We start from the raw sequence: 141,151 nt of genomic DNA, 5'->3' as shown, positions 1-141,151 counted from the left end.
CAGAGTAAGTTTAAAGGTCTTAACACTCCCCTCCTTGTGGCCCCCATACTATTAGAGCCTGGTCCCCCCACTCCCAGGTTATTGGTTTTCTTTCTTTCTACACAATCCAAGTGTTTGGGTAAGGGGGGTAATCACAACTGACAGCTTTTGCTATAGTCATCCGGGGAGGAGGAGGAAGTCCAATGAAAGTCTGAAATGAGTCATTAAATACAGAGGCTGTTATTGTTTGTTAACAAAAAAAAAAAATGTGGGTTGTAAATGGAACAAAAATGTTATCTTAAATTCACAACAAAAATAGAAAACAAAGATAGCAACAAACTTTTTTACTCTTAGGCTTCCTAAAGAACATACTAAAAAAAGAAAGTAATTTTGCTTTTTTCTGAAGGAGGTTGTGTGGTCAGAATGTCATAGCTAACTGCAGTAGTTCTACATCTGTCAGCGTTTCCATTATAAGCCCCCATTTTTTGTGTAGTTTACAACTTAGTTATCAAATGTACACTGGGTTGAAACTTGGTCTATATACTCTCCTTTGGAAATAGTTGTTAAAATAAACGGTGAGATGAATCTGCTAAGATGACTCATTGAGAATTTGGTGGGAAAAGCATACTGGTTTTATTATACTTTCTTTGTATTCCTCTAAACTTAAAACTTGTATTTAGAAAGGAATATTGCTGGCTATTAGACCAACATTTCTTTTAATATTTTCCTTTAAGTGAAATAGTCAAAGGACTAATGTCTAAAAATTTCTCCTTTATATGTAAAATAATTGGTCTTCATAACTTTTTTTATTATGCATTCAGCTTTAGAGATCCCAAATTGGATTCCACCATAACCTCTCTGAAGAAGCTGTTACAGTATTGCTATGAATTAGTATTAAGAAACTTGGCTAAATCTTTGTATGTCCAGTGAAATGATGCAAAGTCCTACAGAGCTATAGACCTCCTGCAGAGTGTTAAGTGCGAGCAGCACGTTAAAATCCATAGTAGCACAAACCAGAAGCCAATGTGAAGATATTAAAACTGGGAGCAAGCTAAGTGATTTATGTGCAGAAGCCCAGTGGGATGGTTTTACTGTTCCTTTTAACTGCTGTTTTTTTGTTTCCAGACATGTAACAGGCATAATATTTTTGATGCTTAATTTTGTGTATGTATGTGTTTTGGCTCAGTGAAACATGACTGCCACCCAGCGGACAAATTTGAATACTATACAAAAATTTCTTTTTATTTACATTGAAACATTAATGCAGTCTAATAGCAATTTAATTAGTTTTTTTCAGTCAATTTACAGAATTTTTAACATGCAGAGCAAGTCAATTCAGAACTTTTTTTATTTAATTATAAGAAGTTTTAGTTTACACTATTTAGTTCACAGTCTTTAATTTACTAGTGAGGAAAACATTAAAGTGGACCCTCTGAAATAAATAAAAGCAGTGGTTTACATGTTCCTAATCTGTCTCGAAATGCCTTCACAATTGCTAAGAACTAATTTATAGAGGAGCTGCAGAAAATTGCTTCCCAAAGTTGTGAGCTCTAGAAACCCACACCTTCCAAGCTCATAAACCATTCATAAATTATATTGGCATGGTAGACTCACCCTGTATTGTGTGCCTCAGAAACCTATTAATCCTGCAGTGAAGTGCGTGCCTAAAACAATTGTGCCATAGAGCCAGCATGGACTAAGTACCACAAAAGCTGGCAGAAGTCTGTCTAATGGTCTTTGGCATATGTTTTTTTCACATTTGAGCCAAGATTTTTTTTTTTTTTTAAGTTATGCATCATTCTAAAGTGAACTGATTTTTCAAAAGTGCTGAGTACTCAAAAGATCCTATAGATGTCAGAGGGAGATATTGGATGTTCAGCACTTCTGAAAATCTGGCTGCTTATTTAGAATCCTAAATATGAACACAGGAGTCTAACTTTAGGCAGCCATTTTAAAAACAATATCTTTGTTGAGGTCTTTTTATTTTGTATCAGGTAGGTAAATCAGACTAGTTGAGCAGGGACTGTATTGGTATCTTATCAGCAGCCTTGGGGCTGCACCTAAATTGCATAACCTGGAACAGACTTCCAGATGGCTGTCTGCTCAGATCAAATTGAAGCATTGGGCACAAAGACTTGTAGTCTCCTTGAGAATGCTTCCATATTAAAGGTGAAAGTTTCATTTGGCTTGGGAGCTGCACTTGAGTCATAGATATTTATGAAATCATGTTTATACTTCCATATTTTCTTCATTTTTTTACTGTAACAAATCTATTTCTACACCATAGGTAAGCAAAAAAATTTTAAGGAAGGACACTCCATCCTTAATCCATTCTTTTGTGCCTGTTGTATAAATGGTAAGTGATATATATGCACTGAGCTGATGCCTCTGATATCTCGCACCGTTTCTCCAGTGAACGGCTTTACCTTTGGACTTCTTGGTTCACACTTTGAATACTAGTTTTTAACATGTGGATTTTTAAATAAGTGGTATTTCAGTAGACAGCGGAGTTACCAGTTGCTTTCCCATTTACCCCCCCTCATTTAGATAGCACTGGAGAAGTCATATTAGGGTGATGAACAAGATAGATCTTTATAATGAAACAGACTATCTCTAAACTGGGAATGCTTTACCAGTATGGGAATGCCAGATGCTGTACTGGCAAAGTTCCCCTAGTGTGGACATAGCTAAACTGGCAAAGATGCTTCGTTCCAGTACAATAAAATCACCAGCTATGAACAAAACAAACTGCATCTGTAAAAGCACAGTTTTGCTGTTATAACTGTATCTGCGTTAGAGGGTACCAGATAGGGATCCCACCTCCTAATACCCTTGACCAATATAGCCATGCTGGCGGAAGTTCATCTCTGATTCTGCAAACGTGCATATGAACACTTCCATTGAAAGCATCTAAGTAGTCTCACTGTTCAGTATTTGCAGGATTTGGGGCTTCACTCATGTGAGCAGCCCTGTCAACACCCCTGTGTGTAGGGGCTATCCCCATGAGTAAAAGTTTGTAGGATTTAGCTTATATGGCCTAATTCTATATCCAGTGAAATTGATGATACTGTGCTATCCATTGGGTAAGGATCTAGCATATTAACAAAATTAAGGTTGAGTCAGAAATTTTCAGTGTAAAGGGGGCTTTAAACCTCTATCTTGTTTAAAAAATAAAAAAAAAATCTCATTTGACATGGCAAAAAGTGAAACAGAAAATAAACTTTGAGTACTATTTTTGAATCTTTTGTGGTGACTTGGTGAAAATTGGGTTGATATTGACAGGATTATAAGAGTTCCAATATGATCCCTGTTTTGAAATTTTTCCATGGATTGCAGTTTTGCCAATGGTTGTGATTTTTATCATGAGTCTCACAATGTGTGTTCTTGTGATGTCCCAGCTCAGAGACTTGAACATAGCAACATCTTTTTTTTTTTTTTTTTTTTTGAAACAAGGAAATTTCTAGCCTTTATCGTTGCAGACAAAAGCTTGAAAACATGAACCTAAGGGCTCAAAACCCAAGAAGGCAAAGAAGAACCCAAACTTAATTATTTTTTAATCTCATGGTTTTTTTAATGGTTTAACTCATGATTTTTGAACACTTGGGGTTGGCAATATCCGATTCATAGGTTTATTTGGGACACCCTTTGCAAGAAATTTCAAAAACTAGAGACTAATTCTCCTACTAAATACACCCATATCTTAGGAGAAAGTTGAGCTGGGAAACAGGAGATGAGTTCAAATTTCATGTCTGTTTAGGCTATGTCTACACTAGCACTGTTGTCGGTAAAACTTTTGTTGATCAGGGGTGTGGAAAAAAACACACTCCTGACTGACATAAGTTTCACCGACAAAGGCACTTATGTGGATAGTGCTATGTCAGTAGGAGATGCTTTCCTGCCGACATAGCTACCGCTGCTCATTGTGGGTCGTTTAATTATGCCAGTGGGAGAGCTCTCTCCCATCCGCATAGAGCGGCTACACCAGAGATCTTTCAGTGGCGCAGCGGTACAGCTGGTTTATATTCCCATGCACCGCCTCACACTTATTAGTGACCAATGCCATGAATCCCAACCTGAGAAGGTTGTTAAGTATGAGTTGCTAACTCATTGTACAAGTTAGTTAACAGAGCTTTGTGGGGGAATTATGTGATTCTCCCACTCTCAGGCCAGGTCCTGCGTGGCAGTCCTTTGGTACTAACTGTGATTGCCTCAGTAGCTCTAATTTAGGTTTAGACCCGGGTAGTCAATAGGCAGAGCACAGGCCAAATCCAGACCACCAGACACTTTTGAATGAACCCCAAAATCTTTTTATTTACTTATTATCATTATTGTTGGGTTTTTTATTATTCTCTCTGGAGTCTGGACATTGACTATATCTTGACCAAGAAATTTGGACCTTGACAAAAAATAATTGATTACTCTTGTCTTTGATCATGCAGTTATGTTCCCTCTGGGGCACTGACAGTGGTAATCAGTGACCAAATAGTCTCCTTAAAACCATGGATCATTTATTTCAAATAAAAGCATTTGAGAAAACAGAACTTAAAACAATAAAACACAGTGTATGCATGTCTAGGTTACCAGGTGTTTAACCTTATTCTACATGGGGACCATAGTAGGACTAGCTCCCTATAGTCTCTTCCACAGATCCTCTTTGTCTGTCTGATGCTCCCTTGTCCAGCCCTGGACAACTCACTCCACTTTCTAGGAATCAACATTTTTTAACTGTTTGTAGCCTTTTAATCTAGTAACCCCAGCTTTGATAAAACAAAGTTTTCAACTTGGTGGAGACAGGCTCCTTAAAGTTAACAACTGCCCCCATTGTCTTCCAAGTGTGTGCTTAGGCCTGCTTGTGTTGCTTCCCTGTTTTTTTCTCCTACAGCCCCCTAATAAAATAGATTAAATGCATTTCTAGAGGAAAGTCTTATAATCCAGATATACAATAACTTCCCTGCATTGACCAAGTTGCATACAATGTTCAAACAACTGTTAGACCTCAGTGTCACAGTTCAGGGCAACTGCAGCTGTTTCCCGTCAGTGGTTCAGTAAGGATGCCCACTCTTAGGTTTCTGGCTCCCTAGTCGTTGCCTCTCTTGCGTGAAGACCCTCATCTCTCTCCCTTCTGTCCGGGGTGTTTCCAGGCGGAACAGTTCCCTGCCTTAACTGTGTTATTTGCAGCAAAAGAGAAGTCTGCCTCAGCAGACCTGCTCTGCTTCTCTCCTCAGACAGTACACAGTGTAATTGCTACAGTTATAAGTTACCACACAGTTCTGTCTAAGCAAGCATATTTTAATCTTAAGGTAAAAGTACTACAGAGTGAACGTTTAAAAGCAGTAAAATACATGTGTGGTAATAGTCTTATCAGAGGTCAACCCCCCCTCCAATCTCCCTCCACAAGGGCTCTGATTGATGTTAGTTGTTCCAACTGTTAGTTGTTCAAACCCTTCTGTAAGGATTGTGAACTAGAGGTCCTGCCCATTTGTGGGATCAGAACAAAAGCCCTGAGCCTGTTTAGGACCAGGCTATTTATCTAAAATTCCTTTTTGTCTATTGGCCCCTGGAGAATCCAGATTGGTTTTTGAATTGCCCTCCCATTACAGGTGATCAGCAGACAAAAGGTCTTCCTCCCTCTCCCCCACCCCCAGCAAAGCTTCAAAGGCTGAGTCATAGGTGTGGGCTTGTAATCCTCCCCAGTACTTTCTAAGAATTCTACTTCACACATATTGCCCCAAAAGATCAACTGTCTTCTGTATTGTTCAGCATAGTCTTTTGAAGGTCATGTTATCTTCCAGAGATTGCATTAATCCTTCCTCCTCCTAGAGAAATTCCATACAATCCCCCAATAGTACACAAACATTCACATTTTCAATACAATGGACCTCAAAGGTATTAAATATAATTCAATAAGGTTTAACTTAATTCCATAAGGTTTGCTGAGAATCTTGTCATATCTGTCATACTGTGTTCATAACATTGTGCAGCTCCAAGTCTCTCACACAGAGTTACTGCAGGCTTAGTCAGGAATAGAACCTACACCTCCAGCATAGTAAACCCAAATCTTAACTTCTTAGCCATGCTTCCTTTCATACTGAGCATGCTTTGGTTAGGTCAGTGGTTCTCAACCAGGGGTACATAGAGGTCTTCTAGGGGGTACATCAACTCATCTAGATATTTGCCTGGTTTTACAACAGGCTACATAAAAAGCAGTAGCGAACTCAGTACAAACTAAAATTTCACTCAGACAATTATTTGTTCTGTACTGCTCTACATACTATAGCAGCGGTTCTCAAACTGTGGGCAAGTTCTTTTTAATGGGGTCGCCAGGGCCAGTGTTAGGCTCGCTGGGGCCCAGGGCAGAAAGCCTAAGCCCTGCTGCATGGGGCTGAAACCAAAGCCCGAGTTTTTAAGTGAGGTGGAACTTGGGGTATGCAAGACAAATCAGACTCCTGAAAGGGGTACAGTAGTTTGGAAAAGTTGAGAACCACTGGGTTAGATGAGCTCTGACCACTACACACTCTTCTCCCAAAATAGGGACATAACTGTCTCCTGTACAGACGCCTCCCGGGTTATGCAAACCCGACTTACGCAAATCCGCACTTACAGAAAAAGTTCCGTAAGCTAGAAATAGTTTTTTTTTTTTTTTTGGCGTAATGGTCGGGTATACGTTTCTGACTTACGCAAAATTCGAGTTACGCAAGGCGTTCCGCAACGGAATGCTTGCGTAAGTCGGGGAGTGTCTGTATGTGACGCTATCCAGTAAGCAACTATGTAACCCACTGGGAAAGTATGTTAAGTCTGATCCAGTGGGTGAACTAAATAGAGACTTGCAAATACTCCTATAGCTCAAGTAATACAGATCTGATCTGGATGTCTGAATGGCCATTGTTTAAATCCTGTTGTTGACCCGTGTAAACGGATGTTATGGTTGTGTGTGACAGATCTTGTTTTTGACATTTTCTTTTTAAAACAAGTTACACAAAGAGAGGACATCTTGTAACACATTTATAACAATTATTCTAATCTATATATTATAGCATGATACTAAAATACAGGAGTTAAACATTTCAGTCTTTTGTTATCTCACCCTCTCTCCTCCCTGATTCATGGAACCTACCCACTGATCTATGCAAACCCTGTAAAAAACAAAACAAGGAAATACACACACTGATTTCATTTAGTGACTGTTAAAGTTGCATCAGGACACACCTCACCAATTTAAAACCTGAAAAGCACAGAAATAAGATGTTAAGGGAAAAGTCTCCTGCCTTCCATTTCACATTGCCTACAACACTGTCAATAATGCACTATAACACCCCATACAATTTTCAGTTTCCCCTTGTAGGGGGATCAGCTATCTCCCATGCTCCCCTTCATGGCCAGGGCTGACTCTGCAGTTCACTGATAACAATTTCTCCTTTCAAGGCTCTCCGTTACATTCCCATAAAAAACTCTACACGTATGGCGTCATGTGGAGTACAGACACTGCACACCCAGTTAGCACAGGTATAAATAGCAGTGCAGACACTGAGACCCTTGGCTCTGGACCCTGGCTACAGACTTGGGCTTGATCCCTCAAGCTTGACCACCTGTGGCTCCAACCCTGGACATGACTGCCCACACCCAGGTTCCTGATAGAGACAAGGCCTGAGGCTCTGTCTTCAGAAGTATCTCTTCCATACCTCTTTGTCAGACCCAGCAACTTATGCCCCCCGGCCACTTGCTGCTGCTGCTATAGTGAAACCACCGTATTCAATCCAGCTGTGGCTCCTTCCTATTCAGGGTTGGCTAACGCTAGGCCGGGGTAGTCAATAGGCGGACCGTGGGCCAAATCTGGACCACCAGATGCTCTAGAACAGGTCCTGAAATCTTTTTATTTACTTCTTATCTTTATTGTTGTTGCGGTGTGAAAAATGTTTTTCTGGAGTCGGAACCTTGACTGTACCTTGACCAAGAAATTTGGACCTTGACAAAAAATAATTGACTTGACTACCTCTGCCCTAGGCCCTCCAGCCCCTTAGGGCAAGCCACTATGTTACACCTCTCCAACAGGTAGTGAAAAGCAACATGTACCTCAACTTCATCAAACTTGTACTCTAGCGCAAAACCTTCACAGTAACCTCAGATGCTCTTGTATCAACAGACTGGCATATCTGACTTGTCATACATTCCATACATATTCTGCCTAAATGTTGCTAAGGTTTTACACTAGAGTCAGTTCATTAAACCAAAAATTTCTAGCCCTTATGATTGCTAACTGATGTAATGCAGTTTTAGCCTGAGACAACAGCTCATTTGATAATCCATTCATCTTAATGGAGTATCAAATCTGAAGGCTAATGGTCACATTTTAAGAGCTAGATTTCAAGAGCCAGATTTTCAGATAACCCAGGCACATAATACATGCCTAATTTGAGCACCTAATAGCTCAATTCTGACTTCCCATTAACATCAGGGCCACATCTTTTACTTGATCTACAGAATAAATGTAGCCATGGACCATAATTGAAAATGTAATCCAGCCTGTTCCACAGAATGAGTTTGGTATTGCTGATTTATTTATATTGGAATGTGGCAACTTTTCCCCCCCAGTAAGTATGTTGGTTAAATCCACATGTGCAGTTTAAACACAGCAAAGTTCCCGAAAGGTTCTGTTGTAGATTTTGTTTTATACGTGCACATAGAGACTCTCTTCCTCCCTCCCTTCCCCTCCACCCCCATGTTTTTGCATTAAGCAATCAGAATGCCTGAAGTACATGGCCATGCACCAGCATAAAATGAACTTTAGCAAGCTGCTTCTTTCAGCAAACCCTACTTTTTTCTTTTAATGGCATTACTGGAGCTGCAGTTGCTGAATTTTTCTTTGACCTTGTTTAGTGACTTGTTTATGCATAGTGTATTCAAGCTGGAAACTGAACACGTTCTGTCCCAATAGAAGAAATGGTATCTGCTGCAGCAGCTTCTGTTTCAACATCTGTTGCTGCCCTGGAAGAAGCTGTTGCCTTGATATCTGCATTAGCTTGTGCCACTAAACATGCATGGGATATGTTAGGGGGCCCCTTGGGCTCATCAGAAGGATGACAGGAAAGCCTGATTTTTCTGCCTCAAATTACAGAACTGCTGGCACAGAAAGTTGTAGAATTCTACATCCTGCTGTGGATCATGGAAGATCTCCTGCTGAGAAGATATGGGTATTGAATGGGATCCCGAACTCTGTTCTTTCCTTTTTGTAAGAGATGCTGTATGAGAGAGGTGGGGGAAATTCAGACAGAAATTGAGAGATTTTCAGGTGTTAGTCAAGAGAATGGAGAGAGTAAAACTGTTTTGAAATTGGAGGAGTCTGCCTCATATATTTAAGCAGGCTTTTTTAAGCTGTGGAAGAGGAAAGGGTGTTTGTTATTCCCTCATGCAGAAATTGCAATTATGTAAAATACACAATAGTGAATACTGCTGTGACATAGCAGGAAGTACAGCAATACTTCCAGCTAGAAATCAGATTCAGAATAATACAGAATATCATACAAAAAGATCTGGATGACCTTACTGGAGTAAAAGAAATGGGATGAAATTTAATAGTGCAAGGTCATGCAGTTAGGGACTAACATCAAGAATTTTTGCTATAAGCTGGGGATGTATCAGTTGGAAGTGACCGAGGAGGAGAAAGACCTGGGTGTATTGGTCGATCACAGGATGACTGAGCTGCCAAACTTACTCCTGGGGTAATTCTGCGCCACCGTGCATGCGCAGAATTTGTGCCCCCGCAGATTTCTTTGCTTCTCCTCAGAAAAATGACTTTCTGATGGGGAAGCAAAGGGAAGCCACAAGTAGTCGCTTCTCAGCTGTAGGGGGGAGGGATCCCTGTATAGGAATACTGTGTGCAGTTCTTGTCTCACATGTTTAAGAAAGCTGAATTCAAACTGAAACAGGTGCAAAGAATGGCTAGTAAGATGATCAGAGGAATGGAGAACCTACCTTAGGAGAGGCGACTCAAGGAGGTTGGCTTGTTTAGCCTAACCAAAGGAAGGCTAAGGGGAAATATGATTGCTCTCTATAGGAACATCGGAGGGATAAATACCAGGGAGGGAGAGGAGTTACTTAAGTTAAGCACTATGGATATAGATTGGCCATCAACAAGTTTAGGCTTCAAATTAGACAAAGGGTGCTAACCATCAGAGGAGTTAAGTTCTGGAATAGCCTCCCAAGGGGAGCAGTGAAGGCAAAAGACCTAACTGGTTTCAAGACTGAACTTAGTAAGTTTGTGAAAGGCATAGTGTGATGAGTTTGCCTACAATGGAATGTGGTCCATCTGTGACTGCTAGTAGCAAATATTTCTAATGGCCAGAGAAAGGAAACTGAATGGAGAGAGGGCTCCAAGTTAGTACAGAGAATTCTTTCCTAGGTGTCTGGCTGGTGTGTCTTGACCACATGCTCAGGGACTAACTGATCACCAGATTTGGGGTCGGAAAGGAATTTTCCCTCGGGTCAGATTGATAGAGACCCTGGAGGTTTTTCGCCTTCCTGTGCAGCATGGGGCACGGATCACTTGCATGTTTAAATTAGTGTAAATGGTGGATTCTCTGTAACTTGAAGTCTTTAGCTCATGACTTGAGGACTTCAGTAACTCAGCCAGAGGTTATGGAGTGGGAGGGTGAAGTTCTGTGGCCTGCAGTGTGCAGGCAGGCAGACTAGATGCTCTCGATGACCCCTTCTGTCCTTAAAATTTATGAGTCTAGTTAGCATTTATATACCACCATTTATTAATCCAACATGAAATGAAAACAATGTGCTATATAAAGCAGAATAGATACTAGAAGGAGAGCACAGTCCAAAGCAGTTTCAGGAGGACTTTGATTTTTGTGGGCAGTGACTTGTTTAAGCATTAAAATGTGTAAATCATAGTTACCAAATACAGATGACTGTTTAAACATGTGCATCAAAATCATTTTTCTCAAAGCTCATTCCTTGCCTCCATGCAGCCATTTGGAGTGAATATAAATGACACCAGGAAACTCTCAGCTCCAACACCACCTTGGCACCACTCTTGGAGCTCCTCCCTCCCCTCCTCTTTTTCCTTTACTGTCCATGAACACAATACAAATGAGGCAGCTGCCAGATTCCATAAAAAAGTACAATGCTCAAACACTTTTGGCAATGATTATTCCAAACAAGTACATACCTCAGAAAAATTACTTCAGTCAAATTAATATAGTCCTTCTATCAGACACCTTGTATAGTGTTTTCCCTGGTTTGTTTTTTGTGCATGTATATGCTAGGACCATCTGCAAGCCACACATAACCACCAAGGCAATTGGCTAGTACTTGATTAGTATGGCTCCAAAGGAACAGAGGAAATCTCCTTTCCCCAAGTTAAGTGTTGTTAGACTGGAGACACAAGTACAGTAAGAGGCAGGAACTTTCCATTGTGAACATTGTGTTACAGGAGTGGCCATACAGGAGATTTCACTGGATTGGTGGATTTGCACGTGAGTGCTCAGGTATAGTGGAGCCTGGACAGGGAATGGATTCTTGGCTTGAGTAAGGAGTGTGGAATGTAGCATTAACACATCTCCAACCTCAACTTTGCTTCAGCATTTACTTCTTTATACCAATCTATGTTGCCACTTGGGAATATAGGAAAGAACATGTTCCTCCCCCATTCGTGGACCTGGATGATCTTTTGAATCCAGAACCCAGGATTATAAATGCAGAGAGAGTTGTATGTTTACTGACATTCAGCAGCTCTATAGCAATATAAACAATTGCATGAAGAATCATGTATGTGTTTTTATATTCAAGTAATTCACTACTCTTAATAATAATTTGTTGCTAGTAACTTAACAGTCTTTATTAGATACATAGTTAACATATATACAGAGCATCTCTCAGTCTAATCCAAAACAAAACAGCCTCCTCCCACTGTCAGCTCCCACACCCCGAAGATTGTATTCATTCTCTTAAAGCCACAGTAACACCACAGTGTAGGTCTCAGAGCATCAATTTACTCATCTTGCAGATCCTCTTGACTTTCTTTCTATTATTAAAGCTTTTTTTTTTGACATTACTAGTATATTTTCACTAATAGTGAATTGGCTTTTCAATGCTTCTGACCATAAATAGATCTCACATGGGATTCTTCTGTCTTTGGTAGGGGCTTGGATTTCTTTAGACTTGCCAGGATATATCACTGCATGCTAAATAAACAATTTTTATTTTCTTATTACTAAGTTTCCTCACCTTTTGGATTTTCTTTGCTACTGATATACAGTACTCTTTTCAGGGATTGTTTATGTCCTCTGTGGTATACATCATGTTCAGTAAATTATTGAAAATATATGACAAATCTGACCCACATTCTCATTTAACCTCTGGGAGTAGTTTCTCTGGCATTCTGAAAATGAGGGCTGATCGCTAAACAGTAGCAAAGTTTATATAGGCTGTTGCCTGCTTAAGAGGTCTCAGTGTATTACTCCTGTGAAAGAACCCATAAAATAACCTATTCTGGAATAAATGTTCACTCTGTAATCTGAGTTATGGGCTTCATCTTGCAGTCCTTATATCCCTTTGAAATCAATGGAAATCTCTCTCTTCCATCAGCACTGCAAGACCAGACCCATAATTTGGAGTTTCTCTATTGTCATTCTTATATATTCACTTATTTATTAATTGAATTACTGCAGCACCTAAGAGCAGTAGTCGTGGGCCAGAACCCTGTTGTGCTAGGTGCTGTACAAACCTCTTCTATATTAGTTGTTAATGTACACATAGGGTTAGTGCAAGAATGGAAGTTGCTTCTTGGTTTTTTTGGGAAAAAAGCCAGCTACACAGGTATTAGACTGTATTATTAATGTTTGTTTTCTCACACACCTGACTGTACAAAAAGTATTTTCTAGGTTTTATGTCGGTGAATCAATCATGCTTGGTTAGAGTGGTACTTAATTCTATTTTTCTGAGTTCTCTAACCCTCTAAAGGTAATGCTCACACATTCTCCCTTAGGGTATCAGAATGGTATCCTGATGCTTGGCAAAATAAACTTTAATTTGAAAATATAAAGTTCATTTAAGTTCTAGTTGTAGGAAAAGAATGTTTGGCAGAACAAAACACTATCACAAATCACTTTAAACTTCAGTTTTCTTTTCTTCATCATATAAATGCTCAGGCAAAAGAAAATATGTAATTTCAAGAGTGATTATAGGTACTGGAACAAATGTCTATTTGCAGGAAGTTAAAGGAGCATATCACTGAAAGCTTTGAATGTAATTTGGTATTGCTAAAATTGATCTTCATTCACATATATTTGAATCATTGTGCATATTTTTTCCTTTGGGTGTTGAATAAGGGGCACATAAACTGAATTATCAAACAATACAGTAGTCTGTTGACTATAGATTGCTAAAGATGGACAATTATTTAGTAATGACCCGAAGAAGCAGTCTGTGTAAGCTCAAAAGCGTCTCTCTTTCACCAACAGAATTTGGTCCAATAAAGATATTACCTCACCCACCTTTGTCTCAATTATTCAGTAATGTATTATGTGCATGTCTGGTTCAAAGAGAGAAAATATCTCTCTCTAGAAGACTATTTTAGTACTTGTAGTATGTCTATATGTAGGAGAGGAAACTCTATTTCAAGATCAAGTGGGAAGCATGGGGGGCGGAATTCAGCTACTTATTGTATTAAAGAAATTGGAGGAGTGAAGTGAAAGGGAGGCTTCCATGGATACTCTACTTGTCTCTTTCCTTCTTTTGTCCCTTCTTTCTCACTTGCCCTTTGTTTTCTAAAACATTTTTTTCAGAGGGTTTTTTGTTTGTTTTGTTTACACCAAAGATGTGTACAGACAGAAATCATAAGCAATTATTTCATCATTCTGGGACAAATCTTATTAGTGGGGATGACCCGTTGCTTCTGCCAGGAAATGTTACTTTACTTCTTGTTAGCTTGAGGAACATCAAAAATGAAGATGCATGGATTATTACCAAGCATGCAGATGCTGATTCAAGCAGCTTGAAACTGAAGAAGCACTTTGCTTTTGCTCCGTGTAGAGCAGGGGTCGGCAACCTCTGGCATGCGGCTCGCCAGGGTAAGCACCCTGACGGGACGGGCCAGTTTGTTTACCTGCCGCGTCGGCAGGTTCGGCCGATCGCGGCTCCCACTGGCCGCGGTTTGCCGTCTCGGGCCAATGGGGGCGGTGGGAAGGAGCGCGGGCGAGGGATGTGCTGGCCACGGCTTCCCGCCACCCCAATTGGCCTGGGACGGCGAACCGCGGCCAGTGGGAGCCACGATCGGCTGAACCTGCAGAGGCGGCAGATAAACTGGCCCGGCCCGCCAGGGTGCTTACCCTGGCGAGCCGTGTGCCAGAGGTTGCCGACCCCTGGTGTAGAGCCTTAGCAATATCGAACTGCTTAAGCTTCAGTATTCTGATCAGTATCTTGTTTGTTTGGTGCATCTGATGGATGAAAAGTGTTCATTGTGGCACAGTTTATGGAGCTAGTAAAGTACTAAAAAAAGGAGAAATAAAAATGGGGAAAGGAAACTAGAAGAGGGAAGAAGGAGATAGAAACGGAGGAAGGTTTGAGAAAGATAAATATTGTTAACACAGACTAAGAAAAATGGGCTCTGCAAGTTCACATATCTGCTAAAATGAAAAAGAGACTGGCAGTTAAAAATAGATACCAGAACAGACACAAAATCTAAAACAAAGTGAGAACAGAGTGGGAGGGGAGAAATACCTCTCCTCTAGAGGCAGCAAAATTCTAGATTTGCATGTTCTGCAGTCAGCTCGGGTGGTTTTCTCCCTGTGACTGGGGAAAGTGAATATTGTTTCATTCTCTGTAAAATACATAGGCTTATTTAACCCCCCCAAATTTTCTGCCTCATTATGTCCCACTGCAGGCTCATATTTAATTTGCTGTCTAGTATCATTCCAAGATCTCTCTTGGCATGACTGCATTCCAGATACACCTCTACCCCGCTATAACGCAACCTGATATAACACGGGTTCGCATACAGCGTGGTAGAAGCAGGGCTCCGGTGGCGCTTTAAAGGGTCCGGGGCTCCGGCTGCTGCAGGGAGCTCCGGGCCCTCTAAATCACCGCTGGAGCCCCGCTGCTGCAACCCCGGGGCTGCGGCAGCGGGGCTCACCAGCGATTTAAAGGGCCCGGGCTCCCCGCAGCGTCCGGAGCCCGGAGCTCTTTAAATCACCGCCAGAGCCCCGCTGCTACCCCGGGGCTGCGGCAGCGGGGCTCGCCAGCGATTTAAAGGGCCTGGGGCTCCGGCTGTTGCAGGGAGCCCCAGGCCCTTTAAATCACCACTGGAGCCCTGCCGCCCCTACCCTGGGGCTGCGGCAGCGGGGCTCCGCTGGCGATTTAAAGGGCCCAGGCTCCCCGTAGCAGCCGGAGCCCAGAGCTCTAGAGGTGTATCTCTTTAACAAAATATCTGTGTTTCAGATTATTTTTCTACATGTTAGCTTCCATTTTTCTAGGCTTTCAGACTTGTACCATCCCTTTGTATATTTACCATATTCTTTGATGGGATCAAGACATTTTAGTGTCTTTTGAAAAGCAGTTGATTTGCAGGAATAACAGTATCTAAGATAAACTATAGATGCTGACTACACTCCAAAAAGTATCTTGTTAAGATTTTCACCCTCCAGCATGCACACTGGTGTGTGTGTATCATCACATGTTCTGTATGCCTTTAATAGGCTGAATATACATAAAATACCTGCTTGTATATTTGTGACTTGGGTCTGTTTCCAAGAGCATGAAAGTGCAAACACAAGCTGTAATTTTTTTGTAAAATTTCCCTAATGTAGTGGCTATTTTGAATTTTAAAAAATGAATAAATTGACAGGATTGGAATAGGCTGAAATTAATTTTCTCTCAAGTAGCCTAGAAAATTGTATCTTGAGGATGGATTAATAAAGTAGAAGTTACTATTTATTTTAATAAAAGTACAAATTTGCTGAGCATTTTTATTGGAAAACTTACATTTTTGGATAGGTGTCGTTTCCCCCCCCCCCCCAATAAAACCCCCAACCAAACAAACAGAAAACCAAAAAACAAAAACAAAAAAACCCCACACCCTTTTTCTAGCCTGTACTAAAAATCCTTTAAGGACAAGCTATTCCATAATTGCCTATTATGGTGTTTCTTGTACTTTTATTTGAAGCATCTGCTACTGACCACAGTTGGAAACAGAATACTAGACCATTGATCTGATCAAGTAAGGCTGTTCCTCTACAAAATCAGTAGGGCTTCACACAGGCACATGTCCGCCTGCATGAATTTGATTGTATGACAAGATCTTGACATGCATGCTCAGCCTCAGAGTAGGAGGGCAACAACACCCAGACATATCTTTGTCTCATCTGTGTTTTAAAGACTTATACTTGCCTTCCTTCTCTGCTATTTTCCTCCTCCTCTCTCTAGCATTTAACACTTATTTAAAAAAAAAAAATTCCTTCTGCCCATCTCTGTCCCCTTCAGTTCTTCTCTCCAGCCATTTTCCTTTTTCTTACCTCTTAGGTGAAATCCTGCCCCTACTGAAGTCAATGGGAATTTTGCCCTAGACTTCCATGGAGGCCAGGATTTCACCCTTACAGCTTGATCCTGCACTCCTTACTTATGTAATATCCACTGATCTCAAGAGGAGTTTTGCATGAATACTACATTTTAGAATCAAGTTCACAATCTTTGTCCTCTCTCCAGTAATGTCCCTCACCCCTCTTGTTTTCTTTAAATAAAAGTTTGTAAAACAGTCTTGGCCAGTAGTCCCTTTCAGCTGGCCTACAAGAAGAAGCCTTCTATGAACCAAGGTTGTTTGCATTTTGAATGTTATAGGACCTGGCTTTTCTGGTGGAGATATTTTTGGAGATGCTAATTCATATATGGGAAAAGGACAAGCAGAACCTTGGCATAAGGTAGGATGAACGTTGTGGGCCGGTAGTGGGTTGCTATTACAGAATTTGGCTGTACTTTAGTAAGAGAAGCTCCAGGTTCCCATTGTTGGTTGGGACTGTTTGGTTCCAATAGTGCTGTGGTTAAAATTTAACTATTATGAAATTAATTTCCATCATCTTTGCTCCATATTTTATTTATTGGAGATGTAATTAAGCATCTGGCTTGTATTTTTACTCTAAGTTAAAAACAGTCTAATTTCTTTATTTCTATAATAACTTGTGTCTTTCTCCATCAGTATGCTGTTGGCTTCATTCATCTGTGGTCCCATGTTGTACCTGGCTGCATACTGTGAACCTTATTGTTGGAAAATCTTGATTTCTGGAGTCAAAAGGTTAACTAACTTCCATTTGTGTTTTCATCTCAATTGACTATTCTGTGCTTACTTATCTGCCTTTAAACAGATCTACTTTCTAATTACCACACTTACATTATTCTGATTATGCTCTTATTCAAAATTGTTTTTTGTTTCACTCTCCTTTGCCTCCTGTTCTAGTAACAGTTGCTTGTATTTGTACAAAATTATGTTTTTCACCCTATTTCATCAGGAAAAAGAGGGAGGGAGTTTTTATTTATATACATTTCTAATAAAATATACAAGAAAGGCACCTATCAGTTACTCTAGGAACCTGTCAAATGTTTTATCAGGCTAAGGCCTTGTCTACACTGCCACTTTACAGTGCTGCAACTTTCTTGCTCAGGGGTGTGATAAATACCCCCCTGAGTGCTGCAAGTTTCAGCGCTGTAAAGTGGCAGTGTAGACAGTGTACCAGCGCTGGTAGCTACTCCGCTCGTGGAGGTGGCTTTTTTTTTTTTTTTTTTTATAGCTCTGGGAGCTCTCTCCCAGCGCTGGTGCCACAACTACTCAGCCACGTTAAAGCGCTAGTGAAGACATGCCCTAAATCATGAGCAAATCCACTAGCAGAATTGACCCTCATCCACAAATATCAGCTCCTGTAAAGCCGAAGTAAAGTAGAACCTCAGAATTACAAATACCAGAGATACGAACTGACCAGTCAACCAAACACCCCACTTGGAACCAGAAGTACACCTCTACCTCGATATAACACTGTCTTCGGGAGCCAAAAGATCTTACTGCATTATAGGTGAAACCATGTTATATCGAACTTGCTTTGATCCACCGGAGTGCGCAGCCTGCTCCACCGGAGCACTGCTTTACCGAGTTATATCTGAATTCGTGTTATATCAGGTTGTGTTATATCGGGGTAGAGGTGTACACAATAAGGCAGCAGCAGAGACCAAAAAAAAAAAAGGCAAATATAGTACTGTACTGTGTTAACATAATTACACGGCCCCAGGAGGGGGGGACCAAAGCCTGAGTCCGCCCAAGCCCTGCCCCAGGGTGTGTGGGAGAGCCAAAGCATTTCATCTCCAGATGGGGGGCCTGTAACCTGAGTCCCACCACCCAGGGCTGAAGCCAAAGCCTGAGCCTTGGGTGGTGAGGCTTTGGCTTCGGCCCCACACCCCAGCCAGTTTAATGCCAGCCCTGGTGACCCCATTAAAATGGGGTTGCAACCCACTTTGGGGTCCTGACCTACAGTTTGAGAACTGCTGCTCTACTGTCAACCTCCTCTGTTAAATGAAAGGTTTCAGCACAAATGCCTTCACTGATTCTAAGTGTGGCAGTATTGCTCTGGGAGAAAGGCACTCTTGTTGAAGTGGGCTTCATAGTAGGAGTGAAGAGGTAGAGAAGGAGGAAGACTGGCTAAAATTAAAAAGAAAAAGATATGGGGCCAGGAAGGAGGTGGCCATCTTACATTCTCTAGTATCAGTACAAATTTCAAAGAATATAGTAAAAGTAGCTGCTCAGTCTTTTGCTTTCATGTTGTTTCCTTTAGCCTTAACCTTTAGTTTATCTGTTTAGGTTGCAAGCTCTTCAACTGTGTACTCTTAGGACTGCAAAACTCCCTTTGTGCTTTGTACTTTCTGTAAATAAAAACACTGCTTGCAAAAAGGGTTGCATTCTTATCCTTTAGATTATGTGTGTGTGTATCAAAATTGGCTGCAGTGGTTTATATTTTTTCAGTTTGTATATTCTCTGGCTGTGGATTTTTTGTTGTTTTGTTATTCAGAATATGTGTTCATGTGAAGCAATCTAGGTTGAATGGTGGCCACATTGCTTTCATTTTGGTACACAATCTCCACATCTGTGGGCATGACTCCTGCTATTCACTTCATGCTGTGAGGATGTGCGATACTGTACACTCACACAACTTTGAAAAAGCACTTAGAAGGACATGTCCATCGATGGGGTAGAGGGGCTAAAATTAGTTTTCAAGGAGGTTGAGAGAAGAGTATTTGCCCTACCCTGTGGGCATTGCCAGGAGGCAGGGTCTAATAGCTGAAACGAACAGGGATCTCTTAGGAAAGAAAGCAGTCTGCAGAGAACAATTAAGGATCAGAGATAAAAGGAAATAGAGGCCTGGTCCACACTAACCCCCCACTTCGAACTAAGATACGCAACTTCAGCTACGTGAATAACGTAGCTGAAGTCGAAGTACCTTAGTTCGAACTTACCGCGGGTCCAGACGTGGCAGGCAGGCTCCCCCGTCGACTCCGCGTACTCCTCTCGCAGAGCAGGAGTACCGGCGTCGACGGTGAGCACTTCCGGGATCGATTTATCGCGTCTAGACAAGACGCAATAAATTGATCCCAGAAGATCGATTGCTTACCGCCTGACCTGGAGGTAAGTATAGACGTATCTAGAGAATGGTTGCTGGAGGTTTTTGGTTGTAGCCTGGAAAAGAGCAGACATCTAGCTGGTGAGATAGGACAGATGACTGAAAACAAGAAGCTATGTTTGTTTTGCTAACTGTCCTGAGAAAGGGGGGAATTATTTATTTAAAATTCTCATTTTCCCCTTCTCCAGAAAGGGAGAGTGTTTACTGGCTACTGTATCAAGAAAAGGAATTGGCCCAGTGTTACTCTTGCCTAAAGAGGCTTGTCAGTAGAAGATTTCTTTGACCATAGATGATGATGGTGTAACTGTGGTGGGCATATGAAACTGGCTACATATCTGATGTGCTCAACACCAAAAGGGAAAGTTAAAAATAAAACTTCAGGAAATAAGACCCTTTGGTCAGCAGCAGAGTAAAAATTCTCTGGAGGAAGTGGTGCCACCTTGGGGTGAGAGCACCCTCATCCACCCAGGATAACTTGCGGGGGTGACATCTATGATCTGGAGAGTTATTTCTCACTTAGCCAGAGGGACAGTTGCCACAGCACAGAGGCTTCTGAAGCTGAGGGACTCCTCAAGGATGGATAAACTTGGAGGAGAAAGGGAACAGGACTAAATGTTTATTCTGTAATATTCAAACGTGTAGTACATACTAATATTATCTATTAATGAATGTATATAGAGTGTCTGGAATAAAGCACTAGCAGTGCTTAGTACTGTTATAACATCTTGAAAAGGGAAGGAATTGGATGCCTCTATAAAATGAGTGAATTCAGTCATTGGAAAGTGGGAGAAAATCACACGTGCGAAATTATGCCTACCTTAATATTCTTTCTCACTCTTAACATCTGCTTCATGATATCGTTCACCCTGCTCCCAGAGAAGTCTTCCATCGCAATACAAATTATACTCTTGGGCAGCTTTAGGCAAACAAATCGAGGGTGGTTGCTACCTCCACTATCTTGGGCTTTCATGAGCCCAGATTTCTTTTAGGGTATGTCTATTTTGCTTCATTCTTGTGGGCAGATAACATAGTAGAGGTGAAGAATCTATTTCATAGACTGTATCACAGAACTGGAATCTTAGATGTACTACTAAGCTTCCTGTTTTCCATGACAGAAGAGATGCATTTGCAAATGTCTAACTTGAACTACAGCTGATAGGTCAAAATTTTGTCATTCCAGCCTACAGTACCCTTAACGTCAACCCCCAAACTCCCTACTTTCTCTCTTTTATATTCCCCCAATCTTTATTTTATTCCCCCCTCCCATCTCTGACCTCTTCTCCACCATTTCTAGTATAAGGATACTAATACAGAAAGAAAACAAATGAAAATAGCCTGAATTAGTGCCCCCAAATGGATTAGTTAATTTAGCTTATACCTGTACAGGTGATCCTTATACTGAAAACATTCTAAACATTTCCTATGCTGTTTAAGCAAGCATTACATGCGACTAGCTATCTTTCTATAGATGCGGTTTGTTCATGGTCTGTTCTCAAACAGAATGGCAATATGTGCATTATGAATGTTTTTATCTCTGTTGTAAACCAGTTTACTTTTCCACACAATTTTTCTTTCTTGTTCCTCTCTTTATATTGTCCTTATATCAATTGTCAGTAATCAAAGAAGTTGTAAGATCAATGATACGTACACCTCTCTCTCTCCCTCTGTGTTTACATCGTGAATAGTACAGGAAGATTTTTGTGTCAATTCATTGTTCTCTCAGAAGCATCTAAACATATTTATTAAAACTGCCTGCAGCATTGTAAAAAATTGTTTTTAACTAGATTTCCTTTCATTCTATGCATTATACTTACTTATGCATATATACAATAGATGCTAATCATCATTCTCTGGTCTGGTCTACACTACAGAGAAATGTAAAATAATAGCAGCCGTTATATTGACAAGAATGTCAAGTTCACTGCTGGTAGGCTCCCTGCTATGAAATTGAGCCCCAAGCCTGACTCACAGCTGGTGCTATCAGCCCTGGGGGGAGGTGTCCAGCTGTGAGCCCTGCACAGCTGTCAGTACCCCACAGTGCCCCACTTCAGTCGGTTTAAGTGCTCATGATGAGGACTCACACCGCCAACAGAAGGAGGGTAGTGTGAACACCAACAGCTGATTTAATTACTACAGTGGCTGTAGGTTGACCTAACTTCAGTCGACCTAATTTTGTAGTGTAGACAAGCCCTCTAAAACAAGTGTCAATTTAAATCACTGCTTTTATTGTGTATAAGTACCTATCTCCTGCAATATGGCCTACTTTCTCGGATGTTGGATCTTCCACACCCTGGCCTGTTTGTCTAAATAAAAAAGGACTGCGCTGCAAAAGGCCTTTTTTTGCAGCTTTGGATCCAGACTTTCTTAGTTGAGGGTGAGTCTTAACTGTTCTCCCTTAGGAGAGAGTTTGACAGGGAACATTCTGATCTTTTCTTCCCGCTCCCTTTTAAAAGGCCTAATAGTAATACTAACATTGCCATGCAGTAACTTCAGTGCATATCTGTATGTTTGTCTCAGACTGTACCAAATATTTCTCCCATGAATAATAGCATTCCTTGCAAATGAACTTTGACAAACATAAGCTTCGTTCTTGATTTGATTTTTATACTGACAAATCTAGTTCTGAAGAATTCTTTTGTGGACAGTTGATTTTGATTGCAGGAAGTGTTTATTATTTGTTAATGTCTTTCAACATCCAAAAATGTACTGGATACCTCGTGGTACCAATGTATGAAACATAAAATTGAAGCAACTTAATTGGGATGGATTGATGGACTACAGTACGCTCTGGTTAAGCAACCATTCTGTTTTAAACATAATGTATCCAAATGTTACTTAATGTAATCACCTGTGTATGTAACATGGTTTCATTTTGTACACTTCTTTAGTAATGCTTTTGCTTGACTTGTTTTCCTTCATTTTTCTAGTGGATTATAAAATACCAATATTTTAAAAATTAATGAGACATTTCTAAATATTTCCAGGTTGCCATTGTGTGAGACAGGCAGAGTGTGAATGCTGAGAGCCATGCGTGGCCTTTAACTACCATGTTAATACCTCTAACTATAATTGACAAGGCGTGGATTCTGAAAATTGTTCCAACAAAGCATCTTGAGCAAATATGAACATCCTATTAAAGCAACAGAACATTTGTTTGATCTCACAGAAAATTAGCTCTCTGAAACTTGTTCTGCTAGAGACTATCCTGATATCGGTGTTCTGTTTAAAGGGTCACCATCAAACTCACTTCTTTCTAGAAAATTTTACTACTATTGTCACAATGTAGGATTTTTCTCTTTCATTTTGTTTATGTGGTACACTTGACAGTACTCTGTGTATAGTCAGGTTCACTTCCACACTTATTTCTCCTATCATTTGTATGGGCCTTTTGCACAACAGGGAAAAGAACACTTAAAAATATGGGCAGGGCATCTAGTACTTTTAACTAGTCTTTTAAACTGACTATTTCAAGTTTATTGGATCCCTTTAAGAGGCAACAAAAATAACAAAATCCACTTACTGTGTATTGGATCGCAGTTGCAAAGATAATGAAGTAGGACACTGAACATACAAGTGAGGCGCATTTTGAATAGTTTTCAGTGCAGGCTGCTCTTCTTATCCTTGCCACCTAAGAATTCAGCACAAAAATGTACCATTACTGTACATTAATTTCCCAGAATGCCTAATAATTCTAACAAAAATATCAGGTCACTTTGTACCATTTATCAGCAAATATGTAATAGTGAGATCTCCTGTTAATAAAGCATCAGTATTGTTATACCATGTAACGGTAGTATAGTATTAACTAGAATAATGCATTTATTAATTCAATTACAGTAGTACCTAAAATTAGAAGGAAAGCAAAGTACCTGTTTGTCTTCTTACATTGTAAGCTTCTTCAGACGAGAAGTAAGGGAAAGACATAAAATACAAGTAAAATGGTCAAGGTGGTGATTCCCTATCTCTTGATATTGAATTCTTATTGCTTTACTTTTTAGATATCTGTCTATCTTCATTTCTTCCTCAACCTTGCCATTAGTTGACTAACCTCTTGCAGGGGGTGATGGTTGAAGTTGGCCTAGAGGAAAGATTTGAGTGCGCAAGGGGGTGTGGTCTTGTGGATCAGGTTAGTGTTCCATGTGTGAGGAGCACCAGGAAGTATTACATTAAAACTAAAATATACCCAAATAAGTAGAAGTGTGTTTTGAGGTGCAATAGCCTTATTTATGTTTCATATTTGTCTGAATATTGTTAATCACAATATTGGGTATACCACAATGGGTTTCCTCCTCCTCCTAAATCTGAAAAAAGCAGGGTTGTGCTCTATTTCATTAAAAACACTTACAGGTCACATTTTAACTCTCCTCTTCATTTTCTTTTGTGAGTCTAAATCTTGCACACTGAGAGAAACAGCTGTAAATTTATCTCTTTTCTACTTGTTTTGTGGGGTTTAACAGTGACACTCCCATTAAAGTTACTGATAGGTGTAATTGGATCATATAAAGTCACTTGCAATGTACTTGTAAAAACAAATGCACAAATAAAACAGTGAGGGTGTATTTGTGTGTATAGGGAGGGATGTTGGAGCAAAGTTAGGCCAATGCTGAGTGTCAGTTAACCTTGCTGAGCTGCACTCTGCTCCCTCTCTGGTCTCTGAGTGACAGGCCTTTACCTTTCCTGCAATGGAATCCTGAGATTCTCCCACTCTAACCCTAACCCTAAGCTCTCTGTGGTCACCTGTGCTCTCCACGCTGTGCAAACAGGAAATGAAATGCAAATGTTCCCGGGGCTTTTCCTGTCCACCTGGCCAGCGCATCCGAGTTCAGATTGCTGTCCAGAGCGGTCACAATGGTGCACTGTGGGATAGCTCCTGGAGGCCAATAACATCGAATTGCGGCCACACTAACCTTAATTTGGATTGACAATACCGATTTTGACGCTACTCCGCTCGTCGAGGAGGAGTACAGAAATCGAATTAAAGGGCTCTTTAATTAGAATTAAATGGCTTCGTTGTGTGGACGGGTCCAGCGTTAATTCGATTTAAAGCAGCTAAATCCGAATTAAAGTCGTAGTGTAGACCGGGCCTTAGACTGAGCCCTCGGGCTTCAGGACCCTGTGTAGTGACTGTGCTTACTCAGTAGGTTGATGAGATTCCTTTCCTTTGGGAGTCTGACACTAGTGCTGAATACAGTGACCAGCCCAGGAAAGGTAATAAATTCAGTACATGCATGTCTGTTGTACCTTAAGTCTTAGCATCCCCTTGATGGAACCCAGGGAGGTATAACCTCTTCAGAAACCCCAGCAGGGATCAGGTATGTCAGTCTGTTTATTTATGTCTTCCCCCTCCTTGAGGGAGTGTCCTTTCTGAACTAGTCAGGGTCTTTGCTCTCAGCTTCTCAAACTTGGACCTTGCTGCCCAAAATAAGTTTGAGAACAGGGGTGAAAGTAATATTAAATTTTTACCAGTATGGGGCTGGGGGTCAGCCTCCCCCAGCCAGCCCATCCGCGCTGCCTGGCCTGTGCCACCCGGGGCTCCGGCGGCAATGTAAAAGGGCCTGGGGCTCCGGCCGCTGCTGCAAGCCCTGGGCCCTTTTAAATCGCCAGCTCTGGGGCAGCTGCCCCTTTTGCCCCCCCCCCCCCCCCGCTGTCGGCGGCCCTGGGAGGGTAGAGGGGGAACGGAGCAATGATGTTAAAGTGCTGCCGGCAGGGCCACCGACTGGGGGGGGGGGGGAAGGGGCAGCAACGTTAAAGGAGGCTTTAAGGAGGGTCTCATAGACTTTAAGGTCAGAAGGGACCATTATGATAATCTAGTCTGACCTCCTGCACAACGCAGGCCACAGAATCTCACCCACCCACTCCTGTAACAAACCCCTAACCTATGCCTGAGTTATTGAAGTCCTCAAATTGTGGTTTAAAGACCTCAAGGTGCAGAGAATCCTCCAGCAAGTGACCCGTGCCCCACGCTGCAGAGGAAGGCGAAAAACCTCCAGGGCCTCTGCCAATCTGCCCTGGAGGAAAATTCCTTCCTGACCCCAAATATGGCGATCAGTTAAACCCTGAGCACGTGGGCAAGACTCACCAGCCAGCACCCAGGAAAGAATTCTCTATAGTAACTCAGATCCCACCCCATCTAACATCCCATCACAGACCACTGGGCATATTTACCTGCTAATAATCAAAGATCAATTAATTGCCAAAATTAGGCTATCCCATCATACCGTCCTTTGCTGTGGCAGCGCTTTGACGTCAGCTGTGTACGGGCCGGTACCGGCTTCTTACCGGTACGCTGTACCAGCCTGTACCGGCCCACTTTCACCCCTGTTCAAGAGAGACAGGGTGAATGAGGTAAAATCTTGTATTGGACCAACTTCTGTTGGTGAAAGGGATAATCTTGGGAAATCAGTGTGTCATAGCTAAATACAAGGTGGAACAGATTAAGCAGAAGGAGTTAACACATGTTGGAAGAGACCATTCAAGGTGAAGTGGGCAGTTAACACCTCTGCAATCATAGGACAAAGGAGAGCTAGTGGGTTACAGATTGTTGTAATGAGACATAAAACCAGTCCATGGTTTTTAGCATCTAGCAAAGTTAGGAATTTAAACTCCCAGACTCATCTTTCAAAAGCCTTGTGCCGGTTTTCTTTGAGAACAAGAACTGAGAGGTCAGGTGTAGAATGATAGCGTTGTGAGAAGTGTTCACCCACAGATGATATAGTTTTGTCTTTTATCATTTTTCTATATGAGTTTATTCAAGAACTTAGTGATTGTTTGGTTTAACCCCTACAGTTGTTCTTGGGGCATTTGATGTACTGGATGAGATATAACACATGTTGTGATAGACAATGTATAGGACCCATGGATCTTGAAAGGTGTCTTGGGGCGGCGGAGGGGGGTAATTGATCATCATAGCAGTAGCAATATATCTGCAAGTTTTGCATCTGTTGTTACGGTGGGATCTGGTGCCACTTTCCCAGACCTGACAAAGAGCTCTGTGCAGCTTGAAAGCTTGTCTGTTTCACCAACAGAAGTTGATCTAGTAAAAGATACTACCTCACCCACCTTGTCTCTCTCATATATCCTGGGACCAACACTGGTACAACAACACTACAAACAAAAGAAGTTTGGTGAGCTCTGTAGGGGATTGGAGTTAGGTCATCAAAGCAAAAGGCCCTTGCATTGTCCCCGAAGTGCTGATGGATGGGTAACTATCTGGTGTCATTGTCCTATTTCCTGCATGTTTTTCCACAGTCTGCTATGGAACTAAACCAACATAGTCCTACAGTAAATCCCCCAACTACCAGGTCACAATACATTATTCATAAATTATTGCAGAGTAGCCCCACTTCCACCACACTGAGCACTTTGAAAATCCCATTTGTTTGTTTAAAGCAACTTCATGGGATATGAATGCTAAGGGTTATTTTTCAGAGAATGGGGAGTTGTACAACTAAAACCACATCCACAACTTCAGGAAAAATATCCTTTAATGCAGCATTTCTCCCTACGGGTTGGGATCCAGAATTGGGTCGCCAGAACATTTCAAAGGGTTGCATGGCATCTCCTGTGGTTCCTGTCCCACAGGGCTGGCTGGGCATGCATCCCTGTTCCCAGCACTGCAACCTCTGGGGTCCCAGCGCCACTCAGGTTTGGCCCAGACGTCATGATCACGGGAGTTCGGATAGGCCAATTTGAGTGAGTGACACTGCAACCCCATGAGACAGGTCCCAAGTCCATTCACACAAATTTGGTCCAGTCAGGAGAGCGGGGCCAAACCTGAGCGGCGCTGCAACCCTGGAGGTTGCAACACATGGAGCACAGAGCCAAGCCCATTCAGCCCCACAGCACAGAAGCTGCAGGAGCTGCCACTGTGGGATGAGTGCCAGGCAGGACCCAACTCCCCAGGCAGGGCCAGCTTTAGGCACTGCAGGGCCTGATTCGAAAGAGCTGCCGCTGAAGAGAGCAGCGGGACTTCAGCGGCAGCTCTATTGGCTGCCGGTGCTTACGGCGGCGGAGGGTCCTTAGGGACGTTGCGGGGCCCTCTTAGGGGCGCGGGGCCCAATTCGGGGGAATCGGGTGAATCGCCCTAAAGCCGGCCCTGCCCCCAGCGGGGCAGAACCTGACCAAAACCATCTCAGGGCCTCCAACCCTAGACTATTTACTGGGTAGTGACAGGCCATAAACATATACAAATGGCTCCTGAGGCCAAAAAGATTGAAAACCACTGCTTTAATGTCTGGTGGCACCTTAAAGACTAACAGATTTATTTATTTATTATTAGTCTTTAAGGTGCCACCAGACTCCTTGTTGTTTTTGTAGATACAGACTAACACGGCTACCCCCTGATGCTTTAATGTGTCTTCCCTTCTTCCTCCTCCCCCCATAGGAATATAGTGTATGTTGTCTTAAAATATTCCCTGACATAAAGTGGCATTGACTTACTTGAAAACTGAATTGTACAAATACTGCTATATTTTAGTTCAGGAATTTGGTTTGAGATTTTCATGTGTGAGTTCCTAAAATTAAGCAGCCTTATTTTCAGAAATGCTGAGGAGCCACATCACCCATTAAAGTAAATGGATTTGTCTGCACTGGTGAAACTTTACCGAAACAATTCACACTGCTTCAGCTGAACTGCTGTTAAAACTGATGGGAAGCATGGAGAACACTTAGAAACATTTTTGTCACAGTTTTGATTTAAACTTTTTTTAGAAGGTTTTACTAAAATGGCAATGAAAACCGTTCTAGCCTCTGTAGCCTTGTCTACACTATGGCTTCCCTCAATTTTAACATAGTTCAGTGGGAATATTTTAGTAAAGCTACTCAGTGTTGACAAGACAATGGGAATTTCAGTACTTGGCACTCTTTTGAAAATTAGGACACTTATTTAGGTATGTAACTTTAGGATTGCATATTCAAAATTTTTGGCCTTGTTGTGCATATGTGTACATGAGAGCAAATCAGCTGTAATATGACTTTGAAAAATGAAGTGTAAATCCTTTAGCTCCAATCAAGAGAGATTTTCCCAAAATGTGCTGTACTGTGCAAGGCTGTACAAAGTCATGATTGGGGCTGTATCGGAGGCTGATCTATGAAAGCCATCTGCAAAGCAAATCTAAAATTTCTTCTGCACTAGGAAATGCACAAAACCAACTTGAATGTATAGACAGGATGAACTTTTCTCTCTAGTTTAGTCCTCAGTTGTCAATTCATGTTAGTTTAAACATCTGCCTCACCCCCACCACCACTACTCAGAGACATACAATTAATTTGTAAGGGCTAGGAGTTGCTTAACTGTAGACTTGTGAAATAACTTTTTTGCATCATTTTCTAAAAGGAAACACTCTTACTCATCTTCTAAAGGGTACCAATTAAACATCACCCAGTTGTCTTTCTCCTCTCCAGCCCAAGCTTTAAAAGGGAGATTGGCTTCTACATATATTTGTTTCTACTCCCATATTCTATTCCCTAAATGCCTAATTAAAGTCTAGAAAAATACAATGAAAATGTGTGCTTTTACATGTTTTGTTTCCAAAGTCCTATATCTGGTGTGCACATTAGAACGGACACAGAAATGTTAAATAATATTCACCAAAGGTCATTCATTAAATTGGTAGCAGAGTTTTGTTTATAATCCAAGACTCCTAACCCCCAATTCCATGATCTATCTATTAGATTCTGTTGTACTAAAATCTTGGGAAGTGAGGGGAAGAAGAGGCTCTATAAATACTTGAAAGTACCTTAAAAATAAGGGAGGGGTGCTAGGATCCTATGATGATGGGATCTATAGAAGAATCTAGATACATAGGATGTCCTGAGTTCTAATTTTGGCTCTGACATGGACTTTGTGGCTTACAACTTGTGACTCCATTTCCTCATCTGTAAAAAACGGGATAATTACTTACCTGATATGAATGTTCAGGATCAGCTTAGAGGGAACTAGGTTCCACGTGCTTCTAAGATTGAGGCCGTCCTTACCCATACGCAAAGTAAACAGCTGCGTAGGGCACCAGGAAATTTGGGGCACCACATTTCCTGGTGCCCTGCACAGCTGCATGCTGCTCTAGCCCCTGCTCCGGCTCTTCCCCAGGGCCCCCGCCCCACCCCCACTCCCCTGAGACTCCAGAAGCGGTCGGGCCTGCACTCACCGGTAAGTAGAGCGACCCGGCCCCAGCCTGCTCCGCTCCCCTGGCTCCCAGCCACGCCACCGGCGAGTGCTGGGGGTGGTTTCCCCCTCCCCCCAAGCCTGGGAGCCAGGGGAGCAGAGCAGGCTGGGGCCGGGTCACTCCACTTCCCGCAGGAAGTGGCCAGCTCCCCTCCCCCCTGTCCTCCCTGGTGCTTACCTGCAAGGGGGGAGGGGGCCCTCCCTCAGCTCATAGCTCCATGTGCTGCCTCTGCTGGCAGGCACCGCCCCTACCACTCTCATTGGTCATGCTTCCCAGCCAATGGGAGGTGTGGAACTGGGGCTTGGGGCAGAGCGGAGACATCACGTGGAGCTCAAGAGCTGGGTAGGGAGCCTGCCCCTGCCCCAGCCCTGCCAACCCTCCCCCCAGCACTCGTGGTGCATCCCCTCCCCGGCCACACCCCCTGACTACCCGTGGCACCTCCCCCGACATGTCCCCCCCGAGCATCCACAGCGCCCCCCCACAGCACCCCCCGTCCTGTCCCCTCCCTTCCAAGTTTTAGTCAGTGGTATATAGTAAAAGTCATGGACAGGTCACAAGCCATCTATTTTTGTTTATTGCCTGTGACCTATCCGTAACTTTTACTAAAAATACCCGTGACTAAAATGTAGCCTTAGTCATGAGCCATGGTGCTGTAGAAACCATCTTCATTTTCTTTCACTGTCTCAAGCTATGTCTACATGGTTCCGCTGTTCAGATAATCGGTGTATGAACTGCAGTGCACACTAGCATGCTTTAACTCCCTCATGTGAACACTGCTGGCGCAAACTGAAAGGTACTTTGTTCGCATCAGCATAGAGCTGTTTGAAAGACTACTTTAACACAAACTCACTACCATTTAGTTTGCGCCAGCAGCATCCACAGAGAAGAGTGCATGCTGCAGCTCGTACCCCCCATAGTTGAAATGTGGGGCCGTGTAGACGAGCCCTATTGTAAGAGCCTGTGGGACTAGAACCTGGGCTGCAGGGGGGTTCTGGGTTGCTGCTACTTCTGTATCGCCAGTGGAGGCATAGGTTGGGTTTCTGCTGGAGGACCCTGTGAATCTAGACAATGCAGGAAGTACTGCCCAGCAGCACCTGACTAGTGCCCCCCGTTCCCCACAGCCCACTGATTGGCTCATGCTGGTATATAAACCAGGAAGTCTTCATAGGGAGCTGTCTGAGCAATGATGCAGTGTCTGCTTGCTTCGGCTCCAGACCTTGCTTTGCTGTGGACCCTAGACTCTGGCTTTTGACCCCAGTTCATCCCTGACTTTTCTACTTGCCTTGTGTCTGTAACCTGGTGCCTGACTCTGACTCCCTGGCATCCTGACCCGGCTTGAATTCCACTCCGCTACTTGTCTCCTGATGTCAACTTGGTGCACATAGAGCACCCACAGCCTGGCCCTGACACCCCTGTTCCTTTTTGTCTTAGGCCATGTCTACATTAGTGAGCTTATAGTGGCACAGTTGTACTAATGTAGCTGTACTGCTGTAAGATCGCTCATGTAACTGTTCTAGGCCAATGGGAGAGAGCTCTCCTGTCAACATAATAAAACCACCTCCAGGAGCAGCAGTAGCTATGTCGGCAGGAGAAGCTCTCCTGCCAGCATAGCACTGTTCACACTATCACATATGCTGGCAAAACTTACGTCACTCAGGGTTTTTTCCCCACACCCCTGAGTGATATAAGTTTTGCCAACATAAGTGGTAGTTTCAAAGTAGCAGCCGTGTTAGTCTGTATCCGCAAAAATAACAGGAGTACTTGTGGCACCTTAGAGACTAACAAATTTATTAGAGCATAAGCTTTCGTGGGCTACAACCCACTTCTTCGGATGCATATAGCCTAAGTCTTAGGTCGGAGACTGGTGTCTCTGTGAGCCCAATTGTAATCATCACCTCCGCCCTTTTTCTCGTCCTGTAAAGCTATATTGAGTTCACATATTTAGCTTGCTGGAAGCCTGTCCTTGATAAGTGTTCAGTTGCCCAGTCCTTGGGATTTCCATTGTCTTTGTAGGGTCTTCCACTCATGTCTTCTGCTTGTAATAACATAAGATAGTTCATAAAAATAGGAGAGACAGTTCCTACTTCCATCACAACTAGTCTCGCTCTGGATGTATAGGGCTTTCTCTCCCAGACTCAGACCTCTTGTCCGACACCCTTCCTTAAGACATGGAACTCTGCATTCCAGTCACCCTAGATCCTAAAACCATTGCCTCAAATCTCCTGAGCTGTCTCCCCCCGTCACTTAAAGATGCTCCTTCAGAGTCTCACCTAGACTGTAGGCCCTCTGGGTTTAGTTTAACCCTTCGTCAACAATGTGGCTGGAAAGCAAGGAATACTGGCTTAACAAGTGATAGCTAAACACAACCACTTCACTCTTAAAAACTTTGGGAGTTACAGAGCCTTGTAAAATAACAAAAAGTCCTGAGACACACCCTTCCCTAGTCTGATCTCACCCCTTCTGTGAGTCCAAGGTTTGTCAGCATTTCAGGCTTGGCAATGGTTGCTTAGAGCAGCATCCTCTCTGACTCTGTCTCTCTTTGCCTTGTGCGTCCCCTGACTCCTGCAATGCTTCAGGCTCCTCCACTGAATCATTCTCTCCCCCACCTTGTGTAGAAAGTCCATCGTTCCAGGGGGATGGATCAGTTCTTGACAATCAGTCAATGGCTGTAGATCGGGGTAGTCAATTATTTTTTGTCAAGGTCCAAATTTCTTGGTCAAGGTATGGTCAAGGTCCAGACTCCAGATAAAATAATAATAATTGGCCCACGGTCTGCCTACTCTAGATTCATGTTTCTCAGAGATTGTCCTTAAATGAAGTCTCATGTATCTGACCTTGGCAGGGTACTGTCTACAATTCAATACAATACACTAAGCTGCCTTGTGCAATTTTAGACAAATGTTCAGCACGTAGTAATAATTATACCTTGTTCTTATATAGAGCTTTTCACCAGTATATCTCAACATCCTTTACAATGCTGGTCATTATCCCCATTTTACAGATGGAAAAACTGAGGCACAGAGCAATGAAATTATTTACTCAAGGTCACCCATCAGGCCAGTGCAGAGCTGGAACTGGACCCCAGGTCTGCTGAGTGACAGTCCAGTGCTCTAGCAATAGGGTACACTGCCTTTCTAATACAAAATGGAGTTCACAATATGATACAGAAATATACCAGTCTGTCACATCCTCATTTGAACAACTGCAAAAGCTAATTATTATTTAATTGAGCCCAAAATTATCATTAGTAATTTGGAAGAAAACTGATGCAGCAGTAATGGTGAATATGCATCTGCTTAACCTCACATTAAATATGAATGCATTTTATATATGCTTTTTAAAAAACATGGCCACCACAACTAAATTAGAGGCACTGAGAAAATTCTGCATAGTTTATAATCATGCTTGACTGCAGTCATTTCTAACCATAGCTGAATTACCATAAGAGAGAGAGTTTGTCCGATAATACATACACACACACACATACACACACACACACACACACATATATGTTACAGTTACTGTAATAAATGTTAAATTCCCTGTTGGGATTGCATATGGTTTAAAATTGATTCTCCTCCATGAGGTCTTGGAGCAAAAGTGCTCTTTGGAAGGGAAAAGTTATAATTTCAGTTGCAGCATTAACTATCCACCTCATAGAAAAAAGACTTAAAATGCCATATTGGTTCTCTACATATCCAAAATACTGAAATCTAATTTATAGGACTATATTTCTAAAAGAAACACGCCCAGGTGCATCGGAGTCAAATTTATCAGGGTTTTCATACTCTTCACAGGAATCGGCAATGCAGGAACAAAATGCATTTTCTGGTTATCTGGGCACATGGAAGATAGTATTAGAATTATGTGGATGAAGTGAGAGAGAATACAATATGCCTCCCCCAGGAGCTGGATAATATGTTCTGACTAAAATAACATCATAATGTTACCCCTACTGAGGCCTTTTTCAGGCAAGAAATGAAAATGAATGTATAGTTTGGTATGGAACTAGAGGGAAATGACATTAGTAACCTTTACGTGGTGAGTGGTAAACCAACTACTGTTGATCAGCTTGTTGTTTCACATCCTTTCCTAATGTAGGCTGAAAAATACCTTGATAAAATATAGCTGATAAAATCATCTGTATAATTGCACTAGTCATTGGAAATTGAGAGCCAACTTCTGCCCTGTCTTGCATCCACTGTGATCCCACTGAAATCATAGAGAATGCACGTAAAAACAAAACTTTAATCTTAATTACTAAATATAACTATAACTAGTAATCAAGTGGAGATAGTAACTTCCATAAAAATAATCCATTTTGCTTAGTGGCTATTTGTTCAACTATTGTTTAATTGCTGGTAGATGTTGTTTAATTACTGCTAGCTATAATTGTATTTGGACTGTTTCCATTCAGCTACCGAATGAAGTTTAAGCTTCTCATCTAGCATTGTGCAGAGCATTAAAGTCATCTGTCTACTTTTCTGCTCTTGTCTTCTGTTGTGCTCTACCTTGGCCCTATTGCTCCACCAGTAATAGCACTCTGGTCTTTGTGCCTTTCTCTATGCCTGCAATGATCTCCATATCCAATGCACTGGACTCATCCCTCTTGAATTGATTCTTTATCCTCAAAGGTAAAAATTCGAGTCCACTTTCACTTCCTAGTCCACTATCAAGCCTACACGAACATCTTCCCAATTAAAAAAAACAACCCATCCCCCATTTTTGTTTGTTCTGACTGAAATTTTGTTAGTTCTTTGTGTCTCTGTGTGTTTATATAATCATAGCCTCTGTCACAAAGTGCTCTACAATGTCATTACCTGTGTCTTGTTCAGCTTTAAGAATACTCATACCGTTCAACAAAGAGTAGATTGTAATATTTAGTTGTCAAGGCTGATTTCCCCACTCTGGCACGTCGAGTGCAGAAGGTGGAGGCCTGCAAGGATTTTAAAAATTAATACTTGCCACTCCAGGCTTGTATTAAACCCCCCCAAGGTTACAGCTTTTCTCTGACCTTAGCTTGGTAAACGCTGCCACCACCCAAGTGAAAAACTGTCTCTTGCAAATCCTGGAAAAATTCACTTGGGAAGTTTTCCCTGAGGCCCCTCAGCTTTTCCACCCCTCCCTCAGGGAAGCTGAGAAGAAAACAAACAAAAGGGAAACCCAGCTGTTGCTGTTGCCACCAGCAAATTGACCTTTTAAGACACAAAAACCAATCAGGTTCTTAAATTTTTTTTATTAAAAACAAAAAAAGAAAATACACCTGGAACTTAGGCTTTTGCTAAATCTTAAAAAAAAAAAAAAAAAAAAAATTCCAAAAAATTAAGCATCCAAAATAGCTTTCTTGGGGGCTCAGCTTAAAGGTTACAAGCAAACAAAAGCATCTGGGGTTTGCACAGAGGAATCCACAAGCCTTACAGAAAACAAAAGAAATATACCTAATCGCGTCTATCTAAACATTCCCTGTCCCAATGAATTCTTCTAGGTATGGACGATGAATTTTCATACCTGGTCCAAACTTTACACAGCATTTCAGCTGCCCGCGCCCCCCGGTCTCTTCAGCCCAGAGAGACAAAGGGAAAGTTTTTTTCCCATTTTAAAAAGTTCTAACCTTCCCATTGGCTCTTTTGGTCAGGTGTTTACCTGGGGGACTTTTTAACCCTTTACAGGTAAAGCAAGCAGCCACCAAGAGGGACTTTATAGCTAACTGGCTGGCTGGCTGTCCATAAAATGGAGCTCCCGCCCCCCTTCATTTATTACAATAGTTTAATCACCTAGATAGCACATTGAAAATTGAGAATTTCAAAGGCCGAATTTCCTTTGATATACATATATGTTCCAGTTGACTTCAGTAGGAATTACACATATATATGATAGGGCAGATTTTGGTCCTAAGAATTTAAATATTTCTCCCATTGTTTAGGGCAGGTGATACAACTTTGAAAATAAAACATCATTTGTCCCTCAGATGTTATTTCAATTAGAAAAATAGGATAGAACTATCACGGTTCAAGCAACTGCACCTGAATTCCCCCCCTCCACGGTCCACCATGGGCACCCAGTCTTAGGCTTCTGGCTCCTCAGGCATCACTTTTCTTGGGCAGAGAGACACGGCTCCCTCCTGACTGGGATATTTCCAGGTTGCACAGTTCCCTGCCTACACTGAGTTCCCCAGCAAGTCAGACTACCTAAACAGGCCTGCTTGGAGCTCCCCTTAGAGAATATAAACAGTGTAATCGCCCTCTGTTAGAAGTTACCCTTTATAAGCAAGCATATTTATTCTTAAGGTGAAAGCATTACAGAGAAAACATATTAAAAACAATAAAAGAATATACATGCCTGCTTATAAACTTATCAGAGATCAACCTCAATTCCAACAAGGACTCTGGTAGGATTCAGTCCTTCAAACTCCATCAAGGTGTTTTTCTGTCTTCACAAGTTCTTAACAGCTCTTAGTTCAGAACAAGAATACCCATTAATCTATGAGTCATTCTTTTATACAGTTTAGGTTTAAAGGTCCCCTCCACAGCTTGAAACTTCAAAAGGCTGAGTTCTTGCATAACCAAAGGAGGTATAGTTGCATACACGTCTCCCTGGGAAACCCATCTCACTTTGTCCCATAAATTCATTCTTGTCTGGCACAATAACACTTCCTAGGGCTACATGCCATTCCACAATAATACATAAACTTTACATTTTTAATAAAATGGACTCCAAAGCTACTTACATTTAATTCATTAGGATTTTTCAAGGATATTGCAGGAAATTGCCATAGCTGTCACCAGAATGTAGTAAGATGTAATTGTATATTTTATGTATCCCCAACTATTGTCTTCTAAAGAGCAGCATGTCAGGTTATGCAATTAATGTGAAGACAGAAACATTTTTTACATTTTTTATAAGGTTACATTAAAATGTTTTACATTTATAAAGGCTAATTAATTTATTGTCTCTTTGCACATGCAAAGATTAGGTTTCATTCAGTCAACAAGTAGCACAGAAAGACATATCTAATATCACTATCTAAATTGTTCCAACCCTTCTTTGTTCATTGTTTTGCAAACATAACAAGCAGGTGCATTAAACCTGTTTGATTTTTTTTTATTTTTATTTTTTTACAACTTCAATCAACAGCACCAGTGACTTTTCTGTTCTCTGCTGCTAGGTAAAAAGCATGAAACATTATATGTTTATTTCCTTAGCTTTTGACAAATTAAGTGCTTTCTTACAAAGTGAATGCCTTTCAGTCACTTTCTAAAATGTGGTTTTAAATAGCCAGTAGTGCATGTTGCACTAACTCTGCATTTCAGTTTGTTACAAAGATTATTTGGCCTTTGCTCTTGCTAGCTAAGGTGGGGCTGGGTGATTCAGGTTGTTCTCTTTTCCCTTCTTACCTGCAGATTTGCATGTTTGACCTAGCAGAGTAATTGGGCCCACAGCAACATGGGCGTGCCTCCCTGAGAAACACTTAGTTTCATGTATGACTCATAAGCTGAAGCACAGACACCACTTCCCCAATCTACAGTAGCCATTTTAACTGCATAAAACTGCTGGATTTCTTTTTACTTTCTGGCTCTTGGGACTATGCAAACACTTTAAAACAAATTAAGGTAACTTTTCTGTCTTGCTGTGGTACAGTATCTAAATAGGAGTGATAATTCTAATAGCAGAGTAGGTGTACCTGTTGAAAAAACATGGCTGTATGTTCTTTACCTCTGTTAATGTATGAACTCAGTCACATGCTTGATTGCACTTAACTACCAGGGGAAAACAAAGAATGCCAGTTCTTGTAGGTTTTTGGCCTTGAGGGCAGAGCATCTTTTAAAATCTAAAAATCTTTTGTATACCAGAAATTCCTCAGATGTATCATGAGAGTGAGACTGAAAAAAAGAAAACTTCCTGTTATAGTTTAGTAAATACCGTCAGTTCTGTTGCACTTTACGTAAATAATGATTATTTAGTATTTAAGTGCTGTGTAAACTAGTTTTTTGCTGTGTGTTTTTCAAAATGTTAAGTGGACTATATTGTTTCTGTGTTCCTGAAAACAATACACCTGAAATAAGCCTTAAAAATTGACAATGTTTTAAGTGTTATCGCATTTCATTTCATGTATGCTTATTCTTAAAATGTGTTAATATTTAATACTTTAGATGCGCTGCTGGTTTGACTGCTTTAAACACGGCTCAGTTGATTGTAGGATATATTAGTCTTTTCTAAAGCTGGGTACACGTTTCTGTTGATCTGTTTGTCGTGTAGTAGAGAATTTCTGAAGGATATTTGGGCAAAGTATTACAGCACTACATTGCACTACAGACTCTGGTTGCATTTGCTTTGTTATACTTGCTAAGGTTTGATTTTGAGCTGCTGTAAACATGGTGGATTTGTAATTGATGGCCTGAGAGTCTGTTTCTACTGAAATATCCTATAAAAACCCACTGTCACGCTGTATAATTTAAAATGGAACAAGAGTTTAATTTCTTTCATAGAATAAAAAATGGATATATAGTTATCCTTCTCCATACTTCTGGTCCTCAGAGCTTAGGATTTTGTATTTGATAATGAGAAAGGCATAGTGTAAAAGGGATTAGGGTTAGTGCCATTTGTACAAGAAAGGTTGTGAGGAAATATGCAGTGTTCAAAGGCTGTTTTTAAATGTTCAGTGGGGAAAAATACACTTGCTACTAAAATAAGTGTAACTCACGACTGCCCGCGTTCACACACTCACACACACTTCGAAATGGTGTTAAGTCTGTTCCTAGTCCTGTAGTTCCTATTTGAACACAATTAATTTTGATTTCAGTTGGAATCTTGTCTGAATGAGAACAGTAGCCTTCAACTCTGTATTTTAATTTTTCAATTAAAAACAAAACTCACTTAAAAATAAAGTTGAATTTCTTCTAAATTGAAAATCTGACACACTAGAGGAATGAAACTATTTGTAATATTGTACATAGGGGATACTTTTCAGTGTCATTTACTGTTCACTATAGTATAATACCTACCTCACAGAGTAGAGTGTTGTAGAGTCTTGCTTAATATAGTAATCATCTACAGTGCAGGGAGGGAGGGGAGAAATTATTAGGCTAATAGTGCACACTTTGGGTGCGACAGCCTTTTGCTTTTAGCCATCTGCAGTGTTTGCTAATAGCTACCTTGTGCATCCTGGCATGTCTTCTTTTTCTTGTCTCTTAATTTTAGGTTTCATTTTTAAACACATTTTAAATCCCAGGTTTTTCAAGAGGGTATGCAATGTATACTTCCCCTGAGAAAAATTATCTTTAGTAGAAGTATAAGATAAGTACTAGGGAACAGATTAAAAAAAATTTTTTTTTAATATGTTGTGGAAGATTTTTGTTTGTCTGTTTAAAAAAATATTTACAATTTGTTGGACTATTTGAATTCCTTTTCTCTCCTCCTACTTCCCCATGATCATTGATGTCCTTTTAGCTATAGTTTTGGTCTATGGTAGCCACCTTAAACTCACTGTCTAGTGTTAAACTTGAACTAACAGAGGGGACCCCTGGCTTCTCTCCATTCCCTCCCCTCCTTTACTTATCTTGCAAGGTAGCTGGAGGTCTTTAAAGAGTTAATCTTAAAAAGTTGAATTAGCAGTCCCAAAACAGCTCCCAAATTGCTGGATGCTTCTGTAGTGCTGTTGAGGGCTAGAAACTGTTGCTAGTTTTTTTTCATGTAGCTCTTCAAGGAGAAATCTCTGTTCATCCTATAGGCAAAGCTGTTGTGTCCAGGCTCTTGGATACCGTGATGAGGGTCTGGTACAGGAACCTGAAAAGAACAGAACCAGATGCTATAACTAAACTAGAATGAGTTGAGAAACTGGTTCAGGGCTCCCAATTGCTCCTTTTAAAGATTAACTTCAAAGATCTCCCACTGAGAAGCAGAAATAGCTGGACTGGAAGAGGAAAGGTGGTGGTTAAAAGCTCTGACTGATTTTTCCAGCTGAAGCGTGGGTGTGGTATGATATGTCTCTCAAAAAAAGTAAAGGTGATTTTTCTATACATCCATTAGACCTGATAAGTGCAATGTTTTCTCTGGAATTTTTTTTATTGACAAGGTCCCAGTTCTGATTGCTGGGAGTTTGATGCATGTCGGTGACAACATCCTATAGGCCAACCATCCAGTCAGAAACACAAGGCTTTGGACAATGTGTAATTGCCTCTGATGTCTGTGGAAACTGTTAGTTCAGTGGTGCATTCCTCTTCTCAGGCTTCTTGGGATGAAGAATTACCTGGCTTCACTCCTGTCTGGAATAGCTGAATTTGTATGTGCGGAAATAAAGTAGAGCTGAATCAGGTGAACTGATTCAAATGCCTTTGAAAGTGTTTGTATCAAAAATGTAGGATTTCCCTTTATACCAGAGGGGGGACTTTGATCTCCAAAGTAGCTTTCACTTTTTGATCGTTAAGTAAAGGTTTCTAGGCTTTCATTTGGCAACTTTCACTGATAATTTTAATACTGTACTTTCTCGTGAATTTTGTTGGATATGAGAAGAGCAGAGACTTCCTTTCTGAGAGGTGATTAAATACAGGGGTGGGGGAATAAATGTACAGTCTTGTTTGTGACCCACTCTGTAAGCAGCATGACTGTCCTAAAAGTTTAAACTTACACTTTACTCATTACACTTAGCTTTTGATACCATTGATACGTTTTAGAGCTAACTTGCTTTGTTAAATCTGACTGTGTCTGGGGAGGAATATTTAAATATTTGTTCTTAAGAGACTATATGTACTGAAATTTGAAGTCTTTTACTTATCAGTAGTCCACAGCTGTAGTGTGAAATCCTCTAGATACTCTCGCTCTCTTGACATAAAGGGACTAATCTGTTCAAATAATGTATTCTTCAGTATCATTCTGTCTGAGGGCCTGTCCTAAGGCAAAGTTACCAACTGTGCTCAATCTTTGTGCTGATGGGATCCCATTAGATAAGGACTAAAGTTTATGCATTCTTACCCTGAAGTTTGTTAGGATTTAACTACCCAATAACCAACTTTAGTGATGATAGGAATTGTATAGCTAACCCTCAGTACATTTAATTGAGAATTTGTCCTTAAAGAGATCAACCATCTCATGTCATATAGAACTTCATACTGGATTAGAATTCTAATCTGAAAACTGCATTCATTTTGCTAGCCTCAAAATGAGCCTTCAAAGTCCTCAAGTTTTTTATGTAAAATTCTTCCTTACATTGGAAAAATATGGCTATCTTCACTTGCTATGAATAGAAATGCCAAACCTATAAGTTGACAATTTGGAAGGAATGCTTTCAGATGGCTTGAATAGTATTTTCTCTGTGTTTCTGTATTTCGAGACATAAGTCTAAATTACTTTTAAAAACCTTGTTTAACCAGGAGTCAGCTGGGCATCTGATCTTAATTAGTAGGGGTAATTTTTTTGCATCCTTCATCCCTTTACCTGTTTTGTACCTGTTCAGTAGGTGAACTAATCGCTGTCATGACTTAATTTGAGGACTCTTTTTCTCTTTGTCTAATTTACCTAATGATAAGTAGAGATGACTACCAAGTTGCATGGGCCTCAGTGAGGCCTTTAGGATGGGGAGAAAGGAGTGAGAGCTTGAGTGATTCAAACTGCTCTTGACCGTTTCAAGGAAATTGGTAAGGATGTTACATGTATTTTGTGGTTTATACATATTATTTCATCACTAAAAGTTTTCTCTCTAGATCTCCCCAATGTTTTTAATTGGCTGCTTGACAGATAAATATTAATATAACTGAAAGAGATTAAAGGAAAAATACTTTTCACTCTCTTTTTAAAAAATTGTTAACGTTCTGATTTGAAAACACTTTGTCTATGTCTGTTTCACTGTTGTTCCCCTGACTAGTTATCTTTTTGTTTGTGTGGGTTTTTCACACTGCAAAAAGGGAAAGAAATGTTTTAAAAACATAGTAAAATGGGATTGTGAAAATGACAATTACTGCTTGTGCTAACCAGGGATGGTGTATATCAGAAAATGCTGATAGTGTCATTTTAAATTTTCTATTACGTTTTCCCTACTTGTGGACATTATATGTGGAAGAATTGATGCTCTGGAATTAACATCTATAATCTTTCAAGGATGTGCTAGCATGATTTATTGTAATCTGGGTGCAGCAGGCCATCTCTCCAACACAAAGTGTCTCCTCTTTAAAAAGTAAGCTTGAAAATAGTGCCTTTGAAGTCACTAGGAGTCTCACATATGCATTTGAGGGGAAAATACAGTCTAAAGCTTTAATTGGAGCCCGTTCTCTTGTCCAGTCCCATGCTACCTGTGTATTTGCTGGTCATGAAAAGATTTTCTACATTGCTCCTGTGAACTCTATACCTATAACTATAATTGTTCAAACTTAAAGTATAGGCTGTTTAACTCTTGAGAGACACAGGGTGGATGAGGTATATCTTTTATTGGACCAACTTCTGTTGGTGAAAGAGACAAGCTTTTGAGCTACACTGAGCTCTTTTCTGTGTAGCTCAGCAGAAGTTTGGTCCAATAAAAGGCAGTACCTCACCCACCTTGTCTCTCTCATATCCTGAGATCAACACGGCTACAATACTGGAAACAACTATGTTGTATTGTCCATTTAGACATGTAATGTGGCCAGTAATGTTCAATGTTGATGTGATTAGCTAGAAAGAGAAAAATAGTTAATTTTGCCAAAATTTGCAAGCTGTCCTATGAAAAGAGTTGTCAATTAATACAAATTGTGAGAATTCACGCTATGGACTCTTAGGGGCCTTGAAGCAGCACACAAATTACCGGTAATTCTGAGAACCTACGCAGGATCTTGTATGATGCACATTTTGGGGTGCAGCACTTTCCAACTCATGTTATTGACTAAGTGAATGCTATTCTTTTTTTCTTTAAATGTACATTTTGTTCAAAAGGAGAAAATAAGGAACTATAGACTATAGAACCATATATCAGAGGGGTAGCCATGTTAGTCTGTATCCACAAAAACAACAAGGAGTCCGGTAGGGTGACCAGATGTCCTGATTTTATAGGGACAGTCCTGATATTTGGGCTTTGTCTTATATAGGTGCCTATTACCCCCCACCCCGGTCCCAATTTATGACACTTGCTATCTGGTCACCCGAGAGTCCGGTGGCACCTTAAAGACTAACATCAAATAAATCTGTTAGTCTTTAAGGTGCCACCGGACTCCTCGTTGTTTTTATAGAACCATAGAAGCTTCTGTATTGTGTGTGGTATTGGGGTTTTTTTCTGCCTGTTTGGATATACAAACAAAAATGAAACTTTTTTGTATTGAGAGGCAACTCCATGACACTATTTGTTGGAATAGCAGAGAATGCTTATGAAGTTCTCACTAATACTAAACTATGTCTATCCAAAAAGTGTATTTATTCTGGTCACCAGCCAAAAGCCAATATCAAAATAAGTATAACAAGGAGTCTGGTGGCACCTTAAAGACTAACAGAGATACAGACTAACACGGCTACCCCCTGATACTCGAAATAAGTATGTTTTTAAAAATCCAGACACCAAGAAGTAAAATTTTAGTTTGTCTAATATAGCCATAATTTAGGAAGCAGCTAATTAATAACACATTTAAAATGTAAAACCCTTCATAGAACATTCTAGCTAGCAAGAAAAATCCTTATTGTTATAATTTCCCCTAAATATTTACTTCTAGAAGATGTGTGTATGCTACTGTAACTGCCTTCCTCTAAAATGAAGTGTTAATATATTGGATTAAATACAAGCCAAGTGGACCTTTAATATTATGCTCTGATTAGCTTGTATTTAATATAATTATAGCAATAATGGGTTGGAATTAATTTCTCTTACACTTTCCAATGTTGAGGCTGTCAGTCAAATGACAAAATAAGAGTCCAAACTTGTAAGTGCTCAGATAAAATAGGGGAATCTGAGGTTTGAAGGAGAGATTTAGTAATATAAGGTTGTGTGATGACAGAGACTATTTGTTTAACAATGTATTGCTTATATGAATTCTGATGCCTGTTTGTATTTCAGAACTGTAGGCATCCAACATGTGGCCTACATCTAGCAGTACTGGAAAGTAGTTGTTTTAATTAGCACTGCCAAGAATCCCTATAGTGTGGACAAGACTATGCCATCATTATGTTAATATGGTCATGTTAAAAAATACATGTATTCATGGGGGGAGAAAACACTAAGGTAATAACTAGATTGTTATTATTTGTATTATCGTAGCGCCTTAGTGTATTATCGAAGCCCCCGTCATGACTAGCACCCGATTATGTGAGGCGCTGTACAAACACAGAATGAAAAGACAGTCCCTGCCTGATTAGGGAATAGCCATTGCACTCTTTGAGAACAGTCCATGGAATCATCACTATGGATAGGATACCGTGCTGGTGAAACTACTGCACTGGTTCCATATATATATTGTACTAGATTTCAATAAAATATGAATGGAAATCTTCATGAGTCAGGAAATGTGCAGACTCTGTTTTTGTTGCTGCAAACAAGTACCTGTAGAAAATTTGGGACTCAGAAACAGAGAATTGAACTAAATCCTATATGCATTCTACTGAGACATTTGCCAGCTTGCTTTCAGTGTATTCTTCTAAGGTCTAACATAGCCTAGAATATATACAGAACTCAGTTTATAATATCTATCCAAAATAATTTTGGTATTTGTATTTATGGACTGGAAGGGTCCAGGTTCTATCCAGACTGTTCCACACATCTTTTTATCTGAATCCTGCTGTTAAATTCTCATGCTGTCCCAGCCGCAGGTCTCCCTATGGTCTGGTCTAAAAGCAGGCCTTGTCTACACTACAAAAGTTTCGCTCACATAGCTAGAGCGGCAGACCTTCCCAGTATAGATGCAATTTACACTGGCGTAAAAGTATAGCTTACACCAGTTCCCCAAGAAACGTAAACTATACTGGCAAAAGCACTTTTAGGCCAGCAGAAGTGTGTCTGCACTAGGGCTTATACTTGCATAGCTATATCGCTACGGTGTGTGTTTTGTTTGTGGTGGGTTTTAACTGACATAATTATGATGGAATAATTTTTAAGTTTAGACTAGGCCTGTTTGCACCAGTTTAACTGAAGCTGTGATATAAACTAATTTAATTCAACTGTTACAGCTTTGTTCATGACCACTCTGACATCTGTTTAGATCAGGGGTTCTTAACCTTTTTTTGAATCACACCCCCAATTTTTTTTTTCTAAATTGAAGCCCCCTACACCCTTGTACAAAATGGGACTTTTCAACATTATCTAGATGGAACTGGGGCCATTAATACTCTGATTCCAATAAGGACTGGTTTAAATAAACATGATAATAGAAAACTTGAGAAGGTAATGGCTTTTTGGTGGGGGAAGGAGGTGCAAACAAAGTCCTAAAAGGGTAGAAACAAAAATATATATATATTTTTTGAAGCGTATGGGAAGGAGACATAAGGACAAGATATGGGTTACTATCACTTTTTAAAATGTTTACTTTTTGCTACAATGAAAGCATACTAGCTATTCCCATCTGCTAAGGCAGGGTATTCAAATGAACTGATGACCTTTGCACTCAATCTGAGGAGACAAATGAGAGAAGCAGACGTTAGGGGAGCTTAAGCCTCTTAAAATTTCTTCTAACTGAAAAGAAAGGTAGAGAAACGCTAAAGAATGTTTTATTGTTACTAAGATGAAACATATAAGAACTAAAAAGAATTTTAAAAGTTCATTGCTGGCGATTGCCTGCACGACTTGTGTGATAAAATATTAACTCATTGCACTGTACTGCCTCTTAGTGCAAACAGAATAGTTAGTTATTGTGATCTGCTTGTTAAGTAAACATTGTAAACAAACAAACAAACAAACAAAAAACCTCCCTGGTTATCTAGAAAATGTCTTGTTCAGTATGTTTGTTAAAGGAACACTTTTGGGTTAAAAATCATAATTGTTACCTATTAAAACGGATTAAAATAAACCAAGTCCATTAATGCAGTTTATTTCTTCCCCTACATGGAGCCTGAACAATGGACACAAACTAAGTCAGTTTAACTCAGGGGTCGGCAACCTCTGGCACGCGGCTCGCCAGGGTAAGCAGCCTGGCGGGCCGGGCCAGTTTGTTTACCTGCCGCATCCTCAGGTTCGGCCGATCGCGGCTCCCACTGGCCGCGGTTCGCCTTCCCAGGCCAATGGGGGCGGCGGGAAGCCGCGGCCAGCACATCCCTCGCCCGCGCCGCTTCCCGCAGTCCCCATTGGCCTGGGACGGCGAACCGCGGCCAGTGGGAGCCGCGATCGGCTGAACCTGCCGACGCGGCAGGTAAACAAAATGGCCCGGCCCGCCAGGGTGCTTACCCTGGCGAGCCGCGTGCCAGAGGTTGCCGACTCCTGGTTTAACTTTTGTTTCTGGTTTTACATGGAATTTCATACACTAGTACAGTGCTGCAATGTGTAGGTTTCCCTGCTGAGGCACTAAGGTTTTATTCAGGTATGTTGGTAGGTTTGGGTACATCAAATAAGTTGATTTGTTTTGTGGAAAAAAGCTGCTGCGTGGAGACCACTCAATCCTGCTGGTATTCACTTTCAAGTCTCTTCATGGCCAATTCCTGCCCTACCTATCGTCTCTCATTTGCTATTGAGCTGTTGATGCTATTGAGCAGTCATGTCAGTCTCCATTGCCCACTTATTAAATTTTCGTTCTTTCTCCTGTGCTGCCCCTCACGCTTGGGAGAAGCTTCCCGTAAACATCCACAAAACTATCTCATTATCTACCTTCAAACACTCTTTTGCTTTGATAATGGCTAGGGTGCTAGTGTGCTGAGACCACTGCCTATCATGCTGACCAATATTGTCTCATTGTTTCCTTGTACTCCCCTTTCTATCTGTATCCATCTGTTGTCTCTTGCCTTATACTTAGATTGTAAACTCCTTGGGGCAGGGACAATTGTTTTGTTTTATGTTTATATACCACCTAGCAAAACGGGGCCCTGATAGCAAAAAATAACAACAACAAAATAGTTTTAACCAGGTCAGTTGAGGAATACAAACTGGCTACCAAAAATATAATGGTGCATCACTATAGTGACACAGTATAGAGTTTCAGGGATAAATTTTCAGTTTTAATAGAATTCAAAGATCAGAGTTAGTGTTTTTTACATTTTAAATCAGTAACAGTCTCTGTTGAATATCATGACATTTCATTTTTAATTTTTGGTAAAATGTTAATCTGTAGAAACATGCCAAATTCTTGATTGTATCAAAAAATCTCATTTATTCACGCTTTCTTTCTGTATCAGGTTAAATATTTAGCTTGTTCTAGGCACACATTAATTTGATTGCCTAATTTTGTAATATACAAGTGTACTAGAGACTATTATGCTTGTAAACATTCCTTTTTGTATCATGTGGCAGACAGGAAATCTTAGTAATACATTGTAAAAACATATCGTTATGATCTAAAGCTTTTGCTGTAATAAAATGTTCACTCTGTAAGTGGAACAGGGATGAACTTCCAGGGTTAAAAAGAATATCTGAGTCCCATGTAAACCAATTCTGGCTCAATGTCAACATCTCTGCCATCCCAGTTTTCCTAGGAAAACGTCGAATGCTGCCAATGTATGTTGCAAGAGATATGACCAGTGTGACTTACAAAATAAGAGGCAAAGCTATAAAATGTTGTTGCCGATATAATATTGTTGTAGGAATCTGAGATGGAATTTTTTCCCCCCGTCATCTTCTACCTCTCTCTGCCAGTTGAGCAAAATTTAGTAAGCTTCAGATCATGCTGCAAGGCTTTTTTTTTGTTCACAAGGACTTATGAATAAATGTTGTTTTGTATTTTTTTCATTTGTTTGGATGTTATGAGTTAGTTGAGTGTGAAGGGTGGGACTCTGAACCATGTTTCTTTGTTACTGTACAGTGCCTACCTACCTCATAGGTGCTGAGATGCTGTAGAGATGAGCCTGTGCTTAAGTTCCTCCGCTGCGTCCCAGTCAACGTCCGATGCCATTTGAAGGCCTTGCTTCTAATTTTCAAAGCCCTGGCTACATCAAAGACTGAATTTTTATCTATGAAACACCATGACAGCTGTGCTTCTCTGGGTCAATGCAAATTGCAAAGTCCAGGACTAAGCATGTGAGAACTGGGGACAAAGCATTATCTGTTATGGGGATCTGGCTATGGAACAATCTTTAGAGGTGATCAGACAAATCCAGAGTGTGGCCTTCTTTAGGAAATATTGCAAAAACTTTCTTCTTGAAGAAAGCCTTTCCACCAAAGACTTCAAAGCCAAAAGAGATCATTGTGATAATTTAGTCTGACCTCCTGCATGTTGCAGGCCACAGAACCTCACCCACGCTCTCCTGTAATAGACCAATAACCTCTGGCTGAGTTACTGAAGTCCTCAAATCATGATTTAAAGACTTCAAGTTACAGAGAATCTGCCATTTATTCTTGTTTAAACCAGCAAGTGACCCGGGCCCAGTGCTGCAGAGGAAGTGACACTTACAAGTTGAACACGCTTTTTATTCACAAACGCCTTTCAATCAGCAACTGCTCTTCCCTCCCAAAAAACTCCCTTTATGGGGTGAAAACTCTTCTTGGGGTAGAAGTGCTAGAGACTCCATGAAGTATACCAGGCACTTTGCTGTTGCTATTGATTTTACATGGATGGAGCTCAGATGCTACGTTGAGGGCAGCAGTGTTAAACTCTAAGATAGATGCCATTTATTATTTCCAAGAGCTTTGTTCGGTCTAATTTAAAGCAATTGAATAATGTAGCTTCCAATACTTTCCTGGAGACTATTAGTGAACCTTCCAGATAGCCAGCCTGAATTTTGTTTTCCTCATTTTTGTATCATTACATCAAGACAACTGGCCACTGACAGAAGTAGGATAATGGAGAAGATCCTGTATGGCATTTCTTATCCATCCCAATTGCACTTCTTAGGGCCACCTTAAACAATTTCTCTCCATTCCTTAAAAACAATGTGGTCAACTTTTTTAGGTTGCTAACTAAGAAAATGAAACTTTCTGATGGCCTAGATTTTTTGGGGGGGAGTCTGGCAGCAAGTGGATGACTTTACCTCACAGGAATCCTCAGGTATAACATACTAGGGGGATCAAATGGGCTGTTTGAATATATAGTCATTAAAACCTGAGGACCCTGGTTACAGCTGTAACAGAGTTGTGCCTCTTTTTAATGAAATTTTGCTTTGTCTGTCCCCTGATCCTTTGTTTGCCAACTTTATAGTAGTTCTTACTGTGCCTTTTTTTTCTTTTTTTTTCCGTGCTGCACTAAATACATCTCCATTATTTTGTGGTAGAATTCTAGAAACTACAGTTTAAAAAGCCTGTTTGGTCATCTAATCTAATCCCATGCCAGTAGAAAATTGTTACGTTCAGCATATATTTTTAATGTTTTAATGTCTGGACTACTTCTGAAAGTTCTGAGCAATGTGGCTTCCACCATTGGCTGCTGTATATTTATGGTTAACCTCGGTTTCTCTCTGTTTATCTGTGATACGAAGTGTTTGACATACTAGGATACTCTGCTGTCTAGTAGCTGCCTTATAGAAGGCCACACACTAAAACCTATCTAGTACTGATGTGTGTAGTACTGGGGTACAATAGAATAGTTGATATAATCACAATTTTAATATTATGGTTTGTGATTCTCATGAACCCATGTTCCAGTAAACTTGGGCTAGTTATGTCTTATCAAATGGACTGGCTTTCTGTGTGGGAATAACTTTTTGCCCTCCTTTTTTGAAAAAATATTTGTCACAGGTTTTAGGAGAATTTCATCTCGCTATGTATGCTGCTACTTATATCTTTGCCTGTCACACTTAAGGACCAATGGATTATTTTATAACAAGTAAAAAAGAAAGATGTATCTGTGAAGGCAGGAAACACTTGTCATTCAGACTCCATATCTTTGTTTCTGCTTCCTGTCAGTTAAACCACTAGCAGAGGAACAGATGTACTAAGAGATGACTCTACTCTAGTTTCCGTCACAGACAGCAATTGTGCAACAAGCAGCCTCCTGAAGCAAATTTTATTAAAATCTATTTGCTTTTCATTTATCAGTCTATTCTTAGATGTCTAAAAATATAAGATTAAAGATCAGAATTTGGCCAGTAATTGGAGAAAGAGGAAAATATTTGAACTATTGTAGAATAACTGTAAAACAGTAACTACAGGAATTGTCAGTAAAGTAATAACAGAACTAAGGTATGATATTTATTTGCTCTACTGTATTAACACAGTAATTCTTTTAAATCTAGACAGAAACTTGTGATTAGCTAGCAAGTAAGCTGTTCCTAGAGGATCCTAAAATATATGCAAAGGGCTGTTTCCATTTGAGGGTAACTTGAAATCTTATGATACTGTGAATTCTTGTCTATGTTAAAGAATTGCAGTGTTGCCAAATCTTGTGATTTTCATCTACAGGTCCAGTGATATTTGATGAGGTGTTTTCTTAAAGCCCCAGCTCTTGTGTTCAGTTGCTTCTATGAGAATCTCAGCTTTAATATTTTTTTTAAAAGCTCTCATGGTAGTGGAGAAAAGTTGGAAAATCATAACATAAATACATCCTAAAAGGCTCAAAAACCAGCAGACAAATAAAAAGCACTAAAACTTACTATTTATAAAAAGACTCATGATTTTTAAGCAAATCTCATGATTTTGGGGGCCTGATTTATGATTTTTGAATACTGCAGTTGGCTGGAATTGTTAATTTACATATATTATTATTGCATGGTTTATCAAAGTTGTAGCTTGGACATTGAGTATGATCTCCACTTCTGTATGTATTAACTATGCATTAATAAAACAGGTTATTTTGTCTTTAATTGGAGTAGTCTCCTTATGCAAATTTACTTAAATTATTTGCATGGTAGGTTTTCATGCTGGAAGGGGTACTTCCAATATTTTTTTTTAAGTGATGTTCATTTGGAGCTATTTTATTCAAGACTCTGTTTTATCCTGTCTGGATATGTGAATTGTGGTTTAAGATGCTGTAAAATAGTCTGAAATTTCTTGAGGACAACCTCTAATGCTGTAGAAAAGATAATAATTAGCAGGTTCAAATTAGGGAGACTGTGGATTCTACATCCTCATAGTCATTTGAAACTATTTGGATTAACCTAGATTAGCAGACCTGAAGGAGAGTTCTGAGTAAGGTTGAAAGGTTGTCTCTTTCACCAACAAAAGTTGTCCTGTAAAAGATATTACTTCACCTACCGTCTCTAATATCCTAGTACCAACACTGCTACAACAACACTGCATACATGGATTAATCTGGCAGTTGATTTTGATACTTTTTGCCCCCGGTACAGACAGTGTGAATCCCCAAAGATGTTTTAGCACAGGGGTCGGCAACCTCTGGCACGCAGCTCGCCAGGGTAAGCACCCTGGCGGGCCGGGCTGGTTTCTTTACCTGCCGCGTCGGCAGGTTCGGCCGATCGCGGCTCCCACTGGCCACGGTTCGCCGTCCCAGGCCAATGGGGGCAGCGGGAAGCCGCGCGGGCCGAGGGATGTGCTGGCCGCGGCTTCCCGCCTCCGCCATTGGCCTGGAGCGGCGAACTGCGGCCAGTGGGAGCTGCGATCGGTCGAACCTGCGGATGCGGCAGGTAAAGAAACCGGCCCGGCCCGCCAGGGTGTTTACCCTGGCAAGCCGCGTGCCAGAGGTTGCCGATCCTTGTTTTAGCAGTTCAAAATTGGCTAATCAACTATGTTAGATGTTCCTTTTGCTTGGGTGATCAACAGATTATCTGTACCATCGATAAACTCCTATCAAAAAGATGATATTGCCTTTGCCTTTATTCCCACCCACTTCACCCCAGAAAATTAATTTCAAAATTGTATTGTGGCTGTGATCTTATTAAACCACAATCTGTTGAAAACTGCGGATTTGAATATTCAGATCAAATCTTAAGTCCAAAAGAGATGGAAAAGTGGTGTGTGCGTGCGTGTGAATTAGATTATAATTAAAAATATCCTCCCAGTTTTTTTACAATTTGGACTGGGAAAGATGTTAAGGTTGCAATTCAACTTCCATTTTAAACTCCAGTTTTCACTTGCCATCCCATTCTGACTGTGTGTGAGCTGCCTCTCTTGCTGAAAGAGGCATGGGTGTGATAGATATAGTGGGACTGTTGACCTAGACACAGTACTCATTTCATCTCTGCTTTCTGTGGTAGTTTAAAGGCTCACCTAACCATGACGGAGAGGGATTAGTAGTAGCCCTCTGGTGTTTCTCCCTGTCTCCCAATCTCTTGAGATCTCAGTGTTCACAACCACAACCCAGACAGGCAGATCTTGCCTCTCTCGATACAATAGCTTCTATGTCTAAGGTTGTGTATGTATTTTTTTTGAGCACATAATCCTAACTCAACTAAGTATGATCAGCTTCATTGAAGGTTGTGGAAAAATAATACCTGTATGGGCCGAATTGGCACGGAAAAACCCTAGTAAGAAAATTCCTTCCTAAAGTAGGAAGTAGCTAAAGCGATTCTCACGTGTTCCAAACACATCCTTATCAGGACCTTGTACTGTATCTGTCACTCTAAGGGCTTCTCTGTTTGGAGGTACTGGTGAGTTTATGCTTGATGGCTGCATTTTTAAGGACTAACTCTGGCCCATGATTGTATTATTGTTGTTTGTATTCCCATACTGCCTAGACATGGGGAAAAAGTGATGCTCTTGTGACTATGGGGCAATGGGGATTTCATCTAAATGAGTTGTACTTGCAGAGATTGCTAATGCCCGAGAGCCAGGTGTGACAGGTTCGGTCACAGAGACCCCCTTGGGACTGTCACCTGACATGGTGGAATTACCGCTGAGCCCGTTTTCCCTGCCAGCTTGGGACTCCAGAACCCTGCCTGGTTGAGCCAGACATGCTAGCCTGCTGCAACACAGACCCAGGTCTGGTCCACGCCCCCAAAGCTGCAGACTTTAACCAAAAACTGCTCAGCAGGTCACCTATCTCTAACACCCAGACACCCAGTTCCCAATGGGATCCAAACCCCAAATAAATCCATTTTACTCTGCATAAAGCTTATACAGGGTAAACTCATAAATTGTCCACCCTCTATAATACTGATAGAGAGTTATGCACAGCTGTTTGCTCCCCCAGGTATTAATCACTTACTCTGGGTTTACTAATAAACAAAAGTGATTTTATTAAGTATAAAAAGTAGGATTTAAGTGGTTTCAATTAATAACAGACAGAACAAAGTAAGTCACCAAGCAAAATAAAGCAAAAACACGCAAGTCTAAGTCTAATACATTAAGAAACTGATGCAGATAATATCTCACCCTCAGAGATGTTCCAATAAGCTTCTTTCACAGACTAGACTCTTTCCTAGTCTGGGCCCAATCCTTTCCCCTGGTACAGTCCTTGTTAGTTCCAGCTCAGGTGGTAACTAGGGGTTTTCTAATGACTGGCAGCCCCCTTTGTTCTTTTCCACTCCTTTTATAGCTTTGGCACAAGGTGGGAATCTTTTGTGTCTCTGGATGCCCACCCCTCCTTCTAAATGGAAAAGCACCAGGTTTAAGATGGATTCCACCATTCTTCCTGGGCTGGCTTACCTGAACACAGGAAGGCTTGCAAGTAAACAGAGCCATTTACAACCAATTGTCCTAGTCAATGGGAGCCATCAAGATTCTAAACCATCATCAATAGCCCACACTTTGCATAATTACAATAGGACCTCAGAGTTATACTTTATATTTCTAGCTTCAGATACAAGAGTGATACATACAAATAGGATATGATACAAATAGGATGGACACACTCAGTAGATTATAAGCTTTGTAATGATACCTTACAAGAGACCTTTTGCATAAAGCATATTCCAGTTACATCATATTTACACTCCTAAGCATATTTCCATAAAACATTATGGTGTGCAACGTCACACCAGGAGTAAGCCCATTAGTGAGGGAGGCAAAATGAGGACCACCAATAGCCGGGGTCCCTAACATATTAATTATATTTAAATCATTATAATTGTTTATTTACTCTAGGTCTCACTGTGTGCTTGGTGCTTTCCCAAGGACTCAAGAAGGATGGTCTCTGCTCATTGCCGTTGGGGGAGGGGTCTCTGAGTAGTGTTCCTCCTTCTATCATCCAGAAAAAAAAAATCTATAATATCAGAATATTCTGGAAGGATTTAGTGCATTATTCACAGCCAAACCCATTAAATTAGTTAAGATCAAATTCTGCATCTTTGATTTTCTGCATGGCCTGTCTCTCAGCTGAAAGGTGAACACTCTGCACAAACATGCTTCTGCTATATCTAGCATTCTTATTTGCTGGAAATTGCAGATGCTTGTCCTCTCCATATGTCAAGTGATTCATCCTTGCCCTCACAAGTTAGTGACCTGTAAACTTAGCCTTGTAAAGAATAATAAACCTCAGTTTTAGCCATATGTTCAGAGTGGCACTACTTATCTCCATAAATCTCTGAGCTAGGAGCTTTGTCAATGGAATCTCACTCAAAACTGTATCTTTCATTCCACTTATGTCTCCGTTGCCCCATAGTTCGGACTACAGGGTGTGAATAGCAGTATGCACCACAGAGGTGCACTGTAGTTCCCCCATGTGGACAATGGGGAGCAAACTAAAGGGTTCCTAGTTCAAATTAATGTAGCCCTGTTTGAAGAGGACTAAGTTAACATGCACTAGAAACCTTTTACTTTGTGCCCGCAGTGCCCACATGGGGGAGTTAAAGCTCAGCACTTTGGTACACACTGCTATTCACACCCTGTAGTCCAAACTGTGAGGCTGTGTAGACAAGCCCTCTGATAGAATAGTGCTTCATCAAGACTTGGCCTTCATCTTCAAATTGTCTTCCACTGTTCAAAAGGTTGCACTTTCATTCCACTTCCCTGGCACTCTTCACCTGGAGGGATAGTTATGGCACACAGTGAATGTGCAAGGAGTTCTCTGAATTTACCTCAAAAAGACAAAAGCTTTCAGGAAGTCCATGGATTATACCAAAACTCGTCATTGCTAGGAGACTAAAATTCTGTGTCATGGAAGCTTATAAATCCAAAGATTTCAACCTTTCTAAATCAGTTTCAAGCAAACTTTTTCTCTGTCTCACAGGGAAAGAAGACTCGTTTCCTATGAGTAGACTTGTAAACTAGCTACTTGGGCTGCAGTTCATACATTTCCCCAGACATCACAAAATGAGACATACAGACATTGCTTTCACTATGTTTTACTGCTTATTCATATATCTCTTGAGTCTAAATGTTTTGCTTAGTTATGATAACTTTATTGGTCCCTGACATATTTCACTATGGATTTTTTTTTAGGGCATTTAGAAAAATTGGCTATTTTAAACAAGAAGATAGTCTTAACCTTAATTGTGGTTGAACTAATGTCCCCCCACAGTACAGCTCTAGAAGCTCTCTCAAGTCTTATCTAGACTAGGATTTAAAGGTATGATGTTAGATTGCGTTACCTAGGTTTGAACTATTAACTTCTTAAACTGTAGTTAAGGCATGTTAAGCATGTGCTAAACTGGTTGGCTTGAACTGGGTAATTTGATCTAACATCACACCTTAGTTTCTAGACAAGGAATAAAATTCTCAAAAGCCCTGAAGTCCCATTTACAAAAGTCATTCACAGAGTTGGAGCCTATGGGTATTACTACACTGCAGCAGCTTTGCTATGGCATTGCAACTGTGCCACTGTAGCGCTGTAGTGTAGATCGTTGACTTAGCTGCATCTACAGTGAGGTCAACCTGAGTGTATTGTACAGGGTATGAAATTTTTCACAGCCCTGGGCGATGTAGAAGGTTGAGCTAACTTTTAGGTGTAGTTCAGGCCTAAGTCCCATTGACTTCAGCCTGCTTTACGCTTAAAAAGTTTTAATAGAATAACTATGTTGATTTCAGATTGCACCCCTGATCAACATAGCTATGCTGGTTAAAGCCATAGTGTAGATTCAGGTATACTGACATAAGGTGCTTTATACCCGGGTAGCTTATTTTGTTTCACCAAAATGAAATAATCTATACCTGCATAACTGTATAGAGACTAGGGAGTGTTGCCTCTTTAACTATGCTGGCACAGTTAAAGCGACATAACTTTTAAGACAGGCATTAGCTGCCTAAGTCACTTTTGAAAATTTTCCTTAAAGTTTAAATCTGCACAGCAGAGGGAAAAACACCTATAGTGGAAACAGTGAACCTGACTATTCAAAGGAGAAGCATATGGTTTCTTTTAACCAATAACGTATCTCTTTCACTTAGGGATGCCTGAGAATATTTTACTCCAATTAAAGTGTCCTACGATCTTGTCTAGGCCAGGATTTGGACAAGGTTAGCAAACACATTAATAGCCCAGTATAGACAAAGTAGTGTACCTTTAACGTATTCAATCTTGTCAGGTTCAACAAATAATAGCTAACAACTTCCAAATCCTAGTCTAGACAAGACCTAAATTCAAATTCAGTTCATCTTAATTAAAAAGCAGGTTGATTTGAAAGGGAAGAAGAAGATGGAAAAATAGTGTCTGATAGGGTTGTCAAAATATTTTTTTTTTAAATCGCAATTAATCACAAGATAAAACAAGTTGCAATTAATCACAGTTTAATCGCACTGGTAAACAATAATAAATACCAATTTAAATTTATTATAAATATTTTGGATGTTTTCTACATTTTCAAATATATTGATTTCAATTACAACACAGAATACAAAGTGAACAGTGCTCACTTTATATTATTTTTTATTACAAATATTTGCACTGTAAAAAAGATAAAGAAATAGTATTTTTCAATTCACCTCATACAAGTATTGTAGTGCAATCTCTTTATCATGAAGGTGCAACTTAAAAATGTAGATTTTTTTTTTTTAACATAACTCAAAAACATAACAGTGTAAAACTTTAGGCCTACAGGTTGAAGCACAAAGGGACATACGAATTTGTAGCATATGTGACATGTAAATACCTTGCAACGCCAGTTACAACAGTGCCATGCGAAAACCTGTTCTCACTTTCAGGTGACATTGTAAATAAGAAGCGGACAGCAATATCACTCGTAAATGTAAACAAACTTGTTTTTCTTAGCAATTGGCTGAACAAGAAGTAGGACTGAGTGGACTTGCATGAGGTGAATTGAAAAATACTACTTCTTTATCTTTTTTACAGTGCAAATATTTGTAATAAAAAATAATATAAAGTGAGCACTGTTCACTTTGTATTCTGTGTTGTAATTGAAATCAATATATTTGAAAATGTAGAAAACATCCAAAATATTTATAATAAATTTAAAGTGGTATTCTATTATTGTTTAACAGTGCGATTAAAACTGCAATTAATCACAACTATATTTTTAATCTAGTTAATTTGCTTTGCATTAATCGCATGCGATTAATTGACAGCCCTAGTCTCTAAACACAGGAATGATGAAGAGCAAGGTTCTTTACAGACCATTTTAATGAGACTCTTTTGTATCTGGCCCTAGATACTATGGTGACAGGAGCATTATAATTGCCTAAAATAGACAGGATTAGTAGGATAGCTTATCTACAAAGCTTTTTTTTCTGCCATCCCTCAGTTTGGTAAAGTTTGGCTGTCTTGCTAGAAAACCATCTCTGTACTACCTGCCAGTTGTAGCAAGACTCATTTCTTTATTTAAAGTCTCTCTGGATGTGTGGTGCTTATCTTTCTTAACCAGGGCCACACCTGTGGTTTTTTTATTGTTTTCTAAATTCAGTTTCCAGTTTCAAGTTCAGGTTCCAATTAACATTTGAGAAACATTCCCTCAATTCAGAACAAACCTGTTTGGTGAGCGAATCTGCTTTCTTTCCCCAACACCCAAGGACGGATTGTTAACCTAATCCACATCTACCTGAGCATTTTCATACTGCTTACCTTCTCCCTGGATGAGGAAGAACACAAGTACAAGCTATCCATGCAGAAGGTACCGTATATACTCGTTAGGGTCACCAGACAGCAAATGTGAAAAATCAAGACAGGGGGTGGGGATAATAGGAGCCTATATAAGAAAAAGACCCAAAAATCGGGACTGTCCCTATAAAATCAGGACATCTGGTCACCCTAATACTCGTTCATTAGCCCATTCGTTTATAAGCCGACCCCCCCAAGATGGTTATGTAAAAATAGCAAAAACTGCATGACCCTTTCATAAGCCGACCCTATATTTCAGGGGTTGGCAAACTTTGGCTCCCGGCTGTCAGGGTAAGCCGCTGGCGGGTCGGGACATTTTGTTCGGTTCACTGTTCCCAGCCAATGGGAGCTGCGGAAAGTCCCTTTGGCTGGGAACGGCGAGCCGCGGCCACAGGGAGCTGAGGGGCTCCATGCCTGCAGACGCTCCAAGTAAACAAAACTACAATGTATTAGATATTCAATTCAATGATTCCATAGAGTTTAAAATCATCAGATTTTGGTGTAGACCAGTTTATAAGCTGACCCCCGCTCTTTGATGCGTCACTTTTTTACCAAAAATATTTGGCTTATGAACAAGTATATACGGTACATAAAAGTACAGAACAATTACACAAAATTATAACTGAAATGTACAGATATAGCCACCTATCAAGTCCAACTTTCTTTCTACATCATTTTCATAAAAATAATTGTGGAACTCTTTCAAATAATATAGTAACCATAGCTATTCCAAGAAAGATTATAAGCTTTGTGGTCTAATAACCATGTCTTTGAACCAGTAATAAAACTCAATTTATAAACTTACAAAGTTACGAATTTAGGTCTTGATTCAGGAAAGCAACCTGAAATAGGAAAGCACTTGATGCACTTGGGGCTTGGGTGACAACAAGGAACAAGATTATCCCTAAAAAACAAAAATGAACACACAGCCATCTCAAATTTCTTTTTATTAAAAAAGCAGGTGGGATGGGAACAATGATTAAAGGGTGTGTATAGGGGGCAGACAGAGGGGGGGGGGCAAGGTTGTCGCAAGGATCACAGACCTGGCAAAAAAATAAAAAATTGAGCTGGGTAGCTGAAGGGAATACTTCAAGCACTCTTACCAAAGCTGCTCCCAGATTATGATAGGCACCCCACTTTTTTCAGACCACTTTAAGCACTGGATGGGGAGGAGGGGGAACAGATGGACAGTAGACACCACCTTCGAGCAAAAAGATGACTGATTCAGTATGTTCTTTTCTGTTTTACTTTTTTTCTACTCTTTTTACGTTTTCTTTATGTCCTCTGAAATACTAATTTCTTTGAAATTACAGGTATTTCCCTTTTAGGTAATAAAAGAAGGAGTTCTATGTATTTTGTTAAAAATACGCATAATTAAACATCTTTATTGTACACTAAATTAAAGTTAATGAATGTTTTCAGAAGTCATTGCTAAATATTTTCCCGAAAGGAGGGCATTCAGGAAGTCAGACTCTGAAATCTTCCACTCCCTTATCTACCAACGTTTCATATCAACCTACATTGTTGCTGGTACTGTTCAGTACTGTGTGCCTTTCCCTATGTTACCTTTCATTCTTGTTTCTACAGGCTTTTGTAGATCAAGTATTTCTTCTCATGAAAGGTAATGAGCTTCTCTCATTGTTATTTTGAAGCAGTATAAATGTTTTGTGTATAATCCCTGGTGAATTTCATATGGTATGTTGTTTGATCATCTCTCTTCTCTTGCCCCTGCCCTCATTAAAAACCCTAGCAGGAATGATATGGTGCTGGATCTTTAAAACACTAAAAATATTTGGATTCCACAATATTATCTAGCATAGTCCACTCATCTACATAGGTCACTTTCCAAAAATCTTTCAAAAGAATCTGACCCCAAATATTTAATTCCAATGGAGACTCATGATATCTGAAAATAGGTAGGCAAAATAGAGGCACAGAAACATGTTAAGAACCTTGTTTACAGAGCAGCAAATAGAGATCCTACTACATCTGTTTCAAAACAGGGAAGGCAAATCCTTTCCTGCTTATTTTGAGGAGCTTCCACTGTTTGAATTCCTGTGGTAAAATAAGAGGACCAATGTACACGGAAGAATATTGAGTACTTCAGTCACAACCTATATGAAAAAACTTAAGTGAGACTTGTTAGAGCAAATAAGGTTAATGAATAAAGCTTCAGATACATCTGTGAAAAGACAGGAGTTTTAGCTAAGTAATAGATTAGAAGAGGAAACATGTATTATTCCCACCAAATTACTGGACAGCCCTGTTAATATGTTCAAGGAAAAAATCAGCTGTGTCTCATTGTTAACTATAGTGTTAATTTAAAGTTAAACACATTTTAGGTGTTTTGCTGGATCAGGGCCACAATGCTCAGCTCATGGCAGGAGCAAATCCCTGTTGAGCCAAAGCCACTTAATAAGGACACTGTGATAAGTGTTGAAGCTGTCCTTTTTCATGGTTAAACTTGTGATATTTCTTAAAGCAAAAACAGCAAATACTTTCTAAAAGAAAAGTGATTTGGTTGGTCTGTGATTCTTGTCTGAAGGGTTGAATTAGTGAACTCAGCTTAAAGAAACAAATGAATAGAACTTTCCCCCTATGCATTTCATTTGTACTGTTTGAGTTGGCCCAGTTGAATGATGATAAATGGCAGGGGGACAAGGTGGGTGACGTAAAAGATATTAGTTCGCCTTGTCTATCTAATATCCTGGGACCAACACAGCTACATGTAAATGGCAGGGTCATATTTATTGTATATTGTCCATTTCACTGAAGTTAATCCATTCACTGCTGCTAAAAGCACACTGTACAGATCTGATTCATCAGAATTAATGTATTTATACATTATAAACATATCTTTCTCATTCTTTCATTTCCGAGGCACATCATAGACCTATAAAATGAGACCTCTAATATAGGAATGCACAGAATACCCCTTGCCTTGGCCAAAAAACCCAGAGTTGAAATTTCACATGTGTGGCATGTATAATGCCTAGGCCACATTATGGTATCTGAGTGAGAAATTACCTGGTTTTATATTTTTTGTTTATTGGTTTGTTCTTAACATGTCACTTCATATTTAATGGAAGTAAATATGTAAGACAGACTCTGGATGAAACAGAATTAATGGAGTCCTCTCTAGAAAGGAAAGGTGGTTAAGAATTATCACAGGCGGGCAAGCAAGAGACATGCCTAAGGCAGTCCCATGTGTTCAAGGCAGAGAAACAGCCTTGAAACAGTTGTGGGCCAGAAATTCCATCTCTAATAACTGTGCCAGTTAAAAAGATTTGGCTAGCTCCTTCTCTAACTTGGCAGCAGTGGAGTCAGAGGGAAGACGTGGGGGTTGCATAGTTAAACTGTAGAGCTGATTATCTTAAATTCCAAATGCTGTATTTTAAGTTTCTATAAAGGGTATTTTTTGAGATGCTAAAAATTAAAAATAGCAGGGTAAAGGTGTTTGTATAAAATAATTCTTGTTTTGCAGTACAATAAGCCTTGTTGCTTCTTGCGGTCTGAATAAATTCACTGTTATGGGCATTTCAGCATCTTTGTATATGACATGCATTGCACTACAGGGGAGGTTCATAAGATTAAATGACAGGATTATAAAATTATTTGAAGTTATATTAACAATTGTCCATATCACTTTTTGGAGGTATTTGGGCACACTCTTTCAGCTGACAGGCAAGAGAAAAAATATCACCTGAGGCCAGTTTTTTAAAAATGACAAATTTCAGCATAAAACAGCTTGCTTTAGTGCTAAAAAGGGTTAAATATGAGGGCAACAGGTACAGGCAGATGTAGGTATGTGATATGTCTGACTGTTTTGCAAGGTGCTATAAATATTGGCTCCATGTAATCTGATACCAGGGTAGGACTGGCAAACTCATGAAGGAAAGTAGATAGCAATGTAAAAGAACTGGAATTTCAGGTCTAGCTGAGTAATCGCAGTCTGCTCCAGAGTAAGGTTGAGACCATTCATATTGCTCACAGATGACAGCAAATGAGAGGCAAACAAGAGGAATATTCCATAGTCTGCACTATTGTCATATCAATCCCTTAGGGTCTCAGCAAAGGTAAGATCATTTACATTTCTGAGACCTGCAGAGGTCTCTTAGGGAACTCTATGGTGGATGAAAGTATGTCAGAGGCCTACAAAATATCAAGATGTGAATAGCATGGTTGGGAGTGGGGGACGAGGTTGGCCAAGAGGACAGGGTTTTATTAATGCGGAAACTATACAACTTTTGCTCAGAATAGTTTGTACCTATTTTTTTTTAAATGGTGTATGTAAGTGAAAACAAAAGCTTGAATGCATGATACTGTATTTACAGTGAATCTGCATACATAATGTGAATGTACATTGCAGAATAAAATGCTTAACTCCTAAGAATAATTTATTTTGTTCAACAGCATGCTCTTGGTAATCAGTTAGAATGCATCAGCAAAACAATAAAAGGAAAAAAGAAATTGAGATAGCAGGAAGAAAAGGCCATTAAGATGCAAAACACTCAATCAAATAAGTTGATGTTTTTTACAGGCCTGTCTTTCTTCATACATAGAATGGATGATTATTGAGCTTGGAGGTATGGCACCTAGGCTTAGTTCCAGTTTTAAATAAATATTCCCCCTTCTGTTAAGCTGTGGCTGTTCTAGAATTACCTAGGCCTGAGCAGCAAAGATTGCCCTGAATGAGAAACTTTTGATTTGACCTCTGGAGGTAGATTTCTATAGCTGCCTACAGGTGGTAAAAATTTGTTTTACGAGTTTGTGCCTGGTAACTTTATGGGGCAGTTGGCAGTTTTACCAGAATTTGGTGGAGGCTGGCTACCAGTAACTTGTGAAGTTTTTTACCTGACCAGAATAACTAACACTGTCCTATCCCAGCTCCTGATTCTGATCTATGATTTACTCCCTTTTAAGTTTAAAATATAACCCTCTGTTCAGAAAGGATCACAGTTTTATGTATCTTGTTACTTTAGGAAACAAGATTTCCCCTGAACTCTATTTATCAGATGATACTTTTTACCAATGAGTTAATTATCTCAGGCTCCAGTTCTTCAAACCCCACTGGCATACCCCTTCCCATTGAAGGCAGTGTGATTTGACATGGCTCCAAGCATCTGCTTGCATGTTGCTTCTTGCAGTATGAGGGCTTGATTTCTTAACAGCATATCAGTATTTAATCTTCCTAGTTAAAACATGTGCCATTAAACACCAAAACTGTTTGCAAGTGCCTTTATTGTATTAAACAGATGAGAATGTATTGACTCCTTTTGTATTCCAAAAAATTAAAGCATTTGGTTTACATTAATTCTTAAACTAGTTCTGGGATTTTAACAACTCACATTCAATAAAACAATCCTTGTCACTAGATTTTGTTTAGCCAGATTTTAAAAAGGCAATTAACTCTTAATATTAAGAACTCTTGCAATGTACTTTCTTTATGTATGTTATGCTGACAGTATGCTCAACTTTTTACTCACTATGGTACGATACACAAAGATAGTCCCTGTCTCAAAAGTTTACAATATAGAAAATAAGGTACACTGGATATTCTAGAGGAGGGAATAATTTAGTGGTATCTATTTTCCTCTCTTTATATAATTATTACTAAAGACTTGCCTACTCTGTTTTTTACTGAGGCGAAGGATTTGAACACAAAATCTTGTGGCTTGCTGAACTGCAATATTTTATCCCATGTAATTGGAAAAATTGCCATTCCAGATCAGACTCCATCTGTCCTGCCTTGGCAGTAGGCAGTACCAACTGTTTCAGAGGAAAATGCAAGAGTCCCCAAGTGGGCAGTTATTTGGGGCGGGGGGAGGGGAATCCTGCCTGTCTGAGAAGCTTGTTTGAAATTCATATCTATGAGAGTTTGGCTTGTGCCGTGAAGCATGATGGTTTATATCAATTCCAAACTTGTTTCTTTTTTAAATCATATCTACTGTAACTTTGGACCAGGGTCACCCAATGAAATTAATAGGCAGCAGGTTTAAAACAAACAAAGGAAGTACTTCCTCACATAACGCATAGTCAACCTGTGGAACTCGTTGCCAGGGGATGTTGTGAAGGCCAAAACTATAACTTGGTTCAAAAAACAATTAGATAAGTTAATGGAGGATAGGTCCCTCAATAGCTATTAGCTAAGTTGGTCAAGGATAACCCCTGGGTGTCCCTAAGCCTTTAGCTGCCAGATGCTGGGACTGGACAACAGGGGATGGATAACTTGATGATTGCCCTGTTCTGTTCATTTCCTGGCATTGGCCACTGTCGGAAGACAGGTTACTGGGCTAGATGGACCATTGGTCTGACCCAGTATGGCTATTCTTAGGCTCCAATTACCCATGTAGATGTCACTAATACTTTCCTAAACTCTTGGTCTCTAATATGTCTGTGCCAATGAGTTCCACCAGTTCCTTATAGGCTGAATTTTAATATTTTTTTTTGTCAGTGTTAAATTTGCTGACTTTCAATTCAATTCAATGTCTGTCTGTTCTTGTATTATAAGAAGGGGTAAATAGGAGCACCTTATTTTCCTTCTCCATACCAGTTATATATAATAAAATGGAGGCAAGCTCCTGTGAAGCATAGTCTAAGAATGATAAAGATTCAGTGGTTATGAGGATGAGAGGAGAGACCAGGATAAACCCAGAGATATTCTGAGAGGGACTGAGGGTACCAGTCAGTGACCAATGAAACAGAGAATTGTATGGAGAGGTCAGGAAAACCAGCGGAGACAGCATAGTTGTGGGGTAAATTTTCAAAAGTGCATAAGGCCTGATACACAGAATTGGTACCATTATAATTATGTTGTTTAGCAGTGTGATTTTTGTTGTTGTTGTTAATTAAATAATTTTACTGGTATCACTTATTCCCTGCCCCATAAGGAATAAGCACTTTTATATTGGCATAAATGTGTACACATTTATGTGTGTGTGTATGGCTTTAACTATATTGGTTTAATTAAAGTGGTACAAATTTCATGGATAGAAAGACTTAGGAGCTCAAGTCCCATTTTCAAAAGTGACTTGGGCACGTATGTTCCTAAGTCACTTCTGTGCTTTTGAAAATTTGCCCCTTCTGTTTCATACTTCAAACTTTCAAATTTCAGACTAAGTCATCTGTCCCATAATTGCCATCTGAACAACTCTATCAAAGTACTTTGCAAAGTCAGATAACCATTTAACTTGTAAATCAACACTTCTATGTTGTTTTGAGGTTACCTCAACCCCTTTACCCGCCACCCCTCAGCCTTTTCAACAGATTGCAGCAAAAGGGAGTGAAGGAATTTAAGTCAGAAAAAGGTTATAGCATAAACAAGGTTTTATTCCTTATTGTTAATACTCCGGAAGGGAATCCTGCCTAATATTAAATATTCAGATTAACAAAGACTGCCATTAATGGAAAGATATTCATGGAAGGTTTGATTACCTGGTGCCAACAGGAACTTTTTATGACCTGTGACCATGCTGCCTGGAATCCTTTAGAGTATGTAGTTGTTAGCTGAATGTTATGCCAAGGGATTCGGTCCATTTTTTTTATCAAGTTTTAAATAAAAATGTTACTTTTTTTGATAAAACAGAATAACCTGACCGATTTCTGTCCTTCTCTCTGCACTAAAGTGAGCCTATAGTCCCTGGCAACGCAGCCTGGTTTCAAACCAGGCTGTGGAACAGATACTATTGATGTCAGTGGTGTTCAAGCTTCTTTAGTTATGGACAAAGAAAAGGCCACTCAGGTTACAGCTGTCAGATCTGCTGCTATTGTAACTATTTATCCTGAAGTAACTCAGAAATCTTGTGCGGGTGAGCAGAGTTGGTTCCTCTTTTCCTCACTGGTAGACACTGAGAATAGCTGAGGACAATTGCTTGTTCTTCTTGCATGTGAGTTTCTACAGTCTTCCATCTTGTTAGCACCTGCTCCATGTGTACAGTGCCTAAAGACACTTGGAGAGATCATAAGGCATTTTGGGTTGCTTTGTCTCTCAGCTCTGTGTTTCCTTTTCATCACACTTCGATATTACATTCTAACTACTTTTTCTGACTGAGATATAGTTCTGAATGCCGTGAACTAGATCTGGCTCAATCCTGGTAAGACAGAAGTGATGCCTATTGGCAGAAGGAAACATTGACAAGGCCTGGACAGTGGTGTCATTACCATCTGTGTGTTTGCCTGACTTCAGCCAGGATGGTTTGTGGCCTCTTGTTTCCTAAATTCCCAGGTGACAATGCCCTATCGTGTCTTTTTCCCCTCCTCACTCCAAGGAGGGGGTAAAGGCTGGGCAAGTGGCTATTGACTTTCGACAGTTATCCACAACTTTGTCACCTCTAGGCTAGATCAAAATAATGTGCTCTAGTTAAGACTACCTTTGAAAACCACTTGGAAACTTTAGGTAATACATAATGCAGCTGTCCCTGTTCTAACTGGATTGAGCCATTTTTAGCACATAACACCCAAGCTCAGTTCCACACCAGAAAAATTATGCATGTGCTTACTTTAAACACAAGTATTCCCATTGAAATCAATGGGATTACTTATGTGTTTTAAGGTTAAGCACATGTTTAAATGTTTTGCTAGATTGGGCCTAGATGCCTATATTTTTCTAGGGTCATTTCCTGATGTTTGTGATGCTCTGTAAAGCCCTGCATGGGATGGGAACCAGCAGCCTGAGAGAGAGGTCCTCTCTCATCTTGTATTTTGCCACAAGTTTCAACTGGAATGCTCTTGCTGTTAGTCCCAGGAATTGAATGCTCCAAGACTGGTGGCAGAGCTTTCTTAGCAGATGGCCCATGCCTTTGGCACATTTTGCCCTGGGTGTTCTGATGGTGTCTTTTAATAGGCTTCAAAGCACAGTGTTAAGAGTAGTTATTTTCTTAAGTTTTGGTTTTGCTCAATTTGATGGGTGATAACTACCGCAGTGTGTAGCATTGATGCACGCTCTGCTTCCTATTGTTGGTAGCAAGTTGATGTTTTGCATCAGTGCTTGAATGACAAAGCCAGAAGGGCTAGATAGATTAATAATCATGAACTTTAGCCCTGTTTGGGAGAGCACTGAATGGCAACAGTGATAGAAACCAGGAATGCCAGTTCTGAAGGGATCTCTTACAAGCTTTACTGAACTGACCAAATTTTGATAAGAATGGCCTCAAGCAGAGAGGTTATGCTGCCAGTCAGTGGGGGTGGGATTTCATGTGGGAGGAAATTGGAGGGCCTAGTAGGACTCTAGCAAAGGTGTGGAGTCCCAGATTGCTCAGGTCTTCCTGCAGGGTCACCAGTGAAAATATATTTCTAGGGTGTAAGTTGGCTAAGCAAATCTTCTGGAAGGCTCATCAAGGAGGTTCAGAGTTATTGAGACACAGCAGAAGAAGTAGAAGAGGATTTCCAGGGAGACAGAGAGTGTTTATTCATGTATAGTTCAATTTTAGATAAGAATTAGTAAGTGGTTATTCATTTTTCATTAGTTTATTGTATATAAAGTTATGTTTTTACTTGCTACCCTGGTAAGTTAGCCTGTAGTTTTGAGTGTTAGAAATAAGTTTATTGTTATCATGTTTTTCTCCCTTTTCTTGGGACTAATTGCATGCGGTTGGGCTTATAAAGTGGGAACTGCTGTGTGTGTTAATACAGTTTTCATGCTTTGTTAAGGTTGTAACTGATTCATATACATCCTTGAGCTTTAGGAACCACCTGTTTTCCACCCAGTATCGCAAAAGAAGCAACAGTGAAACATTTCCCCATGAATAGTACTGACAGTTCACGAAGCGCTCAATGTTTATAACAGCAAAGAGGCCAAAGACCACTGAAATAAACACACAGGCCATGTCTACACTACAAACTTATGTGGGCCTAAGCTACGCTGACATAAAACTGCCGCAGTTAATTCATTCCTTGTGCGTGTGTATACTTGGCTCCTTGTGCTGGCAGTGTGCATACTCACCAGGAGTGCTTAGAATCCTAGAATCTCAGGGTTGGAAGGGACCTCAGGAGGTCATCTAGTCCAACCATCTGCTCAAAGGGGGAGGGATAGCTCAGTGGTTTGAGCATTGACCTGCTAAACCCAGGGTTGTGAGTTCAATCCTCAAGGGGGCCATTTAGGGATCTGGGGCAAAAATCAGTACTTGGTCCTGCTAGTGAAGGCAGGGGGCTGGATTCGATGACCTTTCGAGGTCCCTTCCAGCTCCATATATTATTAAAGCAGGACCAATCCCCAACTAAATCATCCATCAGCTTGTATTGATGCAGAGTGCAGTGCACTGTGGGTAGTATCCCACCATGCAACTCATCACTATCCATAAGTGTCTCTTGGAAAGATTTTGCAATGCCTGATGGGGCTGATGCGAGTCGCACAGGGGTGACTGGGCACATAGGGTCAACTTCCCATAATGTAGTGTTTTCCATCTCATAATTTCATCTGCATCCCATAATGTTCATGTCTTCTTTTCAAAATCCCACAAACCCACGTGGCCCCTCTCACTGTCCACCATCTCTGACAGAAGCATGGAGCCTGCACTGCTCTGCATTGTTTGCTTTCAGAACTGCTCAGCACCAGCCAGCATATGTTGTGAACTAATAAAGATTAATTATGTTCCAAAAAATAGAATTTTATTCTGTGACATGAACCAGGCAATTCATAAAAAACATGTAAAACTTAATCAAACTTAATACATTAAGCGAACAGAACTTATGAAGGAGAAAGAACAGTCATATTCATTTCAGGTTACACATACACCAACCGTGACTTTCATAGGTCAGTGTATGTGAAGCTGTGTTTGTCTTTAATGTCCCCTGGGGTGGAGTGGTAAGGGCAGTACACTGACCTCTGATGCCACGTGAAATGTTTGGGGATGGGGGGGCAACTATAGGGAGGTCCTGATACTGAGTTTTCAATGGGATCTAGGGGGAGGTGAGCATGGGATTGTTGAACTTACAGGTCCACCAGAGTCTGCATCAAGGGATTTGCTGCCTGAGAAGTGCAAACATCTCCTACAGTACGTCCCTCTTCTTTTCCTGCACCTTTCTCCTCTCCACTCTATCTTTCTCCAGTGTCTACAATGGTGACCCTCTAGGCCCTGTGCTCATTCTCTGATGCAGCACTGGCTTGCAGAATCTCCTGGAACATGTTATCCTGAGTCCTCTTCTTTCTCCTCCGTATTTGGCTCAGGCATTCCACATGTGTAGAGGGGGAAACCCTATAGGCCGCAATGGCAGCAGCTGCAGATATAACACACAGAGGTACCATTGTCAGTGTATTCACAACGGAAATCGAAACTTAAGGTGCTGAGTGAATTCACTCCCCTTGCTCCACACAAGTTATAAGTACTACATTCTTACTTTTTGCTTGGGATTGATTGAGTATGGCACCAGTCACAGCACCAGCTCTGGTGAGTGTAGCCCTCCCAGGGTTGAGGAAATGAGGAGGAAGTAGCTCGGTTTCATGTTTCTAGTTGTAGAAGGCAACAGAACTGAATATCGGCACAGTTTTCTACAGGTGGTGGTGATTTTAGCTGATATTTCACTCCTGAGGGTAACAGAGGCATTGAGAGCACAACTTGTACTGGCATCCCAATGCTGCCCCAGGTCTGTATGCTGCTAGCCTCTGTACTGCAGTGGAGCCTGCTGAAGTTATAGCTGAATGGCATGGGAAAGTGTCCTACTGTGGCAGAAGAAATAAGGCAGCCCTCCCCAGAAACTTTCAGCAGAGGGTTGCAGACTACCTCCTTGAAAGTTTCATCGAGATCTCTATGGAGGATTCACAGGACATCCCGGTACACATACATAAACTGATTCCCGTGGCTTCCACTGTCTAACCCTGGAGGAGACTAAAAAAGCAGATAGCAACTCTATCTCTCTTGGTTGTTCTTCTGCAGTGGTTCTCAAACTTTTGTACTGGTGACCCCTTTCACATAGCAAAGCCTCTGAGTGTGACACCCCCCCCCCTAAATTAAAATCACGTTTTTATATATTTAACACCATTATAAAGCTGGAGGCAAAATGGGGTTTGGGTTGGAGGCTGATAGCTCACGACCCCCATGTAATAACCTCGCAGCCCCCTGAGGGGTCCCGACCCCCAGTTTGAAAACCCGTGTTCTACTACCTCTACTAGCACAAGTCAAGATGAGTAAATCAACATATGTATCCTGCTACTTTGGGGTGCCATCCCTGTAATTTCAAAATAAACTGCATACTTACTGGAGGTTCCTTCCCCTGCATTGGGCTCTCTTGTGTTCAACTTGCAGTACTGGCTGGACTGAGGTGGAGTCAAAAAACAGATCTTGGCTTGTTGCATAGCTGGAGCCCATGGTTGCCTGTTTCCCATACTCCTCCTCACTGATTACGGAAGGGGCCTGTGACTTGAGCTCCTTGGTAGTATCCTTGATGCTATTGGGGGTGGTGATAGGGTCTCCACTGAGGTTGACATGCAGTTCTTTGTAAAAGTGGCAGATCTGTGACTGTGGATCAATTGTTGGCCTCCTTGGCGTTCTTGTGCTTGCTGCAGCTCCTTTGCTTTCATGTGGCACTGCTGCTGGTCCCTGTCATAGCGCTTCTCCTGCATTGCCCGAGCAATCTGCTTGTAGAGATGTCTATGTTTCTATGTCTGGTTCAGAGCTGAGCCTGTGCAGCATCTTCTCCCCACAGGCCCAGGAGATCCAATATCTCCTGTGTACTCTAGGCAGAAGTGCGTCTGGAGAGTGTAGTTGGCATGGTCAGCTGAGCAGTTGCACTCAACAATGGACCGGAGAGCTGCTAGGTGTGCTCACCAAGCTGGGCAATCAGGAAAAGCAATTTAAAAAATTTGCAGGGCTTTAAAGGGGAGGAGGGCTTCTAGTCTATGTGACCCAGGAAGCAGAGTTCACAGTGGTGAACAGAGAGCTCAGTGTAGGGTATTGTGGCACAGCTTCTGGAGGCCAGTAATGGTCGATGTCGGTAAAGCAGGGTCTACACTCTCACGGTGTCGACCTAACTACATCGACCATGACTCTAGGCCACTCAGGGAGGTGGTGTTATTAAGTTGGCACAGCGAGGCACTTACATCGGCAGGAGCCAAATTTAAGTGAGACACATGCACAGTTAAGTTGATGTAAACTGCCTTGCGTTGACCTAACTTTGTAGTGAGGACCAGGCTAAAGTTTCATGAACTTCAGTGGGTTTCGGATTAGGCTCATAGTGTTTTGGTTATGTGACTGTTTCTTCTAATACAGGGGTTCCCAAGCTTGGTTCACAGCTTGTTCAAAGTAATCCCCCGGTGGGCCGCGAGATGCTTTGTTTACCTGAACGTCCGCAGGTACGGCCGCTCGCAGCTTCCAGTGGCCGCGGTTCGCTGTTCCTGGCCAATGGGAGCTGCGGGAAGTGGCGCAGGCCAGGCCACCGCTTCCCGCAGCTCCCATTGGCCGGGAACAGAGAACCGCGGCCACTGGGAGGTGCGAGCGGCCAGACTTGCGGACACTCAGGTAAACAAAGCATCTCTTGGCCCACCAGGGGCTTACCCTGAACAAGCTGCAAACCAAGTTTGGGAACCCCTGCTCTAATATGAACAAAAACAAATCACTTTGTTTGACATCTACATTCTGTTTCTCATTTTATAACAATCTATCATAAAACTATGTGCCATTGTAGTCTGATTGATGTAATATCTAAAAACCTATTTCAAACGTATATTAAAGCTTGGTTCCTATATGTGCAACTTCATGTCCCACTAATGTCAGTGGTTCTCTGATCAGTTGTAAGAGTCCACCTCCATTAATCCCTTTGGAGGATCAGGGCATAATTTGATAAACGTCTTACTACTGTTGCAGCCATAAGTCTATAATTCATATCAAATGCATAACAATGTAGACTGTGACATTATATAATGTCTAGTTATATAATCCAGCTGTCAATGTACATGTTTACCAAATGTCCTTGTGTAGAGTTCCGTTGGGGTTGAGGAAAAGCAAGATTATTTTCAACTTCTTTCCAAAGTATAGATATAGGTCCATATTCTGGATTGATGCTGGAAAAAGTTCTATTTAAATATTTCTGAGAGCTAGAAGCACAATTATACATCTGCAAAGATGTTTCTATCTTTTACTCTTCTTATGCCAACTTGACAGAGGCTGCACAGATTCTATTTCAAACTTAATTTCTTTATTAACCACTTTCAGGCTGAGACACTCAGTAATAACAAGTCTTGGTCAGTTTTTACTTTTATGATTAAACGCTCAACTCCCTAAAAAAAGTTGTGTAGTGGAAACACTGGTATAACATTTTAAATGGTGTCATATTACAAAACTTAATTTTGCCCCAGCTACTTTATTTCATTAGTTCAAATGTATTTAATAGTTTGCTGTTACAGCATATGCTTTTGGGTACTGGGTCTATGCTGTTTGCCTGTGTAGTATGAAATCTACCATAAAAAACGTGTTTACAGCTAATGAAAAATTTGCGGAGTAAAGCAATTTGTTTTTAAAACTATTTTTTTCTTTTTAAAAATATGCAGCATATTTATGTTCAGTCTCTTTAGAAACATATAGTTCTTCGTTTGTCCTTGAGAGTGTTGATGATGTTGAGGCTCTGGAAGACAGATGCCCATAGTAGGGAGAGAAAGTCCTTTCAGAGGTACAAGCACCTGATCCTTCCAAGAAAGAAAAAGAATAAATATGATTCTTTAATGTGTGTGTAATGTTGATGTATCCATGTTTTACATTTTTTTTAGAGCACTCTGCTTTGTGCCTTATCACAATCTTTGTGAGGCCTAAATACAGGTAACCATTTGTGATTTAATAAAGATTTTAAAAACGAAAAGATAAACTCTGATAAATGTATTTTTAATGATCAAGGAAAAACTAAAGTAGAAATTGAAACTTATAAGAACCTAGTTATCCATCAATGGTCACAGGTAATTGCTCTTCATGTTATGGGGAATTATGCTCTAGCATCAATGGAAGAATAAAATCTTCTATGCTAGCTTTCTAAGGAGTGTGTCTAGTGCAGTGGTTCTCATACTTGTTTGATCAGACCGCCTTTCTTTGGGTCTGTAGTTGTTCATGTGCTCTCCCCCCTCCCCCAAATACATATACTGCTATGCACCTCTGAAGGCAGAGCGGAGAGAAGTGACTGCCGACCAGGCGCCCAGCTCTGAAGGCAGTGCCATGCCAGCAGCAGCACAGAAGTAAGGGAGGCAATGTGAAAAGTTAGATTTGTCATCATTTTTTGCAGTAGACTTAGTGCCCCATTGCCGCCCTTACTTCTGCGCTGCTGCTGCCTCCCCCAGGGCTGACAGCCAGAGTCCCGCTGTCTCCCAGGGAGGGATTGGGAGATGGGGGAAGGAGTGCCCAAGCCCAGGTGGCGGGGCTCCGGCCGTCCCCTTTGTCCCCGCCTCCCATGTGCGCACAGTCCTTCTGCACGAGCCCCAGCCACCTGAGGATGATGGTCAGAGCTCTTAAAAAAAACAAACAAACAAAAAAAACCACCCCTCTACACACAGCTCGTGCCTCCCTTGTCACATTCCCGATTCTCCCTTTTGAGGCCCGCCCCATAGTTTGAGAACTGCTGGTCTAGTGGATAAGCAGGGAACCTGGAATCAGGTTATACTCCTGGCTCTGCCTCCAGTTCTCTTTGTGACTTTGAGTGACTTACTTAACAACTCTGCCCTTCCATTTCCTCATTTGTAAAAATGGAGACAGTAGTATTTGCTGTACAGTACTGTGCAGCTTTCAATGTTTGCAGAATGCTTTATCATTGGATGAAAGGAAGTTTCAGCAGTGAAAAGTATTGTTAAAGTACTGAAGTATCTTTAGCACTCCACAGGGCAGGATGTGTCTGAGGGTATGTCTACACTATGAGACTAGTTCGATTTTACTTAAATCGAATATGTGGAATCGATATTACAAAGTCGAACGTGTGTATCCACACTAAGGACAGTAATTCGACTTTGTGAGTCCACACTAATGGGGCAAGCGTCAACATTGGAAGCGGTGCACTGTGGGCAGCTATCCCACAGTTCCCGCAGTCCCCGCTGCCCATTGGAATTCTGGGTCGAGCCCCCAATGCCTGCTGGGGGAAAAAATGTGTCGAGGGTGGTTTTGGGTAACTGTCGTCATCCAACCGTCACTCCCGCCTTCCCTCCCTGAAAGCGCCGGCGGGCAATCAGTTCGCGCACTTTTCTGGTGAGTGACAGCGCGGACGCCACAGCACTGCGAGCATGGAGCCCGCTGCGACCATCGCTGCAGTTATGGCCGTTGTCAGCACCTCGCACCTTATCGTCCACCTTTTCCAGAGGCAGATGCTGAGAAATCGGGCGAGGAGGCTACGGCAGCGCGGTGAGGACATGAAGTCTGAGAGTGGCACAGACCTCTCACAAAGCACGGGACCCCGCGCCGTGAACATCATGGTGGCAATGGGTCATGTTGATGCTGTGGAACGGCGATTCTGGGCCCGGGAAACAAGCACGGACTGGTGGGACCGCATAGTGCTGCAGGTCTGGGATGAATCACAGTGGCTGCGAAACTTTCGGATGCGAAAGGGAACTTTCCTGGAACTTTGTGAGCTGCTGTCCCCTGCCCTGAAGCGCAAGGACACCCGGATGCGAGCAGCCCTGACTGTCCAGCAGCGAGTGGCCATAGCCCTCTGGAAGCTTGCAACGCCAGACAGCTACCGGTCAGTCGCGAACCACTTTGGCGTGGGCAAATCTACCGTGGGGGTTGCTGTGATGCAAGTAGCCAACGCAATCGTTGAGCTACTGCTGCCAAAGGTAGTGACCCTTGGAAACGTGCAGGTCATCATAGATGGCTTTCCCGCTATGGGATTCCCAAACTGCGGTGGGGCTATAGATGGAACTCACATCCCTATCCTGGGACCGGACCACCAGGCCAGGCAGTATATTAACCAAAAGGGCTACTTTTCAATGGTGCTGCAAGCACTGGTGGACCATAGGGGACGTTTTACCAACATCAACGTCGGATGGCCTTGCAAGGTTCATGACGCTCGTGTTTTCAGGAACTCTGGTCTGTTTAGACGGCTGCAGGAAGGTATTTACTTCCCGGACCACAAAATAACTGTTGGGGATGTGGAGATGCCTACAGTGATCCTCGGGGACCCAGCCTACCCGCTAATGCCCTGGCTCATGAAGCCCTATACAGGCGCCCTGGACACTGAAAAAGAACTGTTCAACTACCGTCTGAGCAAGTGCAGAATGGTGGTGGAGTGTGCTTTTGGACGTCTCAAGGGGAGACGGAGAAGCTTACTGACTCGCTGTGATCTCAGCGAAACCAATATCCCCATTGTTATTGCAGCTTGCTGTGTGCTCCACAATCTGTGTGAGAGCAAGGGGGAGACCTTTATGGTGGGGTGGGAGGTTGAGGCAAATAGCCTGGCTGCTGATTATGCCCAGCCAGACAGCCGTGCGATTAGAAGAGCCCAGCGGGACGCGCTGTGCATCCGGGAGGCTTTGAAAGCTAGGTTCCTGAGTGAGCAGGGTAACCTGTGACTATTAACTTTGTTTAAAGAGAAGCTGAACCTGCCCCCGTTTCTTTACCCAGTTTATGTTGACTATCCTCTCCAGCTACATACCCCGTTCACCCCGTCCCCCCCCTTCCAACACACGTTTAAAAATAAAATAAATGGAACTTTGTTAATGAACACCGTTTTCTTTATTACTGTTTTCGCGGTAAAGTGTTGAAACTGGGACGCAGACTGTGGTGGGGAGCGGGCGTAGTGATGGAAAGGACCGCTGCATAAGATCTCTAACCGTCCTCCCCTGCCACAAACTCACATAGCCGCCGCCGCGCCCCCCCCCCCCCACAGAACATGAAAACCACCTCCAAGACTGACCAGGGTGCCTAGTGACTGCAATGTGTGTGTGACCTGCTGCTGAACCTGCCCCCCTGTCTGTACCCTGGTAAAGGTGACTGTCCTGTCCAATTACCAACCCCCTTCCCCCCCTTCAAACACACTCTCCTCTAAAAGAACATGATGGAAACAGTAATTAACAGAAACGTATTTTTTATTAGCAACTACACAGTTAGGGGATGAAACTGGGCCGGGGGCTTAGGTGAGGCGGGAAGGAAAGGACTTATCAAATTTTGGGGAATGAGAGCCTTCTGGTACTTGAGCAGTCTGCAGGGGTGGAGTGACAGTTTTCATGGCCCCTGCCGCCCCTCCTTCTTGGGACTTTGGGTGAGGGGGGGATGGGACTTTGTGGCGGGGGAGGGCTCTGTCCTCCTGTCTCCGGTCCTGCAGAACATCCACAAGGCGCCGGAGCATGTCCGTTTGCTCCCTCATTAGTCCAAGCAGCGTTTGAGTCGCCTGCTGGTCTTCCTGCCGCCACCTCTCCTCCCGTTCTATGTGTGATCGATGGATTTGCGACATGTTCTCCCTCCACTGGGTCTGCTGGGCCGCCTCGGCTCGGGAGCAGCCCATAAGTTCTGAGAACATGTCGTCCCGTGTCCTTTTCTTTCTCTGCCTAATTTGCGCCAGCCTCTGGGAGGGGGATGCCAGGGTAGGTCGGGAGACAGTCGCAGCTGTGGGATGGGAAAAAGGGAGTGAATTCCTCACAAAGATAATTTTTTGTGAACAATGAACATAGTCTTTCTCTGTGAACAAGACCATGCACAGCACCTATCACATGCGCACTCAGGACAAGGTCGAATTTTCGGCCTTCGCATTCAGTGCCTGGGGTCTTGCAGTGGAGATCAGACAAGCGGGGCAGGACAGCGGAATTCGGGTAGCAGGCTGACATGGTAAGCCGTAGACTTTTGGCTGCTTAAAACTTAAATTATAGCAGTGCCCTCCTTTCACGTTCAAAGCAATGCTCCTAGCATTGGCCAGTTCCTGCTGCCGGCAATCCGGCAAGCATGAACTCTGCCCCTGTCCCACCCCCTCGCGGCTGTCCCCGGGAAAGATCCCTGTATGCTGCCCCTCTCCCGCCTCCACCGCGTGGCTGTAAAATGCCGGTTACAGTTCTGTAATGGAACAGGCAAGCAGTCCCAACAGTAACATTCCCCTAATTCTAAGCAGGTCACCATGAGCGACATCACTCTGCTGAGGATTTCTGGGACAGAGAAAGACCGCATGCTGCGTGAAAGCCAGCAAAAACCAGGGCCGTATGCCGCCATGCTCTGCAAGGCAATGATCCCAGAGTACTTGATGATAGCCTGGCGCGGAAAAGTTTCCTACCACGGAGGACACAATAAGGCCGCTCTCCCCAGGAACCTCATGCAAAGGCTTTCCAATTACCTCCAGGACAGCTTCATGGAGATGTCCCATGAGGATTTCAGCTCTATCCCCAGACATATAGACCTTCTTTTCCAGTAGCTGCACTGGCAAGGACTAAAAAGTAGAGCGCCTAGGGCAAAGTAATCATGAAAAACCCATTGTTAATATTGTTAATATTCCTGTTCTGTTCAAAATAAATGTTTACATGTTTTAAACACTTACCGACTGATCCTTCCCCTGATTCTGGGTCCTGGTTAACGCCTGGGGACGGTTGGTAGGGGATCTCTGTGAGGGTGATGAAGAGATCCTGGCTGTCGGGGAAATCAGCGTTGTAAGCGCTGTCGACTGCCTCGTCCTCCTCATCTCCTTCCTCATCTTCCCCGTCCGCTAACATCTCCGAGGAAGCGGCCGTTGACAATATCCCATCCTCAGAGTCCACGGTCAGTGGTGGGGTAGTGGTGGCGGCCGCACCTAGAATGGAATGCAGTGCCTTGTAGAAACGGCATGTCTGGGGCTGGGATCCAGAGCGTCCGTTTGCCTCTTTGGTCTTCTGGTACCCTTGTCTCAGCTCCTTGATTTTCACGCGGCACTGCGTTGCATCCCGGCTGTATCCTCTCTCTGTCATGGCTTTTGAGATCTTCTCGTAGATCTTTGCGTTCCGTCTTTTCGATCGCAGCTCCGAAAGCACGGACTCATCGCCCCACACAGCGATCAGATCCAAGACTTCCTGAGATTCAAACTGGCCATACAGGAAAAGGAATTCAAATTTTCCCGGGGCTTTTCCTGTGTGGCTGGTCAGAGCATCCGAGCTCGGACTGCTGTCCAGAGTGTCAACAGAGTGGTGCACTGTGGGATAGCTCCCAGAGCTATTAGCGTCGATTTCCATCCACATGGCCATGTCGAATTTAGCGCTACTCCCCTTGTTGGGGAGGAGTACAGAAATCGAATTTAAGAGACCTCTATGTCGAACTAAATAGCTTCGTTGTGTGGACGGGTGCAGGGTTAATTCGATTTAACGCTGCTAAATTCGACATAACCTCCTAGTGTAGACCAGGCCTGAGTTCGTTCATTTACCCTAATTTAGAACCACTGCTGTTAATATATCTACTTTTTTTCATTGATAGAAAAATTCAAGTCTGTAGGCCTTGCACACTAACTCAGTGTCTGGACTGTGATGCTTGGAAATTGGTATTGCTGTTCCTTGGTTAGAGAAAGTGCAAACAAAATATTTCATCTTAATGAAAAAGTATTAATTTATCTATTGGGGAAGGTTTAAACTACTGTATATACTCGTTCATTAGCCCATTTGTTTATAAGCCGACCCCCCAAGATGGTTAGGTAAAAATAGCAAAAAACTGTATGACCCTTTCATAAGCTGACCCTATATTTCAGGGGTTGGCAAACTTTGGCTCCCGGCCCGTCAGGTTAAGCCGCTGGCGGGTCAGGATGTTTTGTTTACTTGGAGCATCTGCAGGCACGGAGCCCCTGAACTCCCAGTGTCCGTGGTTTGCCATTCCCGCAGCTCCCATTTGCCGGGAATGGCAAACCGCAGACACTGGGAGCTGAGGGGCTCAGTGCCTCCAGATGCTCCAAGTAAACAAAACGTCCCGACCCACCAGCGGCTTACCCTGACGGGCCGGGAGCCAAAGTTTGCCGACCCCTGCTATATTTTAAAAGCTGGCATCACAAGTAACACTCAAAAGTTTTGCTAGAATTATTTTAATGTAATCTAACAAAAAACCTGTTGTTGTTATAACAACAACTGAACAAATATGTACTCACCTTCAAAATTACAGTCATTTAAAATCAGTAAATGGATATTTAAAACAAGTAACTTAGAAGAATGAGACTTTAAAAAGTCTTAAAATCCTTCAAAGTCTGAATCAGTCTCTGATTCACCAAACAGTTCATTAAACTCGGCTTCAGTCACAGCTGCACCTGCATCGTCATCGTAGATGTCGGCAGTGTCGTCTTCAGAGTCAGATTCCTTCTCATCATCAGCCTCTGTTGTGTCATCATCAAATATGGCATCATCTTTTGACCCGTCGAGTGCATTGCTGATACAGCATTTCCTAAATGATTTTTCTACCATTTCCGAGGGAATAGGCACCCACGCGTCCTTGATCCACTGGGCGACCAGATTGATTTCGGGCTTCATAAAATTCCCGCCTTTTGTCAACTTTGCCATGCCTGAGCACATCCATTCAAACCACATTTTGCGTAGCCTGTCCTTTAAGGGTTTGTTCAGGCAGACATCAAGCGGGTGTAGAACTGAAGTTAAGCCTCTAGATCTTACAGCCAAAGTAGTTTTCATATTTTTGGCCACATTTTTCACCTCATCCATCTTGTGTGCCCTGAACATGTCCCAAACAAGCATAGCAGGTTTCTTGAAAAGTGCTCCTGGTCTCTTATTCCACACTTTTTCCAGCCATTCAATAGTCCCACACTCATCCATCCATCCCTTTTCATGTGCACGTACGATGACACCAGCGGGAAATTTCATGTTTTTAGGCAAGGTTTTTCTTTTAAAAACAACAACAGGAGGGAGCTTTGATCCATTTACCAAACATGATGAAACCACCGTAAAATGGATTTTTTCATGGCCAGTGGTTTTAATTTAAAACTTTTTCCCACCAACACCGGTTACCGTTCTGTTGCTCGGGAGATGGAATGTCATTGGTGTTTCGTCCATATTTCCTATTTGTGACAGTTCAAATGCATATTCCCTTCGATATTTTATAATAAATATTCGGAAAGATTCGATTTTTTCTTCCAGATCTCTAGGCAGCTTTTGCGCAATCTTTGTTCGCTGATGAAGCGAGAGACTATGACGGTTCATGAAGCGAGTACACCAACCCGCTGATGTGACAAACATTGACGGCTTTACTGACTTGTATTTGTCGTCTTTCGACATTTGCAGAGCACGCAGACGAATTCCAGTTCTAGTGACAATGTACTCATTTTGTCGACATTCAACAACCCAATTATTGAGATCTTTCTCTAGCTCAGGAAATGAAGCGCACCTCGTTGGACATTTTTTTTTTCTTGATTCTTGGCATGTCTTTTAGTGGTGTTTTATTTTTTTGCCATTATCTTACTTGCTTCTCATGGATACAGAATTCACAAGCAGCGGCGCAATTATTGTTTGCTTCTGCATATTCAACAACTTTAATATTGAACGTTGCATGATAAGAAGACCTTTTTCTTTTGATTTCACCGTTCATTTTAAATACTAGTATGAAAATAGAGTATTATTATAGTTACAGATTTTGTAAGACTTTATATAGGAATGTCACCTGCTTTATCAATAATAATTTGACAGTGTTCTTTGTTTATTTCAAAGCAGCCCTGTAGATTGGCATGTCTGTAGGGATAACAGGCTATTTCAATTTTATTAGAGATTCCATCGATTCTGCACGTTATATTTTCATATTGGCTCAAGACTTATGAGGTCCATTTCTAGCCACTCTAGTCCACTAAACAAAGCCTTTGCAACTTTAAAAGGCTGCAGTATTGACATCAATAAATGGGTTGGCAAACTTTGGCTCCTGGCCGTCAGGGTAAGCCGCTGGGGGGTCGGGACATTTTGTTTACCTGGAGCGTCTGCAGGCATGGAGCCCCTCAGCTCCCTGTGGCTGCAGTTCGCCGTTCCCAGCCAATGGGAGCTGTGGGAAGTGGCGCCACTCCCCACAGCTCCCATTGGCTAGGAACGGCGAACTACAGCCACAGGGAGCTGAGGGGCTCCATGCCTGCAGACGCTCCAGGTAAACAAAACGACAATGTATTAGATATTCAATTAAATGATTCCATAGAGTTTAAAATCATCAAATTTTGGTGTAGGCCCATTTATAAGCTGATCCCCGCTCTTTGATGCGTCAATTTTTTACCAAAAACATTCGGCTTATGAATGAGTATATACAGTAATTTACTTTTGCTGCTGTATCCTTCATTTTGAATATCAGCAAACAGGCTGCTAGGTGGCCGATGTGAAATGAGATTAGTGAGCATATGACTGACACTATTGGCACTTGCATTTTCTCAAAAGAGAGGCAAAGAAATAAATGGTAAGGGAGGTTAGAAGTGTCCCTCAAGATTAAAGATTAGAAACATTGAGAGGCAACCTAGAGTCGTTGCACTGCTGCAACCTGTACGTGTATTCTGAGGATACATGGAGACCCTCACAAATACTATAGGTGCTTTACAAAATAATTTATTTTAAGGTTGAAAAATTAAACAAATATTTTTAAAAATATATTCATGTGGCTTCCATTAAGAAAACTCAAATGAGTATATGCCCTTTTATTTAGAGCTATGATTATTCTCATGGGGAATTTAACTTAGAAGTTGGGGGGGGTTCTCATGTTTGTACAATCTTGGGTTTCCTGATTTTGGAAGGGGAAGATTGAGTGCTTTATACTACACTGTTAACATGTAATTGTAATTAATTAATTAGGGAATACTACAACAGACACTGTGTCCCCTGAGAAAGGAAGGCCCAGCTGTTGGATTTCCTGAAGTTATAGCACATGACATCTCCTCCCTAATTAGGTTTCTTGATGCTAGGGAAATAGAGAGGCAATTCCATTCTCCCTGTCTTATTCCACTGTAAAAACAAACCAAAGAATCTGTATCCCCTCCCTTTAACAAGATCAGTATTGTATATAAACACAGTTGTTAATAATCAGAAATGGCTAAATCCTGTTCCCTTTAAAGTCATTTAGAAATTTTGCCTTTGACTTTAATGGCCACAGGATCTGGCTGGCTCAAAATGTATATTTCACAGTTGATTGCTATATGTCTGGAAGCTGGTGCAGACTCACCGGCAGCGCCTCCTGCTGGTCACTTCCGGGAATTAGCTCTCCAGCTTCCAGAGTGCCCTCTTCAGGCCAGTGATCCACCTTGCCGCTGCTGGCCCCCGTATCCCTCCTGGACCCCGGTGCCCCTTTAACTGGGTGCTTCCCCCCAGCAGTACCCACAATTCTGGGTCTCCCCCTCCCAGGGGAACCCCCACCCACTATCCCCACTTCACCTCAGAATATGGCTACTGCCAGTCACCATCTAGCCCCCACTCACTGGGGCAGACTGCAGTGTACGCCACTCATCACAGGCAAGGTTGGGTTGGACCTGCTACCTCTCTCTGCAGCCCCAGTACTGGTCTTAGGCCCTCAGCTAGGCCCGCAGCCTGGGGGTTTTCCACACTGGAGCTACCCAGCTCCTCTAGCCTTCCCCCAGCCCTGCTCCACTCCCCGTACCCTGCTCAGCTCCCTTGCAGCCAGGCCCTTCTCTCTCTACAAGCAGAGAGAGACTTCCATCTGCCCCTCCCTTCCCTGCCTTTATAGGGCCAGCTGAGTCTGTTTGGGGCGTTGCCCAGCTGCAGCCACTTCCCCCAATCAGCTCAGCCTAAAAGCTGCTTTCTCAAGCCACAGCCTGTTTTTAACCCCTCTGGACCGGAGCGGGGTGACTACCCCGCTACAATATTTAATATATAACTTGTGTCTTAGGACAGTGGTTCACAACCTTTCCAGACTTCTGTACCCCTTTTAGGAGTCTGATTGTACCCCAAGTTTGTACCCCAAGACTCTCTGTCTGCCCAGCTCTGAAGGCAGTGCTGCCACCAGTAGTAGTGCAGAAGTAAGAATGGCAATACCATACTGTACCACCCTTACCTCTGCACTACTGCTGGCGGCAGCCACTGCCTTCAGAGCTGGGCATCTGGAAAGTGGGGGCTGCTAGCTGGGGCATTCATGTTGTTTGCGACACGGGAGGACTATTTTTTTTAATCCTGCCCCATCCCGCCTTACAATACCCACTCCACCCGCTCTCACGTTGTTTGTTGAATTTTTATCCTTCTTCCTCTGTTATCGCAGCAGTACATGGGGGATCCCTGTCCTGCTTCATGGTTCTAGAGCCTGTTGTAAAACTAGGCAAATAAGATGAGTTGGCATACCCCTTGGAAGATTTCTGCGTCCCCCCCAGGGGTACGTGTACCCTGACAGAAAACTGTCTTAGGAGATCTGAATTTAATGCAGTGGGTGGAACCATGGGCTGATATTTTCAAAAATAGGTGCTTAAAGTTAGGGTCCTAAATCCATATTTAGGCACTAAATATGGACGTAGGCATCTAGCTTTATGCACCTATTTCTTGAAAATCTTGGCCTATATTTTAAAAACGTTTCTCAGCTTTTTCTTATCAGTTTACTTAATATATGAGTCATATAAATAAGATCACATTTTATGTCCCATTTGAAAAAATGTGATACAGTTTATCACTTTGAGCCCATTTCAGCTGCCTCTACCTTTTATTGCAGCTGAATAAATTAGAATGTGGGAGTTGTAAGCACATATCCCTCCAATGAAGCTGTTTACATTCCTAAGTTGCATTTCTGTTTTTTGCTATTGTAGCGTGCAGTTTTTTGCATGTTCTAATTTGCCATGACGTGGTCAGTGCTGTTTCCTTCCTGTTGCTTGCAAGCCTGTGCTAGAGATAAGGATACATTTACAGTACATTTTAAAAAGAGAGGCTGCTTAGTGTGAGAACTCCAGGGCTTTCTGGATTTTAGAAGGATTAGTTAAAAAGGAGTATGTATTTGTTTTATCTAGTCTATGCTTTAGGAGTTAACCAAGATAAAGTGAATCATCCATTTAACTGGCAAAATAACAACTTTTCAAAATTGGGCCAGCAAATGAGGAGGAGAAAACAATAGTACCTGCTGTATCCAATAACTTATTAGATTGCTCTGGGATTTTATATTTTGCCTTGAATTTTCTCTTAGATACTTCATTAACAAGTATGGGAGCTGCATGCTGTGTATCAAGTGAAAAATAAAATGTCAATAACTATTGTATTTAAATTATCATTTTTTGTTTTTACTTGTCAGTATGCTACTTTTATTTTTATTTTAATCTGATACACTTTGAAACTCATGTCCCACTTGGTGAAACAAACTGAACTGTTTATGAAGCACACTAAATTAAACATGTTCTTATCTGTAAAAATAAGATCTCTAAAGATACGGGAGAGTCTGACTTTATGTGATGTAGATGTGGATCTCTTTATTACTCTGAACAAACTTTTATGGCTGTGCTGTACAGTTAAGGCAACTACTTATTCATTGTAATATTTTTGTTTTTCAGGGGTGAAAGGTTATCTAACTGAGGACATTTCAGGAAAGGTTTCCCCGGGTTTGTTTATCTTTGAGCAGGGAAGAACCCAGGAAGATTGGCTGTCCAGGAATTATTGGCCCAGACACCTGGTTCATTTCATAATCGTGTTTTCCTGCCTGACTGGATCTTGGAAACAGTCTCCATTCCTTTACATTTGAGAGCATTTTTCTTCTTCTGTGGAACTGAGACCTGGGAATGCTTTATTATGGCAGCAGTTGTACAACAGAATGAGCTCGTGTTTGAATTTGCCAGCAACGTCATGGAGGATGAGCAACAGGTATGAGATAAAAAAAGAAGCTATATTAGTTTGTCAGTGATGTGCGTATTCTAAAAATATCAGAAAACATGTCGCCCTCTTTTTTTTTTTTTTTTAACTAAGCATTGAGATCATTATTACCACAGAAAATGTTAGCACGGTTTCGAAAGTTCACTGTTGCTTCATGCAGTGTTTGTGAACAAAGCAGAAAATAGTTCAAGTGCTTGGTAGTCATGACCTTGTGACTTCTGTGGTATTGAAGAGACCATTTCTTCATTGTTAACAGATCTGTGCCAGTAGATCCCATTGGTAGATGCAGAATTCCAAAGCCCTAGTATTTAGCAGTCTTTTTAACCCTTCTAATACACTTGGATAAGATTATAAATATGGGGAGGGTGCTACTCCACAGATGGCCAGAAAACCCACCAGAAGGTTATCTTGGATACCATATGTACGTTATGGGTTATTTTCTGAACTGTATTATTATAGGGTTTTGTCAGCTACTCAAAAATGCAACTAGCAATTTAAACTCCAATAATTTATTTAGGCTAGTGTCTGTCACATTACAAAAAAAAAACCCTCCATCCCCTTCAAACCATTCTCTCAATTAGTTATCTAAGCCAAGCCCTGTGTCTAAATGATGTAAAATCTGCCTTGACACTATAGTGAAGGATTCCTTAAATGCAAATTATAATAATCATACTTATGGAGGGAAGAGGGCAACTGCTCTTAAGAGATTTCAAATGCCTATTAAAGGTAAGATTTGTATTTGTTAGCAAGGCATTATTACAGGGAGGCAGTTTTCAAAATGCTGCTAAACACTGTTACTGTCTATCCAGGCCATAATATCTTTTAAAAGTTCTGTGTGAAAAGCACCTCTCCTTCTACAATGCTTCTGGTTTTGTAATCATGCTATGGCTTTTTTTTTTTTTTTTTTTTTTTTAACATGACCTACCTAAAGGGCTTTGATTGGCTAACATCTGCTGTCACTCACATGCTTCCAATGAAACTTGAGTTTGAACTGCTTACTCAATTTTGGGTGGAAGTTCTGGCAATGTAACTTCCTTCCCTGTATTTTTCCAGAGTTCATGACAGCCCAGGGATTCAAATATTGCAATTCCATAAACTTAGTGGAAAGCAAGCCTTATTTATTAGCATTATTTATTGTTGTTCTCACTTTCCCAGCCAATGGCAGAGGAGAATGCTGAGGAAGGAAAGGATGCTTCATTCCAACTTCGTAGAGAAGAAATGAATCTGGCATGTTTTTGCTCTGTTTAAATATGTTTTGATGTAGACAAATGGAAATAGGCATAACATATAAAGAACATGATCAAATATTTCAAGAGGGCAATATAAACCTCCCTTAAGAGTTCTTCAACCTCAGAACAAATGCCTCCCTGGCATTCACTTTGGAAGCCCAATAAATCCTATGCTAGAAAAAGCCTAGGAAAACAGTCTTGTAGCATGCCCTAAAAGTGACCCAATTAAGGCTATAACAGACTAATGGGAAAAAGTGAACTCTATAATGCCAATGATCACTCATTGAGAATACTTTGCTGCAAGTTCCTTCCAAACCTGGGAGATTTTAGCTCAATTGCAAGAGATGAGGATAAATCTAGAGATGGCTGATTTATGAGAACGAATCTTATAAAAAGGGACACTCTTCTACAGAAAAAGATCTGAGTGGCTAAAGTGGAAATTGAATATGGACATGTCATATTATATTGTTACCCAAAAAAATGCTGTATTAGAATGTATAAACCAGAGGGATCATGTGGTAAGACCAGGGAGGTAGTTAATTATATACAGAATTGCTAAGGGTTTTGATTTCTGTGATAGATAAAATTGATATTTCTGTTTATATGTCCAGGGCTGGCAGTTAGAAAGTTGTAGCCCTGAAAATATTTTTATTAGTCTAACAAAGATTTTTTTTTTTCTAGCTGAGCTTTGAGTATTGGTGTCACCCAATTTAATTTTTAAAAAATTATTTTTGCTGTGTTTTTGAATATTAGAATTTAGGGATTGAAATATAAGGAATTTTCCTGTTTTAAAAGCTCTTAACACTTAGTTTAGAGTCCATTTTCTGTCTGGAATGTAGAGAGGGAGACTGTTTCAGAGAAAGTTTCAGTGTCTAGATTCTTAAGTATCAGAGGGGTAGCCGTGTTAGTCTGGATCTGTAAAAAGCAACAGAGAGTCCTGTGGCACCTTTAAGACTAACAGATGTATTGGAGCATAAGCTTTCATGGGTGAATACCCACTTCGTCAGACGCATGACGTGTCTACAGTGTCTAGATTCTGGCTGTTTTCAGTACTTTTGGGAAGTTATAACTCATTCTTATTTTATTTCTTTTGTTATTGTCTTACTTCAACACTTAAAATCAACTTATGAGTCATTTATTTGCAAATGTAACTCAGCTCAGCCAGTGTCCGATGGTGCTAGAGGTGGGATTTGAACAAATGACTCCACATGAACAGGAAATAGGATTTATTTCCTTACCAGCTTTATCCATTTCTGTTTAGGAAATGCTCTTTTTTTGTTTTGTTTTGTTTTGTTTTGTTTTGCCTTCTCAATGGTCCTTTTTGGAGTGTGCAAGTGTGACCATGCACAAATAGCATAAAAACTTCTTCACAGGCTTGAGAATGGGGTGGCTTAGCTTGTGCTTACTCTACTAATAGGATTACAAACTCTGTGGCTACACAGAACAGATCCTGCTTAAATAGGGATGATTCTGTTTCTGCATGGAGTACCATCAGTCTGAAACTATGCTGCACCTTCTAGAGCAGGGGTGGGCAAACTTTTTAGCCCGAGGGCCACATCTGGGTATGGAAATTGTATGGTGGGCCATGAATGCTCACAAAATTGGGGGTTGGGGTGCGGGAGGGGATGAGGGCTCCAGCTGGGGGTGCGGGCTCTGGGCTGGGGATGAGAGGTTAGGGGTGCAGGAGGATGCTCTGGGCTGGGACCGAGGAGTTCGAGGGCAGGAGGGGAATCAGGGCTGAGGCGGGGGTTGGGGCGCAGGAGGGGGTCAGGGGTGCTGGCTCTGGGCAGCACTTACCTCAAGCAGCTCGCAGAAGCAGCAGCATGTCCCCCATCCAGCTCCTACGCGGAGGCGCAGCCAGGCAGCTCTGCACGCTGCCCTGTCTGCAGACGCTACCCCTGCAGCTCCCATTGGCCGTGGTTCCTGGCCAATGGGAGCTGCGGGGGCGGCGCTTGGGGCGGTGTGCGGAGCCCCCTGGCTGCCCCATGCGTAGGAGCCAAGGGGGGACATGCCACTGCTTCCAGGAGCCGGGCAGAGCAGGGCAAGCCCCCGACCCCACTCCCTGGCGGGAGCTCGAGGGCCAGATTAAAACATCTGGAGGGGCGGATGTGGCCCCCGGGCAGTAGTTTGCCTACCCCCGTTGTAGAGGCTCCAATTCTGGCAGATATGCTCCCTACCACAGTTCCTGCCTGTGGCACATAATAGTCTGTTCTCCCAGGGGCTGTGTTACTTCTGTCTAATTTTGGTTGTTGGGTAGTGTTGATGCCTGTGCCATACAGGAAGACATACTAGATGACATGTTGGTCCCTTCTGGTCTTACTCTATGACCTCTCTCTCTCTCTCTCTCTCTCTCTCCCTTCCATTCCTTCACTGCCTTGCAGTTGGTTAGGAAGTTCCAGGCTTGAAACAGTTGCATTTTGGCAGCCACAGTACCTTCCCAAGGGTACACTAGGTCTGGTAGTGCTTGTGGATCAGACCTGGTGCTATCCCTTACAATTTCTTTACTCCCTGACTGCCACTTTTGGCCCTTCACACTCCTCCAAGAGAGAGGGAGGACCTCAGAAAGTACAGTCTCATTGCCTGGCAGGTGGCCTGTCAATTGTTTTAAGATGCCATGGCACAGATTCACAGAACAGTGCAGTCAAGTTAGTGGGGACTGATTTTCTCCACCTTTTGGCCCAATTCCAATCCGCCTTCAGTAGTCTCCTTTACTTTGCATATAGCCACTTCCTCTCTCCCCTCTCAACTCCAGTGTCACAGGGCCTCTGGATCGGGCAGTAAGTTTTACTCTCTATCTCCATGCAGAGTATCTTTCAGCCAGATTCTCAGTCCCCTTCCCACTTTCCTGGGATTGATAATCTGGCTGTGGATCAATTTGGAAGGCTGGATTGTCTTTGGCAGGGGTGATGGAACTGAAGTCAGTTTCTATATGAGGAGGACTCCTATATTCAGAAAGCTCCTAGGAAGACATGGTTCAGGTCTCCCTTCATGGGCTTCCAGTTCCATGGGGAACACACCACATTTATCTGCTCCCCAGAAGCTGCTGTGAGACCTGTTAATCTCTCATGTGCCTAGGTGTGGTGGACACCTTGTCAGAAGCTGACTCTTCTGATTTCACAGGCAGTCTCCATCAAGGAAGGAGAGCATCTCTGACTAGTAATTCTATCAGACGACTTCTGCTATTCATAATTTGTACAAAGTTGCTCCTGTGACTTAAAATAACACAACTACTAGTAGTTTCAATCTTCTATTCTATTGGGATCCAAGTACTTTCCCTCCAGTTATATTATTGAGAAGGGTATGGAAAATCTGAGATGAAATTGCCTCTTTCTCTTGTCACTTTCATATCAGTATATTTCAATAGAACTTCGTGTGGGGGGAGAGGGTGGACGAAATTTTATTGATGAAATTTGCAAGTGCAGTCAATGTAAAAAAGTAATTTTGGCAGTAACAAAAAACTCCTTTTACAAAGTTTCATTTTTCCCTAAAGCCTACAAGTGTACATATATTTTCTGTGAGTAATTACAGAATATTTGCTGTAAGCTTCCTATTCTTAATATTGCAGGAAAGAAAACCTTTACTTTGCATCTTATCAGTATGCAAACCCAAAAAGTGGTAGTCATGTTTTTTTTTAAATGCCACTAAAAGCGTTGCTGATTTTTACTCCTACTCTTCTAAGACTATAATTTATTTAAATCAACTTCACTTACCATATGACAGCATGGCTATTACTAATAATTTTCTATATCCTCCAGCTTACTTTTTTCATTACGTTCACCTTTTCCTTCCTGAACAGTGTGTGTCACTAAGTTCCTCAAATAGTTATTTAAGCATAGGGCAAAACTAAGAATTATCCTAATACTGTCTTTTGGCACTGTATAAATTAGTATGTTGGGATATGCAGTGTAGTTGTAACCATATCGATCCCAGGATATTTGAGAGAGGTGGGTGAGGTAATATCTTTTATTGGACCAACTTCTATAGGTGAGAGAGATGTTGGGGATATTTAGTTACAACTACACCTCTACCCCGATATAACGCGACCCAATATAACACGAATTCAGATATAACGCAGTAAAGCAGTGCTCCGGGGGGGCGGGGCTGCGCAGTCCGGTGGATCAAAGCAAGTTCGATATAACGTGCTTTCACCTATAACACGGTAAGATTTTTTGGCTCTCAAGGACAGCGTTATATCGAGGTAGAGGTGTACCATGGTGGTGTATTCGGGACAGTAGTCCCCAGGCATGGTCAGAACACAATTGTAGGTTGTGCTAAACCATGTTCCTGAGCAATCCTACAGACTGCTAAAATTCAAGGCTGCAGTACAGTTCAGTAACACTATCAAAATATGGTTCAGTCCTGTTGATAGTGCAAGACTGAAGATATTTTAAAAATGAACAGATGACTGACCTATTGTAGCCAGGTTCCACAGCACTATAACTTCTACTGTGCAGTGTAGATGGGACCTTAGAAAGCTCTGGACAAGAATTTCATTTACACAAAAATTGTTTCTAAATTGTAAATACTCTTCCTTATTTTTAGTAAAAAGCGTTTCTTTGGATTTATTCTTCTGAAGCAAAGCAATTGTTTAAAACCTACTCCCTTGAAGAATAACAACAATATAGTTCACTTGCTTTCTTTAGTTCAGGGTTCTCAAACTGGCGGTAGTGACCCCTCAGGGAGTTGTGAGGTTATTACATGGGGGGTCGTGAGCTGTCAGCCTCTGCCCCTAACCCCGCTTCTCCTCCAGCAATTATAATAGAGTTAAATATTTTAAAAGTACTGGTAATTTAATTTATAAGGGGAGTTAAACTCACAGGCTTACTGTGTGAAAGGGGTCACCAATACAAAAGTTTGAGAACCAGTGCCTTAGTTTCTCCTTCTGAGGAGGCTAAGGTAGTGGCACAAATTTAGGCCATTAGAGAGAGAGCATGTTGAGCCAGAACCATTTTTATAGAGAAAGATGCTAATGAGAAGGGCTGGCCTTATGGACAAATAAAGTAAGCAACATTTTCAGCTACCAAGCTAGTGCAACAGCAGAACCATAAGGGAAGGAACACTTCACTATCAAACAACCTGTTTCTAACAGAATTGGAAGAGGAGACTGTTTAAGGCTTCATTTCCTCCTCACCCTCTTGCCCTCCCCATTCCAGCATCTTGAGCTTCTGCCTTGTTTGGGTTGGGGGTCCCACCATTCATAAGGCCTACTCAGCAATGTTGAAAACATATAAGCTCTACTCTGGGAAGAATGTTTGGAAACTATTCTGGCTAACATAGTTTCCCTTGAATGTAGGTGGGACTTCATAATTCATTACTTTTCAAAATTGTAATCCAAGACTTCTGTTCAAATATAGAGAAAATATTTTTCCTGTGTAAACATGGCATGACCTTCAAATCCTGATAATTTAGAAAGGGTTTACGTTTAACCATTGAAATGTTCAGAATTAGTAAATGATATGAGAGGATGTGGTATATTGCACAATATGTATATTATAGGTGGGGCTGGTAGTACTGTCTGTTATCAAAGTTGCGCCACACTTCTCACTACAAAGTCCTGTTTTCAGTAGCTTATAGCTAGGCTTGGAAGGATTAGATTTTTGTTGGTAAATGTCGATTTCACTTTACACACACAAATCGATGAAAAAATATTTCCATTGATAGTAATTGAAATTTACGGATAGGCAAAGTAAGAAAAGTGCTGCTTGAGAACCTGCTTGGTTTAAGGATATTTACTTTGTATATTTTGACATGTGATATTGACAATTTGTGTTTTTAGAGGCTATAAAAGTTTAACTTTTTTAATCTCAATGTCTACTGTCATTAAATAATTATCTGACCCCCTATTTTTTGATTCCCAGCATAATTTCCTGCAATTTTGAAAATTTAAATAGATAAATATAGGGGAAAATGCTTAAAAATAAACATTGATATTATCCATCAAAATTATTAAAAAAAAATTGAATTCTGCCAAGCTAATTTAAAACTTTCCCAGACTTTAAATTTTTGGGCTTAAATTTTCCATGCTAGGTATCTGCCTCAGGCTCATTTTTTAATTTCAGCCAAATGAATCAGCCATTTCCGAGAATGAGGTGAGGGGAAAATAAGTTGGTTTGCTTATGTTAAAAAGTTTTCATGGCCTTTGCTTTAAAAAGCTCTGATACCTCATGCCTTGGATAACAGACTTGAAATGTGGGAGGGGGATGCCTTTGTGTCAGGCAACCTTTAATTCTGGCATTTTAAATTTTTTGAGTGCTTGACTTTTCAACCGTAATACTCTCTTAACATTTTCCCCCATGTTTTCACAATACGTTTATGTCTTGATATTGGTTATATTGGGGAATCTCAAACTTTTTCATATCCTGGACCACATCTCAATAGTGCAGTTGCCTCTTGGAGACCATTTACTGTCCAGTTCATGATCACATAACACCCTGGGGCAAATAAAGCAATTTCAAACATACAGAAAGAATTTGACTTTACCTCTTTTTAATATGTTATTTTGTCCCTTTGCCTTTTTTACTTTTCATTTCAACTCCCCTCATATCTGTTGTGGAAACAAATAGACCCAAAACCATGTGACCAGCCAGATCTCTAAAGACCAACAGTGGTCTATGGGCCAAAGTTTGGGAAACTGCAGGGTAGATTACTGGTTAGTTTCTATCTAGTCTTGTGCCATTAAGAAAATTAGCTGGCTTGGTTCTTAAATGGGATAATAGTTTTGTGAGCCATTTTGATATAATATTAATAACACAGACTGATTCTATTGACTCACATGAGAGCACTTCTTTGGGGTTCAGTAATAAGTCTTAGTGAAGCTCATTATTCTACTGAACTGCTTAGCAGCAGTCATCTTTTCTGATGCTATGACTTTGTGCCCTTTCTCTCTTGGAGTCACTCTTGTTCAGACAGGCCTCTCCTCAGCTCTAACCTGTTCACTTCCTAATTTTTGCAGAACTGCTTGAGAGACCTTAGCTAGGTCTGCTTTTTGACCATTTTATTGCTCTTGTAGATGTTATTTTATTTTGAGGAACTTACTTGCTGAACTTCCATAATTGGCTTTTGTGTCTACTGAACTCTTAACAGTAGAAGCCCACTGAAATATATTAGGGATTTTGTTTAATTTGAGTCTTATTACCCATTAACAACAATTGTTGTTGGAACATATTTTTAAAAACTACTGAATGACTTAAAATACTAATTCCTGCCTATCAAAACTTTTAATGGCACCTGGTGCTACCAATAATTCCCTTCCTGGATTTTTGCTGAGAGATACTTGACCTTATAGCCATCATTTATATTGAACCATTGGCTTGGAATATATATTTTTTTTGAACTTGAACTGTATACAGTGATCAGATTATGACCACAATCATAAGATTTTTTCTTGAATGGTTAAAAAAATGGCTTGAACTAGGTACAAATCTATACTGTACTCTTCTGAAGTATATGTTAGCCCTAAGTCCATCCACACTGTTTTGTTTACAGAAGGACCCACTCACATAACCTATCTTTTAATTTGTCAAATTAATAGTGTTCTATGTTTTTGTAGTATGAAGATTGCTGAAAGAAATCTTGGAGTAAGTGTAACAAACTGTGCTACCATCAGCTAGTGAATCTCTTCCTGTAGATGACCTTTTAGAAGATTAGCTTTAGAAAACTTTTCTCTGTTGTAACATTCACTTTCTGAAAACCTCTTCCTGTTGGGGGACTGCCTTTTGAAAGAATGTTCGTCTTCTAATTATTGTTGCTTGGCTTGACATGTTTCTGATTCTCCAGCTGCTTCATTTCTTTTACATCTGACACAAGATAGAAATTTAGAGGGTAGGCTGAGAGTAGATACTGCAGTGGAGAGGGAGGGACGGAGAAGTTTCCAATTAATAGAACCATAGGAATTAATTGGAAAACATCTCCCTCCCTTCTACTCCTCCAGCCAGTGCAGTTATCCCCTACAATGCATTTTCTAATCCTCTGCCCAGTCCATTTTTTGAAGTACAGTTTTACTCTAAAAAGTGACTCTGTAAAAATGTTGTCATGGGGATATACATTAATTGTTTCTCAATTATTTCTGTAATAAATATGCTTGCTCAGTACAAAGTAATCCTTTTAGAAATTCTAATGATTATTTTGCTGTTATATGACCACCTTCTGCAGCTGTGCCAATTTGCATGTTAAAGGATTGCTGGTTGATTGATATTTGTTCCTGACAACCTAATGTACTAGTAACACTTTATAGATGTGATAAGATTGAAATATTCCAGATAGACAAACATTTAGTTCTGAAATAATCTAAATAGTTTTCTTTTAATACTCCTTTTTCATAGCTTGGTGATCCATCCATTTTCCCTGCTGTCATTGTGGAACATATTCCTAGTGCAGACCTCCTACACAATTATTCTGGCTTAGCTTGCGTTGATGAATCCAGTGACATGATTACTGAGAGTTCCCTGGATGTTGCAGAAGAGCAAATAATAGAAGATGATGACATCACCCTTACAGGTTTGTTAGAGAAATATTTCTGTACCGTATGACAGAGGCTTACGGTGACAAACGTTTTCATGACAAAGAGCAAAATCAACCAAAGTTCTGCCCATACCAAGTAAGGAAGAAATGTATAGGACTATACTATGTTCTTTGTTATGAAGTAAACAGTTTTCTATCTAAATAGTATTTCAACAAAAAAATGGGTTTTCAACTTAAGGAAAACGTGTTTGCTTTCTGTGGAGAATTTTGGACTTTCTAACCAGAACCAAAAATTTTCATTGTTTGAATTTCTGCTGAAATGTTTTTTGATCAGTTCTATTTGCCACATTACTGACAAGAAAGCACTTTTGAGTTGCAATTTAGCAATAATATTCAGTGTCTTTTACTTTCTGATATTAAAGGTTGATTAAAGTTTTTGTCCTGCGTTAAATGAACAATAGTACAAATACAAGCCCCAGAAATGTGGTTTCAAACTCCAGTGAAAGTATTCTAAAAATGACACTGTTTTTATTTTATTTGAAACATATGAATTGCAAAAAGTTGTTTACATCTAATTTTAAAATTGCAGCGAGCCATGTTAGCCAGTCAGGAAATTCAAAAATTTAAGGTTCTAGCAACAAGGGTAACCCGACATTGTTACACATTGTTGTGTGTCTTATGGTTTGCATTTTACAGATGAATGCTACACATTTTACCAGGAAAAACAACAACAGAGAGCATGGGATGTACCCAATGTGGCAAAGTTATGGTGCTGTTGGAAAAATAAGCAGCAAAGCTCCCTCCCCCGCCCTCCCACCACTTAATACTGTAACTCTGGTTCCCCAAAATGCATCAAGAAAACATGAGATGGAGCAAGTAGAAAATATTTTCTTAAACTAGAATACTTTATTATTGAGTGCCATTAATGCTGTACAGTAGAGAAGACAACACAGATACCACCCTTAAGGTATGCCTACGCTGCAAAAAAAGCTGCGTTAGTAACTCAGATTAGCTAACCCTGGTTAAAGCGGCAATGAAGACATGGTAACTAAACTTTTAACTCAGGTTCTAGCTCAGACTGCCCTTTAGGCTTGAATTTGAGCTGTTGAGCTGAGTTGCTATGTCTTGACTGCCATTTTAACCCAAGTTAAGAACACATCTTCTTCTTCTTCTTCGAGTGCTGCTCAGATCAATTCCAAGTAGGTGTGCGCGCGCCGCGTGCACAGTCACCAGAAGGTTTTTCCCCTAGAGGTACCGTCGGGTCGGTTCAGGTGCTCCCTGGAGTTGCCCCGCATATAGGGCCCTACCGACCCACTGCATCTCCAGTTCCTTCTTACTGCCAGTGACAGTCGTTGAAGTGTTCTCTTCACTCTTGTTTTCGAATGATCACCTAGTGTACTCATTGTTCCTACCTGAAAATAGTTTCAACAGTTAGTTGATAGTTTTTAGTAGAGCATAGTGTAGAGTTTGAACCTCATCCCCTTGTTAGCCGGGGTTCTCTTCTCCGTTCCCTTCTCCTGCCTGGGGTCAGGGCATGCCTCGGTTCCAAAGGTTTAAGGCATGTGGGGTCTGCCAAAAGCCAATGCCAAAGGGCGACCCGCACAGGTCCTGCTTGAAGTGTCTGGGGGAATCCCACCAGACAGATAAGGGCAAGATCTGCAGAGGATTCCACCCCCGCACTAAGAAGGAAAAGGACCACAGGCCCTGCAGCTGCAGTTGGAGTTGAGCCAGTACCTGCCACTGGTACTTCAGCATCAGTGTGTAGCGCACCGGCTTCAATCAGGGACGTTGCAGCACTGAGGATGGACTCTGGGGTCACCTTGGCACCGTCACTCCCCGGCACCGAAGACTTCCTGACGTGCAGAAACCCGGCACCGCTCGCAGTCACTGCTGCCTCGCACAGGAAGACGGACAGAGGGCGCTCACCTGCTCAAATAACTGAGCATGAGCCTGCTAGTGGAGCACAACCATGCCGGGCCAATCCGTCTCATCTGTGCCTGAGGCGATATGATTGACTCCAGGCCCGTAGAGTCCCGCGCCAGTGGATGAGGGTCAAGTGGAGGACTTAGATCTCCCCGCCACTCCAGAGACCTTTGAGGCAGGCAGAGGCCTCATAGCCCTAATGGGCCCGCAGTCTCCCGACCAACACGAGAGGAATCATCCAGCATCGCAAAGACCTCCAGTGCCATCCAGGGGTAAGCCAGCGACGATGTGGCACCGCTTGCCCTCACCCCAGCACTGTCAGGCACAGCGCCACCATGGTGTGTGCATTCGGACTCCTCAGCATCAGACTCAGAGGCGGAGTCCTGTGTATCTAGAAGGAGCCAGCACCGTGCGGAGTTGCATCTTCAGAGGCTGGAAATGGGACAATCCTTCCCACCCGTTCCGTGGCCAGCGCAGTGGCCCTTTTGGACACCGTGAGCATACCACCAATCCCAGGGGTCCTTTTCATGGTGATCTCTCTGTCGCCTCAGATGGATGAGCACCGTCCAGGGCCAGAGAGCTCTATAGCGGTGCCGACGTCAGCACTGCTACCGGCTTTGCAGTCGGCACCGAGATGGGCGCCCTTACCAATGACCAGGCATGCACTGAGTTCGGACAGGAAGGTCCCTTACCAGCCCGAGCCTCCTCATCATCTTCACCTGATGAAGCAGTAGCAGGAACATCCTCGGTGCCTGCCCCAGCTAATAGTAGAGCCCACCAGGAGCTTCTCAGAAGGGTGGCCCAGAATCTGGGGCTCCAGATGGATCCAGGGGATTGGTATGCCATCCTTGACTTGAAGGATGCATACTTCCACATTTCCATAGTCCCGTCCCACAGGAGGTTTCTAAGATTCATGGTGGGCCACACTCACTATCAGTTTACAGTTCTCCCCTTCGGCCTGTCACCAACCCCTCGGGTGTTCACCAAATGCATGACAGTCGTAGCAGCCTTCCTGAGAAAAAGGCAGGTGCAGGTATTCCCGTACCTTGATGACTGGTTGGTCAAGAGCCATTCCAAGGTGTAAGTGGAACAACATGTCAACTTGATACGGTCCACATTTGATAGGCTGGGTCTCCTGTTGAACGTGCAAAAATCGATTCTATCTCCTACTCAGAGAATAGAGTTCAAAGGCCAACGTTAAATTCAGGACAAGCCAGAGGTTTTTTTACCACAGTCTCATTTTCAAACTATGCACAACGTTATACAAGGCTTCAGGGAATAACCCACCACTACTGCAAGGAATTGTTTGAAGCTCCTCGGACACATGGCGTCTTGTACATACGTAGTACAACACATGAAGCTGAGATTCAAACCTCTCCAGGCCTGGCTAGCATCAGTGTATCGACCAGGCAAAGACAGTCTGGACAAAGTAGTCACACTCTCACCACAGGTGCTCGAGTCTCTTTAGTGGTGGCTCGATCCGCGAGTGGTGTGCGCAGGGGTCCTCTTCTCCAAACTGCATGCCTCGCTGTGTCTGGTTACCAACGTGTCGGTGATGGGGTGGGGAGTGCACCTGGGAGAGCTCAGAACTCAGGGCCTCTGGTCCCAAGTGGAGCTGTCGCTTCACATCAATGTCAGGGAGCTGAGAGCAATTCATCTGGCGTGCCAGACCTTCCAAGCTCATTTGAAAGGGAGATGCATATCAGTCCTGATGGACAATACAACAGCGATGTTTTATATAAACAGACAGGGTGGAGCACGTGCCTCTCCCCTATGTCAGGAAGCTCTAAAGCTCTGGGACTTCTGCCTAGCCCACTCAATACTCCTGGATCTCAAAACGAGCTGGCAGACCATCTCAGCAGATCCTTCCACAAGCACAAGTGGTCCATTTGACCGGAGGTGGTGAACAACATTTTCCAGCTGTTGGGAGTTCCCCAGATTGACTTGTTCACCACAAAGAGCAACAGGAAGTGCCTGCATTTCTGCTCCTTCCTGAATCACAGTCTGGGCTCTCGTGCAGATGCGTTCCTCCTTCCCTGGAAGGACCACCTGTTCTATGCATTCCCACCTATCCCACTTGTCCACAAGGTTCTTCTCAAGATCCGGAGGGAAGGAGCCTCAGTGATACTGATAGCGCCAGCCTGGCCCTGGCAACACTGGGACACCATGCTTCTGGAGCTGTCAGTGGACACCCCAATCTCCCTACCTTTAATTCCGGACCTGATCATCCAGTACCACAGCCGGCTCCAGCATCCCAATCTCGAGTCTCTCCATCTCATGGCTTGAAAGCTGAATAGTTAAACCCGGTAGAGCTCACATGCTCAGATCCTGTTAGGGAGGTTCTCCTTGGCAGTAGTAAACCATCCACCAGGGTGATCTACTTGGCCAATGGAAGAGATTCTTGAGCTGGTGTTCGCAGAGTCATACCTCTCCAATGCAGTCATCAATTCCCTTTATCTTGGACTATCTGCTACATTTAAAGCAGCAGGGCTTGTCAATTTCATCGATAAAAGTTCACCTGGCCGCCATTTCGGCATTCCACCCAGAAGTAGCAGGCCGCTCTGTCTTCACTAACCCGATTGTGGGTAATTTTCTTAAAGGAATGGACGGGTTATACCCGCAAGTTCGGGACCCCAGCTTGGGACCTTAATCTGGTGCTTTCGAGGTTGATGGGGCCTCCATTTAAGCCCTTAGCAACATGCTCATTACTCTATCTGGCATGGATGGTGGCTTTCCTGGTCGCAATAACTTCAGTTAGAAGGGTGTCCAAGCTCAAGGCCCTCACATCTGACCCTCCTTATACCATCTTTTACAAAGACAAAGTGCAGCGTTGGCCGCATCCGGCCTTTCTCCCTAAAGTCATCTCTCAAATTCATGCCAGTCAAGACATTTTTCTTCCAGTCTTTTTCTCTGAGCCTCACGCTAACTGCCAGGAGCAGAGGCTCCACTCCCTGGACATTTGGCAGGCATTGACCTTTTATATCGAGCAAACGAAGCCGTTCCGTAAATTGAAACAGCTGTTTGTCATGGTAGCGGACAGGATGAAAGGCTTCCTGGTCTCCTCTCAAAGGATATCATCGGGGATAATGTCTTGTATCCGAGCATGTCATGATTTAGCAAAGATACCTGCCTCCGCGCTGACGGCACATTCTATAAGATCACAGGCCTCCACAGGCGGCATTCCTGGCCCAGGTCCCATTCCAGGAGATCTGTAGAGTGGTGACGTGGTCCTCGGTCCACACTTTTACTTCTCATTATGCCATTACCCAGCATGCCAGGGATGATGCAGCATTCGGCAGAGTGGTGCTTCAATCAGCGAGTCCATGAACTCCAACCCCACTTCCTAGGTAAGGCTTGGGAGTCACCTACTTGGAATCAACATGAGCAAGCACTTGAAGAAGAAAAAACAGTTACCTACCTCTCGTAACTGTTGTTCTTTGAGATGTGTTGCTTATGTCCATTCGAAGACCTACCTGCCTTCCCCTCTTTCAGAGTAATCTGGCAAGAAGGAACTGGAGAGGCGGGAGGCCCTATATGTGGTGCCATGAAGGTGCGACTCCAGGGGTGCCTGAGCCGACCCAACAGGTACCACTAGGCGACTGTGCACGCAGTGCGCACAAATCTATTTGGAATGGATATGAGCAACACATCTCGAAGAACAACAGTTACAAGAGGTAGGTAACTTTTTTTTTTTTTTTTTTTCTGCAAGATACCCTACGAGTTTATAGTCTATATTGGACAAATGGTACATTGCAGGGAAATAGAGCCCTGCAAATCTGTGGATATCCACTTTGTATCTATGGATCTCTGCATCCGCAGATGCGGATATCCGTGGACCATGTTTGCGTATCGTGTATCGGATATACATACAAATTTTGTATCTGCATAGGGCTCTAGTTGGAAGGTTTCACTCAGAGTAGCACTGAAATTTTTCTTTGTGCTTTTTATTTTTGTAAAGTTTTTGTTCTTACTGCTGGGTTCTTGGCTTTGTTCTGAAGTTTTTAGATAAAAGCAGTAGTCTGTGGCACGATGTGAATGATTAGATTTTTGGCATATATGTACTTCTGAATGCCTTTATCCACCTGAGAATGCGCTAATAGCCTTGAAATGCATAAGCCCAGTGTGGCTTACTGGTATAAGTATATGCTTAGAAATCTACAAAAGTCAGTTTGGATCATTAACAATGGCTCACTTTGAAAACACAAAGTTTCTATATAGAATTATGCCAGAAAAGAATAGGTCAGAGAGTGACAGAAAAAACAACTGTAGGTCTTTTAAGAGAAAAGGTAATTTGCAACAGGACAGGTAGCTCAAATCTTACAGGAAGACATTGAGTATACCGGTCATGCAAAGCGATCCTTCAGCGTGTGTCTGTGATGCACAGAGGGGGTGGATTAAAGTCTGAGTAGTGCCTGTTTCTTTTTCTTCTTTCAGTGGTGAGGTCCCAGACATGTATCATCAGGACTTGGTGAATGCCAATAACATCACTTTAAAAGCCTAATTTACCAATCAGAACATGGTTTTGAACCTTGTTTCCATAGTCATGGTCTAATATTGCTAAATCATCCACACTGAAGACCTGTGCTAAAATATTTTAGGTTACAAGTGAAATGAGTTTGTTCTTCCTTCTGCCATCAAACTGTTTGTAGTGGATGTATGTGCATATTTAAAAAAAACCCAAAACTCAGTAAAACTTGACATGAGTAGTTGTTACTCAGAGTAAATTGGCACAAACTGTTCTCAGCAGTTTTATTTGATGAATTTGGCCCTTTTTTTTCCTTAGTGAATTATCCTCAAATAGATTGTGACTTTTACAGATGTGTTCGTTCAAGACTACAGTATTCGTGTATGTGAACATATTTTAAGTTTGGACTGCTTGCAGACTACTTGCTCTAACTATTGCTTTATTAAGTCCTTGCTATTTGTATGAGTTATTCACACTGTGTAATTGGTCATCTAGTGGTTTCCTTCCTAAATGATTGACTCCTAAACTCACAAAGAGCATTTAAAATGGCTGTGAATGTTTGTGTGAATCCATATTTAATTAATATTTGTGTGTGAATATGCATCTGCACTAGTATTTGTGAAACTGTTTGTGAACATTCATGTAAACATTTATTGCTCATTCAAATATTAATGAGAAGAAGTGATAAATACTACAGTGAGGCTATGATAGTGCCTCCCCAGACTGAGGGAAAACATGCAGTCCATTTAACTGATGGAATGGGAAAAGTTCTAGTATAGCTGTTAATACCATTCATTGTATTTCAAGCACTCTTGTCTGCCTTAAAGGCAAAGCACTGAGTGAATTAGTAGTATGATGCTGAGCAGATTATTGAATTTAAGTAGAGGTTGGCTAACTTATTTCTCTATTCACAAGACACTAGCTACTGTGCAAATTGTTTATTTGGCTCAGTGGAAATTACTACAGTACTTGAGTTTTGTTTGTAATGCAGAGAGTACAAAGCTCAGAGTTCCCTCAAAAAAAAATCTCATTTTGGATTTGTTGGATGTAGTTTTACTCCTGGAATAAATGACTGTGTTTGCAATTTGATAACAGTCTTACCAGATCGTGTGTTCTGTGCAACACCAGTCCTCGGGACACAATGATCAAACAGGGATCTTTGGGGTATGACATGTGGGGCGGGACAGGAGGGGGGGAAAAAAATCCTGCTCCTTCTTGACCCTGAATTAGGGAGTTTCTTTCCCAGCAATATGACTGTGTCTGACTGCGTGAGAATGTTACGTAAAATTCAGCAGCGTTACCAGCTCCGAACTCTGATCACTCTTGCCAGCTGTAGTGCCTTCCTGGCCCATTAGTGCTTCCGGGGGTGGGGACCCAGGGAGGGGGGCTTTTCTGGCTAAGTAGGGAGGATTGTGGGGGTTGGAAGCGCTCTTGGGACCCCTGCAGCAGTCCCAGCAGGAAAGGCGGTGGAGCAGGGGCGAGGCTGGGCTCACCATGGGAGTTGATTTCATACTCTTCCCTTCCTTGCAGGAGGACAGAGCTGCAAACTATTCCTCATGCCCCAGCTGCTGGGACTAGCGAGCTCAGTGGCGCTGGGCAGGAGCTTCTCCCCCCTTACCTCCTTCCCTCTTGGGCACTGTAGGAAGGTTACCTCCTGCCTCTACCCGCCCTTATAGGCTATACTAGCTCTGTGCTTATCCGCAACCAGGTGCCCCGCCCCGGAGTGGTGCTGGGACAGGGCTTGCCCGAGGAAACGGCCACAGCCTCCCACACTGGATTGGTTAGTTACAGCAGATACCGGGCTTCAAGGGACACTGACCTGGGCGGGGGAATTCCTGCTCCATCCTGCCCTGGGGTCAGCGTGTGTGTGTGTGTGTCTCCCTGCTCCCTCCTGACCCTGCATTATCCTTCATTGCTGTTTCCCCCCAACTAGCAATAACCTATCTGTTGCTGACAAGTGTCAGCAACGGGAGCAGCTGGATTGGTGCCCAGCACAGTGTAACTGCAAGCGTTAAGAAGGACAAACCACGTTCAGCACGTTTCAGTAGCCTGGGTGTGAAATGCAAGCATCTAATTCAGTGGTTCTCAAACTTTTGCTTTGGTGACTCCTTTCACACAGCAAACCTCTGAGTGTGATGCTCTTATACATTAAAAACACATTTTTTATATATTTAATACTATTCTAAATGCTGGAGGCAAAGGATGGTATGGGGGTTGGGGCTAACGGCTCGCAACCCCACATGTAATAACCTGGTATTGGGTATTGTACTTGTGTATTGTATTGTCTATTTTCCCCCTTCTTTTAGTGATATTTACTGATTACCTCATCCAAGTAAAAGTGGAGGGAAAGTGTGAACGAGGTTAATTACAGAACTCAAAAAGTAACAGCTGTTTGGGGCCCTGGGGAGGGAAATACTAATGTAAATATTTTACCACTTCGACAAATCTTGGAAGTGGGAAGAAGAATGTAAGAGAATTCCCCAACACAGGTCTGAGTTTGGAAGTAGAGGATTAATTAAGCCTTTGCTATAGCCTCCATCCAATAGGCAGTAGTCCCTAAAAGATAACTTTAAATTATCCAAATTATTCAAGTTGAATGATAATGAAAACACTATAGATATTATACTTGACTGTCAAAACAAATTATATTCCTGGGCAGATACTGTCTTGCAAAGCTGCTTTCATTAATGATCTGTAAACAACTGAGTTATTTTTCCAATCCCTTGGTTTGCAGTTTAAGAGGGCAAAGTTGCAATAAACTTTGCATACTGGGTTTAGTCCAGGGGTGGGCAAACTTTTTGGCCTGAGGGCCACATCTGGGTGGGGAAATTGCAGGGCTGGGGCTGGGGGTTGGGGTGCGGGAGGGAGTGCGGGATGTGTGAGGAGATGCGGTGTGCAGGAAGGGGCTCAGGGCAAGGGGTTGGTGCAGAGGAGGGGTGTGGGGTGTATGAGGGAGCTCAGGGAAGGGGATTGGTGTGCAGGAGGGGGCTCAGGGCAGGAGTGCAGGGAGGGGGCTCAGGGCAGGGGGTTGGGGTGCAGGAGGGGGCTCAGGGCAGGGGGGTTGGGGTGCAGGAGGGGTGCGGAATGCAGCAGGGGGCTCAGGGCAGGGAGTTGGGGTGCGGGGTGCAGGAGGGGTTCGGGCTCCGGCCTGGCGCCACTTACCTGGAGCGGCTTCAGGGTGCCAGCGGCATGCACCCTGCCGGCCCCAGCCCCACTGCTCCCGGAAGCTGCTGGCACCATGTCCCTGTGGCCCCTGGGGGAGGAGGGGCAGAGGGCTCCATGTGCTGCCCTTGCCGTGCCTCCTGGTACTTCCCCTGAAGCTCCCATTGGCCGCGGTTCCCCATTCCCGGCCAATGGGAGCTGCGGGGGGCAGTGCCTGGAGGCGAGGGCAGCGCATGGAACCCTCTGTGCCCCCCGCCCCCCGGGGCCACAGGGATGTGGTGCTGGCCGCTTCTGGGAGCGGCGCGGGGCCAGCGGCGCCATGGGGGTGACAATCCTGCGGGCCGGATCCAAAGCCCTGAGGGGCTGGATCCGGCCCGCGGGCTGTAGTTTTCCCACCCCTGGTTTAGTCAGACCCTCAAATTAACTGTTTCTTCCTACTTTTTTCCCCTGCCAGTTAGATTTATATTCCTTTTAAATGTCTATTTCCTCACTACTTATTACTGTTTTTCTTGTTCAAGTGATGCAATCAAACTTTTTGTTTTTGCATTAGATTGAATACTAGTGCTCTGCTCAGGCTTACTGTGAACATTGTGGTTGAGGGCCCACTGTTTCAAATTCTCTTTCATTGACTTCAGTGAATTGTGTGAGGTGGGCCCGCCAGATCAGGGCCTGAACTACATGGTGCCCAAAACTGTTTCAGGTGGCAAAGCTCTTATTGATTTCAGTGATTTCAAGACCCGGGGAGAGGTTAGACAATTATCTGTGTGTGCGGTCACGTGTGTGTGTGTGTAAACATTCAGCCCTTTTATTTTTTCAATTGGTGACTGAAGTTTATGATGGCAATGCTTATGAGAACTAGTTCCTGCCAAGTCACCAGTCAGTAGTAGTAGATACGACAGTAATCAAAATTTGTTTTCAATCTCTTTTGGCATTGCATATTTAATTCTATGTTGCACTGGTTCACACCCTGCTCCTGAGGCGTACAAATCAAGGTGTTGGTTATAATTTCAAAAGCTCCGAATGGCCTAGGATTTAACTGTGTCTCAAGACTACCTACGCTCTCTTTTGGAAGCTGTGACTGGATGGAACGTCTTGCTGTCTGCCCTTAAGGCTGAACTTAGTGGGGATGGATAGTTAGGTAATTTTGTGACCCTAAGCACCCCCCTATATTCACACCCCATGCACTATTGTAATAATCTTTGTACAAAATATGCCTTCTGATGTATATTTGAAAACTAATAACTCACTGATCATTAATATTCTTGCATGACGTTTGTATGTGAGGTGCATTAACGAGTAATGGATATAAACTGGAATTATGATTAAAGTGTATTTAAACCAGGGGGGAGTTGGGAGTTGTCTGCTTTAGACAAAGAAACATATATTTGATTCTCTAACCAGCCCAGCCTTCAGGCAAAGGCAATAAAGGTCCATTTTTACATATTAGATAAACAAAGCTAGTAAGCTAACAAGTGGGGGAAGAAAGAGTGTAGAGCTTCTTTAACCACCAAACTCTATGTTGCCTTTCTCACAGCTTCAATAAACTTTACTTTGGAGGGGGTGGGTAACCATCAGAAGAATTCATTTAAAAGATGTACTGGTCTGTAAAGACGGGGGCTGAACCTCAAGTAATAAGCCAGAGATCGGCAACCTTTGGCCCGCGGCCCGCCAGGGTAAGCCCCCTGGTGGGTCAGGCCGTTTGTTTACCTGCCATGTCCACAGGTTCGGCCAATCGCAGCTCCCACTGGCCACGGTTCGCCGCTCCAGGCCGATGGGGGCTGCGGGAAGCGGTGCGGGCTTATATAATGACTGTATACAATTTTACTGTATTATTAAAGCATATAGAGTGAAGTCTTTTCTGAAATGTCATTAACATTATATGTGGAAATATGGATATTTAATGATATTATGCTTTAAAGTCTTTGGCTAAACAGGGAAAAACATGTTCTCTCCCATAGCTGAGAGAAGGCAGCCTGTCTCCTATGTAAATTAAAGCATGGTGGAATCAAAACAATGGAAACCTCATTTACATTTAGGGGATAGGCGACCCACAGAAAGGGAAGAACAGAATGAGGTCATCCTGCCTCATGGAACAAAGCCATTGAACTTTGGAAGATATAAGAAAAGACAGAAGCCATGGAAACTTTTTAAAGACCATAATAGATAGACGCTCAACTTAAATGTACACCCCAAATTAAAAAACATAATAAGAGAACCAAAGAAGTGCCACCGTGGCTAAATAATAAAGTAAAAGAAGCAGTGAGAGGCAAAAAGGCATCCTTTAAAAAGTGGACGTTAAATCCTACTGAGGAAAATAGAAAGAGCATAAACTCTGGCAAGTAAAGTGTAAAAATATAATTAGAAAGACCAAAAAAGAATTTGAAGAATAGCTAGCCAAAGATTCAAAAAGTAATAGCAAAACAAATTTTAAGTACATCAGAAGCAGGAAGTCTGCTAAACAACCAGTGGGGCCGCTGGATGATCGAGATGATAAAGGAGCACTCAAGGATGATAAGGCCATTGCGGAGAAACTAAATGAATTCTTTGCATCGGTCTTCACAGCTGAGGATGTGAGGGAGATTCCCAAACCTGAGCCATTCTTTTTAGGTGACAAATCTGAGGAACTGTCCCAGATTCAGGTGTCATTAGAGGAAGATTTGGAACAAAGTGATAAATTAAACAGTAATATGTCACCAGAACCATATGTTGTTCTTCGAGTGGGTCCCTGTGGGTGCTCCACTTCAGATGTCGTTGCATCCTGGCGCCGTTGATCGGAGATCTTTGGTAGCCGTGCCCAGTCGAGACGCGCGTGCGCACTTGGTGTCTTGCGGCGTCATTGGAGTCTGTTTGGCACCTGCACGTTCTGACCCCCTCAGTTCCTTCTCAACCATCCTCTGCTGAAGACGGAACTCGACGCTACCCACATTCCAGAGGACCGAAGAGCGGATATTAAATCGGTCCTGGTAGAGGGACAGCTAGTATCCAGAACGGTGCTTCAAGCATCTCTGGACATGGCTGACACCGCAGCTCGCACCCAGCTACTGCAGTGGCGATGCGTAGGGCCTCCTGGCTCTCCTCATCTGGCATCCCTGAAGAGCTGCAGACCAAAGTGGAGGATTTACCGTTCAACAAAGACAAACTTTTTTCCGGGAACACCGATGAAGTCCTTCACATGATGAAAGATTCCAGGGCTACCCTCTGAACACTAGGGATCTACAGCCCTCCTTCCAAGAGAACGAGATACCAGACTTACCAGAGGTCTTGCCCGCAGCAATACAACCGCTCACAGTGCAAGCAGTATGACACTGGGAGGTCCCGTGGCAGACCTAACAGATGTTGAAAAACCCAGTTGGAACAACCTACGTCCCACCCGTCAGGCAACAAACCGCAATTTTGAAGTCTTGGTTGAGGGTCTGAGCGACCACTCCTTAACCACCAGCGCCTACTTGCCCTTTTGGACATTGCCTCCAACGCTTCCACCACACTTGGTGAAACATCACACAGGATCGCTGGGTCCTGGAAATAGTGCAGTCAGGCTATTCCATCCCCTTTATCTAATGGCCCCCTACCCTTCCCCATCCCTCTTCAAGGACCCCTCTCACGAACACCTACTTCAGGAAGAAGTAACTCACCTACTCCTCTTAGATGCAGTGGAACGAGTTCCAACACAACACAGAGGGAAGGGATTTTACTCCCAGTATTTCTTGACCCGGAAGAAAAGCGGAGGATGGCAACCCATTCTAGACCTGTGATGACTCAACAAATTCGTCTGCTCCCAAAAATTCAGAATAGTCACATTGGGCGCAATAATTCCGACGCTGGAATGAGGGGACTGGTTCTCAGCCCTCGACCTACAAGACGCATATTTCCATATCTCAATACACCCAGCACACAGACAATTCCTACGGTTCACATTGGAACATGACCACTTTCAATACAGAGTGCTCCCATTCAGTCTCTCCACCGTACTGCAAGTGTTTTCCAAGACTCTCACGGTGGTGGCGGCCCACCTGCGCAAACAAGGGATCATATTTTTCCCATACCTGGACGACTGCCTCATCAAGGGCTGATCGTGCGAAGAAATGTAAACTGCCACACAGTCGACCATTGCTCTTTTCCAAAGGCTTGGACTGCAAATAAACTTTCAGAAGTCCACTGTGATGCCTACACAGCAGAGTTCATTGGGGCTTACCTGGACACGACCCTTGCCAGAGCCTTCCTCCCGCAGGCCAGGTTCCTCACCATCAAACACCTCATACACACGGTGTCCATCTGTCCAAGGATCGAAGCCAGAACGTGCCTGCAACTTCTGGGCCACATGGCAGCTACCACATTTGTGGTGAAACACACCAGACGACACATGAGGTGCTTAGAGGGCTGGCTATTTCGGTATACAAACCTGCCAAGCACAGCCTCCACGTGATGGTAACTCCACCCGCAAATGTGCTGATCTCACTGTACTGGTGGACAGAAAGGGAGAATATATGCACAGGAGTTCCCTTTTGCCAAAATTCCCCCGCGCTCATGCCCTCCACAGACACCTCCCTGATAGGCTGGGGTTCACACCTGCAACCCACACAACACAAGGCAGGTGGTCTGCACCGGAGGCCCATCTGCATATAAACCTCCTAGAACTCAGAGCAATCAGGTACGCCTGCCTTCACTTCCTCCCACTCATTCAAAACAAATCTATTCGAGTACTCATGGACAACATTACATGCATGTTCTACATCAACAGACAAGGGGGAGCAAGATCACACTCCCTGTGCAAAGAAGCCATCAAACTTTGGAATTGATGCATAGGACATTGCGTAGACATCACGGCCTCATACCTGCCCAGGTGTCAGAACATCACCACTGACACCCTCAGCAGACACTTTTCACACAGACACAAATGGGAATTAAATCGTATGATCGCATCCTACCTATTCTCCCTTTAGGGCTCTCCTTCGATAGATCTATTTGCCATAGCAAGGAACCGCAAATGCCAATTATTTTGTTCCAGAGCGGAACTCGGGACCAGCTCCCTGGGAGATGCATTCCTAATCCCATGGAATAGGACACTTTATGTATGCATTCCCTCCGATTCCTCCTCTAATACACAGAGTTCTCTGCAAAATCAGGGACGACAAGGCCAAGGTCATACTTATCGTCCCAGCATGGGCCAGACAGACCTGGTATCCTTACCTGCTTTGCAAATCGATCTGCCCTCCGAGAACTCTCCTGATGAGACCAGACCTCCTCTCCCAGAGCGACGGTTGCATCCTCCATCCACAACTGGCGAAACTTCATCTGACGGCCTGGCTCCTCCTTGGTTCCAATTGCACAAACTAGCCTGTTCGGAGCAAGTCAGACACGTGTTATTACACATGAGACACGACTCCACCCGCTATACTTACTTTCAAAAATGGAAATTATTCTTGATGTGGTGCTTACAGAAAACCCTCATACCCTGCACCACTCCCCTTCCCGATATCCTAGACTACATTTTAGAATTCAAAAACAAAGGTCAGAGTTCATCTCATGGCAATCAATGCCTTCCACAAGAAACTGGACGGCTCCTCTGGCTTCACAGACCCTACTTCAAAATGCTTCCTTACCGGACTCCAAAACCTCTACCCTGAAGTCCACCCCCTTCCTCCACCCACCTGGAATTTGAACCTCATCCTCAGAGGCCTCATGAGACCTCCCTTTGAACAGACAGCCACCTCCTCCTTACTCCACATGTCCAGGAAGGTTGCATTCCTCGTGGCCATCACATCAGCTAGACGGGGCGGGGAAATAAGTGCACTCATGGCCAACCCCCCGTACACTAATTTCATATTAGGTCCTGCTACCAGATCCATGACACTGAACCTCCTGACGGCATCAGAACTCATTCCACTCAAGCTATGTCAACATAGGTAGCGTTCCTACACAACATACCCATTATTGACATATAGATTCATAGATTCATAGATTCTAGGACTGGAAGGGACCTCGAGAGGTCATAGAGTCCAGTCCCCTGCCCGCATGGCAGGACCAAATACTGTCTAGACCATCCCTGATAGACATTTATCTAACCTACTCTTAAATATCTCCAGAGATGGAGATTCCACAACCTCCAATATGCAAAGCCGCTACATGGTCGTCGGACCATATGTTTGCCAAACACTACGCCATCAAACAAGACACCAGAGCGGACACTATAGTAGGTCATACAGTACTGTCTGCCACTGCCAAACCTGCAACTCCAAAGTCCCCCCAACCATAGCAGGTACTGCTCTACATTCACCTGAAGTGAAGCACCCACAGGGACACCACTCGAAGAAGAAGAAGAGGAGAAGGCTACTCACCCTGTGCAGTAACTGAGGTTCTTCGAGATGTGTGTCCCAGTGGGTGCTCCACTACCCACCCTCCTCCCCTCTACTTTGGAGTTTGACTTAAAAGGACTCTCTGGTGGAGAAGGAACTGAGGAGGTCGGAACGTGCGTGCACCAAACAGACTCCAACGACGCCGCGAGACACCAACTGCGCACGCGCATCCCAACTGGGCACTGCTACCAAAGATCTCTGATCAATGGCACCGGGATGCACCGACACCTGAAGTGGAGCACTCACAGGGACACACATCTCGAAGAACCTCAGTTACTGCACAGGGTGAGTAACCTTCTCGTATACACCCAAGAGCTCTGAAGGAATTCATATGTGAAATTGCAGAACTACTAACTGTAGTTTGTAACCTATCATTTAAATCAGCTTCTGTACCAAAATGACCGGAGGATTGCTAATGTGATGCCAATTTTCAAAAAGGGCTCCAGAGGTGATCCCAGCAATTACAGGCTGGTAAGCTTGATTTCAGTACTGGGCAAACTGGTTGAAATTATAGTAAAGAATAGAATTGTCAGACATATAGATGAACATAATTTGTTGGGGGAAGAGTCAACATGTTTTGTTTTTTTTTTTAAAGGGAAATCATGCCTCACCAGTCTACTAGAATTCTTTGAGGGGGTCAACAAGCATGTGGACAAGGGGGGATCCAGTGGATATAGTATACTTAGATTTTCAGAAAGCCTTTGACAAGGTCCCTCACCAAAGGCTCTTAAGCAAAGTAAGCTGTCATGGAATAAGAGGGAAGGTCCTCTCATGGACCAGTAAAAGATATGGTTAAAAGATAGGAAACAAAGGGTAGGAATAAATGACCAGTTTTCAGAATGGAGAGAGGTAAATAGTGATATCCCTCAGGGGTCTGTACTGGGACCAGTACTATTCAACTTATTCATAAATGATCTGGAAAAAGGGGTAAACAGTGAGGTGGCAGAATTTGCAAATGATACAAAACTACTCAAGATAGTTAAGTCCAAAGCAGACTGCGAAGAGCTACTAAACTGGGTGACTGGGCAACAAAATGGCAGATGGAATTCAGTGCTCATAAACACAAAGTAATGCACATTAAAAAACATAATTCCAACTATACATATAAAATGATGGGGTCTAAATTAGCTGTTACCACTCAAGAAAGAGATCTTGGAGTCATTGTGGATAGTTCTCTGAAAACGTCCACTCAATGTACAGCGGCAGTCAAAAAAGCGAACAGAATGTTGGGAGTCATTAGGGAAGGGATAGATAATAAGACAGAAAATATCATATTGCCTCTATATAAATCCACGGTACACCCACATCTTGAATACTGCGTGCAGATGTGGTTGCCCCAACTCAAAAAAGACATATTGGAATTGGAAAAGGTTCAGATAAGGCAGGGGTGGGCAGACTTTTTGGGCTGAGAGCCACATCTGGGTGGGGAAATTGTGTGCAGGGCCGGGGCAAGGGGTTGGGGTGTGGGAGAGGGCTCAGGGCAAGGGATTGGGGCAGAGGAGGGGTGTGGGGTGTATGAAGGGGCTCAGGGAAGGGGGTTGGGGTGTAGGAGGGGTGCGGAGTGCAGGAGGGGGCTTATTACAGTATGAGGAGAGATTAATAAGATTGGGACTTTTCAGCTTGGAAAAGAGATGATAGGGGTGGGATATGATAGAGATCTAGAAAATCATGACTCGTGTGGAGAAAGTAAATAAGGAAGTGTTATTTACTCCTCATAACACAAGAACTAGGAGTCACAATATGAAATTAATAGGCAGCAGGTTTAAAACAAACAAAAGGAAGTCTTTCTTCACAGAACACACAGTCAACCTATGGAACTCTTTGCCAGAGGATGTTGTGAAGGCCAAGACTATAACAGGGTTCAAAAAAGAACTAGATAAATTCATGGAGGATAGGTCCATCAATGGCTGTTAGCCAGGATGGGCAGGGATAGTGTCCCTAACCTCTGTTTGCCGGAAGCTGGAAATAGGCAACATGGGATGGATCACTTGATGATTACCTGTTCTGTTCATTCCCTCTGGAGCACCTGGCATTGGCCACTGTCGGAAGACAGTCTACTGGGCTAGATGGACCTTTGGTCTGACCCCAGTATGACCGTTCTTATGTCCATCTTTGTCATCCCTCACTAAACAGACACAAGGGAACAGAGCTCTTGCAATCAGAGAAGGATGGGTCCTTCAACAAAGGGGGGCAGTTTGAAGTCTCTGGAAACTGCATATAGGCGAGAAACCATCTTGAACAAAGCCTGCAACTTTCTGGATTAAGTTTTAGACTTTTAGATGTGTGTCTTCACTTTTATTTGCTTGTAACCCTTTCTGTCTTTATTCCTTTTACTTGGCATCACTTAGCCGGTTTCTTATTGTTAGTAAACTTGTTTACTTTTACTATGAACAAACTCGGTGCTGTGTTTAAATTGAAGGGTGTATTTACCTCAGTTAAGTTAATAAGCTGCTTTTTGCCTCTTTAGAGGAACAAATAAACCCTGTTATTTTTCTGAACTGTCCAGGGAAAGGGCTGGACATAGCAGAGCACACAGTTTTGGGGAAATCAGGGACTGGGAGTGTGTAGGGGGTCACCTTGCTGGTTGTAACCAAGGCTGGTAGAAGTCTGTGTGGGGCTGTAGACAGACTGCTGGGGTCAGAGCTGCTGAACTAGGGCTGTCTAGCACACAGACAGTTCACAGTGTGACCTGCATGCTTGTGTGCTGCTTGTGAGCATCCTAGACTGGGAGCTACAGCAGCAAAGCATTAAGACACCCAGGATTGGAGGACCCTCACTGGTCTGGATTGCACCCTGAACCACATGGCATCTTGGCAGTGTTTTTTTATTCTGGAATTTGCTCCCTTTGGACCACCAGAGAAAGAAGTTGGCAGTTTTTTAAGTACATGGTACAGAATACACTATGTGCTCTAGTTCAGTGGTTTTCAAATTGCGGGTCGCGACCCAGTACTGAGTCGTGGAATGTAAGGCACTGGGTCGCGGCGGCTCTGGTCAGTACCACTGACCAGGCCATTAGAAGTCCCATTGGCGGTGCTTCCCGGCTCAGGAGGGCTAGTCCCTACCTGTTCTGACGCCATGCTGCGCCCCGGAAGTGGCCAGCAGCAGGTCCGGCTCCTAGACAGGGGGGCCATGGGTCTTCATGTGCTGCCCCCACTTCAAGCACCGGCTCCACACTCCCATTGGCTGGTTTCCAGCCAATGGGAGCTGGGGGGGGTGTGCCTGTGGGCGAGAGCCGTGCAGAGCCGCTGGTGAGCCTCCGCCCAGGAACTGGACCTGCTACAGTCCGCTTCCGGGGCGCAGCACGGTCTGCGGTGCCAGGACAGGTAGGAAGCCTGCCTTAGCACCCCTGCTGTGCCGCTGACAGGGAGTCACCTGAGGTAAGCCCGCACCCCAATCCCACCGCCCCTATTCCCAGCCCTGAGCCCCCCCAAACCCAGAGCCCCTTCCTGCACACCAAACCCCTCATTCCCGGCCCCACCCCAGAGCCTGCACCTCCAGCCCAGAGCCCTGGCCCAGCCCAGAGCCCCCTCCCACAGCCCAAACCCTTCATCCCCAGCTCTGTTGGGTCACGGGCAGCAACAATTTTCTTCAACTGGGTCACCAGAAAAAAGTTTGAAAACCACTACTCTAGTTCTTTTCAGAGCTTATAGCCAGGGGAGTACTTATTGCACATACTTCATCAATGGGTGAAGACAGTAGAGACAAAGCTGGGGTAGAATATACCATAGTTTATAAAAACTGTTTTTAAAAGTGTAGTTCTTTAAATGAAGATACTTCTAATGTGTGTTTCCTCCCCAAAGATGATGTCCCTTGTAAATAGTGTGTATTAGCTAAATGTGGATATGACGTACTGGTTAAAAAAAAATGCATAGGAACAAATACCAGTAAAGCTTCAGACCAGGCTTCACCTTGTTACAAATGATTTGTTTTTGTCTTGCTTTCAGTTGAAGCATCTTGTCATAATGGAGATGAAACCATGGAAACTATTGAAGCTGCTGAGGCACTTCTCAATATGGACTCCCCTGATCCTATGTTGGATGAAAAAAGAATAAGTGAGTTTAACAGTAGTAAATCAAATGTATATGAGCCATGTTTATAAGTAAAATTTGAAGAAACTCAATATATTGTGGATTTTCCTATATGTATACAAATAATATAAAAAGGTGTGGGTAGGTGAGATTTGATGGCTTTGTTGGTAGCTGCAACATGCCAGCTTAGGGAATCAGATAGGGAATCACATAAGCATAGGCTAATCAGTGTCAGAGTTGGACATTGGAGGTTATGAAAGAAAGGGAAATAAAATAGGATGTGTGTGTGAGGATTTAAATGTAATATTGTGCTGAAATGCTACAGTTTATCTGGTTATTGGTATTGTATTTCACGTTGGCAAAGTAACTGAATGAATGCAGGTTACCTTAGATATGAATGAAAATGTCATGTTCTGTTGTGATCACAACCTTAGCTTCTGTTGCAAGTATTAAATTATTCTACAGTGTTATGATGTGTGCTCATGTACAAACCTCATGAACAAACTTGTTCATTTGTGGGCTGACCTTTTCTGCTGTGAAGACCTTAATTATAATAATAAATTTTATGTACATTATTATGTCTGTACTTTGACCTATTGAAATGTTTCCTTATAATTGGAAGTGTTTTTTAAAAGTGTATTTAATTCTGTAAAAAGCATTGATAATGTCATCTTTTTTTCCCCCTAAGCAAATATGTTTGGTACATCTGAAGATGAAATTATTGTTGCTCCTGTTACCCATGTATCGGTCACACTTGATGGGATCCCTGAGGTTGTAGAGGTTCACCAAGTTCAAGACTCTTATGCTGAATCATCAGACACTCCAGAACTTGAGCAGCCTAAGAAGAAGAAAGGTAAGAAGTTCACAGGATATGAGAGTTTGGAATAGAAAATGCTTAGAGGTATGCTTTCTTCTCCTTGTGTATATATAGCAGCTGTTTAACATTAATAGGAGCTACACATAGGCATCAAGACAACATAAACTAAGCTTACTCAGCTAGCTGTTCAGGAAAAGAACTTTTTACTTGTTGTGACAAGGTGAAAATTTTCTGTAGTATTTTTTTGAAGCCTAGGCATGCCTAGTTTCCCTTTGTATATTGCATTGCTATTCAGTGGATGCAAAAGGGTTGAGACTGCTTCTGGAACAGCACAGGAGGCAGGAGGTATGTGTATGTGTGTGGCCTTGCTGTCTGTGGGGAATAAATACAGTCATGCAAGAGCTGGCTCAGACTGACTCAAATCCAGCAAGACAGAGATGATGTCCCAACAAGTGAACAAACACTTGCCAGCAGGCAGGACTTGAGAACTGAGCTGGAGAACAAAGTGTCAGGTGACTGGAAGAAGGGTGGGCTCAGGAGGTTGGACCGGGGAAAACAAAAGAAAGAGAAAGAAAGAGCCAGAGATCGAGTACATCAGAGATTGGCTGTCTGATTGTGGCACTGGTTTGACCAGGATGGACTATGGCTTAACTTCTGCCTCTCTGTGCTAACCTAACAACTTTCAGATTCAGTGTGCCATAGTAATAAATGGTTACCTTGTTTTGAAAAGGTCGCCTGTGTCACTGTAAGTACTCACTGAGAGCATTGGGCCCTGAAGGGGTAGAGTAAAGCCTCCCATAGGACTTTTGGTTGGCTGGATTCATTACAGGGCTCCACGGAAAGAGACTGGGATTGTGGGTGCCAAAGGTCAAGTTTGGGAGTCGTGAAGGCCACAGGCCTGCCCCTGTGAAACTGTGAGAGTTCTTAGGGCCTGGTATACTACAGAGGTCACTTTCAGGCTGGGTTATAGACCAGACCCTGTGACTCCAGGATACTTGTAAACTGAGCAAATGTGCTCAGATTCTAATAGTACTTGGGATAGATCATATGGAATCATCATTCCTCACGAAACATGGATCTTTGCTATGCCATCTTTATAGAGTTACTCTTCAAAGCAGAACCACACTGTAAGTTGTAAGGCCTTTTGTCATTTAAGTGTTATAGTAGTTGCTTCTGCGGTACCTCAAGCATTATACTATTAACTTAGTTCATTTACCTAAAACAGATTTGAAAAAAGTACTCTGTTTTATTTAGCATTAGATTAAAAATACCCTGCAGTCTTTGCTGGAAGCTATTGGAGAATTGTTTGGCTTGAAGAATGTTTCTGTTAAGAAAATGAGAAAAGAGCTAAGTTGTCTTTCTTCTTTGTGAAAGCCTGACTGTCACAACTGTTATAATAGTCTCAATTTCCGATAGTTGTGTGTTTTTGTATCTGTGGTCTGGTATTTATCACAACATGATTTGCAGTAGATAGCTTACAGAGTCTGCTAAGCAGGCTGCTATCTGTCCAGCTAAATAAGCATCTAAATGGGGAAAAGCAGCATGCTTCATTGGGCTATCTGTTGTTAAAAATGATTGAATGGAATTTGTAGTTTAATTTGTTTTAAATTTCTTATTAATTTGCTGGATCTAGGTGCTTGTACAGCTGTTAAAATAGAGTTACAAAAATAAAAATAACACATATCCTGAACTGCTTATACAAAAACACAGTAATATCAATTACCCAACATCTGATCAAGCTTTCTAGTATATCTTGAAGAGTTACAAATTCAGACTGTTGAACTAGAGGGGGAAATGCTCTAGAGTTGAGGATGGGGAGGGATAGCTCAGTGGTTTGAGCATTGGCCTGCTAAACCCAGGGTTGTGAGTTCAATCCTTAAGGGGGCCACTTAGGGATCTGGGGCAAAATCAGTACTTCGTCCTGCTAGTGAAGGCAGGGGGCTGGACTTGATGACCTTTCGGGGTCCCTTCCAGTTCTATAGGATAGGTATATCTCCATATATTATTACGCATTAGGAAACTGCCCAGGGGAATGATGGCTTGAGTGTCTTCACTGATTGCAATGTTGATAATGTCAGACATCAATTTTGGAGTAATGTGGTTCAGAAAACCAGTACTTTATAGGTTAAAACCAACATCTTAAACTCCACCTGGCCAGATTACAGAGTACCAGTGTTATGTGCTCTATGTGATATATCATTCAGTAAGCAAGGACCCATGTCCTGTAGTAAGTTCAGTTTCCAGGTGGTCTCGTGATATAGTCACGTCCAAGTAGAATGCCTTGCAATAGTCTAGGCTTGATGTGAGACAGGCATGGATTATTTTAGCAGCATGGTTTGTTTCCAAAATTAAGGGCCACAGCCTTCCTGCCATCAGTAGATGCGGGCGACAGCGCAGGGCGCACTCTTGGCTACAACTGTTAGAGCAACCAAGGATCTGAGACCCCCTAAATTGCTAACCCGTTTAAACAAATTTTAGATTTTCCCTCGATCAGAGGTGCTATGATACGGTACGGTCAGCTCTTCTGATTGTTTCATTAAACTACCAAACATTACCTCAGTCTTGACTGGATTGAACCTCAGCCACCTAGTTCTCACTCAAGCCCCAGTTCAATTAATTCCTGGCAAAATCAGACCAATGTTGATGTGGAGCTGGCGTTCTCAGTTTACTAAAGGCACTGCAGTCTGTCTCCTCGCTCTCCTTCTCAATGTGCTTGGATACATTTCGTACAGGCGAGGTCACAAGATGGAATCCTTCAGCACCCCATCTGACTGAGCCCTCAGGGCAGAAGAGCATTCACTCAAAGCAATCTTATAGGACTTCTTGCACAAAAGTAGCTGAGCTATTCAAGATGTCTCCATCTAACCCTGGTAGGGACCACAGACATTTCAGCAATCCCTCATGATAAGTTAAATTAAAGATCCAAAACAATGGGTCTCAACCTTTGTCATATACTGACCTCATGTGACAACAGAAATATTTCAGGACTTCACCCATCCCCCTCCCCCCCCCCCCCATCTAGCCATAAAGAAACGAAGGGTGGTTGTGACCCCCAAGGTCAAGAACCCATGACCAAAAGAGTTATCTTTGTTGATAGCTATGATGACATCCTTGGCAATATGATCAGTACAGTTTCTGCCCCATACCCAGCCCTGAATCCTAAGTGACTGGGGGAAGAAAACAGATATTGCCAGAGTTGCTCACCACAGTTGTTTCAACAAAGCTTTTTCCAGAATGAAGATCATGCAAATATAGATACTTAGCAAGATTGTCATTGTCAAAAGATGGCTGCCTGAGCAGAGGCCTTGCAGTGCCTTCCAAAAAACCCCCAGCTGGTATCCTGCCTACCCACGCTGCCAAAGGAGATATTGACATTTCAGGCCAACAGAAGGCCGAGCTGGCCTTCACCAACCAGTAAAGGATGAGGTTCTATTTCATGGGCTAAAACTCAGAGTTCCTCAGCTCCTACAAAATCTCAGTGAGCAACATTTGCTGAATTGCAGAGCATTTGAACCCTGAAGATATTGCTCTGGTACTATGAAACTGACAGGTCAGTCCAGAAGTGAGTAGGTTTAATCACAAAGTAATCTGAAAATTCCTCACAATGAGAAAATCTTGACTCTGTAACAGAGTTATTTTATTATTTGTATTATGGTAGCACTTAGAGGCCAAACCAAGAATGGAGCCCTGTTGTGCTAGGCACTGTGCAGATGCATTGCTTGCATGCTACACAGGCAAGAGAAACTCTTTGGGAAAGGATCAGAGGGTAAATAGAGGGACCATGAAATGACTTGCCCAAGGTCATGCATGTTGTCAGAATAGAACCATGATTTTCTGAGTGCCAGGTCAGTACTTCATCCACTGGACTATGCTGCTTCTCAGCAGAGCAGAGATAATATGTAAAATAAAATCCTCATTGTGCCTAGACATTGCCAAAGTGCCCAAGGGGGTAAGTAGGAAACCTGATTTGCCTAGTATTTGCCAGAAAAACTCAGTCTTGAGGGTTCAGGACCAAAACACAATGCTATAAAAACTGGCATCTAAATGAATGGGGAGCAATAGAGAAACAGATTCTGGATTTTGTTAAGAAATACATATGCGAGATTTTCATTTTTGACCCTACTCGAATAGCTGATCTCTCATTTTTTCAAAGGAATGCTCTTCATTCTTGTCAGGAGCTTTAACTCCTCCCTCCCACTCTTCACCGGGGCCTTGAAACATAGCCACCATCTTTCTGTCTAAAAAAGGATGTGATGCTTTTCAGAACCTATTTGGCCCTGTTTGGCTGGAGATGGCACTGCTGGGCAATAAATTAATTAAATAAATAAATTAATGGAGATATCCTATCTCCTAGAACTGGAAGGGACCTTGAAAGGTCATCGAGTCCAGCCCCCTGCCTTCACTAGCAGGACCAAGTACTGATTTTTGCCCCAGATCCCCAAGTGGCCCCCTCAAGGATTGAACTCACAACCCTGGATTTAGCAGGCCAATGCTCAAACCACTGAGCTATCCCTCCCCCCTCAATGAAAGAGAGCTGCTTCTACCCTCCTTTTTTGTATTTCTAGCCACTGCAGGCCAAATGTGTGAGACTTTAGGATTGAAAATGAATGTTTCCCTCACATGGCAGTGCAGACCACTGCTATCAATGGAGCTTTCTTCTCATATATTAAAGAGCTAAAGAATCTTCTTTTGTCTCTAAATTAAGTTTCGATGCTAGCTAGACAAGACAGTGCTGTGTATTTTATCTAGCCTTTTGATTTAAAAAATACAGTTAAAAAGATGAATAAACTACTATTAATTGCCTTTAGATGCCCTAAAATGGACAAAAAATATACAGATTTCAAAGCAGAAGTATATAGTTTATGTATCTAGCTTTTGAAAAATAGGTAAAATCTTTGAAGCAAGACCACTTAAATTGACTAGTGCTACGTGGAGTGCCCTCAATACCTGTTAGCGTCAATGAGCATTGAGAGTGCTCAGTGCTTTAGAGGAATGGGCCATTAAGAAGAAATGTAAGTGTTGAGATGGGGAGGAAATATAAAAAACGGAGCTATTTAATGAGTTAATGTTCTTTTCCAGATCACATTTTTCTGTTGAAATTTACGTAATAGTGGTTTCATTTCAGGGAAAAAGTCCAAATCTTCTCGTCCTGAATCCCCTACGACAACTCCAAACATATCAGTGAAAAAGAAAAACAAAGATGGAAAGGGTAAGTGTGATGGTTTGAGTAGAATGTTTGTCTTCAGTGTTATAAATTGAAAATTGAATGTGTCACATAAGAATGAAGCCTACCAGCTTTCTCATTATGCAAAAATAAATTGTGTGTTGCCACATGCTCAGAAGACATGGTTGCCACCTTCTGTTAAAGCGGGGGGAGGAGTGCAGGAAATCCGTTTGGAAGATACTCCGTTCCTGGGAGGAATAATCCATTCTTCAGCTTATTAACAGGATTTTGGGAGATCTTCAACCCCCAACAAGCACTGCTCTGTTTCAGGTCAAGTCTAGAGGGATGTTTTGCATTGTAGTAGTGTTTCTTGGGATGCTGTTGCTTCAACAGCTGATATTTGGAAACATTTTCCATCTGCCTGTTTTTAAATCTGCATAAGATGATCAAAGCTTACAGTTGGATGGCAGGAAGAGCAGTCCCCTTGTTTAAGAAAAAAGTGAAGCCACCAGAAGAAAGGTGTCAGAGAAAGTTCCCTGATACTCCCTCCTGTGCTATCCCAACTCCCCTCCCCCCCCTATTAAAATCAAAACCAACACCTAACAGAATATAATTTGATAGCATGAATCATTTTATTTTATAGTAAACTATTCAGCAGAATCGTCCTGTTTTTGCCAATGGATCCTAATATGCTTCAATTGCTTTCTTGTTTGGCATGGCATAAGCTATTATTTACTGCACATATTATATGTAATTGTTAAAACATTCAAGTAAGGATATCTTGAACCTGTGAAGAATCATCAGCACTGGAATGGGTTATTTAGCACTGGAATGGGTTACCTAGGGAGGTGGTGGAATCTCCTTCCTTAGAGGGTTTTAAGGTCAGGCTTGACAAAGCCCTGGCTGGGATGATTTAGTTGGGGATTGGTCCTGCTTTGTGCAGGGGGTTGGACTAGATGACCTACTGAAGTCCCTTCCAACCCTGATATTCTATGATTCTATGATCTTGCGGGCCCCAGTTCAGCAAAGTACTTAAGCACCCGCTTAATTCCCAATCACTATAGTGGTACTTTAGTGTATATTTAACTGCTTTGCTGAACAGGGCTGGACTTGAGCTCTTTGCTGATTCAGAGCCAAAGATGGTAAAATAATAATGTTCTGTTAAGAAATAATTCAGTTGGAATGGAAGGATAGTCACGTGTAGGAATTCTCAACGTGAAATTACAGTCTGTTCAGAAAGTAACAGGCACTCGGTTCCTGGAGTTCTGTTGTATTTGTGACTTAAATAAAAGTTAAGAAATCAATATAACTCTGCATTTGGGGGAGTTTATATCTCCTGAAAGGATTTATTTATTTATTTTAGGAAATACAATTTATCTTTGGGAGTTTCTCTTAGCACTGCTCCAGGACAAAGCTACGTGTCCCAAATATATCAAATGGACTCAAAGAGAAAAGGGCATTTTTAAACTGGTAGATTCCAAGGCTGTGTCCAGATTGTGGGGAAAGCACAAAAACAAACCTGATATGAATTATGAAACAATGGGCAGAGCTCTCAGGTATGTGAATTTTTAATTGTTGACTATTTTTGTCACAGCATTTTCATGTATTGAAAGCTTGCTGTAATCTGTTTAACAACTGTGAAGGGCTTTTTCCTAAGATGAGCTCCAGTTTTTGAAATATGAAGCTGTTGGGTTTTTTGGGGGGCAGGGGAAGGGGAAGAGGTGGGGGACACACTACAGAAATCTAAAAGTTAAAAGCTTAATTTGAAGTTTCTACAGAGCAAATTATACAGTAGAAGATTAAAAAAAAGATTAGGATATACACTGCTGTCCAATGACAAATCTGTGAAACTTGCTTTATTGGCAGAAATTTGTTTTGTGGGTTTTACAAAATGCTTAAAGTGCAAGTATATGTAATTCTGTAGAAATCCTGCAAACTCAGAGCTTTCTTTTTTATTGGGTCCGGATTTTTTTACACTTCTTTAATATGGATAATATTGGATTGATTATTTTAAATGAATGCAACTTTACTGAAGAGGCAAAATATCTGATTTATATATAGTAAGCTGTACAACTTGCGTGGAGTGTGGTTTTAATGCTTTGCACATTTAAAGAAATAGAGGTAGATCATCCCTAACTTACAAAAATTAGTGACGCCCATTACAAATGAAGCATCTTCACTTCTGTTGGAAAAGCTATTGGAAAACTAATAGTGTGTTCTAAATTCAATACAATCATTTCCATGGTCAGTTACCCAAAGCATTACTGTTAACTGATATATCTCCCACAGTCGTTAATAATGTAGGAAGATTTGAGTAGCCCAGGGGTCGGCAACGTTCGGCACGTGGCTCGCCAGGGTAAGCACCCTAGCGGGTCGGGCCAGTTTATTTACCTGCTGATGCGGCAGGTTCGGCCGATCGTGGCCCCCACTCGCCGCGGTTCGCCGTCCCGGGCCAATGGGGGCGGCAGGAAGCCGCAGCCAGCACATCCCTCGGCCCGCGCCACTTCCCGCCGCCCCCATCGGCCGAACCTGCCGCGTCAGCAGGTAAATAAACTGGCCCGGCCCACTAGGGTGCTTACCCTGGCGAGCCGCGTGCCGAACGTTGCCGACCCCTGGAGTAGCCAATACTTCTTCAAGACCAAGCACAGACAGTTTCAGGAGACTGAAAAGTCTGAGTGACAAGCCTTTACAACAAACTCCTGTAAACTAAACTTAAAGGTGACCATCAAATTATTTGGACTAATTGTATAAACTTTAATATGTGCCAAATGACCCAGTTTCAAATCCAAGATATGAGGATTCAGCAGAATTCAGGTCTGTGCATACTTCCCCAATTTGCATGTATATGTGACTAGAAAAGCATCTAATCATATATGAGTACCTGTGCAAACTAGAAACTTGCTCATACAGAAAAGTTTGTGCAAGTAGGTGAGCAATTGCACAACCATAGATGGATGCAAGCCTAATTTTTAAACATATTCCCTATTGTTTGGGGATTCTAACCACTACTGTAATAAAAATAATAATTTTGCTTAAAGCACTCTCCTCTCTTCCCCTCCAACCCTCTCTCTTTTTGCACCTTTATTGTAACTCAATTTGTAAATACAATGGAAAGTAATGTTTACCTGTCCTCTCCCCTTTGGTCTACAAGAACCCAGTAGTGATAGGTAATTTAGCTCTTTATATATTCTATATATTATGCACTTTATTTAGTAAAGAAAGAATTTGAATATTTGACAAAGATGGGAGATTTGAGTCAAGATATTGCTATTTTACCAGGATTATCAAAGTATCATTTAACAATAGGCATTGCGATAAAACAAAGAGTAATATTGATATCATGAAGTGCAAGTTGCTGTGAGTGATATATATGTCTCCATCCTTGAGCATAAAGAAGGGTAACAGGAAGTGTCAATAGGCAGTGATTGTTATTTAGCTTTATAAACAAAAACCCCTCCACTTCATTGCTGATGATGATTTGTCTTTTTTCATAGCCAATTTTGCTATATAACTTGTTGATGTATGTGCCTGCTTTGAACAGATACTATTACCAAAGAGGTATACTGGCTAAAGTAGAAGGTCAGCGCTTGGTGTATCAGTTTAAAGAAATGCCAAAAGATCTTATCTACATAGATGATGAGGATCCAAGTCCCAGTACCGAGTCTTCAGATTCCTCTTTATTGTCAACAACTGCGACTAATAGAAACCAATCAGGCAGATCTAGAGCATCTTCTAACACAGGAACAAGAGGAGGATCCACCACAGTTCTAAAAACAACAGGGAACTCTAAGTCTACTAAACTTAAGGAGCCTATGGAAGTTGTACAACAGCAGATACCTGGTTTTGCATCTGACGTTTTGAGGACAGTGCAATCTGCACAGCCAATACATCCAACTCAGCTTTTTCGGACAGTTCATGTAATGCAGCCAGTGCAATCCATCACAGAAGGACATGCAACTGTAACTAGTAACATGCAGGATGAAACATTACATTCCTCTGTTCAGAACATAAGGTAAGAAAATGTAAAGGAAGTTGATTTATGAACATTTTCACTATCCAATGTGGCTGTTTTCTATTTTGCCACATTGCTTTCCTCTTAATTCAGTTATTGTGATATGAACACAGTGTGAATGATCAATAAATTGGTCTGGTTTTTCTGTTACATTGTAAAATGGGTACTCTGCTAAGACAGTATATTTAGGAAAGGGAAGAAAATTGCAAATCTTAATTCTGCAGCATTACAATAGCAAAGAATCTTTAGGACTTTGAGAAGAAAGCAGCAAAAAGTTAACATTCTTGACAACACTGATTTCTGTTTATTTGGTTCCTGTGCCACTGGTATCTATGAATTCTGCTTTTACTCGGTGAATGACAGCATTTTCAACGTTGACCCAAATAATGTGTGTTTTACATTAATGCTTTTTAAAAAGAATTTTCTTGGGATTTAATTTCATTCTTGACATACCCATCCCCTTATAAATTGTAGTGTGTCGTCGCTTTCCTCTTTTTTTTTTTTTTTTTTGTATTCTACCTATTAACACAGATAATAACAGGGCAAAACCCTAAAGTGGCAACCCACTGTCATTGTTGGAACAGCAGCCAGTATGCCTCCATTCCTCTTCTGTTTATAAAAGATAGTTATCAGTATGGTCTCCTGAGACTTTTGTACCCGTATACTAATGGGAGACACAGTCACATTTCAGTGCAGCCCTTAACTGGTAAGTTAGACATTGATCAAGTACCTTTATGTTACTGTTTTGCACCTTCAAGTCATCGGTGGTGTATTGACTAGAGATGCCTCAAGAACAATCAGTTAGAGCTATACCCCACTGAAACATTGTCTTTAATTCTGGAGCTGCAAGGGAGGAACCGTCTTACTTAAAATCTTTGAAAGAACAACACTGAGTTGGGTGTGTATTTTTTTTTCTGGTTTAAAATTAGATATTATGAAATGTCCCCAGCACTTTAGTCCACATTTTACCATTAAATGACACTAGTGCTATTTCCCCCTCTTTTTTTCTTCTCTCCCCCTTGAAAACATTATTCAGAAGCATCTTCTCAAATTCTGATTTGCATGAATAGACCCATATGATTCTCTGCGACTGAAGCATGGAACTCTGACAAATTTAAATCAGTAACATTAATCTGATCACAATTCCATTTCCCAGTTTCCAGAAGATTTTATTCTTTCATCTCTCTGTGCTAAGAGAAGGATTTTTTTAAAGGCAAACAATAATGAAATCACCACTGATCTAAAAGGAGGAGAGAGTGCATCCAGAGTGGCGGAGTAGCCAGGTTTTTAAGCACTGATGTCTGCAGCTGGGATGTTCAGCCCCCACAAACTAATAGAATATAAAGGAGTCAATAAGGAGTTTTAAGGAGATACAGAGAATAGTCAGAAAACTCTGGATTTTCCAGATATGTATATATGAAGTGGCAGGGCATGACTATAGTCTCAAACCAGAAAAATGATTATATTTTACTTACTGTTTGCTTGGGATAAAAGTAGTTTAGGTATTACACTTGCCCCATAATCTCTCTGCTAATTGTTGTTCTAAAAGAAATGTAATTATAAAATGTTTTCTCTCCCATGTTACTATATGAAAAACCCACATAAATCAGGGGAAATTCACTAGCCAATGGACTATGAAGGGGAAACAGCAATCAGTGAAACTATGTCCAAAGGGTTGTCAAATGAACAAAGTAAACAAATCTAAAAAAAAATTTTCTCTGATATGTCAGTTATATTAATAAGTTATCTTTAAAATTAGTGAATAAAAATAGAATTATGATTTTCAAGTTGATGCTGTCCATTTTAACACTGTTTTTCATTCTTAATTTCTGTGAAGCTCGTATGTTAGGACCATTTCAAAATGCACTTAAGGGAGAGAAAAGGTACATCTGATCCAGAAGTTTAGATAAATGTAATCATGAAGAATTTGGCAGGATTTAAAAAAGAAAGTAGATGAAAGTAGATTTAAAAAAAAGTAGATGGCTGCTTGTTTTCCACAAGACAAAGCAACTTTTGAGGGAAGTTTACTTATATCAAATAAGATAAAGTTTTGAATTACAGTGTAGTGAATTAAACACTAACATTTAGCATAAAATTGAGAGATAATTTAAAGTTAGTCTCTCTTAGTGCTGTGTGTTTTTAATATTTTTTCATACATCAAAGAGCTTTAAAGCCTAATTGCAAAGCCATTAAATGCTGTATAACAATATGACTTCAGAGATAACTAAGGATTTAATTATTCATCAGTCTCAAAAAAGTGACTCAGATAATATAGAGGAAGCACATGAATGAAGAAATAAATGACTGAGGTCATGCAGTGACACCTAAGTCAGGAGACCAATGCTATGAAACATTAATAGGGAAACAGTACAGCGATTTGTAGAGTAAGAAAGATGGCCATACTGAGCCATTTCAAGATTACCTAGCAAAAACTTCCTGAACAATCTTCAAGATTTAATCAGGAAGGCAGGGAAGCAAAGACAATAATGCAGCCAAAAGTTGCAAAACTGAATGTTGCTATTTCAACATCCTGTTGTGTTTAAAATATTTCACAACTGGACTGTGGGCAGTAGTTTTAAAGGAGAAAAGGAGGAAGTAGCAGTAACACTAGCATGAACTGCTCAGGCAGCTCCTGGGCCAAGTGTACCAGCCACTGCAGAAGTCATGGAGATTCTGGAAAGTCACGGAATCCGTGACAAACTCGCGGCCTTACTGATGAGTCATACAAATTCACTGGATGTTCCAGGCTGGTTACAATTGGTCTAGGATATATCTCAGGTCCAAATTCAAAAAACTAAATGTCCTTGTAAAGTTTTACCAGGGCAGTCTTGGGAGTTTTGATGGGGTTGATTTTACTTAATTTTTTTCTGAAATGTACATTTTAGTAAGGTTCAAAACAGTTTTTTTCATATACATTTATAGCTATATCAGTTTATACCCACACTCATCATTGCCTTGTAGGAACCTCCATAAAGGATCAGATCAGTGGTCCAGGTAGTCTAGTGACATGCCACATACAGCAGACAGTAAGAGGAAGGTGCAAAGAACCCCATAATGGACACAACCTACCCTGTGGAAGTTTTTCTGAGCCTTACCATTTAGTGGTTGGCCTATACCTTGAAGCATGAGGGTTTCTATTCTTTTTAATTTCTTTATCCTGCCTGATGCAACTTTGGATTATGTTATCCATATAAATGTCTCATCCTCTTTAGAATCCTGCTAAGCACTTAGCTTTAGTAATATCTTGTGGCAAGAGTTCCATGTGGTTATCTACCTGTTGTGTAGAAAAGTTTTTCCTTTTTTAAGATTTAAATTAGTTGCCTCTTTAATGTTTTCCAGCTGCCTTCTGAGGGGTAGTCTGTAGCATGCAGGGTTTCTGCTAATGGGCTTATTTTAAGCAAACAAAACTGCTTACGTTTGCCACAGTAGTTATATTAGCTATAATCATGTTTGAAAACTGTTGTCAAACTAGATTTGTGCCTGACAGTCCTTTTTTAAATGTGGCTGTAGCTAGTCAGTTCTTTTCCCAGCTGAGGACAGAACTTTCCAGGGACAGGACTGCAGCTCTTCTGTCATGACATTTTCCATTTTCTCCAAGAAAAGTAGATACTACAAACTGAAGTGCAGTTAAAAACATAGGGCCTAATTTTTCCAAAGGTGTAAGGCAATATAGTTGTTTGTACCTGTAGAAAATGTGTATAAAATGTGTAAATGAGTTAAAATTTCAGATTTGGTAGCATTCTACACCTGCGCATAGGTGCTGGTACTCGGGGTGCTGCCACACCCCCTGGTTTGAAGTGGTTTCCATTATATACAGGGTTTACAGTTTGGTTCAATAGCTCTCAGAACCCCCACTATAAAAATTGTTCCAGCACCCCTGCACCCGCGTTACATAGGTGTAAATGACTGCACCAGCTGCAAGGCAGACTATGTCAACTTCGCATTCTCCATCATCATTTATAGCTTCTTTTTGTTACATTAGTGTTCAGTAATAAACTAGCAACAGCATAAAATGATGCCCTAGGGAATTCTTAGCTTCTCATAAACAGCTTTTTGCAAGACTACCAAGAAGACAATACACTGTCCTGCCCACAGAAATCTAACAAAGCAGTGAGGAAAGAGTTAGATGTGGAAGCTTTTGGAGGGAAAAAATTGTTAAAGTGCACCAAAATCTTATCTAATTTAGCCTATGCCTAAAGAGAATAGAGCTTTTTCTGACTAGTTCAAGCTGTTTGAACTGCTGCTTTACCTATTTTACTTTTCTCTTAATGAAAGGACTTCCTGTGTGATATAAATGCCTAAACCCCATGGGCCAAATTCTTTTCTGATACAATGGAAGTAAGCAGAGGTTTGCACTGGTGTAACTGAGCAGAATTTGGCACCAGGTGTTTTCAATGACTAAACACAAATACAAATGTTCCTGTGGATCAGCATTCTAATTATAAATCTTTTTCAATAAAATATTGGTCACTTAAGTAAAATCAATATTCACATGAATCTCTATTTAACATTTGTAAAATAGTTATGTCCATTTTCAACTGGAATAACTTACTGTAATCCGTGTGTATTTGTGTACAAAGGAACTTGAAGGAGTAATTGGGGACCTGTAATGGTAAAAGTAGACGGTAAAGGGTCCAGACACATACTCACGTTATTTCAGTTTACTTTTAATCTTCAAGCAGTAGTGATTTCAGACATAACATTTCAGACATGGTGGAGAGAGGTTCTGATGTTAGTAATGTACAAAGAATGGATTCATGAGCACTGCAGCCACTGGGAGCTGCGGGGGGGGGGGGGGGGGATACCTGCAGACAGTCATGGTAAACAAAATGTCTCGCGGCCCACCAGCAGATTACCCTGATGGGCTGCGTGTCGAAGGTTGCCGACCACTGAGTTACTAGGTGGGTTGATAAAAGCTGAAGCTGATTCATCATGCAGCTTGACCTTTGTGGGTAACCCCAGGGTAGAGCATGTAGCAGTAGTCCAGCTTGGAGCTGACATGAGCATGGATCACTTTGATGCTTCTCGGGAGTGCCCAGAATTTGGAGGCACCTCACTACCACCTGCCCTTACTGTGAGGAAGCCTGGTCTGTGCCTGCCAGGGGTCAGCTCCCGGACTCCACCAGCCACGGGCAATACAAGCACTCCCCTCTAGGCCTTGCAAGCCCCGTTGTCACTGTACAGGTTAGCAATAGGCACACCCCAGCCCTCAAGGCCTCTGTGGGTCTCCCTAGAGAGTCCAGTGCCTGCTCCACTGGACAATCGCAGTGCTCACAGATTCGCTGCTTCCAAAGAAGCAGCACACCCCAACTTACCACTTTCACGTCACATCACCACTCTTCTGGACACACAGCACTAAGAGAGATATATATTTATAGAGAAAACAACTAAATGTTTATTTAACAAAGTATAAAGATTTAAGTGATAGCAAGTAGAAGTATTGGAAAGAAATGGTTACATATAAAAATCATAACACCCATTCTGAGACTTCTAGAAGAGAAATGATCACCCAAGTTCTTCCAGTGTTTTACAGCCAGGCTTGGCTGTGATCTTCCATTCATGAGGCAAATCGTGCTGTGAGCTTGCCTCCTCAGGGAAAGATTCAGGGGCATGTCACGTCCCCGCTCCTCCCCCCTCCCTTCCACAGCTTGTTACCCAAGCACTGGGAGGAGAAGCGGGGATGGCGCGCTTGGGGGGAGGCGGAGGTGAGCTGGAGCGGGGCGCTTGGCTGCCGGTGGGTGTCGGTGCCTATGGTCTAAGGAAATCCTCCATCAGTTTAGTCAGTGATGTCTCTGACCTATCCCAAATGGAAACCTAGCTAGGAGTCTAAAATACTGGTGATCAAATAGCCACTGATATAATGCTCCCCAAAAAAGAGAGATTAAAGGTAGGCGACAGATTACTAGTTGCAAAGAGTGGCTGTGTCAGGTGGCTTTTGTTTGTTTTTTGAGTGCATGCTGGACTATGTCCCATGTTTAAAGGTGGCAGAGAAAATCCCTCTTGAGGAAGGCATTGGGCAATAGTGGGCTGATGTGATCTCTGCAGGCTTTCACCAAAAACGTCATAAATTCTTTTTGCTGGTTTTTCTTGATGGCATTTGGCCCAATCATAAATGCATTAGGAAGGGTGCTATGATCATAGCTTTCCACTCTGACTTGATTTTCCTGCAGCTGGGAAAAGACCGTCTCAGACTCTATTTTGCTGTTTGCTTTAATTTCTCCTGCAAGAAGGATCAGAGCTGTTTGCAGTGGGAGGTACCTGAGTCTTTGGTTGTGCAGAAGCAGTTTGAATTTATGTAGTTACCTTTCTTTCCAGGACAGTTCTGCTGGTCATGTTAGCAGGTACTATAGCAGGGATCAGCAACCTTTGGCACGCAGCCTGCCGGGCCGGTTTGTTTACCTGCCGCATCCGCAGGTTCGGCCAATCGCAGCTCCCACTGGCCGCGGTTCACCGTTCCAGGCCAATGAGGGCTGCGGGAAGTGGCGCGGCCGTGTGCCAAAGGTTGCCGATCCCTGTACTATAGAGTAGGAGGAGGCTTTCTTAGGTATAACACTTAGCTACAGCACAGGTTATTGGGTTCACAAAGTCTTCTGCCATCTGAATTCAAACTTCTTGACTTTGTGCGTCAAGGTTACTTGTGGGAACAAGGCGTGGGAAGGGACATCTGAAGAGCATGATGGATACAGCACCAAATAGGGAGTCAGGAGAATTGGGTTCTCTATGGGCTTGTCTGTTGGAGCAGTTAGTGCTTGGCAAGCTATAGTGTAACCCTAAATCTGCCTAGCACTAGCCTGCTGCACACTAACTCTCTCTGTTCACCCTGCTATGGTACACTAAAAGTTCCCTAGTGGTCTTTGATCTACTCCATTTTGAAACGAGAGTAGATCAAAGCACTCTAGGAAATTTTTAAGGTGTGGTAGCAGAGCCCACATGGACAGGTAGTGTGCGGCTGGGTACTGTGAGATAGATTTACACCCCAGCTTGCCGTGCACTAGCTGTTTTATATAGCAAGCCTTATGGCTCTACCATTTACTTAATACATGACCTTAGGCAAGGTGCTAGACAAGAAAGGGGAAGGTTCTGACCTTTCTTTGGAGGAGGGGATGTTAAGGCCCAGTATAAGGGTATCCAGTGCCCCTTTCCCCCACCATCATCAGTGTACCTAGGCAGATCAGCAGCTCCAGTGTGTCTGGCTATGTGTGCAGGGGTCTGGTGACCACCAGGGAGAATCCCATGGATGTGAGGTCTTAGGCCAGTCTATTAGAGGCAATGGTGTGGAATGCACTGCATGCCAACAAGATTTTCACATTAGATATGACTTGTACAAGTGGATTTACTCCAGTGAATCTATCTTAACTCTAGCATCTGAAGTTGGCTCTAAATTGCATGTCATGTGCATTCCACCTCCCTAGCCCTCCTGGATTTACATTGTATCAATCAATTGGATGAGTGGGGGAAATCTGGGGAAATTTCATCTTTTCCCTCTTAAATTATCTGTTCCTACATCAGTATGTTGAGTATCTTTTATGCTAAGGAATGACTTCTCCTCAGTTCCTCTCTCTCTGTTTTTCTTTATCTTGCATTATTTAATTTGCTAAAACACTGCGTACCTTGGTTTGTAGCTTCAAGATCTTTGTAGGATTTTCCTCTCCTTCTTTGCGTTTTAGAAGTTTCACAAATAAACCACTATGAATAAACTTGTTTCTGTCACCTGTCAGCTAGTGTTTGCAACAGCACTATTCATCTCCAGATGAGTGATTGTGATGTTGCACAACACTAGATTATAACCCCACCCAGTGAACCAATAAATGGATTTTTATCATTTCCCTGCCAGCAGGCTGAAACAAGTGTGGAACATGTCTCATCTTTTCCTCAGTAGTAATCAGAATCTGTATTTTTTCAGCAGTATTTCCTCTTAGCCAGTATTGCTCAATAGTCTTGTTTTTTAAAAGTAGTAGCTTCAGAAAGACTCTTGATAGTGCACCACTCACAGACTTGTGCAGTAGCACAAGAAGTATAGTAGCAATGGTAAAATTATTAACAGAGCAAAACATAACAGAAAACAGAGCAGCCTAGAAAAATTCTAGCTGCCTGGGTTTTGGAGTAGTTTGGGAGGTATCTTTTCAGTACTATTTGCAGTAAGGGTGGGCAAATAAATTTTTAGTCTGGGCTGGTAGACTTCAGTGTTTAAATCAGCCTGTTAAACAAAATCTACTTGCCTATCTTTACTGTAAACATCAACAAATGCAGTTCCATACAACACACACTGTGCATGAGCACGCACACCTACCTCACTCACTACATGGTTGTCTCCCTTTCTCCCAGCATCCCACATTCCATCTTTCTCTTCAGGTTCTCACAGTGCCCTCATTACTGTAATATCTGAGCAATCCAGAAGGGCATTAAACAATGAGACTTTTGCAGTGTGGTTTTTTCTCCCCTTTGTGAATTACATATATACCCCAATTCACTGTCATTCATTCCTCTCCCCACTCTGTTACTGCTCATCATCCTACTTGATCACCCCTCCAGGGATGTGCTGCTGCTTCCCACAGCCCCCATTGGCCTGAAACGGCAAACCGCGGCCAGTGGGAGCTGCGGTCGGCCGAACCTGCGGACGCTGCAGGTAAACAAACTGTCATGGCCCGCCAGCAGATTTCCCTGACGGGGCGTGTGCCAAAGGTTGCCGATCCCTGCGCTAAGTCATGGTATCTCCCAAGGACCATCCACTTGTGGTGTCAAAATGAGGTGTTACTCAAAGTGCAGATATGTGACCCTCCTTGTTTCTTGAGGAATGTAATTTAATAACATGAGCATTTAAATTAGCATTGCTGCATGTTGAAGTTAACATCTCACTGAGATGAACAGAGTAGTTCATTCCTCTCAAAGATATTGTTCCAGGCTCTCTGCGGTCTTATCTTTGCATGGGTAACAGTCAGTTGTCATTTTTGAGTTTTTCTTTACAACCAGAACAACTAGATTTACTTTTTTATTTTAAATGAAAGCTGAGATTCTGGAGAATATAGTAGTAGCTTCAGAGAAGAGCTGGTATGGTGTATAAGACCATAAGAACGGCCATATTGGGTCAGACCAAAGATCCATCTAGCCCAGTATCCTGTCTTCTGACAGTCACCAATGCCAGATGCCCCAAAGGGAATGAACAGAACAGGTAATCATCAAGTGATCCATCCCCTGTCGCACATTCCCACCTATTGGCAAACAGAGGCTAGGGACACCATCCCTGCCCATCCTGGCTAATAGCCAGTGATGGACCTATTCTCCATGAACTTAATCTAGTTCTTTTTTGAACCGTTATAGTCTTGGCCTTCACAACATCTTCTGGCAAGGAGTTCCACACGTTGACTGTGTGTTGTGTGAAAAAAATACTTCCTTTTGTTTGTTTTAAACCTGCTGCCTATTAATTTCATTTGGTGACCCCTAGTTCTTGTGTTATGAGAAGGAGTAAATAACACTTCCTTATTTACTTTCTCCACATCAGTCATGATTTTATAGACCTTTATCATATCTCCCCTTAGTCATCTGTTTTCCAAGCTGAAAAGTCCCAGTCTTATTAATCTCTCCTCATATGGAAGCCGTTCCATACCCCTAATAATTTTTGTTGCTCTTTTCTAAAGCTTTTCCAATTCCAATATATCTTTTTTTGAGATGAGGCGACCACATGTGCACGCAGTATTCAAGATGTCGGCATACCACGGATTTATATAGAGGCAATATGATATTTTCTGTCTTATCTATTCCTTTCTTAATGATTCCCAACATTCTGTTTGCTTTTTTGACTACTGTTGCACATTGAGGGGATGTTTTCAGAGAACTATCCACAATGACTCCAAGATCTCTTTCCTGAGTAGTAACAGCTAATTTAGACCCCATCATTTAATATGTGTAGTTGGGATTATGTTTTTCAATATGCATTACTTTGCATATATGGCCACAGATTGGATGTTTTGGAGCTCAGATATTAACTTCAGCAGCAGCTCTTGAAAGCTGCAGTGGCCGCCTTAACCTTCCATCCCAGCGGGGTCTCCTACCCCTGAGGGAATTCTGCGCTAAAAAAATAAAAATTCTGCACACAATATTTGAAAATTCTGCATTTTTGGGTCAAAATAACACAATATAATCATGCCAGTTTCAATTATTTTGATAATTTATTTCAAAATATCTGTCAGCAAGTACATCTGTAACAGTACAGCCCCCAAAAGAACAAAGATTCTGGTAATTTATTTTTTGACAAATAGATTCCTTAGTAGGCATATTAATACAGAACTTTGTGTAATTCATTTTAATTACAATACAGAACTATATTTCCTGCACATGTCAGAAGCAGTGCAAAGACTTGGGGGAGTCAGGGGTAATGGAGGAGAGGGAGAGAGAAGGAGCCTAGGAGTGAACCTGGAGAGTGTTGGGTGTGGGTGGGAGAAGGTTTTTTTGGGGGCAGGGATTGTTAGGGAGTTGTGACGCCTCCCTCATGCAGACCCTGACTGACCCCAAGCCTCTCCCATTCAGTCAGACACGTCTGCCCCATCCCTGTGGGTCTCTGCAGACCCCCTCCCCAGGCTCAACGCTGTCACTCCACTAGCTCCTGAGACCATACCCGTCTGTCCCCCCTACTAGCCATTCTGAACCCGTCTGTGACCCCTCCCCCCCAACAGCTCTGTGTGCCCCATGCTGTCCTAACCTGGCTCCACAGGCAGGGTTCTGTGATGAACTTCTACTCCTTGGGGAATTCTGCAGCACTGGGCATAGAATTTTGTATTTTCCTGCATAAAATACATTTTGCCTAAGACGTGCTGCCGTTCTGCCTTTTGCCCACCAGAGGCAAAAGCAAAAACTGCAGCACTTCTTAGGCAAAATGTTTTTTATGCAGGAAAATACAAAATTATGCAAGACAGAGGAATTCTTCGTCTTCTCAGATGTGCAGAATTCCCCCAGGAGTAGTCTCCTTGGGTGGTAACAGCTACGTCAGTGCTTTCCCCCCCGTCAGATTTTAAGTCTTTTCCTTGTGGCATGTGCCAACACCTTTCCTCCAAGCTGTTCCAATTGCAGTGCCACATCCCTCATCTCCATGGAGGTGCTGGGGGCTCCTAAAGTGTGGTCACACTAGAGTTTTTACCTTGAGTTAGCTGGCAATGAACTGTAGGTATTTTCACTTTGTGAAAGCTATTGAGGGTGCATCCCCAAATGTTTCTTCCAAGATACGTCACTTTGTGGTTTTCTGCACAAACCGTAAAGGTTTAAAAAAAAAAAAAAGTGTGTAGGCAAGTCCATAGGGAAGGAGCCACTGGCACTGCTTCCCTCCCTCAAAGGAGAGAAGGATATGTGGAGGGGTGGAACTGCTTGAGTGGAGACTGGCTGCAGTGGTCTGAGGCTGGAGACAAAGCAGGCCTTGCCCAGGGAATCTTCTGGGCTCAGCCACCTAAGCCTGACACAGAGTGATTGAGTTGAGAGGGCTCAACAAGGGCCATTGTAGATGTTCGCTCACTTGCTTTGCTGCTTAATGGAGAAAAAGTGAGTAGAACTCCCTCTAGTGGCAAAGAATACAGTAGCGGTAGCTGCTCCCACATTGCTGGCCCCAACAGCTGCAGCGTCAGTTAAATTAAGTTCACATTTTGGATGGATTTAAGTTTATTTTACTTACTATAGGAAAGCATGTATGTGGAGAGAAGGTAGGTGCTGATGGGTTTCAACTGGAGTCAAGTCCAGTTTTCTGTGGCTGGAAGGACAGTAGTCCCCCTTGCCTTTCTCCTCCAAATTAATAATTTAAGTAGCCTGTGTTGCAAAACACTCGTTCAGTAATAGATCTGGGAACATTCTAACATTTTCCTGTTTTCTAATCTTAATAGGACTTTACAGACCCCAGCCCAAGTGCCAGTGGTTGTTTCACCTGGAAACCAGCAGTTGCATACTGTAACACTCCAGACAGTGCCTCTTACAACAGTGATAGCCAGCACAGATCCAGCATCAGCAACAACATCCCAAAAATTTATTCTCCAAGCCATTCCTACTTCGCAGCCAATGACAGTACTTAAAGAAAATGTCATGCTGCAGTCTCAGAAGCCAGTCTCTTCTTCTTCATCTATTGTCTTTAGCCCAGCCCAAGTTCAACAGGTTCTCACCAGCAATGTGCAGACCATTTGCAATGGAACAGTCAATATGGCTTCATCTTCATCCTTCAGTGCTACTACTCCCGTGGTAACTTTTTCACCTAGCAATTCACAGATGGTTGCTCATCCACCTGGCACAGTGATCACTTCAGTTATCAAAGCACCAGAAACTAAACAGACTGTTATACAAGACATGATGAAAGAGGAGGTAGAAGAGGACACAACAGATGATACTGAGCAGTCAGAGCAGAGGTTCCAGCAGCAGCCTTTTGTGATGGTGGTATCCAATTCAAATGGATTCCCATCTAACATGCAAGTGAAACAGGAAAGTGAACAGTTGGAATCCAATTTATATTAATAAACAAAAAAAAAATCCCTGTGGATGATTATTTTCATAAATGTGATGGGACCTTTACAGTTGTTTGTATATATATATGATTTGATTCTGAAGCAGATGTTACAAAGCTACTTAATTTCTACAGTTAATTGTTAGAAGTCATACATTAGAATGAGTTTTGATTTTCTGTTAATTGCTAAATGTTATAAAATATAAAAATATATAGTACTCGTTTTTCAAAACACAAGCATGAAGGAACATGCATTTTATACTATGAAGACTTTCTCTTGATTTTTTTTTTTGCCAAAAGTACCAAATTTCTTACATATTATGCATTTTCAGTCTTGCTAATTTACACTGCAATACCATATAATAACATTTTCTGTTTAATCTGTAAATGTCATTTAACTTTTGAAACAACCATTTCTTTCTACAGAACAGCATTTTCATTCCGTGTGTGAATCTTATCAAGTTTACCAAATACCTATTGCATACCAATGAACTATGTCAAATTTTACTTTGAATAATGGACAGTGGCAACCAAGCTTCCTCCTGTTGCATTTTTGCAGCACAGTCATTTGGGTGTGCAAAATAAAAATACACTCCCATTAAGAGAATACATAAAGCATTTACATATACCAATAATGGACAATGCCAGATCTATATTTTTATATACACACATCAAATATACTTAATTACAGAAACTAGTGGCATTGCTACAGGTGCAATTATTTCATACTATTTTGTGACTATGAAGTTAAACAATCTTGCTTTCTATTTCAGATTATTTTGTATGGGGGAAAGTGAAATGTATACAATTATGCAAGTGTTCTGAGATTAATACTTTTATGAGTTCCTTTTTCAATTGTAAATAATGTACATTTAATTTCACAAGAAAGTTTTTCAGCTAATTTGTTTCCATAGAGCAATTTTTGATAGATACAAATAAGATCATTATGTTTAGAGGTCTAATGTTATATGTATTCATATTACAGAGTGAATTTGTATTTAAAGACAAAATTTTAAATGACAGAACCCTACTGAACCTGGGTTCTTTGTCTTTTGTATTTTTAATTGGTTTATTATGAAAATAAATCAAGTGGAAATTTTTTTCTGTATTTACTCTAGAGTTTTCTTACCAATACATGAATACAGTGTTTCCGGCAATCTGAACTGTATTGAGAAATAGAGCAATATGATTAATTAGTGATGGTCTGTGATTTGGAACACAGTAGATGAGCAGTTTAGGAATCAGTTCAAGAGAACTCAGGATGAGAAATTGATTCTCAAGCTGTTTGTCTGAGAATATGACAGCACTATGCAGTACTGCTATAGGAAAAGGTGAACTTCAGCAGTTAAGGTGAAGAATGAGCTAAGCTCAGAAATATGTGCTAAATAGGTCCATTGATGTGGCATTGGGCACAGATGGTTTAAAAACTTTGTCCCCTGTGAAAGCCGCTGTCAGTCAACAAATGCATAATTCTGGGACATCACTGATACTACAAATTGCATAGGACTTCTGGGATCAGTGATACCACAACATGTTTCATTCTGGATTGTCTTAATAGAACCCAGAAGTACTGGATGATTTCACAACGTATATGGGGAGGAGAGAGGGAGCTTAAAAAGTTAAAAACATGTTATCCTAATATCTCTTCTTGGGAACTTTAAACAAACATTTTCTAGGCTTAATTCAGTTTTAATTTTAGTTCGCAGTTCTTTAAAGTTCAATTGGTTTCCATAGCAAACCCCTTTACTAAGGAGGTATAGACCTTGGCCATTTTAATTTACATCAGAGTGAAAGTTCAACAGAATTTGTATGCTATTTGAATTTTAATTATCTTATGTGTTACAAATCCAAAGTATTTTGAGAAGTTTTATATATTTTTGCAAAAAAGTTCATAACATGGAGTTCTGCAAGTTCTTTCAAGGAGGAAAATACTTAAAATTAACAAAATTCTACTAATCATAGTATACATAATGTGAAAACCATGTAAAAAGCTCATGGATTCAGAACTAAATATTCAGGATTGTTAATGGTTTGGTTCAAAAAATTAAAATCCATCCTCCCATTGGATTTAGTACTCGATAGACTAATTCTAATACTTAAGTGCTCCCATCAATCTATGTGGTTGAAAAGCACTTGCACCTAAAATAAATCTTAGGAAAACATTGCTATTATAACCGAAACCTCTATGAATTATAGTATTAGCATAAACTTCATTTTTTTTTTTATAATGAAGTAGCAGCAGAAATGTGGTAGGCACTGTAACCGCACACACAATAGTCCCCATCCTGAAATCCTTATATTCTAACTAGACAGTAAAGATGGACTAGGCATTTTACTGAAAAAGGGGTTTTGATCGCTGATTGGGCCCGTATGCCACAATATAAATATTTAGTAATACAAGCAAAACTGAAGTGATATTTAAAACCACTCCCTTCTGTGACTGAGTCACCTTATTATCTCCAGCCTCCAGCAAGAGGAAGGTTTGTTTGTGCTTGACTGGATGTCGGCTTCCTGATACTCCCAGTCTGTTAGCTACCCAAACAATCTCCTCAGGGCTCTGCCAGTCCTAACTTTCATGGATTCCAAGGCCAGAGGGACCATTGTGATCATCTAGCCCAGTGGTTCTCACACTTTTTTACTGGTGACCCCTTTCACATAGCAAGCCTCTGAGTGCGACCCCCCCCCTTATAAATTTAAAACACTTTTTTTATATATTTAACACCATTATAAATGCTGGAGGCAAAGTGGGGTTGGGGTGGAATTTGACACCTTGTGACCCCCCCATGTAATAACCTTGTGACCCCTTGAGGGGTCCCGACCCCCAGTTTGAGAACCCCTGATCTAGCCTGATCTCTTGTATAACACAGGCCATAGAACTTCCCCAAAATAATTCCCTGAGATCTTTTAGAAATGCATCCAATCTTGATTATAAAAAATATTAATGATGGAAAATCCACCAAAATCCTGGGTAAATTGTTCTCATGGTCAATTAACCTGTCAAAAATTTACAGTTTATTTCCAGTTTAAATTAATCTGCTACAACTTCCCGCCATTGCATTGTTATACCTTTATCTCCTAGATTGAAGAGCTGATTATTAAATATTTGTTGTCCATGTAGATACTTCTAATCAAATCACCTCTTAACCTTCTCTTTGTTAAGCTACATAGACTGAGCTTCTTCACTGTAAGGCATGTTTTCTAATCCTTTAATTATTCTTGTGACTCTTCTCTGAACCCTCTCCAATTTATCAATATCCTTTTTGAATTGCGGGCATAAGAACTGGACACAGTATTCCACCGGTGATCACATCAGTGCTAAATACAGAGGTAAAATAACCTAACTCCTACTCAAGATTCACCTTTATTGCTTCCAGGATCACATTAGCTCTTTTGGCCACAGCATGACATTGGAAGCTCATATTCAGCTGATTATTTACCACAACTCCCAAATCTTTTTCAGCATCACTGCTTCCCAGGATAGAGTCCCCATTCTGTAAGTATGGCCTACTTTCTTTGTTCCTAGATGTATACATTTAACCATACTGTTTACTTCCACCCAGTTTACCAACTCGAGCCAGGTTTCTCTGAATCAGTGACCTGTCCTCTTCATTATTTACCTCTTTCCCCAATTTTTGTGTCATCTGCAAACTTTATCTGTGATATTTTTATGTTTTGCCTTCACCTTGCAGGTTAACAGTAGGTATACCACAGCCCTTGCACTCCTTTGAAAGCATCCCCCTGTAGTATCCAGCACCAATCACTAGACACACTCAGAAATTACGCACACCTTGACTGGTACAACTCAGGATCAAGTCCTTTATAGCATCTTAGCACTGATATATATTTATAGTACAAACAATCAAGTTTATTATCAAAGACAAAGATTTAAGAGATACTGAGTTAAGGAAAATGATGGAAACAAACAGTTATATATAAAACAAAGAGTATAACACACTTCTTAGAGTGCAAACTTTAACAGGCTAAAATCCTTGTCTAAAGTAGTTTCTCATGTAAGGCAATCTCCAAGCTTCACTAACCAACATGCCTGGGATCCACTTTTCAGTGATGGATAACAAAATATCCTTTTGCTTTTCCTTGTATTTCCCAAAACTCATTGTTTTGTCCCCAAAGTCAGGATGACCCCCATGGTTCCTGTCCTGGTGTTCTTGCTCCAAGTTATCTTCACATACTCATATGCAAAATGGGCTCCCATTATGTCCGCTTACAGTGCTTAATTGACACATGAACCTATGCAGATAGGTACATACCTTTGGCAAAACTTGTTTGTCAACCCTGCCTGGGACGCAGACTCTAAAATATATTTTCAGTACATATACACAACTCCTTAAATATCATCAGTATATACATCACACAACAATTGAGGATCAGTGTGATGCTGGCTTTCATTTAAGATCTCACATAACATTATAGATAGCATACAGCTTTCACAGTATTTATGTCAGGTGCTGTTATAGAACAATGAACCCTTTCCAAGCTGGTACCCATGGGTGTTTGTGTCACACCCTCCCACTTCCCATATATCCTAGTGCCCCAATCTGCTTGTTCCCCTATTCTGCTCCAGTACACTGAACCCTTCTTGCCACTGGAGTGGTGATAGACAGGAAAATCACACGGCAGGCCTTGAACTGTGACTGACTATGGCCAGCTGTTGAACTCTCTCTCCTCCCCCTGCCCCGCTACCATCTTGCTGCAGCCTTCCTTAGTTGTGTCC

The 141,151-nt window shown here is 41.9% G+C and overlaps 1 protein-coding gene across 1 annotated transcript; it reads left to right on the top strand.

The window, feature by feature from the left end:
* Window positions 1-37,328: 37,328 nt before the first annotated feature.
* ELF1 (E74 like ETS transcription factor 1) lies at window positions 37,329-137,491 on the top strand. Its single transcript, XM_065404487.1, has 9 exons — window positions 37,329-37,407; window positions 84,022-84,328; window positions 93,888-94,062; window positions 113,874-113,981; window positions 114,646-114,810; window positions 119,900-119,983; window positions 121,302-121,494; window positions 123,480-123,950; window positions 135,812-137,491. Exons 2-9 carry the CDS (start codon window positions 84,257-84,259, stop codon window positions 136,428-136,430), a joined length of 1,887 nt encoding a protein of 628 aa, XP_065260559.1. The 5' UTR covers window positions 37,329-37,407; window positions 84,022-84,256; the 3' UTR covers window positions 136,431-137,491.
* Window positions 137,492-141,151: the final 3,660 nt, after the last annotated feature.

The sequence above is a fragment of the Emys orbicularis genome, chromosome 1, assembly GCF_028017835.1.
Source record: "Emys orbicularis isolate rEmyOrb1 chromosome 1, rEmyOrb1.hap1, whole genome shotgun sequence".
Classification (NCBI taxonomy): Eukaryota; Metazoa; Chordata; order Testudines; family Emydidae; genus Emys; species Emys orbicularis.
This window is presented reverse-complemented; position numbering and strand designations above follow the sequence as displayed.

What these genes read in the sequence shown, in the direction of transcription:
- ELF1 (XM_065404487.1), top strand. Translation starts at nt 84,257, where the DNA reads ATGGCAGCAGTTGTACAACAGAATGAGCTCGTGTTTGAATTTGCCAGC. An exon ending in TGATGACATCACCCTTACAG is followed by an intron (nt 94,063 to 113,873) that starts GTTTGTTAGAGA and finishes TCTTGCTTTCAG; the next exon opens with TTGAAGCATCTTGTCATAAT. An exon ending in GAAAAACAAAGATGGAAAGG is followed by an intron (nt 119,984 to 121,301) that starts GTAAGTGTGATG and finishes TATTTATTTTAG; the next exon opens with GAAATACAATTTATCTTTGG.